The sequence below is a fragment of the Physeter macrocephalus genome, chromosome 16, assembly GCF_002837175.3.
Source record: "Physeter macrocephalus isolate SW-GA chromosome 16, ASM283717v5, whole genome shotgun sequence".
Classification (NCBI taxonomy): domain Eukaryota; kingdom Metazoa; phylum Chordata; class Mammalia; order Artiodactyla; family Physeteridae; genus Physeter; species Physeter macrocephalus.
Window position 1 is genome coordinate 9,829,598 of NC_041229.1, and position 144,179 is coordinate 9,973,776.

The 144,179-nt window shown below is 44.5% G+C and overlaps 2 protein-coding genes across 2 annotated transcripts; both read left to right on the plus strand.

Moving 5' to 3' along the window:
• The first annotated feature begins 13,933 nt into the window (after nt 1-13,933).
• CLMP (CXADR like membrane protein) lies at nt 13,934-103,315 on the plus strand. Its single transcript, XM_007128965.4, has 7 exons — nt 13,934-14,267; nt 85,157-85,314; nt 99,411-99,612; nt 100,307-100,474; nt 100,944-101,066; nt 101,638-101,779; nt 102,360-103,315. The coding sequence occupies exons 1-7, from the start codon at nt 14,240-14,242 to the stop codon at nt 102,658-102,660; spliced, it is 1,122 nt and encodes a 373-aa protein (XP_007129027.1). The 5' UTR covers nt 13,934-14,239; the 3' UTR covers nt 102,661-103,315.
• Nucleotides 103,316-107,937: 4,622 nt separating this feature from the next.
• Nucleotides 107,938-112,528, plus strand: HSPA8 (heat shock protein family A (Hsp70) member 8). The gene is given in 10 exon segments (XM_055078763.1): nt 107,938-108,043; nt 108,759-108,968; nt 109,264-109,469; nt 109,804-109,899; nt 109,991-110,227; nt 110,230-110,332; nt 110,553-110,755; nt 111,004-111,202; nt 111,561-111,793; nt 112,102-112,528. Coding segments are annotated over 9 exon segments (1,680 nt in total). The 5' UTR covers nt 107,938-108,043; nt 108,759-108,763; the 3' UTR covers nt 112,300-112,528.
• Nucleotides 112,529-144,179: the final 31,651 nt, after the last annotated feature.

The following is a 144,179-nucleotide window of genomic DNA, read 5'->3' on the forward strand; positions in this document are numbered from 1 at the left end:
AGTCCCCAGACTGTAACTTTTCTAACTGGCTACTGTGTTGTGTGTTTCCCTTTGCTAGAGGCCGCATATTTTGTTCAGCGACTTGGTGACAAAATTAATGAGTGCCTCTTTGTGTCTCAAAGAGGAATTAGGGGTTAGCTGATGATTCTTCCTTGATTCCTTCTTCCCTCAGAGCTTGTTTTTATTACCAGCAAAGGGGCTGGTGGACTGCAAAGTAGGAGATCAGAAGAGCACGTAAAATATCTTTCCTTATTCGTTTCAAAATGGTGGAGGCTGGGGAGGGAATGCCGGGTGTAGATGAAATAGGAGAAACGGATTAGCTGCTGTGGCTAATTGTTGGAGTGGGGTGTCAGGAACATGGGGGTTCTTTACACTATCCTGTTTCCTTTTTTTTAGGTTGGAAATTTTCCATAAGAGATTTTAAAGAAATCCCTGACCTCGTGGAGCTTATATTGTCTGTTTTACTCTCTGCTCCATCCTTTGGTGGCTGATCCCCTTCTGTGCAGGGGCTCCCTGGCAGGGGTCTGCCTGCACCTCTCTGCAGAACTCTTGCCAACCTGAGGAGCAGCCTCTCCAAGTAGCTCTCTTCTCCCTGACATGGGGAATGGAGGAGGAGGAGAGGGGCAGGGAAAAGGGAAGGGGAAGGGGGAGGGGGAGGGAAGACCAGGACCCCTAGGTTCTCACCTACAGGATCAGCCCTCCCCCACCCCCCGCCAGTGAGCAACTAAGACCAATTCTGAGATGAGAGCTACTACTCCTCACTAGACTAATGCCTGAGAACCAGAATCCAAAGTGAAACTTAAAAATACAGACTTCCAGGCACCACCCCCGATCACCTTGGGGTTGGGGAGGCAGGAATATGTCATTTTAAAGGCTCCCCTGTGACTCTGCTGCATCGCCAGATGTGGGAACCCCTGCACCAGGCCAACACTTAGCATCAGGTTGGTGGGGCTGCCAGTGTGACCCAGAAGATGATAGCTCTAAAAGTTTGATTCAACCTGCTGTTCCACTGTGGACCGCTCTGTTGCCCTACTGTTTGCCCTGATGGCACCTGGAGATCTCAGTACCCCCTTAACCACCCTGTTTGCTCATTCGTTTTCACTGTCTTTTAGCAGTCTTGTCCCAGGGGGCAGCTCTGGTTCTGCCTGGCGGCCCTTTCCTGATATAAATAACTAACAATCCAAATTCAAGCTAGAGCACCAGTGACCATCTCACGAGGTGTCCTGTAGGTTCCTCAAACTCAGCATAAATGGGGACTTCTCTGGTGACGCAGTGGTTAAGACTCTGCACTCCCAATGCAGGGGGCCCGGATTTGATCCCTGGTCAGGGAACTAGATCCCCCATGCATGCCACAACCAAGAGTTTGCCTGCCACAGCTAAGGAGCAGGCGAGCTGCAACTAAGGAGCCCACCTGCTGCAACTAAGACCTGGCGCAGCCAAATAAATAAATAAATATTTTTTTCAAAAACAACGTAAATGAATTCACTGGGTTCTCTTTTCTCAACCAGCTCCCTCTCCTGGCTTCTGTGTTTCTCTCTAGGCTTAGAACCATAATTCTTCTTGTCTCCCAGACTCGAAATCCACATTATGACTAACTTCTTTCCATCCCTCCCCATCCTCTATACTCTCTCTAAGCAGTCACCAAGTCTCATTACTCTATTCAAAAATTTACATTCATCATCTCTTCCTTGAAGGCACATGGCCTCTGTCCAACTCAGCCCTCTCCACCTCTCACTTGGAACACTGAATGCCTTACAGGTTAACTTTCCACCTCTAGCTGGTCCCAATGCCTTCCCACACCTCCACCACTTGCAGTCCCATGTCCTTCCTTTAAGGTGTTCACAAGAAAATCCGACCACGCTTCATGAAGACTACGTTGCTCTCCAGATCGAAAGACTTCGACAGTTTCCTTTGCTTACTGAATAGCCTAGACACTTTTTCAGTGATTTGGCCCAACTCCACCCTTATCCGCCCACATGTTTCTTATGCTCCCACAAAATGTCACCACTCATGGATCCTTCAAAATCGCTCCCATTCCTAACCTCTGAGCCTCTGCCCTTGCCATTTCCTCCATCTGGACTTCCACCCACTTCTTACTCATGTATTGAAATGTTACCCATCCTTCAAGGCCTGAACTCAAATGTCACCTTCTCTACAAAGACTTCCATGATCACCAGCCAGATGCGACATCATGCTCCTGACTCCCAAGACGAGTACGCTTTCCTTAGGACAGTTTTCATGCGCTGTTCTTACTGAGCTTATTTGATTATTGCCATAGCTTTCTTAGGAGACCATATGTTTCTTTGGGGTACGTTTCTTCACTCTTTTTAATCTCCTCCCCTGTGTCTAACCTAATACTTTGCACAAAAAAGCTGCTCAAAAATTCTAAGTATTGACAGACTGAATAAATGAAGAAATTAATAACAGATTACATTGGAGCAAAGAAGGCTGATATTCCGGTGGTACGCTCATTATTACACATGCAGTATTAAATGTTGGAATATTTCCATTCTGGCTGGTGAGTTTAAGTGAGTTTAAGCTCTGGGCCCCTAGTTGCCCCCCAACTGCCCTGAATCCTCCTCCAAGAGTCTCTAAACCCGCTGTATGACTCAGCAACTAAAGAAGGGACACGACACAGCAGAAGGTCTCCAGAGTTAGTTGATGCCTCCACAGTAATTTTGAATATCACCCAGGGAGGTGGATCAACAGCGTAATCAAACAGGGTTAATGAAATTGACTTTCAGACAGGATAGTGTTCTCTTCTGGGCACAGAAAGAACTAGAAGCATAGACACGGTTTCTGCACACCTGAGAATAGTAATGTTATATAGTGGATAGAGGGCATATTAATGTTTGTGTGATGACTAGTGAAGCGCAGGTGGGTATTACTATTAGTAATAACAACCACCAGATTTAACAAAAGGCTTTTACTAACCTAGTTTAATTTTCACCAGAACTCCTGGAAGCAACTGGTATTACCTCATTTTACAAGTGGACAGATAGTCCCAGAGGACCAGAGAGATAGCAGTGTGCCTATGTTCCTGTAGTGAGAATACATGCCATCTGAGTGCATGGAGCTTCTGCACTGTTTTATGCTGCTTCAGCATCAGGCACCAATGATCCTGCGCCCTTGAGAGAGAGAAATAGAGAGAGGAAGGAAGGAAGGAAAGAAAGGCTTCTGGGCACAGAAAGAACTAGAAGCATAGACACGGTTTCTGCACACCTGAGAATAGTAATGTTATATAGTGGATAGAGGGCATATTAATGTTTGTGTGATGACTAGTGAAGCGCAGGTGGGTATTACTATTAGTAATAACAACCACCAGATTTAACAAAAGGCTTTTACTAACCTAGTTTAATTTTCACCAGAACTCCTGGAAGCAACTGGTATTACCTCATTTTACAAGTGGACAGATAGTCCCAGAGGACCAGAGAGATAGCAGTGTGCCTATGTTCCTGTAGTGAGAATACATGCCATCTGAGTGCATGGAGCTTCTGCACTGTTTTATGCTGCTTCAGCATCAGGCACCAATGATCCTGCGCCCTTGAGAGAGAGAAATAGAGAGAGGAAGGAAGGAAGGAAAGAAAGGAAGAAAGGGAGAAAGAGGGAAGGAGAGAGGAGGGAAAAAAGGAAGGAAGACAGGAGGAGGGGGGGAGAGAGATGAAGGAGAGAGGGAGAGAAGAAGAAAGAAGGAAAGAAGAAAGAAAAAGAGTGAGAGAGAGAAACAAACTGAGAAGCAGAAACATTTGGGAGCCTTCCCAGGCCTTTTGGTCCCACACCGTACCATATTAGGCATATTAAAATATACTCAAACTCTTAACTTTTTTAACTATGAAAATATCGCAATATTTTTTTTATAATTTTACTTTTGAAATTTGGCCTAGCAATGATTTCTTGGCGATCACTGCACATAATCCGGAATTCTGCCAATGACGAAAAACTAGCCAGCAAGTTATTTTCAAATAGGTAAAAATCTTATGATAATAAATATAACAAAGAAAATGGCATCATAGCATCTTTGTAGATTTAGTGAGGTGCCTAATAATTGCATTTTCACAGTTTTCTTTTTGTGCTGTGAAGCCGACTACATTTGGTAGATCTTCAACTCTTTTAGGTCTCCAGCACTAGCATTGGGATAAACAGCCCTGACTGAAGGGGTCGGCAGAGGTCAACTGTGAACTTAACAGGGACACTTGAAGTACTATGGACGTGCCAACATTCGTCCTCTCCCCAAGGCATCTACATACATCTTCACAGGCTGCAGACTTTTGCTTCCATGGTGGAGTTCATTCCATCTCCCAGGGGCCTCCCCTCTTCTGGAAACTCCCTCCCCACTTTGGATCTGGCAGCGCCAACGGGACACCAGCAGGAAGCTCTGCAGCCAAAGGGCTTGAGGTTGGCGAGCTCCCTGCCTCACCCATCCCTGGACCCAGAGAGAGAGGCACAGTGGTTAGCAGTGAACCAACTGCTTTACTTGGGCCAACCTGAGTGCATTCCCAGCCCAGGCTGCAGTCAAAGATGACGCTGAACAGTCCTCCTTTACTTTGGGGGTTGCTATGACAGCCAGGAATTTGCAAACCAAACCAGACCTAAAGAAGAATTCTGTCCTTGGCCCAAAAAGCTAGCGGTTCCACGTGGTTCTGCTTGTGGTTCCTGCTGTCCCCTTTGACACCTACCAGATGGAAGGATCTCTAAACCGGGGATTTGGAAATGTCCTAATGGAAAGGCTATTTCCAACCTGGCCGAAGCTGTGTTGGAAGGAATTTAGGTCTGATTGAAGAAACTTCTTGGCAAGAAAAGTTGGAAAATATTACAATAGGTTCCAGAGAAAACCTCATTACTCTCTCAAAAAATCTTTTGTTATTTGTTTAGTGTTCTGCGGTTTGCTAAGCACGTTCACATAAATTATCTCATTGGATCTTCACATCTACCCAGCGAAGGAGTCAAAGCTGATGTTATTATATTTGACCAAAGGCAAGGAAATTGAGACTCAGTAAGAATAAGGTCGAACAGCTAACAAGCAGCAGAATTGAGATTTGAATCTTAAGTTTTCTGATTCGAGATTTAGCTCTTTGAATTAGACCATGATGATCTCCAAAAGATAAACTAGGTCACGTTTGATCTGGACAGCTTAGGAGCAGATTTTTTTTAAGTAAGTGATGTAGATGAATGGTTTTCTTAATTGTGGTAAAATACACACAACATGAAATTTATCAACCATTTTGAAGTGTACAGTTCAGTGGCATTAAGTACATTCACATTGTTGTACAACCATCACCACCATCCATCTCTAGAACTCTTTTCATCTCGCAAAACAAACTCTGTATCCATCAAACACCAACTCCTCATTCCCCCTTTCCCCCAGAAATCACCATTCTATTACTTTTAATCTCCGTGACTTTGACGTCTATATATACTTCATGCAAGTGTAGTCAAAACAGTATTTATCCCTTTGTGATTGATTTATGTCATTCAGCATAATGTCTTCAGGGTTTATCCATGTTGTAACTTGTGTCAGAAGTTCCTTCCATTTTAAGGCCAAATAATATTCCATGTATGTATATGTCATATTTTGTTTATTCTTCTGTGGATGGACATTTGTGTTGTTTCCACCTTTTGGCTGTTGTAAATGATGCTGCTATAAATATGGGTGTACAGATATCTCTTTGAGTCCCTGCCTGCAATTCCTCTGAGTATATACCTAGAAGTGGAATTGCTGGGTCGTATGGTAATTCTATGTTTAATTTTTTGAGGAGTCGTCATATTGTTTTTCATAGTAGCTGTACCATTTTACATTCTCACCAATAGTGCACAAGGGTTTTTATCTCTCCACATCTTTACCAACACTTGGTATTTTCTGGGGTTTTTGATATTAGTCATCTTAATGAGTGTGTAGATGGAAGATTTTTAAACATGTGGCTGTCAGGGCAGTTTATTCAGAGGAGTTAAAGAATGGTCCTAGTGAAGCCAGGCTAGCTTCCACTTGACATGCCAGCCCCAAGCCCAGCCAGGGGCATTCACAGAAGCATTCATTCCACTGGACACCAGGGAAAGCACTTGAATAACGAGCAAATCCATGATATGCTCTTAAGGGTAATGAACTGAAATCCTGATGCTCCTCATAGAGATTTCCTATATCTTCACTATGAGTGAGAATTTTTTATATGATGCACATTAGACAAAGGCACCTCCCTGCATAACTAGAGGATGTGTGTGTGCACACATAGGCAAGGGTGTGCATCTACATAGGTGAAAGTGAAGGTGCAGAGTTCCAAGAAGGATTGGATGGCCAAAGGGATTGGCAGGCCCTCTTCCCAAACAACTCTAGAATCTTAGGACGTCACTTCATGTCTGTGAGCTTCCTTCTTTATTCTTTATCCACCCCTGCCCATGTCAGAGGGACGAGTTAGAGTGTATCTTTAAAGGACTTTAGAGGAAATGCTCTGTGTGTACAAGACGCAATTATATCTGATCATGTCCAGAGTTATAATTACCTCACCTAGAAAGAACTGTTGGCTTCCCTATAACATGGCTCAGCATAGTGGGGAAGCTCAGGGCTGGTGAGGTTGGGACCGGGATCCATTTCTCAATATCCCATCCTCGTGTTGTTCAAGCCCTACCCACCTCAAATGCCACGTTCTCCATGAAGCAGACACTGTATTAGGAAGGAATATTTTAAATTCAATAGCACTTCACCTGTGCCTTTCTTAGGCCAATGCCTATGCTTTATCTTAGGTTTATGGTTACTTACCATAAATGTAAGATATGTAAGAGCAAATTACATATCCCTCTTTAAACTGGATGCCCCTTAGGGGGAAAATCCAATTCTGGGTTGCACATCGTAGAAAGCAAATGTTTACCAAAAGCTCCCCCGCAAACTTCTCTTATGCCTGACTCATTGGCTAGACCTGTGTCACCTGGCCTTCCCTGGGGCAAGGGAGGCTGGGCAGGTGCTTTAATTTTTCAGCCTCTGCAGTGGAGGTGTGTAGGGAATGGGCTGGGCAGCCAGTGAACGGGGGCTGCCAGCCCTGTCTTTGAGCTTAACACATCTTCGGGGAAGTCAGAGGGGAGGGCCCCACCCTGAGTCCTGTGCCCGGTCTATTTCTTCTGCATGCTGTGCTGTGTCTACCGTGGGTACACACTAAGCACTCCTAGATTCATAGATTCTCTACTCCAACCGAGAAACAGGGGAACAGAGAAGAATGACCAGCTCTAATCAGGTTGTGTCAATTCCTGAAATTTATACTCCTAATAATACTTCCCTCACATTCATAAAGAGCTTAAAAATTTACAATGTTGTAGCATCCCTATTTTCTTCAGATGAAAAACTGAGACTCAGAGACATTAAATAATTTGTTCAAGATAACTCAGGAAATGACAGTGCCAGGAAGTGCTCAGTCCTGGTCTCCTGATGTCACATTTCGTGCTCTGTCCACCACTCTCCACTGCCTCTCAGACAGTGGTTTCAGGCCACAGCTGTCTTGTACCTCACCCCACCTCCTGGGAACAGTGTAGTCGGGGGAGATGCAAGACAACACAAGACAGCGGTCCGAGTTTGTGTCACGCAGTTGTGCAAGTATTGTGGTCGGGAAGGTGGGGGACGGTTCTTGTCCCCTGCCAGCCCCTCAGCCTGCGCACTGCAGACACCCGTCTTGTCACTGCAAGAGCAGCTGCAAACAGCTGTTGACAGCTCCCCATATCTCAGCCTACAAAAATATGAGTTCCTCACAGGACACCAGTGGCATATTCAGGCTTTGGATATATTGTCCTCAGTTTTATTCAATGGCTTTGACGGCCTCAACCATTAGTAGGAAAAAAAAAAAAATCCCAGCTCTTCCTGGGGCCCTGTCACACCTGTTTCTGCCAGCAGACACCATGTCGTTTTCTGTTCTCATTCCTGACCTTTTAGGAAGAGGGAGAGCCACTCTGTGATAATCGTCCACCCTGCTGGAAAGAGAATGGGCTGGCCTCTAGGCAACTAGTCTCAAGCTTGGCTCTGCCTCTAACTTGAGTGTGACCCTGAGATAGCTCTTCCCTGGCTGGGTCTCAGTCAACAAAGTGAGGAAGTTCGACCAAAAGGAACTCTTAAGACCCATCCAGCTTGACAGTGGAGGCAGCAGCTGCACAGACGTGGAACTAAATGCGGGGCTCATGGCTGGAACACTTCCGTTAAGGCTGAATGAATGGAAAGCACAGGAGAACTCATGCAGCTGGGGACAGCAAGTGGCTGATCCCCAGCTGGGAAGATAGGAATAATTTCTGTCTTCTGGTTTGGCCGTTTGTGTTCTCTGCCATGTGCTTATGTGTTACAGAGGAAAACATGCTGCTGGATTTTCAGGAAAATCACTTAGGTCTGTCCGGCTGCAGAATGAAGCCGGGCGTGGGTCTGCTCACCTGCCTAGCTGGTGATCAGAGCAGGCCCGTAGGAGATGGTGGCAAGAGCACTGAACTAGGCATCAGACTAAGGCTCTGGTCACTTCTGTGCCACCCGCTGGCTGTGTGGCTTTAGGCAAGTCGTTGCTCCTCTCTGAGCTTGAGTTCTTTCCAGTGAAATAAGGATGTTTGATCAGATGCCTCTGATAGTCTTTTCACTCAAATGATCTGAAACTTAGTGCTTCATCTTATTCCTCTCTCACAGGCTTCCTTAGGACAGCTTGTCTTGTGGGCATTCTGAGTGTCATTAGCCAAGGAAAAACTTTCTGATTTTCATCTTAACTTAGAGATGGGGAATGAGAAAGGGAGATGGCACAGGGATACTTTCACTACTCCTTTTGCTGTGTGTTTCTAAGGAAGTCACCAGACTTCAGTTCACCCTTAGAGGAAGGAGATGCTATCTCTCCCCTTCTCTGAGAGGTGAAAGCAGCCTCTGCAGACCTGGTTACAAGGTATCCTGGAGGCATGCATTGTTGCATTAGTTAAGGGGGAACAGAGGGAGCTGCTGTGTGCTGAGTAGCAGGATGCCTTGTGCTAGGTGCTTTCTCTATATAGCTTCAGGTAATCGTCTCAAAAAAACATGAGAACTCTTAGAGACGACCCGAAGTAACGGACGCTGAGGGAGCCCAAGTTAGACACGGTAAGGAGAGCCACGTGAATTCAAAATCAGCCTGTCTTTCTCCAAAGCTTGAACTACGTCTCTGAGGGCATCACTTTAGCAGGAATTTAAAGTAGGATGTGGGGAGGAGCTGGGAAACCCCAGATCTAGCTGACCTCGGGGAAGAAGGTGGTGTGTAGAGCAAAAACTCAGACTGTAACTTAGGCTCAGCAGCTACATAAACCTTCTCTGTTTTTCATCTTGCCTCTTGACTCTCCCACTGGCACCTGAAAACCGGACTGGGGTCGAAGGACAGATCTATGCATCCTGCGTCCTGGCAGACAGAGGGAAGCCTAGGTCCCTTCTTACTGACAAGTGTCCCACAGGAAACCCGAGCCCCACCAAATCCCTGCCTCCTCAGCTGATCACAAAGATCAAAGCTGGGGACTGTCATCTCCATCTCGAAGTTTGGGGTAGAGCAGGGCCAGCTGTTCTCACCTCTGCCCCACCCCCCCAGGCCATCGGTGGGGAGAACAGCTGCTTCCTCTTCCTCCGTGAGAACCCCTCATTCCTTAGCCTCCATCAACACACAGGGCTCCTCACACACAGCCTCAGTAAGGGTTGTCCAGTCAAGACCCCGACAGCTGGCTGGAGCCTCTTACTGCCCAGCCATACACAGAAACAGCGCACTGAACAGCCAAGGCAAGAAGTGATGTCCTTGTGGGACAGGAAAGAATATGTAAAGATAACCTTGTTTTAATAGAAAAAGGAAATGAGACAGAAGTTGGCTCTTTTTTTACTGCAGGGAATGTAATCCTGTGGCCTTAAGTTTTAGTTGGAACAAGTATTTACTGAGTCTCCTATATGTTACACGCTGTGCTAGGCACCTTCACCAGAATCTCATTTCTGCCTCATAACAGCATCAGGAAAAGAGGAAAAGGCCCTATGATGTCAAGTGACCTGTTCAAAGCCAGTCAGAACCCAAACTGTCTGCCTCGCAGCCCACAGCTCCTTCTATTATCCCACAGCTTCTTGTCCTAAATGCCCTCAGGAATGTGTCTTCCTCTGAGAGAATGGGGCACAGGTGGATACCGGAATGCAAAGTGTTGAAAAGACGTGGTCCGTGGTTCCCAGGTGTTCTGTAAGATGAGACATCTCCTTCCCCTCCTGCTCAGGGCGGCTTCCTTGACGTCTCCTATGCTGAGCACAGGGTCCTGCCGTCAGCTCCATAGCACTCTGCACTTTCCCTTACGGAGTATTTCTCACTCTGCTTTATGATTGCTTCTTTGCTGTCCATCTTCCTTAACCCACCATACGCTTCTAGAGAGCAAGGACAACTTTCGCTTTGTTCATCATTGACTTCCAGTGCTTGGCACCTCGTAGGTACTTAACCAAGATTTACTGAATTATTGATTCAAATTAAAAATAAAAAAGTGAATGGATGGATGGATGAATGGATGGAGAATGGATAGATGTGGTTTATCATCGTCTCCGAGTTACCGTGTCTCAAATTAAATTGATCTTTCCCTTCCTGACAAGTTAACTTACTTCACTTCTTAGTAAGCATTACCATCAAAAGACAGTGAGGGCTTTCAATCTTCTAACTTTAAATCTTGGCTCAATCACTTACTAACCATGGAATGATATGCAATTTATTTACTCTCTCTGAACCTTAGTGTCCTCATTGTAATATCGTATAGTGAGGCTTATTGATGACACTTATAATCCCTGGGATATACTAGCAGGTCTATAAATTGTAGCTTTAATCTTCGTATATATAACAATAGATTAGATCACTTATCCTTATCTTCGGTGCCGCTTGTCTTCCACTCCCTCTCCCGCCCACAATGCTGCAGGCTAACTGTTCCAAGGCATTTTGCACCAACACCAATTTTTCATTTCATGGATTTCATTCCATTCAATACCCCCTGCATACACCACAGCTACTCCTAACTCCATGTCTTTGTCCAGGAGTGCCCCCCCCAGTGGTCCTCCCCAGGTCCTCCCATCTAGTGAAATTCTCTCCATCCCCCAAAGCCTGGCTCAAGAAGTGTTCTCCCAAAGAACCTTCACAGCCACGCCAGCCTACAGTGCTCCCTCCCTTCTTGGAATTCTCAGTGTTTCTTATTGTCAGGATAATTTATTCTGGCACTTAATTACGTAATTTCGTGTTTGTTGTGGAAAGATTTCAAATGTTGATGTTTTCTCTCTCACTGGACTGAGAGGTCCATTTAGGGTAAAGACTGCCGGTACCTCTTTGGATCCCAGCCCAATCAGTGTGGGACACAGCGTAGGTAGGCAATGTGTTTCTGAGTTGTGAGCCATCCCCAGGGGCTCTGGGGCACTCTTCTGGCTCATAGATGCCTGGTAACAGAAAGGAGGCTTCAGATTCAGGGACAGTCATCTCCAGAGACCCAAGGACTCTCCCCAAGGAGTCTATGCCCAATATATACTGGCTATAAGACTTCAGACCTGGGGAAACTGAGTGTTTATGACCCAATCTCAGCAAAAAACATATGAAATTGGCATTTCCTATGCTGGTGACTGACTGACAACTTGGAGCTGAAGGTGTCTTGTTATCTTCAGCCTGAGCAATGTGTGTTTAAACACATGTCTGTTTACACCCACATACATCTGTCTTCATGTGCACACCAGCCCTCACGCAATACATGGTGTCACCAGGTTCATGAGAAAGGCCACTAGCGATGGAGGAGTAGAGATGGGGCTTTAAAACTTCTACAAAAATATCTCTTTTAGAAAGAAATAAAAAGTAGAAATCTGGGGTGAAGTGTATACAAGGATTTTTTGTACTATTTTTGCAACTTTTCTCTAAGTCTGAAAATATATCAAAATATTAAATAAAATTTTAAGACAGAAATGACAAAAAGTCACCTTCTCTGTACAGTTTCCCTCCTACCTTCCTCAGCCTTTAAGAGAATTAACATTTTTTCAACACTTTCATATGTGAATTATAGTTATGAATATTTCTATTTCTCCTATTACACAAGAAGTATAAAATGGAAAAAAGTAGTCAGAGACTTTTAAAATGTTTTATTTTTAATATTAATAATACATTAAATATTAATATTGGAATAGAAGAGTTTTAATATTTTGTGATCTGGGGCATGATATTTAACCTCTCTAGGTTATAGTTTCCTCATCTTTAAAATGGAATCAAAACTGCCTATCCCTTAGCATTATCATAAGAATTAATAAAACGATAAATATTAAATAATTCATACACTTCCTGGTCCATAGTTGATGCCAAGATATACTAGTTCCAAATGTTTAAGAAATGTCAATAACCAAGTTCTACTCACTTTGTGTCCTCAACACCTAAAAAAGCATCTGGCACAGAGTAGATGCATAATAAATAGTTATTGAAAAAAGGGTGGGGGGCGAGGAGAGAGGGAAAAAATGCCGGAATTCTACTCAAGCAACTCTCACAGCTGATCCCAAAGCCCCAAGAGCAGCCCTTGCTTTTGTTACCCCTCTGAAGGACCTGGTAAGAGTGCCATCACCTCTCCAGGCCTGTGCTTTCCTCACTTATGAGATGGGGTTGGTTTCATTACACCGGAAAAGACTAGCTAATTAGAAAGGACCGTACAGCTCCGGCATCTAAGACCCCTGGAGCGAGGACTGGGCAAACGGGCTTGAAAGTGTGATGGAGCAGCCTGCCTCCCCGCTGAAGGCTGGCCCCAGCTCCCCTCGCGGGCACGGGTCAGGTCGTGCCTCTGTCTGGCTGAAGCAGCAGCCCCCGCTCCAGGGACGTCCAGAGCCCGGGCACCAGAGAGTGCAGGTCCAGGCTTTCTCGGAGCCTCAGGACAGTTGAGAGCTGAGCGTGGCCGTCGCTGCCCTTTCCTTCTCTAGTCCCCTCCCGCCACCGCGGAGCAGCAGGGTCCTGGTAGACACAACCGCAGGCGCCGACCCGGGAGCTCGCGGGCGGCCCTCCGCGGGCCTCCTTGGCGGGGTCCCTCGCACGGAGGAGGGAATCCGTGCCCTCTGCCTTCTTTTCTGAAAGGAGGTGATGCCTGTTTTGTCCAGGGCCACGTGCAGGGAGGTCAGCTCCAGGGCTTCCTAACGGACTCCTTTCCACAGAGTTGTGAACCCCACTCCCCCGGGGGGATGGCTCGCGTAGCTCGGCCGGATCCGAGGGGGGGCTGCTGTGATTACCACCGAGGGAGAAACAGCGAGGGCGAAAGGCCGGCGGAAAGGCTGTGGAGCCCAAACAGGCCGAGAAGTCAGGAGCGCCCGACCAGACCCGTTGCTGGACAGTCCCGACTGTCACTTTCAGGCTGGGCTGTCTGCACGGTGGGTCTGGAGTTTTACCCCGACTAAACGTGGCAGGGAGGGCGGAGGAGAGGAGAAAAGAGGAATGAGGAAGGAAAGGAGAGGAGGGAGGAGGTGAGAGAGGAGAGGCAAGGAGAATGCAAACGCGAGAGAAATGGAGAGAGGAGATGGGAGAGGAGAAAGCGCGGATTTGTGCGGAAGCAGAGTGTGTGTGAGCGAGAAAAGGATGCGAGGGAGAAGTGGAGAGAAGGACGAAGTGAGGACGGAGACCGAGGAGGCTGACAAGGCCTCATCCTCGCTCGTGGCCAAGTGTCCCCGGCTCTCTCCTACAGGCTCGACCCCACACCGAGCACCGGGCGCGACCACCGGCCTCCGAGCGGCCGCATCCCCTCTCCTCCCTCCCGCCGCCGGCGGAGCCCCGCGGGCCCGACCCCCGCGTCTGCCCGGCCGGCGCCCCGCGCGCCCCGAGCGCTGGGAGGGAGGGAGCAGCGAGCGAGCGAGCGAGCGAGGGCGGGAGGGAGGGGCTGCCGGTGGGAGGCGACCGTGTGGTTCCAGCTCACTCTATTTCCCCCCCTCTCTTTCTTCACTCCTTCTTCTTTCCAAACAGGGAAAAGTGTTCCACGAAGCGGTAGGGTCTTTCTGCCTCGCCTTTTTCTCGCTGACCCGGGTGCCCGCTCCCGTCCGAGTGCCAGCTGGCGGGGCGAGCGCTGGAAGCCCTTCTGCGCCCGTTGCGGGGATCCCGGAGCTGGGCGCGGGGCGCGAGGCGTGGGGCCGCTCCCGCGCCGGCACATGGCTGCAGCCGCTCCGCGCGCACCCCGAGGCGCCGCGCCCAGCTCGCCCGAGGTCCGTCGGCGGAGCCCGCCCGCCCCGGAGCCAAGCAGCGGCTGAGCGGGGAGGAGCCCGCGCCCGGGGATCGGGATGAGCCTCCTCGTCCTGCTCGGGCTAGGTGAGTGCCTGGGGAGGGCGGGTGGCCCCGGGCACACACTGTCCCGCACCCGGGCCGCGACACGGGCTCCGAACGGTTGTCCCCGCGGCCCCCGGAGTGAGCCGGACGCCTGTGTCCCTGCCTCCCGGCCAGGGAGGAACACATCTGGCAGCGGAGGGCCGCCCAGTCGGCCATCGAAAACGTCTCGCACATCTGGGCCCTGGAGCAGCCTTGGGCGTTGGGGTGTTTCCTGGTTGAGTTTGGCCGAGAACCGCTTGGTGTGGCGGGTGCTTTTGGGGGTGGTGTTTAGTTTCAGGAGTATCTGGGGAAACTGGAGAATTGGGGGAGGGAAGGTATTATTCAGGAATTTTTGTGCCAGGTTCCTGAGGGTGGAGGGAGCTTTTTCGTTTCAAACAGGCGCCTGGAGGGTGCAGATTAGAAACAGATGTGTTGGAGGGTAAGCGAAAGGGAGTGGGAGAAGAGAGGGGGAGAGAAAAGCAGGAGAGGGGAAAGGGCAGAGCACCAGGAGGACCAGGAAGGTGCGGACAGACTGGGAGGGACGAAGAGGGGAAGGGAAAGGGCTGGGAGGGAGAGAGCAAAGAGGAGGAGGGATGTGAGGCAGAACAGCAAGACTGAGAGAGACTGATCAAGACAGAGAAAAATGGAGCGGAGGAGAAAATAGAGGGAAACAGGTTCTGGGGCCAAGAGAAGTGCTGCCCTGCGTGTCCCTTCTGGGTGTCACCCAGGCAGGACTCCTGAGGCCTCAGAGGCCCTAAGGCCTAGACTCACCCGGGCTGGAAGCAGGCAAGTTTACAGGACAGGGCAGGACAGTGCCCATCAAGGATGTGTGGGCGAGAGCTGACAGCAGGGAGATGCACCAGGGCAGGGAAGGCCGACTGGGGAGCTGAAGAAAGTCATGATAGGCACCAGGGAAGCGTGGGCTACACCTAGAGCCAGGACCAAATGTGAGCCTGAGTTCAGAAAACCAAAGAGCCAGCAGGCATGGTAAAGTGAGCGCTGCCCTGGAGACCTGGCCAGGTGAGAACTGGTCCCGGTTTTGAACTGACTCGATGGGTGATCTTGGACCACTTACCCACTACCAGGCCTTTAGTTCCCTTTGCTCCAAAACAAGCAAATGAGATGGTTCCTAAGTCCCTTCTGGCTCTGACAGCCTTAAACACCAGGAGTTTGTCAGGGACCTAATGGATAGAAAAGCCCCCAAACAAAAGTGAAGAGGCACTAAAAAATCCCTCTGAATTAGATGTCTAGAGCTCTCTGTCTCTCTTTTTGAAACCTTACAAACCAACTAGGCCATATGCATGCCTGCCTAGGCCAGCCTCAGGCCAACAATAACTCTTCACCCAGGTTAGAGGAATAAAAGAGGTGGATTAACCTAAACTATTGCTCAAGTAGGGCAGGTGAGGAGCCACGATTTTCTAAGCTCTTTTAAATACCAGCCAAGTATTGCAATACTGCTCTTGAGCACAGCTGGCATATCTGGATGGCACCTTTACTGGCCTCTACCCCTAAGCCACCAAACACCCGATGTCAGTAGGCTCAAACGTCAGAGCAGCCTTATTAAAAGCAGCTGGAACTCATTGAGTACTTTTTATGCTGAGCATGTTATATGGGCTGTCTTGTTAACTCATTTATTCTTCACGCCAACCCTATTGGCCACCCACTATTATTACCCCGATTTTACAGGTGAAGAAAACAAGATGTAAAGAGGTCAGGTAACTTGCTCAAAGCTGTAAGCTGCTAGTTAGCAGAGATAGGATTTGAATGCAGGTTGTTTGCTTGCTAAACCGCCATGTATAGTCTTCCGGCACCACAGAAGGACTCTTAAAGATGTGCTCTGCATTGAGATCCAGTTCAGTCCTATTCATGGAGCAGGAGATGTCAGCGAGATCCTGCCCCGCGGGAGGAGCCTGGGAAAGGGAAACAAAACTAAGAGTGTTTGAGCACCTGCTCTACACCAGCCCCATTTGGGCACAGTTTCTGGTGGAAAGTGACTTTGACCCACACGGTCAGTTGAAATCAGCTGGATTTGATGATGGTCAACGTCTTAGTTCATGAGAAAGAGGAACAGACCAAGACATGGATCAAAAGATGTCATTGGTTCCTTAGCCATTTTTTGTTGAGTGCCTACTATGTGTATCATTCCTCTGGTGAGAATATCATCTGTTGGGTTGATGTCTTTCTCATAGAAGTTGTCTCTCATGATATCTTTTTTTGGGAGGGTTCTGTCTTTATAAAATCGTTACAAACCAAATGCCATGTAGAAGAGAAAAAGTGGACCACTGACTTAGAAATTCTCCATAACTGGATGTTCATCTACTATTCACCTAATAGTAGGACGTTCACCTACTATTAAGCTTTACCACATCAATGCCCTCGTCAGATGTACTCAGACACATGATATCCCAGCTCTCAACTGAATAAACTGTTCAAGTAAGAAGACACACAGGAGATGAGTTGAAGGGTCAGGACAAGGGACAGGGCAGGAAACCTGAGATGAGGTTGGAGAGCCAGAGACCAGCATTTGAGGGGAGCAACACTGAAGGCACTGAAATCCCTGCGTGGGTCAGCAGGCCCTGGGGAGCCACTCCTGTGGGCTGGATTAGCCTCATTTGCAAAGTGGTTTTGAACCCTGGGATGCCTGGGCGGGCACTCTTTAGGAAAGCCAGAAAGAAAGCCCTCAGCGTTGCCTGAATCCTAAAATCATCTCCTGCTCCCTGAAAGGAGCAGATCCCGGGTAGCTTCTGGCCACTGCTAGCGTGATTTCTGGCCTCTTTTTTCTAGAGAAAGCACAGTATTGAAGGGGAGTCAGGAGGGCTAAGAGTTCATAGTCTTATGAACAAGGATGGGCCGGTTGACTCCTTGCTTTCTGGACCCGCCAGTGAGTGAAATCAAATGTCCTGCCTTTCTGATGTGAATGAAAAGGAATGCTCTGAGCCCCACGGAGGAGAAACAAGGGGGACTTCATGGGTTCCCCCAGCCCCTCCTCTGACCACCACCTCTCCCCTTCCCCTGTTGCTCAGGTCTCATTATCCTACCTGAACTTCTTCCTGGACTTCTGTAATAGCTGCCACGTGGTCTCCTGCCCAAGCTCTCTCTTCCCTTCCTACATACTGCTACCCGAGTAACGCCGTGAAACAGCTGGTATAAGGCAAAGAATTTGGATTAGGAATCTGGCAAGCTCTCTGGGTTCCTTGACTGCAGGATGGGGGTAGAGGGATTTTGAATTCACATTCTCTCTGATTCCATGATCTTACTCTGCTCTTCCATAAACTTTTAGTAGTCTCCATTGCCTATAATGTCAAGTATAAACCCTTCATTCTCATATTAAAGATTTTACACAATATCATTCACAACTCACCCCCCAACAACTCTCCAAGAAACCTGGATTACTTCCTGTACTCAAACCATGCCCCATGCTTCTTTCTGGCTGTATGCTTTTGTTTATGATAATCCCGCCACCAAAAATACCCTCTTACTCTCCACCCTTAGAGATTGTTGACCCTCCAGATCAAAATCATGTTCACTCTCCCAGTCTCACCTCAGATACCACTTCCTCCACATACCTGTCCATGGTTTCACCAACAGAATATACTTTTTTCCTTCCTTTGAATCCCAGTAGCCATTCTATTATGCTACTTTGTATACAGCGATCTGAATACTTACCTAACACTCCAGTTAGAGTGTAAGGTCCATGCCTCATTCATCTGGGTACCACTTTTAGTACCTAGCAGAAACTAAAAGCTTGCTAAGTGTCTGTTAAAATAATTGGATATTTGAAACATTTGGAACATTTAAGGTCAAGAGAGGTGAAAGATCTGGAGTATTATTACTCTTTGACTGTGGAACAACACAGTTGTGAGGAACCCAGTTTTAACTGTTTGCTTTTGTGCTGCCTTGTCCATTAATGCAAACACAATGAGTACTGTTTTTTAAAAAATTATACATAGAACATTACATGGACAAGGACCAGATAATACGTTTGTTATACAAACTTAATATATCAAGTACGTTAGTACCAGACATTAACAATAGAATTCATCGAAACTTTTGCCAGGTTGGGGAAGGAGCTTTGTTTCCAAAAAAATGAGTTTGAGGAGTGCTTGAATGCTTGGTCCACTGACCTGTGGTTTAATGACGGGTCTCAGTAGGATTCCATGTCCTTCCCTCGTCTTCCCACATTAATGGTGATGGTTATAATATAGATACATTCCCGGTAGGCTCATATCTTGTCTTATTCAATTTTTATCTTTTGCTCAGCTGGGCAAAGTACACATGAGTATATTTCATAAATGTACCTAATGATGATGAACTAGACAGACATTTTTAAAAGGTAGAATCAAAGATTAGCAGACATGGGGAAAAGCTAAGACACTATCTTAATCAGTGGTTCTTAAAATTTTGAATCCCAGACCCCTCTGAGAATCCAGTGAAAACCCTGAATCCACTTCTTAGAAAAAGACACATATACATCAAATTTTCCTATAACTTCTAGGGGTTCATTGACCTCCTGATACCGTTCCTTGGAACCCAATTAAATCCTTGATCTAAACCTACCCCTTCTTTTATGATGAAGAAAGAACCAAAGTTCAGAGAGATTTGGCTAAAGTTAAACAGGTAGCTTAGTAGAAGGGCCAAGACAAGACCTCCTAACTCCATAATCTGTCCTATCACACATTCTCAAAGTGGAAAATCTCTCTCCCTCCTTTTCAGCTCATGTAGTTAAGCTCCAAGATCACAGTTGCTCTTCAGATGCTTCAGTTAAATGTAGTCAGTGCTGAATAATTGCCATTGGTTTTATGTTGAGAAATTGTCTGAAAAATAGGGCCGATGTCACAACATTTCAGTTTAGCCATCATAACTAGAAATCCTGGAAACTTCTGCAGTGCCTTGTATAATGTCTGGTATATTCAGGGAAAAGAGATTATACCCAAAGTCCTAAAGATGTAGGTGTGCCTACAAGGAACAGAATGGGAAATCAATAGCTCAAGCTTCTTCATAATTCTGCTGGGTTATTCGGATCAAGTCATTACTATTCTGAGCCTCAATTTCTTTCTCTGTGAAACGAGATTACTAGACTCAGGTTATCTCTATGTTTCCTTATACCATTAACATTCTCTGTTTTTTTTTATAATTCTGAAAATTTTCCGGCTGGTCCAGATGTGGCTGTGATCAGAACACAAGGGTGTTACCATGCTTATCTGATTTTTTTCAGGCACTGAGCCCTCATGGCAATAGGTAGCATATGATTATGAATCCAGAATGGCTGGCTGCCTAATGTGAAGAGAGCAGTAGTGACTCCATCCTGTGTCTGCACTGGGGCACTGTTAGCCAGGCAGCATCATTCAAGGTCAGGGTCGATGGCCAGAGACCTCTGCCCTAGAAGTTTAGTACCTGAAATACTCACCAAAAGGACCTCACCCTGAACAGAGTTACCTACAAAACAACCCCAAGCATGGACACCCAGGGTAGACTTCTGAGTAGAGGGTCTGTTGCATGAAACTGTTTGCAGGCATTAGCATTTCCTTCAGTTTTTAAAATTAAGGCATAATTTACATACAATAAAGTGCATCCACTAAGTGTGTAGCTTAATGATTTCCCTGCATGGATGTGAACTTGTGGTTGGGTTTTGAAATATGAATTGTGTATTATTAGCTCACTCGTAGTACCTGAGAGAGAACTATGTGGGTAGGATTATTACGTCAGTAGAATTTATTGCTAACATTTGTACAAAGTTTCACAGTTTACAAAATATATTAACATACCTTATTCTCAAATCACTCTTTGAGAATAAATGTCATTATTATGCCACTTTACAGGTAAATAAACTGAAGCCTAGAGAAATAAAGTGAGTTTCTCGAGATTACCCTCTCAATATATAGCTGAGCCAGGACACCGACCCAACATTTTGGATTCCAAAAACTATTTGCTTTCCAATTATCAGGAGGCACATAGTTATTCTGAAATCAAGGCTTCTGTGTTACCAAGAAGAGAGGATCAGGCTGAAGCAAGGCTTCATTTACAGGATTCCAAACGATAAATCCCACAGTGGAAAATTCAGTTAGAACATTTATCACCCCCTACCCCCCACTCCATTCAAATTGTTAAGAAATGGTTCGTTTGGGTTAATGTCTATTGTTTATAACCCAGAATTAATATGTATGTCGTACATGGGTTACTAGTTCCTTCTAACGAATCGGAAGACTCTCATAGTTGTGGAGACCTCGCCTTGCTTTGGGGTTGGTTGCATGAACTCCTTATTAGTCCTGAGGCTATGGTGTATTGGCTACAACTCACCCTGTATGTTGCCTTTTGTAGTTAAATTCCTCTTTTCAGCAGTTTTGACTTTTTCCCAAAGAAGAATGCAGATGGTACCAAAAAAAAAAAAAAAATCCTGTTATCTGAGCTTCCTAACTGTCTAGATTCTGGGAAAATAAGTTTATTTCCTTTGGCACCACATAGACCAGGATGGGGAAGAATGCTGAAATCAAACAACCTTTATTTTGTTAGTGACAGTGGTTGGATCACTGTGTGTGGAGCCTCGGCCAGAGTCTGCTGGTGATAAGACTGAAGGCTACTTTGTTTCCACGGGACACAGGGGAGAAAGCCGCTGCCTTTGTGCCCACACTGAGAAGGGAACATGGGCAGCTGTCTTCCGAGGTTGGTGTGGAATATGGGAGGTTTTTCTGAAGCAAGGCAGCAAGGGGATCTGGAGAGTTCAGGTCACGAAAGGCGACAGGGGAGAAGAAAGAGGAGCAGGAGGAAGAGGAAGGCATAGAAATAGAAAGCAGAGGATGCAAAAGCTAAAAGCTCGGCCCTCCTGGCATTTACAGAGCAGCTTCTCTGAGCTCTTTCTATTTCACGGAGAGCGGCAGCAGCTTTCAGGAGCTTCCAGGGACTCTCCTGTGTGTCCCATAACATTTTCGACATCATTCATGCACCCTCACTCACAGAACAATTAGAGAAGGGGGGCTCCTTCTGTAGTTCAGGCCCTGTGCTAGGCTCTCGGATGCCACGGATACGGAACACAGTTTCCACCATCTAAGAACTCAGCCCAGTGGGGCGACATAGTCATAAACAAGGAATTGCAGATATATGAGAGCGCTGTCATCAAGGAAAGTACCAGGGATTTTAGGAGTCCTGGGGAGGTAGCAACTCGATCCTGTGCCGTCTTACGGAGATGGGCTGCGTCTTCCCACGTGCATCTTCAGGATGCTGGCTGATGTTCCCCTGTCATCCACAGCACTTGCACATTAGGGGGGCTGGTGCTAAATAAACAGCTGGTGGGTTGATGGATCACCCCCGTCATCATCAGAAGGGACGGATTCAGTGCTGTGTGTCCTTGGCATTCAGCCAGGTGCTTTCTGGAAGGATGGGACCTCCCGACATCCTTGCCTATTGAAAGTTATGGTTCGTTCTCCCTCACAACCTGCCAGTTACATAGCTGCCTCTGGTTCCTCATCCCTCATGGGATGTTTAAAAAAAGAAAATAAGAGAAAAAGAGGAAGAAATACATCAGTGAATTTGGATCTCTTAATTAAGAACGGTGGTCTGGTCACCTGAGGTTTTAGTAATATTTGTCCACGTGGAAAGTGAATAGAATCAAGCTGAAAAGGAATTTTTTGCTCCAGAAGAAATCTGTTGTATTGAACAGACTCAACCCCTGACATAACCTTACTTCTTTTCTTGTTGGGAGGGTTGGGGGTGAGGGGGTGTCAAATCCTGGAGAGGGAAAGTGCTTTGCGACTTCACTGTTTAAATTTAGGCTTGGGTTTGTGGGGATCATTTTGACTTGGAGCAATAAGCCTTCCAACCCAGCCTCTGTCACTTCTCATTAATTCCAGTGACAGTTCCAATTATTTCCAATCACTCTTCAAGGGAAGAGTGGGGGAAGGCACATAGGCGGCCATGTGGATGTGCCGGGTAGCCACTTCTGTAAGAGCTCAGCCCCGGGGTCCTGGCTGGGCCACTTTATAACCATGTGACCTTGGGCACTTCACCTTCCTGACCTTAGTTTTCTCACCAGTAATCACATCTATTAACAGTTCATAGGTTTGTTGTGAGAATTAAATGAAGCAATGCATACAAAGAATTTTAGCATCCTGCTTGGTACATGATAAGCTAATAAATGGCTGTCCTGATTCCCATGACTGTCCTTGCTGGGAGAGGCTCAGCCCAGAGGTATTTGGAGGGTCTGCTTGAAGCCAGCAGACACCAGGCCAGCAGGGCCAGCCTTCAGGGCTCCGGCCACCACTGCCCCTCCATCCTGCAGATGAGTTCCCAGATGTCCTTCGGGGAATGTCCCCCTGCTCCAGGATCCCAAGAGGTGCATAAACCCCGTCTGTGCCCCAGTTGTCTGTAACTGCTCTAGGAGAGTAACTTTTTGTGTTATTCAGCTCTGGGCAAGGGGCGCCCTTCCTTATGCTGCCCTGCATACTGTCTGCGGGTTGCTGGAGCCGAATCACAGGAGACCGGACTTCTGTTCCCCACTCTGCCTCTCCATCACCCACTCCCCAAGACCTGTGCCCGCTTGGGCTGTCCAGCCTGGGCAAACACGGGCTGGTTAATTTCTGCTTTCGCTGTCAGGTAATGTTTTATTGAGCACCTACTATGTAGCAGGCATCATGCTAGGGACTTTCATGCCAGAAATTTCTGGTATCCTCACAACAATCTGTGAGGCCGGTATTATTTTTTTTAATATTTATTTTATTTAATTTATTTATTTGGTTGCACTGGGTCTTAGTTGCGGCTCATGGGCTCTTTAGTTGCGGCTCGCCGGCTCCCCAGTTGTGGCATGCAAACTCTTAGTTGCGGCATGCATATGGGATCCAGTTACCTGACCAGGGATCGAACCTGGGCCCCCTGCATTGGGAATGCGGAGTCTTAACCACTGCACCACCAGGGAAGTCCACTGTGAGGCCGGTATTATTGTCATCCCTATTTTGGGTCAGAAGAGTTAGACTGAAGAGGTCAGGTGTTCTGTCGTAGGCTGTACAGCTGTACAGACTGGAGCTGAGTTTGCCTTCTGCTTCAGTAATGATCTGGGGAAGACAGGAGTGGAGAGACAGATGGATGACATACCTGTGGGGACACATGGATGGAAGGCCACCATGTGGTCTTTGAGGATTTGGCCTAAGATGGAACTGCAGGACCCTGCATGCTCTACTTTTGTCCTGATCAAAATTAGATCCAGTGAGCCCAATACCCACATTCAAGACATGTTGAATTGTATTTCCTGTTTAAATTTGGGAGGAAAGGCAAACCTCAAGGTGGGAAGAAAAATGTCTGTTTTTTTCCACTGACCTGAACAACAAAGAGTGTGGGCTAAACTGGGTGTCCCAGATATCCGCAGACCTAGAATTCCCACTTAGAATGGATTCCTGGCCCAGGCGGGTAGAGTCTGGGTTTCTAGCCGAGGCCTGGTCTCCATCTGCTTTCCTTGGCTGGAGGTCCATCCCCCATCCCTCCAGCCAATAGCAAAGTTCAGGCTCCCGCCTTGCGGCCTCTCCATCCTCAAAGGAGGAGAGCCGGAAATGGGGCCACCTCTCCGTAGCCACCGTCTCTGCTCCACTGCCTCTCCCTCCCTGTTCCCGGAGTCCTGCAGCTTCCCAAGCCCTGAGGAATCCAGATGACCGTCCTAATATGCCTGCCACCTGAGCCTGACCTTCCCCTTGCTCTTCCCCTGTCTTTCTGGACCCAGTGTGGCTGCTCTCGGATCTGGTACTTAATGAGAGAGAGACAGAGGAGCAGAGAGAGAGAGATAAGAGAGCGAGACAGAGAGAGACAGAAAAAACAGAGAGACAGAAAGAGACATGAACACACAGAGACAAAGACACACAAAGAGATAGAGATGGAGAGAGGGACAGAGTGAGACACAGACACACACACACACATACATGCAGAGCAGGCAAGTGTGAACTCTGTACATCTCGTCTTTCCTGTGTTGCCTGGCACGTGGAGTCAAAGGTCCTCTTCCTCCCTCTTTCTCCTTTGTCTTGGTGGATTCACCCTGCACATCACTAACTCCGCTAGGGTATCCGAGGTAGGGCAAACAGAGGAAACACAAGTCAATGATTACAGAAAGTGTTGGTGGGATTCAAAAAATATTATTTCCAGGCTCAGTGCTTATGTGTATGTTAGTGCATTTAATCTTCACAACAGCTTTGTGAGACAGGTATTGTCAGCCTCCATTTTATCGAAAAGGATCAGAGAGGTTAAGACATTTTCCTGGTGTTATACAGCTAATTAGTAACAGAATCAAAAGGAGAGGCCAGGTCTTCTGGCTCCCAAACCATTGCTCACCCCCCTTCCTCCACTGGACCATGAGCCTCCCTATGCATGGCAGCAACACCCCACGGCAGGACTCCTCACTGGCTCCCATCCTCCAGTGTCTCATTACCAGCTCATGGAGGGGGCAATGAATAAGCTTTGTGGCCAGATATGGCTGCCTTCAACTCTGGGAAGGCTTGAGATTTGTCTCGAGTGATCAACCGTTCTGATTTGCCCAGGACTGGGAGGTTTCTCTGGACGTGGAACACAGGATTTTCAATGATAAAACAAGGACAGTCCTGAGAAAACCATCTGGTTGGTCACTCAAGTAGTAGACCACTCAAAGTTTGATCCTCAGATGGGCAGCAGGGGTAGCGCAGGGAGCTTGCTAGAAATGTAGCATCTCAGGTCCCACCCAGACCCACTGAACCAGGATCTGCAAGATCCCTGCAGAACATAAGAAACATCTGAGAAGCTCCAGAGTAGGACCTCAGGCACCTTTGGCAGGAGTTGGGGAAATGGAAGACGTGCACCTGAGTTCCCTGACCTGGGACCATCACCTGCTGTAACCTCAGGTGATGTCCATTGACACTCAAGACTTAGGCTTGCAGTCTGAGAGGAAAGGAGTTAAAGGTCCCAGAGTTGAGCACATGGGGGTGAGAAGGCTGGAGGGTGTCTTGGTGCTGTGTGGGCGTGAGTGATTCGTGGTTAATCTTTTCTGTCTGTCCTTGGAATGATGATGTTATAAAGGTTCTGAAGTTTCCTGGATTCTCCTTTCCCTTTACTGGGGCGAGGCTGGAGTGGGCAGTGGCCGACAGCAAATTACCCAGGGTCTGCCTGGGGCCAGCAGCGGCCTATGCCCCTGGGGCCTGGAGACACGGGAAGTGAGAGCACAGAGGGCAAAGCATCTAATGGAGCCATGCTTGCCGAAGAGCAGACTCTCCAAGTTAGTTATTGAAGGAACAGTAGGCTATTCAAGCCTACTAGTACTCCACACCTACAGGATTTCCTGTGTGATGCCTGGCTCCTCATCACAGGATCCTAACCTAGCTTTGCGAGCAAGCTGGCAGCGGTTACCTGGCCCTTCCTTCCCCATGGCGAGCACTTCACGGGGACGTAAATAGAAGTTATCATTGAACCTGTGCTCCAGCGAGGAGGTGGTTGGCCAACTCCTCACATGCTTCACAGGCTCTTCTAGGCCTTGGCTTATCTTAGAGTAAACCTGGGTCAAAGCAGGTGTTCTGTCCTTTGAGTGATGGTGGTGGTGTGTCATCTTCTGTTAGTTTCTTTCCTCTCAGACCTCACTGTCACATGTGAAAACCACAGGTACCAGGCAAGGTAGGAAAAGATGTTGGTAAGACTGGGGTGGCGGAGCAGCCTCAAACTAAAAGAAGCATAACCCACATTTGTCAACTTTCTCTCTGTTCCAAGTCACATGCACAGTAGGGACTCTGAAATAAGGGCAGCTCAAGGGAGGGGATGACAGGCAGGCCTGGAGATGGATGTGTTCATCTACTCAGTTAGGGCCGTTTCAGACAAAGCTGATTTCTGCTGTGATTTTAATCCCACCCCGACACCGAGAAATCAGACCATCACTTTTCTCGTAATAGGGAGAGACGCCTCTGACCTATGTTGGTTTTGTAACAGTTTCGTCTGTGCATGTTGTTTTCCCTGGGATCTCCAAGGGCTTGGCTGTGGGTGGATTTTATCAGAAGATACAGATTTCCATTATGAAGCAACTCCTGTGTGCTGGATACTTGCTCATCCAAGTCCTATCGGGGGACCAGACTGGCAGAGGAAAAAGGAAATGGTGAACGATGTCAGACGGAATGTAGTTAAAGGCCAGAATGTTTGGTACAGACAGGAAGTGAAATGCGGGATTTGGAAAAGGAGAGTCATTAAGGTGTAAGATCTTCAGCAAACAGTGGAGCAAGAGTGCGTGTCATGTGAGATGAAGATATTGCGTCAGGGGGTGGGTGAGGGGTCAGGAGCCTGGAGACGCGCAGCTGGGGGCATAGAGGGGGCAGGGAGGACACGGGGGGATAGTTGTGAAACAGTTATTCAGCTGCACTCTGGAAATAACACACAGTCATAGTTTACAGGCCAGTTTGGGGACCTACCTCAGGCAGTGTGGAGAAGGACCTTGGGCAACTCCCTCTCTGGGTCTCAGTTGTCACCGTGCACCAGGAGAGATCGGAGGGGAGAATTTCTAGGTCCTTCCCACTCTGCAGCAGGAGGACTCCGCTGTACTCCTTAGCGGGAGGCTTCAGACCCCAACAATCCCTCGCCATCCTCCCTGTGCAGGCATTGTGAGCTGATGCTTCACCTGTGCCCCCCCCCCAGGTCAGGCTTCAGACCCCAACAATCCCTCGCCATCCTCCCTGTGCAGGCATTGTGAGCTGATGCTTCACCTGTGCCCCCCCCCCCAGGTCTCCCTGCTCCCCCAGCTCCCTGACTCTGCCCCCAGTGCTTTCCCTGGCACTAGAATAGACCCACATACGGTCTGACCTGCCCAGGCCTCTGCCCCTGAAAATGCCGAAGTCGCTTGCATCCCGGGGCTTTTGCACGTCTGTCCCTCGCCTGGAGCGCTCTCTCCCTGGTCTTTGCAAGGCTGGCTCTTACCTTACAGGTTTCAGTGCAAATATTGCCTCCATGAGACCCTCCCTGAGCTCCACTCAGCCTCCCCTCTAACCGGAGCCTTGGCCTCATCACCTCACATTACCCTGCTATATTTTCCCCCTAACATTTGTCACAGTCTGAAGTCTTCTTTTTACCTCTGCTCGTGCACTTGTCTCTTGTCTGTTTCTACAAGAGTCTGGACTTTGTATCACTGACTTCTGTATCCCCACAGTGCTTGACACAGAAATAGGTACTCAGTAAAGAGATGATAAATAAACATCTGCTTTTTTTCTCTATGGTGTGCATAGCAACCGAGGCATTTTATAAATGAAAAAAGTTATTTAATGAGCCCTTATTTGTGCAGAGCTCTTTGTATATGTTATTTCATTTAATCCTCATAACAACTCTACCATGTAGATACTATTAGGATCCCCTTTTACAGAGGAGGGCGTGGATCATTACAGAGGTGAAGTCCTTGCCAAAGTTTCACAGCTAGTGAGCTGTGAAGTCTGGGTTTGAACCCAGGCAGTCTGACTGCAGAGCTGGTGCCATAGGTTCATGTGTTGTTCAGGTCACCTAAGCCAGAGCTTCTCACACTTTAAGGTGCTTATGAACCAGCTGGGGACCTTCTTAAAATGCAAGATCTGATTTAGTAGGTCTGGGGTGGAACCTGAGATTCCATGTTTCCAACAAGTTTCCAGCTAGTGCTGCTGGTCCATGGAAAATACCTCTCAGGAGGGAAGGGAGACACAGAGGGAGAGAAACTGGCCTCAGAGAGGCCAGGTGGCTTTCCTTAGATCATGTAGCTAGTTCATGGACAGCCTGATGTCCTGGCTCCTAGCCTAAAGCTCTTTCAATGGCTCAGCAACCCCAAGGATTTTAAAGCATGTACACATCTTCAAAGACCGTTTGCAAGAATATAGCCACCTGAATTAGAGATTGCAAAGGGGCCCATGATGCTGGTGCGTGACCCTGCTGATCATGACCAGGTTACCTGGTTGCTGCTGGGCTTCTTTCCATCCCCGAGGCAGAGGGCATGGGAGGGGGTACGTGGAGATCACACACCTTGGCGGCTGAGTGTGTGTGCTTAGAGGAGGTCTGGAAATTCTGGGGAACCATTCATGTCTCTCAGAACAAGAACTGTCATGCCCAGGACAGAAAGTGCCATTATCTCCAGTTTACCAAGCTCCCACTGGCTGCTCTAAGGTTTGCGGATATATCAATAGTATTTATTACAGGGAGCATCAGCTCATTTGAGCCGCCTCCACCCTTCCCCAGCCTTCCCTGTTCCTGTCTTCCTGACACAGAAGATTCAATTTCTGAACACTTTTACACATCGGTCTGTTACCCCTCCCACCCAGCAGAAGTCCCCTCTGGAAGATGACCGTCCATCCTCCAGTGGAACACACCGCAGGGTACTCAGAACCTGCAGAGCCCCATCCGCTCCAGGACAGCTCTTACCCTGGGAGGGACTTTCCGCTCTGAGCTGGAGACACTTGAAACTGCCACCTCCCAAGGCTACAAAGATTAGGACTGCCAAAATCTCACAAGTAAAGGGCCCTCCAATTTGTAAAGTGATGTTTTAAGAACATTGATCTGTGATGGGTACTGTGCTAGACATTTTCATATACACGTCACCTCATGTAATACTACAAGTACACCCTGAAGTATGTAGTGATCAATCCCCCTTTGACATATGGACACTGAAGGAGGGATTAAGTGACTCGCCTCAAGACCGACGGCCGATGTCGTTTCTACTACATCATAGCTGCCCATCCTCCTTATAAATAGTTGAAGAACGTTCTTTCATGTTTGTCTCCTATCCTGCTCTCTCCTTTTACAAACTAAACACTCCTGTTTCCTTTAACCTTTCTCCCCAGTTATTACAACCATCATTAACTGAAGCCATGCTATGAGCCAGGGACCCAGTATGTAGACTGAATCCATCTCCATAAGAACCTTAAGACATCTCCATTTTGGAGATGAGCAAAGTGCTGAAACTCCGAAAAGTAATTTGTCCGATGTCACTTAATTAGTAAGTGACAGAAAGCGAGGATTTGAGCCTGGGCCTCGTAGACTGTGAAGATGAGAAGGATGCTGGGTGAAGGGATGGAATGAGGACAGTAGGATTCGGGTGAGAAATGATGCAAACTTGGACATTCTCCCATCATAACTATCTTTACTGTTTTGGCAGGCATGGCCTCCCTTACACAACAGCCACGTACTAAATTGGGCCTACAGGGGAGCCGAATCTGTGCAGGGTGAGAGTTACTGAGGGCTTTGTTATTGAGAAGGTTATTTCACACCAATTCTAAGTACTTCAAAAAAAAAAACACCAACAGCTTTATTGAGATGTACAATAAACTGCATATATTTAAGGTATATAATTTGTTAGGTTTTGGCATATATATATATACACCCATGAAACCATCACCACCATCAAGATATTTTAAATATATGTCATAAATCCAAAAGGATGGCATGCCTACTTATGAATTTTGGGGGTTCTGATCTTCATGGAAGGTCTAGTATAAGGACCCAGGAAGGATGCAAACCATCTCCAATCCCTGGAAAGCCTTGTGGAAGGTTTAGACCTGAGGTCAGCGGTAGTCCAGATCTGCAGGACCCTCCCGCTCCCTTTGCTTCTAGATGTTCATACTACTTTGCAGTTTTCTGATTTATTTTGACCTTGAGGCCAGAGCCCACATCTCCAGCCCTGTTTGGCTTCTCTGGATTCCCGTGAACCTTTCAGGAATAAGTTAACTATCAGGTTCTTGGGGTTGAAAAATTAAGTAAAATGGAACCCAATGGGGCTGGTCCTCCAGTTCAGGGGCCCGTCTTTTCAGGGTTCTGGATTCAGTAAGGATGAGATGGCCCATCTGAGTCTCCAGGAGATAGGACGCACCGGGTCAATGTCCAATTCCTATCTCCCCGTTGCCCCTCTTACCTCACCCTTGCCTCCTGAAACCCTGTCCCCAAATACACACTGCATTAAAGGGAGCAAAGACACCCTAAGTCCTTCCAGGGAAGGACTCTGAATGCAAAGACAGAGGCTTGCTCTGGGATAGCTCAATGGCCTAAATACCCTCTTCACTCTAAGACCTTCCTCATTTCCCTCAGTTGAAGTAATCTTTGTCTGCTCTAAACTCCCAAAACTATCATTATGTCACCAATCACCTTCTATCCTTAGAAATATACTTATTCACTTTCTGGGCTGTACGCTTTCTCAGGCATGATCCTGGTTTGATCCATCTTTGCATCCCCTGCCGTGTCTAACACGTAGTACACATGGTACTTGTTGAACAAATGAATGAATGACCCACCTTGTCCTAAACCTCAGGGAAGAGCTGTGTCTCTTTGCTTAGGAAGGACTCAGAGCTGAGCCTAGCATTATCCCGGTGTCTCGCACATCAGATGTCACACATGGAGTAGCGGTATATTACACCCAAAATGTGATTCTCACTCGGGTGATATAAGGAGAGCCAGAAAGATGCATACACCGTCTTTGCACACACTGTTAATTCTCAGCAAAGGGGAGGCTTAGCTTGACAGGCTTGGCTCACAGAAGGAAACGGGCTGCTGATACTGGTGAGCCTGCCGTGTCGCTGGTGAGGCTGTCTCCGAGGGAGACCCGCCTCCAGTGCTTCCAGCTGGTACTGATGAGCCAGGGTAAGGCAGGTAGTTGAAGTGGGAGAGAGTAGTTCTGAGCAAGGCGGGGTGGGGGGCTCAGCAACTAGGGTCCCATTTGAAAAGAAGTCTACAGCCTCCTGGTACCTGTGGGCTGCCAGTCCAATTCCCCGTCCAGAGACAGCCGTTCCTTGTGGACAGATGGGGCAAGGCCCAAGTGATTAGATGCCTTAGGTCACTGGGAAAGGACTCCATTCATGTTTTAGACAAAATTTGATTTGAAGTATAGGTGCGCCTAGATTACCGTTTCTCAGACTTTTAGATTTCCGGAACCAGTGAAAGTTCAAAAGTAAATTTGGGTACGAAATCAGGTGCCCACTTTTTAAATATTGCTGACTATTGACCTTAAACAAAAATGTAAACTACCATCCTGTTACAATTATTCCTAAAAAGAAATAGCATTTCAACAACAAAAACAATAATAGAAACAAAAAGACAGTTGACAACCATACACAGACAGCTGTCTATCTCAGCTAACACTTACTGAGTGCTAACAGTATGCGAGGCGCCATTCTAAATATTTTACTTTTATCTCATCTCACTCCATACATATTATATCATCTACATTTTTCCTTCCCTGTGAAACCATGAAAATTTCATCATGGACCAATGGTACCAGTTTATACCCGAGAGTTAGGGAATCACTAGCTGAGAGAATTTTTAGAGGTAACTCACAGCCCTAGGAATCAAACTCCTGTGAACCTTAAAGTTTCCGCCTGATGCAGAGGCCAGGACGTGATCCTTCAGGGTGAGTGCTTGATGCAGGATCCAGATGACAAAGATCTTCCTCTGAAGTTTTCTTTGAGATGTGGGACCCAGCGAGTTCTGTTCCCAGTTGCAACGGAGACTCTCAAGCTTGCAGCTTTTATCTACAAATGCAATGACCCAAGTAAATCACAGTCCAGCCAAAGATAAAATGCTTCCAGCTACATTTTTGGGTCATGAGAGATGAAGGAAAAGCTACCACTTTTGCAAGACAGAGCCTTTTTCCCCTTTCCTTGCCTGTACTTTGAAAAGCTTAATATCCCGCTATCATGTTTCACAATGAATACAAACCAGATGGCTTAAGCCAAGGGAAAAAATGCTAGGTTGAGTAACAGGGTATGAATTAAATAACCCTTAAACAACCATGTAAAAAAAAATTCCTAAGTGTTTCCTAATTTCTGGATTAAGGAAATTCATGGAGGCCTGAAATAGAAAGAGAATACAAAGGACCTTAAGATGCTGCCTCTAGACTTAAGGGCCTTCTTCAGAAGATGGGCAGGCCAGCAAGGTCATCCAATGCTAAGTCTCCCCGGAGACCAGACACATCTTCAAAAGGAGGAAGCAAGTGGGAGGCACTGTTATTTATTTTTCCAGTGCTTAACAAATCAGCTCAAGGAGACCCAGTGTCAGACATAGATGTGAAATATTACATTTCCGGAGACAGTGCTTTAATATCCAGATGGAAAAGGAGCCAGATTCAGGATAGAATGTGGTTTAAGTCCAGACGACCTTTGCTTGTTTCATCCCTTCCCCTTAACCATCTTGCTTCCCAATAGGAAAGAAAGACACAGTTGGAACTTCCTATTATAGATAGAATGCAACAAAAAATTTTCAAACTACTTCTTAGTCCCAAAGAACTAGATTTGGAGGGAAACATGAGGAAGCATAATGTAGTAGCAAGGACATTTAAGTAAGTGTAAGAAGAACTTAATCTGAAGGGTGAGTCCTAGCCTCCATGTCATGGAAGTTTAGACTCATAGGACTGGAATTTTTAAAATCTGGTGGGAGCTGGGGATAGCCCTGGATAGTGATAGCTCCATTTTCTATCGGCTCTATGACCTTAGGTAAGTCACTTACCCCTGAGCCTCAGTTTCCTTATCTGCAGAATGAGGCTATGCATTCCCATTTTACAAAGGAGGAAGGTAAGGATCTTAGAGATTCATAAACTTAGCCAAAGTCACGGCCCAGTAGGTATCTTATTGCGAAGCCTGTGCTCTTTTCCCTAACCACACCAAGATGAGATCATAGGCACTGAAATGTTTGCAATGAGCCAGGTACTGTGCAATCATCCCCGGTGGCTATTAGGCACAGACTTCCACCTGGCATGTGCAAACAGACATGTCAGCCCACTTCTACATGTGTCCATGAAGACATTCATGTCAGACTGTGCTTTACAAATAGAAGCAATTTTGTGCTCTGACCAGCCTGAGTATACTTTTAGAATAAATGGACAAACCCAGGGACTGTCCCAGAAATCCAGGCTTGGCGGTGGCTCCAGCCACAGGAAAAGCAATCCTGGGTCACAGACAATTGCTTGTGCTCTAATGCCAGTTCTGATCTTCCCAGCATGAGTGAAACTCCCCTCGCTCTGGGATGAGCCTAGTCCCACCTCAGAAATTAGCTCTTTCTAAGAGGTTAAAGCAAACACCATATCTGCTCTGACTGATCACTCTTCTGGGGAAGTCTGGGAAAAAGAGTGTGGACTTTGAGGAAATGATAAAGAGGGAGTGAACTCCTGGTCTACACCCAAGGGTGCAGTGCTCATGCATAATTAGTGGGGTGCTAATAACACAAACCATTTTAAAGAGCAGTTTAAAAGTCTGCTTCAGGAATTTTAAAGCCATTCATAGCCTTGGACCAATACTTCCATTGTTAGGAACCTATGCTAAAGAGATAATTGAATAGAATGTACAAAAATTTATGTATTAAAATGTTTACTGCAGTAAAAACACTGGCACAAACTAAATGTCCCAGAATAGGAAAGTGACTAAGTAAATTACAATTCATGAATCCATACAATTGAATATAATGCTGTTAGTGAAACAGGTAACAAAGAACTTTCATGACTTGTATGAATGTTCATGATATAAAAAGCAATAGAAAGACCTCAGAACTATGTATATAGTAAAATCTGTACTCTGTGTGTGTGTGTGTGTGTGTATGTACATATGCATAGAAAAAAGACTGGAAGGAAATTTTATAGGTGTTTGTTATTTTCTGTGTTATTTTTGTCCCTGTTTTCCAATTTTTGTATAATAAGTACATATAACTTCTATTTTTTTTAATGTTATTTTTAGAATTGCTGAAATCTCTAAGTGCAGTCCTTAAGTGGCTTTCTCTTTTGCTTGAATAAGTACGGCAGCCTCCCAACCACCAACCCTTCCTCCCATCCTACCCGCTTCCCAGCCCAGCCTGTACTGTCTCCAGGGTCGTCTTCTCTGACTCCAAGCTGATCAGGTTTAATACCGTTGGTCTAATACAGACTCTGACTACCTGTTGCCTTTAGACTAGAAGGTAGGGTTCAAACTCCTTTGTATGATTTGCTGTTCAGCCACACAGCCCAGACTCTCAGATCTTCTGGCCTCATGCATGGTCTTCCCTCTGCTTAGAACACCCTTTTCCTTCCTTCTGGAAAAGTCTTACTTGCCACGAAGGCCAAGCTCAGAGGTGAGCCCCTCTATGAAATCTTACCCATCAGTCCCAAGCAGAGCTGGTTGCTATTGGCTCTGTTCCCAAAGACTTTGCCTATAGCTCTGTGTTAGCAAATATAATTTATCATAATAAATGTATTTTAATATCTCCTGCTCCCCCTCAACTTCCTGCCTATGTAAGACCATATGCTTGTGAGGATCAAGTTTGAGACTCATTCATCTTGGTGTGCCCGGTGACTAGCACAGAGTCCAGGGACGGATAGGTAAGAAAACCGGTGACTGAGCTGGACCAGAGGAGGCAGCGGGGGGCTCTAAAGCCAAGGTCATCTGTGTAATATGACGGCGAACTGACCTTCATTCCGCTGCAGCCAAACAGATTTAAGTTAGCCAAAAAAGTTGCACAGTTTGCCATCACTGGAACAGGTGAATGTTTGGGGTAAGGAGATGCCTTCAGAAGAGGGTAGAAACCTCCCTGTGTAAGAGGGGTTGTGACTGCAAGGTGGACAAGGGGACTTCAGCCAGACCCAGGCTTCAGCGAATTGTCCAAAGAAGCTGGGTGGGAGGCTCCCCGCTTCTCCCCAGCCCGCTGTGATTCTGCTCTAAGCCCCGGGCAGGTTTCCATGTCAGCTGTACTTCCAAACCCAGATCTGCAATTTGAACCTAAAGGCCCGCAGACAAAGAAGACTGCTAAGAGTGAAGCCAATTGCTCACAGCGCCCAGCAGGGCCCTTGGCTCCACACCACTCATTAGCATCTTAAGTTCACATAAATATATATGAGGCCTGTGGATTCACCCGGGAGACCCAGAGGCCCTCACAGCCAAAGTAACATCTCTCCCCCTTTGCATCTCCTCCTGGGCTTTCTGAGCCCAGCTGCCTCCGGGGAGCCCAGTTTTGTGCGGCTATTCCCTGGCAGGGGCCCAACAGCTCATTTTCGGGGTGCAAAAATAGACACTTGGCCCTTTGGGAGACCAACTCTGTTCTGCCTCTCGCTGCCTTGTGGTGGACCAAGGTCTCTGAAGACCAGGGGTTTCCCTCCTGTCCCTCTCACAGCCCGGATCCTGGACAGTAGAAGGCAAAGTGAACCCACAGCATGGATGCAGCACAGCCCCGGGCAGAGCCCCGACTGGATGCTGTAAAATGCAGAGCTGAGGGAGTAAGGACACTCTGGGCTTTTTGTGCTTAAACAGTCCCCAGTCTAATGGAATATACAAAACAGAGAAGGAAAATCAAAAAGCAGAAACCTGAGACATAGTACCAACTGCAGGGAGATGTAAATGAGAAGATAATCAGCAGTGTGTGAAGCCTGTAAATTCCCAGGAGGGGGCAGGGCAGGAAGGAAGTCTGGCTCCATCCAACCTCAGAGCTTCTTGGAGGAGGTGAATTTTGACAGGAAAAGGATGGAGTTGGGAAGGGTACTGACTACTGGGCAGGGACAGCTGATCGGCTGCCCTTCCCCCACCCAGGGGTGCTGAAGGGCAATCGGAATGGCAGGGAGACAGCAGCTCCAGAGGATCGCAGACTCCCAGAAACAGCCCCGTCTCATTCCAAAGTAACTAGCCCAACCACCTCAATTGTTTTCAAGTCTGGAAGGAAAGAAGGGCTTGCAGAGAAAAGCCATGAAATGAAGCCAGTGGAATCCCCATATGCATGGGAGAGCCCGGTGTGGGTGGCTGTGCCTCGGTGTTTTCTGGCCCCAGCTGTGGGATGTGGTGTCATAGCTCTGCCCTGGCCAGATACATGACTCTCCCTCTACAGCTTGCTCTGCAAAGAAAGCACACGTATCCCTTAGAGGACTAGAAGAGGGCAGTGGATGAAGTGGAAGGAGGAAATTATGGTGGCAGATTTCCAACCTCTGACAGCATTTTTAGCTCAGATTCTTTGGACAAGGTTTCTCCAGTCCCACTTCCTTTGCTGACCTGGTGTCCCTCAGTGAGGCTAAGAACAGGCATCCTGCTTTCTGAAGCATCCTTCACCCTAGTTTTCTGTCCATCTTTCTTCCTTGGGCCTAAAAGAGCCCAGGCTCTGCATCTGCTTCTCATGGACCGCAATCACCCTCCCCATCACAGCAGTCTCTCTTGGACGGGGAAGGAGACAGATTTCTCAACTAAGGAGGAACTCCCCTGCCCCTGAGATCTTCAACTTGAAGTCACAGCAGGTAACACTGGAGGATCCTTAGGGGTCATTAATTTTATCTCATACCTCAAGCCCAGAGTGAGGAGGTGACTTCAGAGCTGGAGTATAAAACGTGGTCCTCTTGTGCCCACGGTGAGAAGTGGCACAGAACAGAGGCTACAGCACCATGTCTGGCTTTACACCCTGACTTGAATGCGATGAAACCAGGAATGAGTTATTGAACATCTCTGAGGGTCTGTTTCCTCAGCTGCCAAAAAACAAAAGAGAAAAAAAAAGAAAAAAGGGTAATAATGAATAACAATATGTCTTTGTAGGATGATCTTTAAGATTATTGATTATTGATTATTGATAGTAAGAGCTCTCGCTTACTGAGTACTTACTGTATACCATGTGCTGTGCTGAGCACTGGACGGGCATCACCACAGCCCCGCCCCGCCCCGAGCCCGGCGCCTTAATTGTTACCACACACAGACCCCAGCCATCGGCACTGGTCATGGACATGCCTCACCTTTGATTCTGAGATGATGGAATTCCTGTGGTCTCCAGTTTATACAAGTCAGAGGACCTAGAGGCAGGAGAGCAGTTCACCTTAAGTCTGAGCCCTGACTTGCTGACCTGCCCTCTGGTGCTGGGGGAAGGTCCCTGGTCTTCTGGTCCAGACACAGCCTGCTCTCATCTTGTTTAAATAAGGCCAGGGAGGCAGGCAGGAGGCCTGTGGCTGGGGAGGAAGAAACAAGGGCTGTTTGGGATTCCATGTAGACTCTGGGCTATTGAAGCTGTCAGGCTGATACACAAGTTCTGTCAGGCTTGTAGCTCTTGGCATTCTGGCCGCTTCCCCCTGATGACCATTTATAGTCAATCCCTCTGAAGCGAATGTAGCCCTGGGCTTAGGCGAAAATGATGAAGCTGGAGGAGAGGCACCTCGCGGTGGGGAGGCTGGGGGTCACTACAGACACCTCCCTACCTCCACATGCTACACGTTTCCCAGAACCCGTGCTCTACTGTTCCTTCTTCAGGCCTAAGATGTAAGAGCAGGCTGGTGCCGAAGGGAGGTCGGACGGTGGAAGGGACCGAAGGATCGAAGGAGCGTGGCCACACGAGTTTTAATGCAGGACAAGCGCATATGGTTTTGTGGCAGGGAATCCAGTCCCTAGGCCCCTTGAAGTTTTCTTTGATTTTTCCCTTAAATGTAATTCAAGACCCTTTTACTGGAAGTAGCACACCTTTAACGAAGCTTGGGAAAGGGCAAGATGGCTTGACAGCATCCACAGTTCAGTCTGGATGGTGAGTGTGGTTGCTATTACTGTGATTTCCTTGGCATCAGCTTCGGGAGAGGGCACTAGATTACATGGGTCCTAGGTAGACCCTGTGCTCTCTTGGTGCCTATGATGATGAAAGATTAAGAGGTGCGTTTAGAAACAGTCCTGCGGAGTCAGGGTTGGGTAAAAAGGACACTGTCCTCAGAGCCAGCTGGGTGAATTGCTAGCAAGATGGGAAACTCCAAGTAATGGTGATAAAAGGAGAAGGCTTACTGGGCGCTGAGGCCACAGGAAAACAGTACTTTGAGGTGGTCACCATGGGCCTGCGTGCATGTGTAGGAATGCAAAATAGTACTAATGTCCTTGTTCACCATGATAGGGATATGGGGTGGGGGCGGGGATGAGGGATAGGCAGAGGCAGGGGATGGACAGGAGCATTGATATTATTGTCCTAGGTACCAGATACTGGGTTGGGCGCTTTACATACACTAATTTATTTTTTAATGTTCATTTTCTTGAGAGGTCAGTTTCAATCTATTTTACAGATGAAGAAACTAAGTCTCATAGAGGCCAAGTAAATTGCTCAAGGTTTCAGACTTAGCCTGTGATGGAGCTGGGATTCAAACTTCTTTCTACTCTGTCAGGACTTTCCAGCAGCTGAAGGTTAGTTACTTGTTCAGGACACTCCCATAGGGGGAGTGGGAGTTACACGTGCTCGGGAGGTCAGAGGACAGACCAGAAGTTGCTGTAGTGGATACGAGGATCCTTCCATCAGGCTGAAGGAGCTGAGACACTGTCTCCAGTCTGAAGAGGTGTCTGTTTTTATCAGAACAGTCTGTCCCCTGCACAGTGTGGAATGACACTGTCACAATCTCATTTTTCTGGTTCGTTTTTCTAGAACTTTGTAAAGATCATGACCTTTCTCTGATGACATCCTTTCTTCCTTGGCTAAATGAAAACATACTTGGTTATGTTACAACATTCTTTGGTTAGTTTCAAATCCGAGGATTCTGAGGTCCTGTTTTTATTAACTTTAGGGGTTTGTTGTCACATGTTAGTGCAAACTACAAATTCATTCATTCATCCAAATTTATTGAGTACTTGCTATGTGCCTGACAGTGGTTCAATACTGGGAACAGGAGAATGACTAAGTTTGTCTCTTCCTATATGAGGCAGATGCATTATCAAGTGCAATGTAATGTGTGACTAAACATCAAGATGTTTAAAGCATCATACACATAGCTAGTCTCACTCGATTGGTTTTTCATTCATTAAAAAACAAAACCAAAAAACCTCAATGAGTTCACTGTAAGGCGCTATGTTAAGTACTAGAAAAACTAAGAAGAGTTGAATGGGGGAGACAGATGAATAAATAGATAAATAGATAAATTATATGGTACAAAGGAGGTAAAAATCTATAACAATCAAGGGCAACATTTGGTAGGCATATTACTATTGATTTACATATTAGTAAATGATTTAGTATTTTCCCTGGAACAGAGCAAGCACTTAATAAATGGTAGTATATGTTGCTGTTATTATCATCACTATTATTGTTGTTGTTAGCAAACATTTGGTGAATTAATGTGGATCTTTTCCTATATAATTTATAGAAGCTGGACGATATTGTTATTTCTCCATTTTACAGAGAAAATTTTACAAAATATGATTCAAGTGGCTCCACCGTACAATGATTTGGAGTAAACAAATTAAGCAAATACTCTGGCTCCCGACATATGCCTCCAGCTACAGGCCCTTGAACCCACAAGCCGGTCAGTAGTCTGGTCCTCTCAGCCTCAAGTCAAACTTATTCTGACTCTACCCCCAACCCCTTATGGTCCAGTCCTCAAAACATCTGATGATATCTTCAAATCTTCTCCTTCCCCTACTCCCTGCATTGAGTAACTTGCCTGGTCCTGGTAACCCTTGCTTCTCTAATGTTGCTGTGCATAGAGATCATCTGGGGCTCTTGTTAAAATGCAGATTCTGACTCAGTAGAGGTCGGGCGAGGGGCCTAAGGTCGCATTTCTAACAAGCTCCCGGGTGATGCTGGTACTGCGGGTCCCAGGAGTAGCGAGCTGTCCATTGTAACTCCAAAGCCTCTCTTTCAACGACCTGCCTTTCTCTTGCTGCTGCCACCCCCAGCTCAGGCCATCCTCCCTCCTCTCGGTTAGACCCAGCCTCCTCAGTGGTCTCCCCACCCATACATCCTACTCCCACTCCATGCTGCATAACTGCCCCCAGCTTGCTCCCCTCTAAAACGCCTTCCGTGACTCCCCACTAACTAGGAAACGGGACACAGATTTCTCCAGCTGCAGTTAAGACCTTCTCGAATTTAGCCTCAGCCTCTTTAGTGTGAGAAATCTCATGATTCCCGTTGATTTACCCTATTCTTCCTCTCCATCACTTCTTTGCCTCAGGGACTTTGTGGATTCTCCTCCTCCCACGGATGCCCCTTCCTGCTTCCAGCTGTGGCCCTAATCTCAGCACCCAAATCCTCTCCCTCCTTCAAGGCACGGACACCCACTTCCCCAGCTCAAAATGATCTCGAAAGTGCCACAGCTCTTGGCTAAAATATGGTCATTTATGTGCACTTCCATCTTCCCTGGTGGGGTCCTTCATCTCTCTCAGCAAACCCCATAGCACCTCTCCCAGGGCCTTGCTCCCAGCCAGCCCTCAATTAATACATCCTAGTGCCTGAAAGATCTGTTTCCCAGTTCCTTTTAAGGGGACTCTGTTCCATTTGCATTATTTATGCTCCTGTGTAAGATGTGTTTTAACATTGTGAACCACCTCAAATCCTTTTTGGAGATTGGCGAGCTAGAGATCATAAATAATCAGCCGTAAGAGTAGACATTCAGGAAATGCTTGTAAAAGGAATAAATGGATGCTTTCTTCAGGGCTGAGCAAAGAGCAGGTTGCTGACCACTCTTCCTACTCCTTCCTACCTCTGGACCTTTTGCTCATCTGTCCCTCTAAAAGGTCCCCCTGCAGCTCTTTGGAATCCTGTTCAACTTTAAGGTGCAGGGCGAGCTCCAGCTCCCCCAGGAATTCCCCCCCACCCAAGGTGGAGCCGTTCCGTGGCCTCCAGTAGCATCTAGTCTAGTACCGTCCACTGAACTGTGAGCTCCTTCACGTCAGGGGCCGCGCTCTCAGCATCCCTGTGTCTCTCATATCACCAGCCCAGTGGTTCCCAATCCTGGCCTCACGTCAGTATCTCTGTGCAGCTTTGGAAATATTCAGGAGCCCAGACCCCCCCATCCCACACCAAGCCTACTGAATCAGATGGTTCTCAGATGTGTGTGTGTGTGTGTGTGTGTGTGTGTGTGTGTGTGTGTGTGTGTCTTAAGCACCTGGAGGGCTTGTTAAAACGTCGATGGCTGGGCCCTACCCTGGAGACTGTGGGATGGGACCAAGAATTTGCATTTGTAACAAGTCCCCAGATGACTGATGCTGCTCTGAAAATGACTCTTGGACCACTGCTCTGGGGGTGAGGCCCAGCCATTCTGTATCTAAAGAAAAGAAACCACAGGGACTTCCCTGGCGGTCCAGAGGTTAAGATGCGCTTCCACTGCAGGGGTGCGGGTTCGATCCCTGGTCGGGGAGCTAAGATCCTGCAAAAGAAAAAAAAAAAAGAAAGAAAGAAAGAAAAGAAACCACAGAGCTTTTCATGGGCTGACTGTGACTGGCTTACCACATGGTAGGGACTTCATAAATATTTCATGGATTAAATTCTTTGCTCTATCTACCTTAGTCATACCTCCCCAAATAGATTATATAAGTAACTTGCAGTTAGAGACCAAGTCTTCAACTACTTCTCTTGCAAATTCTGTCAGGCAGAGGCCAGGGCTAGGCCCCAAGTTTGCACTCAATACATACCTTTGAATGAAGAGCAGCCTTTCCTGTTCCTTTTCAGTATTGCTGTCACAGGAAAGCCAAGGGAACCTCAAGTTCCCCATTTCAATCAATCAATAGGAGGAGGGCAAGTTCCTTGTCAACTTCTTTGAAGCGCTCACGCCTAAGATGTTTTCCGGGGAGGAGGTTTCTAAACAAGAGAACTACAGCAGGCCCACGCATTCTATGCATCTGAGGAAATCAGCACACCAGAGACATGTCTCTAACCCAAACCATCCCAACTAATTCAGCATGATTCAGCCCCTCTTCCAGTGGTTCTGGTGCTGCATATCTGCTTTCGGATTTTCCCTTAAAATAAACAGTCAGTGTTCATGTGAGCCAGCATTTAGGAAATCATTAAAACACGTAGAGAAGCCACTCAGGAAAACATGCTTCTAAGGACTGTCCTTCCCAAAATGTCAGTATTTATTTACCTCCTCGGGAAAAAAATTAAGTTCATGAGGGTACACCTGGATTGTTGAAATAAATTCTTATCACCAGGGTCTGTTTTGTGGTTCTCAGAACATTTAATAGCTTGTTATAAAATCACCATCATCACCATTAGGCAGGAGGTCTTAATAGCAAACAAACGTGGCAAATTTAAGCAAAAAATGGATGAACTCCTCATTTTTTCCCTTTTGGGCTAGAAATTTAAAATAATTTTTTAGAACAACAATTCTTAATCCAGAGGATTTGTGGAGAATTATGGATACACCTCCTCGCAGACTCAGGGCAGGCATCCCAGCCCTCCTCTGGGGTCCCCACGCTGTGCCCCCCTACCTTGTGCCCCCAGCACAGCACAGCCTCTTGCCACCATGATAGCACTTACCTCACTGCCTCGTCATGTCAGCTGACCAGCCCCTATTCTGTTATGCTTGAGACAGTTATCTCAAGATTGAAGCAACAGAGAAGCTCGTGTAAATTAAAATCGATGCAGCCCACAAATTTTCAGCATCCAGCATGCTCCACGTTCTCATGTTCTCATCCAGATGCAACACACACTCAGGTGATCCCCATGTCATCTGCTGCCTGCAGAGTGGGGACCCAAATGAGACACCAGGGACACCATTTACCTGTCTCACCACTGGGTCTTGGTGTCTCCCTGCTCCTCCCTCTCCTGCCCAGGCTCTCCCCATGGGGGGCCATGCAGCTCTGTTTGCACAGTGGCCCGTGGGGAATCTGATAGGAGCACTTTCTGGAAGGTTCATAGCCTGATATTTATCTTCTCATTCAAAATAGAGGTTAAATGGTTCCCTGAAGAGACTGGGTTTTTGCTGGGCTTTCCAGACACTGTTGTAATCATTTTTTTAAATAACACACACCCATCCATATTTAAGCACATTCATTTTTTTAATGCTTTGACAGATCTTTGGTCTTTCCACGTTTTCCAAATGTCTTAGAACCAGGCATGCAAGGCAACTACTTCATGAACTTCTTGAGGGAACGACTATCTTTTGTATTTGAATCCCCAGTGATTAGTATAATTCCTGGCACATAAAGGAGCTCAGAGAATTAGACACAGAATAGCAAGAGTCATAGCTAATACTCACTGAGCATTTTCTTGGTGCCACACTGTGAAGACCTTTATGTGATGATCTTAGTGTGATCCTCACAACCACCTGGTGGGCTGTGGATTACTAGCCCCACACATGGTAGAAGGAAACAAACAGCATGGGACTCAGAGAAGGGAAGTAACTTGCCCAAGTCCAACAGCCAGGAAGTGGTAAAGCCAATTTTGAATCCATGTCTGTCTATTTCCGAAGCCCCTGTGTTTTGATACCGCACAACATGAGGACTAGAGTTGAACTAACTCTGATTTTAGGGACTGAAATATTCAAGTACGCTACTGGTTTTGTGATTTATTGCAAAACTAAAATCATATACGCAACGGCATAACATGTATGAGAAAATAATGAGCAGTGCCTTTTCAAGGGGGAGACGATGAGGCCAGCTAGGTGCCCGGGTCCGTCCAAAGCAGGCAGGCTGAGGCAGCACTGTCCCTGGGTTCCCCGAGGCTGATTTCTAGCAGAGGAGACTGGCACTTCCAGCTTCCACAATGTCTGAATTCTCCACCATTGTTCTCTCTCTTAGTCTTCTCCAGGAGAGAGGCATTTCATCAAGACTGCAGCATTCCATTATGTAGGCACGCTGAGAGCTAGCTAGCTCATTAAAAAGGATGGCTCTCTCTGATTGATGGGGCGGCGGGCTATAATTGGAAGGGCACTTCAAGGCTGAGAAGCAGTACGTGACTTGCCTAAGATTCCAGGGCCGATCTTTGGTGGCCGATCGATATTGGAGCCCCAATCCCTCACCCTGCCGTCCGGGGCACATTCCCTTCCCCCTACCTTCCTACCTGACAGAGGCTTGCTGGCTATCAGAGTTCTAGCAAAGCAGCAGAGGGTACTTTCAGGTAGGCTGAGTGATCTATGTGTGGAAACCTGTGAGAGCAGACCTGGGGGGGTGGTGTAGAAGGGATCACGTAGGAAGGAGCAGGAAAAAAATCATCTGATGAGGAAATGGCTGCAGGGAGGGAAGTGGTGCAGAGCTGAGTCAGGTCAAGATCCCCCTTAGAAGAAGCAGTGGTTTGGCGCTCTCCTCCCAACCCTGGGACAGAACAGCCTGCACTAAAATCCAAAGGCCAGAGCTCCAGGCTCTGCTCCATCATTTACACGCACATCACGTACGCTTGGGCAAGTGACTCAGCTGCTGGGCCTTCATTTCTCCTTTATCGTGAAATAGAGAGCTTATCTTGGGTGATTTTTAAGATATTTTAGCTCTGAAATTCTCGGATTCTCCTGAACTGGGATGATTTAAGGTTAGGCCTGATGTCCTAAACCTTCTCAGAATATTCCGCCACTGTGACCTCCTCTCCCAGTTCCTCTGAATTTTATTTTGGAATACAGAGCCAGCTGATAATTTGTTCCCAGGTATTTACCATCCATGATTCCAACGTTCTCCTGGAAGTACTGTAACTGTATCCCTCAGTGTTTCTCCTCCTAAAACTCTTAAACATTAATTTGGTCATAAGCTTCAGCGTTCAATAGAAATATTAACCAAAATAATTTATTAGCAAAATAAAAGACAGTGTCCAGGAAAGAAAGTGTCCAAGTAGTGATATTTGGGGAGATTTTCCCTGGAGCTGTATGCACTGCTGCTGGGGGTGCTTAGCAAATATTTCTGAGAGGAAGGAAGCATCATTTGGGAGATGTTATTTGTGGGGTGGTGCATAGCTGGCCATCTCTCTCCCACATCTCTCCACCGCTTTGCATAGCTACAGGAGGAAGCATCATCTGAGACTTTGCCTGTGGGACAAAGCATAGCTGGGCTCTGTCCCACAGGTAAAGTCTCACAAATGATGCTTCCTTCCTTCGGCTATGCAAACTGCCCTACGGGTACTGCCTTGCCATCAACGGCCCTCTCCCTCACTTTTGCATCAGTTGTCTATTGCTGCATACAAAATTATCCCGCCTTCCAATTAGGTGGCTTAAGACAACAAACATTTATTATTTCACAGTTTCTGTGGGTTAGGAATTCAGAAGAGGCTTGGCCAGGTGGTTCTGGCTTGGGATCCTGAGTTTGCGGTCACGTTGGGGCTACAGTCATCTGAAGGCTTGGCTGAGACTGAAGGATCGGTTTCTTTGGTATTAGTGTACTCAGGCTAATGTGATAACAAAATGTCACAGACTGGGTGGCTTAAGAAACAGACATATTTTTTCGCAGTTCTGGAGGCTGGAAATTCATGATCAAGGTTCCAGCAAATTGGTTGCTTCTGAGGGCTCTCTTCCTGGCTTGCATATGGCACCTCCTTACTATGACCTCATGGCCTTTCTTTGGTACATGGGTACAGGGAGAGGGAGGGAGGGAGAGGGAGAGAGAGAGAGAGATGGTGTGAGTGCTCTGGTGCCTTTTCTTATAAGGACACTGGTTGTGTCAGATCAGGGCCCTACCTGTATGACCTCACTTAACCTTAATTACTTCCTGAGAGGTTTCATCTCCAAATACGGCCACACTGGGGGTTAGGGCTTCAGTATATAAATTTGGGGGGACACAAACATTCAGTCCACAGTAGCTTCCAGGATGGCGTATTTACATGATGCTGGTTATAGGCAAGAGGCCTCAGTTCCTCCCCGTGTGGGCTTTTCCATGAGCTGCTTTATCATCCTCAGGCCGTGATGCCTGACATCACTGGGAGAGAGCAATCCAAGAAAGCACGGTGGAAGCCCCAGTGTGTTTATGACCTAGTCTTGGAAGTCACACACCATCATTTCTGCAAAATGCTAATGGTTACAAAGATCAGTCCTCTTCATAGTGTAAGAAACTATACAAGGACACGAATGCCGGGGGGCAAGAGTCACTGGGCCCATCTTGGACACTGGCTGCCATGTCTCTGGATGAAAAGACCTAATGGTATCGAAAAAAGGACATACGTTTTTAAAACCAGCAGATCTGGAGCCGAAGTCAAATCCCAGCTCCACCACTTGAGGGCTATGCTAACACTAAACCTCTCTGAGCCTGTTTCTCCATCATAGGCTAATAATACCTTTCCTCATAGGATGGTTGTCTTAAAGGAGAGAATAGATTTGCTGAGTCACAAACTGTGGTTATCAAGTAAATTCTCTTTCCCTCCCCAACCTTCTCTTGTCTCTCACCACCTAGCTATTCCCATTTCCAGCGCTTGCCCAGGCTTCACATACTTTTCTTGTACAATGGCAATACAGACAAGGATTCTAGATTGTCAGAGTTAGAAGGACTTCTGTATAATCTAGTCTAATAATCCCAACTTTTTTAACTGCCAAGGTTGTATTTTTTTTTCTCCCAGTGAGACCCATAGTTTGAAATACTTTTGATCCCCAAACAAATTACATTAACTACACATTTCATTTCCTATTAAATTCATCAAAGGCATATATAACTGCCCATCAGAACTTCTGATCAGTGAGAGACCATCAGTGTTTCCACACTGAGTTGTGATAATTTCAGTGAAAAGCAAAGCAATTATCATCTTAGAGGCCCAGAGAGATGAAAGGTCATTTGTATTGGTTAATGATATAACTAGGACTCAAACCTGGACCTCTTAATTCCAAACTAATGATCGTCCCCTAATTCTAAATTGTCACCTTATTTATATGATGTGCTGTGCTATAGTTCATGATATCTGACATGATAAGAGATCTATGGTGTCTTTCAGTCTAACATAAAAATCCAGGATAAAAAAACCTTCTCAAGGCTCAGGTTGAATGAATAGCACAAATGAGCAAGACCTCCAAACCTACCATTGTGGGCCCGTAAATACCCCAGAACAGGCTATTGCCTGTGTGGCCTCCATGGAAGGCTGCCTCACTAGCCAATATGCCTGTAAGTTCTCAGGCTATTTAACCAGCGCTTTTGGATAGGGAGCTAGTTTTGTGTCTTCAAGTTTTCTGATACGCTCCAATCACAAAGAGAAACTAGCTTCTCACTGACAAATAGAAGTCAAGTCAGGGGGACTCTCCTGGTGGTCCAATGGTAAAGAATCCTCCTTCCAATGCAGGGGACGTGGGTTCGATTCCCTGGTCGGGGAACTAAGATCCCACATGCTGCAGGGCAACTAAGCCCGTGCGCCTCAACTAGAAAGCCTGCGTGCTGCAAGCGCTAGAGCCCACGTGCTCTGGAGCCTGCGCACCACAACTAGAGAGAGAAAACCTGCACACCACAACTAGAGAGAAGCCCACGCGCCGCAGCGAAGAGCCCATGCACCACAACTAAGACCCCACGCAGCCAAATATAAATAAATAAATAAATAAATAAATAAATAAATAAAATATTTTTTAAAAAGAAGTCAAGTCAGGATGGGGCAATGACGTCATCCCTGACAATACCTGCATGGAGGAGGCGGTGGGAGGGCGCGGTTCTGCATGCCCCCTGTCTTGCTGTGGAGAATGAGGGCTGAGAAGTGGGAGGGTTCCGCATTCATCTGGGGTGGGCCTGCGACCCACTACAACACCACGCGGCTTTCGGGATCTTAATTCCCCGACCAGGGATGGAACCCGGACCCTCGGCAGTGGAAGCGTGGAGTTCTAACAACTGGACCGCCGGGGAATTCCTGCCACCCACTTTTTGACCAGCAGGTCAGTATATGACAACTGCTTAATTCCAGTACCTTCTCTGAAAGGGAAAAGAAAAGAACCAAAGGAAGACAAGCCAAAGAATTACAGAGGAATTTCCTCAGCCTAGAGGTGGAAAGAATAATGCCTATGAGCATGTTAAGTGGGCCAGTTGTTTAAAAACAAATACTTCATAAATGTTGTTACGCTCATATGCACATGTATGTTATTGCATATATGTATTACATATAAACACATATGTTCACTCCCCTGTTAGTTCACAGTAAAGTTCCTTTTGAATGTTCCTGCCTGTCTCTGCTTTATTAGTGGACATAAAGAGAGAAGATGTTCTATTTTCCATACTTGGGCCAAAATTTTAAGTGGGAGAGGTGAATCTCTGGGGACAGATGTGGTCATGGCAATAGAACTCAAAGGAGAAGAGCTGGCAGGAGAAAAAAGGAACTTCAGAGAAAAAGATCAGATAAAAGTTTTCAGTTGTGCCTTCCTCCATAAAGAGAAAATAGCTGAAGCTCTTACTTGCTCAAACCCTGGAGGCTGCTCTATGCCTGGGGAGAGGAGAGGAGTTCAGTGTTCCAGACGATGGGCAAGCTTGAATGTCAGTGCTTCCTGCAACACGAGCCCTGAAACCTTGGCAGCCCCATCAACAGCGGTCCAGGGAGATGCTTTAATGTCAATTACGGTTAATGTCATTGCTCTGTACTCTCTCAGCCAGATGCGTTTCAAGGCAAGAGATTTCGTTTCCTAGAGAAAACCTTTAGAAAAAAGAACAAATGTCCTCAATCAACTTTCTTTGAGGGCAGTCTGTATCAGCCCAGTGGTGAAATACTTTTAACAGGCTTCCCCTTCAGGCGTTTCTTACAAAACCTCTGTGCGCTCCAAGTCCCTTATTGGGCCCTACTGAGTATATACAATAAAAGACATGGCCCCGAGCTTTCAGAATGTACAGTCTGGTTGGGACATACATGATATACAACATGCAAGGATACAGAGGGAAAGATGGAGTCAAAGGAAAAATGACAAGGTACTTGGCAAATATTTCCCTAATTTGAGCTTTGGAGAAAATCCAAAGTGGCTGCCCTTCAGGGGCTCCTTCATGGGAGTACTAGTGTGCTAGGGCTGTCATAACAAAGTACCACAGACTGGGTGATGGAAACAACAGGAATTGATTTTCTCACAGTTCTGGAAAACTAGAAGCCCAGGATTCAGGTGTCAGCAGGGTTGGTTTCCTCTGAAGCATCTCTCCTTAACTTAGAGATGGCTGTCTTCTCCCTGTGTCCTCACATGGTCCTCCCTCTGTACCTGTCTAGGTCCTAACCTCCTCTTCTTGTAAAGACATCAGTCATATTGGATTAAGGCCCATCCTAATGACCTCATTTTAACTCAGTTACCTCTGTAAAGACCCTCTCTCCAAATACCTTCACATTCTGAGGTACTGAGGGTTAGGGCCTCAACATATGAATTGGGTGGGACAGAATTCAGTCCATAACAAGGGATGTGTAGGTTAGAGGAGGAAACAACTCATAACCATGTGAAAAGTTATGTTAATCTATCAATTAGGCGGCTGTGCTACCTGCCAGGTGTGTGCTACTATGAAGGAGCTCAGGAGATGGAGGAATTGCCATGAGCCTGAGTGGTTTGAGGAGGCCTTTATTTTTATTTTTTTTAACTTTTTATTTTATATTGGAGTATAGGTGATGATTAACAATGTTGCCTTAGTTTCAGGTGTACAGTAAAGTGATTCAGTTATACATATACGTGTAGCTATTCTTTTTCAAATTCTTTTCCCATTTAGGTTGTTACATAACATTGAGCAGAGTTCCCTGTGCTATACAGTAGGTTCTTGTTGGTTATCCATTTTAAACATTTAAACATAGCAGTGTGTACATGTCAATCCCAAGCTCCCTAACTATACCTCCCCCCAACCCGTCCCCCACCCCTGCCCCGGTAACCATAAGTTTGTTCTCTATGTGAGTCTGCTTCTGTTTTGTGAATAAGTTCATTTGTATCATTTTTTTTAGATTCCTCATATAAGCAATATCATATGGTATTTAACTTCACTCAGTATGACAATCTCTAGGTCCATCCATGTTGCTGCAAATGGCATTATTTCATTCTTTTTAATGGCTGAGTAATATTTCATTGTGTGTGTGTGTGTGTGTGTGTGTGTGTGTGTGTGTGTTTGTATGCCACATCTTTTTTATCCATTCATGTGTCAATGGGACTGAACTAGCTAGAGAGGAAAGTAAGGCTTGGATGAGAGTAGAGGAAGGCAGTTGGGTGGAGGAGAGCACGTTCTAGGTGGAAAAGCATGGAAAATGGTCCAGGTGGGGCTCTAAGAAGACGTGCTCAGAGCATGTTGACTACACTGGTCTTGTAAGATTGGAGCATCCATTTTATAGGAAAGGAGAGGAGAGGAGAAGAGCTTGAGGACATAAGCTGAAACTCAAGTGTGGAGGGCTAGGCTGCAGAGAGACTGTTTCCCACTGAGGGCTTTTAAACTGGTAGTAAAATGAGAACAATAATAACATATGTGAACAGCCTCTTACAATTATTAAGATTTTTCATATACATTATCCCATTTCCTCACCACAGATATTTAACGAAATCAGCAGGGCATCATTATAACCATCCTATAAATGAGGAGATTGAGGTGGCGAGAGTTTAAATTGCTTGACCAGCAGATGTAAGGGCTACGATCAGAACTGTGCTGTAGGCAAATTAATCTGACAGGCTGTGAAGAAGGCTTTGGAGTGCGAAGAGGCAGGGGCAGGGAGCTGTTAGAAATCAGAACAGGAGTGAAGTGATGAAAGCCTGAATTAGGGGAGTGGTACCAGAAGTGGGATAATTTAAACAGACATACTATGTTGGTTCTGAGTAATAAACATGCTAAGAACGAAGATGCTGCGAGATTAGCAAAAATGCCCCTGGGAAGGGTAACGCATTTGGTTTTCATCAGGCTTCTGTTTCTCAGCATGAATTAATTGATCAGATTCCTCCCTGACTTTGGTAAGCAGGAGCAGGGAGGACGTAAGTGCAGCTATGTTCCTGTGTGTCTCTTACAAGCACTTAGTATATTGCACTCTAATTATATTCATATGTCTGCTCCCTCACCGGACCATGAGTTCCTCTAGGAAAGTGACAGTATTTTATTCCTCTTTGCATACCCAGTACCTAGTAAAACATTTCTGTAGTTAGAAGCTCAATAAACACTTTTCTAATGAATGAATGAGAGGGAGCAGGTGGGCACCGGCACAGAGGAGGGAAGAGCATAAAAAGCAGAGGCAAAGGACCTTGAGGACAAGTGTCAGTAACTTCACAGGGGTCCCCAGGACAGCCTCCTCTGCAGTCAGGTAATGGACCTAACAGACATCTCTGTTAAGACTGAGAAACTTCAAGGAAGTGGTTTTGCCCACCAGCTCACTGCAGGCAGCAGACTTTTTCACATATGGACTTTATTGTACAGAATTGCTAGGGAGATGTCACCAATGATGTGAAATAACTTATTTCAAAGAACAGATTTATGGGCAGAAACCAGTGGTTTCCTCTCCATGGCCTCAGCCCATCAGTGCTTCAGGGTCCTTCCCAGAAAGCTCCTGGTTGACCTCCTGTCCTCCCTGCTGCTGCCACCCCTGCTGCGTATCAGCGGGGCCCCAAAAACACCTGCTGAATGAACAAGTCCACCTGCAAAAGAAAGGTGGTGAGAGGTACAAACCTTCAGTTACATAATAAATAAGCCACAGGGATGTAATATGCAGTGTAAGGAATAGGGTCAATAATATTGTAATAACTTTGTGTGGGGACAGATGGTTACTGGACTTGTGATCATTTCATAAGGTATGCAAATGTCAAATCACTGTGTAGCAACCTGACACTAATAATATTGGATGTCAACTACATTTCAGTAAAAAAAAAAAAAAAAAAAAAAAAGAAGGATGGAAAAAAAAAAGGTGGTGCAATAAGAGGGAAGGAACCAAATACATCAGCGTGACTTTTTCTCTTTTCAGCATCTATCGAGAGGTCCCAGTTGGGTTGGAATCACATGACCTTCCTTCTTATATTCCCCTGGGGTATAACGGTAATCTAAATCAGGAGTGGAATTGCTAGATCATGTGGTAGTTCTATTTTTAGTTTTATGAGGAGCCTCCATACTGTTTTCCACAGTGGCTGCCCCAGTTTCATTCCTACCAGGTACATTGTCTTCATTTATTTCTTCAGCAACCATTTCCTGAGCGCCATCTCTGTCCAGCTCTGCACAAGGTGTTGAAGGTGCAGTGAGGAAGGATACAGCCTTGACCCTCCAGGCACTGACAGTCTAGAGGGGGAGATGTCATAACTCAGAGGGCTGGGTCAGAGGTGTGCAGACAGCGCTAGGGGAACACAGAGGAGGAGCAATCAGGAGAGGAAGATGTGACCCCTAAGTCTCAAGGGACCAGGGGAAGGTAGACCACGAGGCCGCAGGCAGGATAGGAGGGTAGGGCAGGCCTTCTAGATGGGAGGAAGCAGTGACAAAGGTGTAACAAAGACCAAGGTATAACAGTTCACATGCAGAATGGTGTGGCTGGAACGTCGCATGGGGGTGGACCTGTTACAGGGGAGGATGTTGGAGAGCAAAGTCAGATCTCCAAGGGTCTTTTACCATACTGAATTTGAGGTTGAACCTGAGAGAAAAAATAGCATTTCAGAAAACAATAATGAAGGAATTGGAAAGTGTAAAACTGCAAGCAAGGGGTTCATTTTGGAGGTAACTCAGTGAAGATCCTGGGCAGCTGCACTACAGCAGGGCAGCGAGGATGGAGAGGGCTCAGAGTCAAAGGCATCAGGAGGCAGAATCCACAGGACAGGGTGGGGTGAACGTCAAGCAAAGGAGGAGCGAGGGGTCAGCCTGACTCCCGGTTCTGGCTCTGGAAGTAAGGGCCCATTCAATCGAATAAGGAAAATGGGAGGCACAGCGCTGAGTTTGGGACCCTCCCTCTGAGTTCGAGGAGCCTGTGAGACATGCAAGGAGAGCTCCTTTCGCTGCATCCGCAGGCCCTGGGGAAGAGGTCTGGGTGGTTGGGCTGGACAGGAAGTTAAGTCATCAGCGCTTAGGTGTGTGGAAGCCATTCATGCGACATCCCCAAGAGGAAGACCCAATGATGGGACCAGGAAGGAGGAAACCCAGAGACGGCGTGTCACACAAGCTAACGGCAGAGTTCTAGAAATGAGGACACGTCACCCGCGAGGGGTGGGCCGACTTCTTCTTGTTTACACATCACCTACCCACCAAGGCTGTGACCTGAGAACAGGGTTTGGCCTGATTCATCTCTGTTTCCCCAAAATAGCAAGCACTTAATACAAGAGGAGTAAGGAAGTGAGAAGAGCCAGCACTTGCTGTGTATACATGTGCCAAGCACTAAACACTTTGCGTGGATAATCTGATTTAATCCTCACATCCATGCTATTAGGTACATGCTCTGCTCTCTCTCTCTCTCTCTCTCTCTCTCTCTCTCTCTAGCTCCTTTCGCTGCATCCGCAGGCCCTGGGGAAGAGGTCTGGGTGGTTGGGCTGGACAGGAAGTTAAGTCATCAGCGCTTAGGTGTGTGGAAGCCATTCATGCGACATCCCCAAGAGGAAGACCCAATGATGGGACCAGGAAGGAGGAAACCCAGAGACGGCGTGTCACACAAGCTAACGGCAGAGTTCTAGAAATGAGGACACGTCACCCGCGAGGGGTGGGCCGACTTCTTCTTGTTTACACATCACCTACCCACCAAGGCTGTGACCTGAGAACAGGGTTTGGCCTGATTCATCTCTGTTTCCCCAAAATAGCAAGCACTTAATACAAGAGGAGTAAGGAAGTGAGAAGAGCCAGCACTTGCTGTGTATACATGTGCCAAGCACTAAACACTTTGCGTGGATAATCTGATTTAATCCTCACATCCATGCTATTAGGTACATGCTCTGCTCTCTCTCTCTCTCTCTCTCTCTCTCTCTCTCTCTCTCACTATGGGATATTATTCAGCCTTAAAAAGGAAGGAAATTCTTCAATGTGAGACAATATGGACAAACCTTGAGGACATTATACTAAGTGAAATAAGCCCGTCACAGAAGGACAAACACTGCATGATTCCACTTACATGAGGTATCTCAAATGGTCGAATTCATAGAATCCAAGAGTGGGATGGTGGTTGCCAGGGACTGGGGGTGGGGGAGATGGGAGTTGCTAATCAACAGTCATCATTTCAGTCATGCAAGATGAATAAATCCTGGTGACCTGCTGTACAACGTTGCACCAATTGTTGAGGACTTTATTGTACGTTTTATTTTATTTTAATTGAAGTATAGTTGATTTACAACATTGTGTTAGTTTCTGGTGTACAGCAAAGTGATTCACTTATATATATGTATACATACATATAACTGAATATATATATGTAACTGAATATATGTATATTCTTTTTCATTATGATTTGTTACAGGGTAACGAATATAGTTCCCTGTGCTATACAGTAGGACCTTGTTTTTTAACATTTTAAAATTTAAAAGGGTAGATCTCATGTTAAGTGTTCTTACCACAATAAAAGAAAAGTACATTACCTTCTTATCTGCATTTATAGGTGAGAAAAGTGAAGCACAGAGAAGTTAAGAAACATGTTCAAAGTCACACAGCTGTTAAGCAGTGGGGCTTGATTTCAAGCCCAGGCAGTCTAACTCCAGTGTCCCTGCTTTTAACCACTATGTGATGCTGCCCATTGACAAAAGCTGAACCCATTACCCCTCCCAGGGAAAAAGAAATCTTTAAACCCTTAAGAATGGCTAGAATTATAAGCCTCACTGTTAGAACTGAGAGGAAATAATGCCGGGGGTTTGCCCGAGAGCCTCCCCTAGGCGTGGTGAGCGTGCGTTTAACGAGCGGGAGAAACTCAGGCAGCTGGGAGCTCCCTGCGCTTGGCCCGGAACCGGGCTTGCTGGGGCGGTGAATCTTCTCCCGCTGCGAGGGCTATAGGTGTGAGCTGACGGGCAGGAGGGGCTATGCCAAGGAACGAGGGCGATGCAGTAGGCGCTGCTTCTCAGTGCATTCATCAGGCTCACTAGGGCTCGGAGGCGGAAACGCCGTGTCGTCCTGCATTACCCGGTCAGGAGCACAGCTCACTCAGCACATTCACACCATTAGCGGAGCTGAACCCACTCCCGGAGCAGCGCGAGGTGCACAAGGGAAAGGGTGTCCTCTAACTTGGGTTTCCCTGGCCCAGACCTAAGACAGCCCTTACCTTGGGCAGCAGCTCTCCACCAGCCAGTCTAGATCAGAGCGCAAAGTTAGCCTTTAATTTACCCTAGAGCAGCGGTGCCCAACCCTTTTGGCACCAGGGACCGGTTTCGCAGAAGGCAATTTTTCCACGGATGGGGCGGTGGCGGGGGATGGTTTCAGGATGATTCAAGCGCATTACGTTTATTGTGCACTTTATTTCTATTATTATTACATTGTAATATATAATGAAATAATTGTACAACTCACCATAATGCGACAGGAGGCGGAGCTCAGGCGGTAACATGAGGCTGTAAATACAGATGAAGCTTCCCACGCTGGCCTGCCTCTCATCTTCTGCTGTGCAGCCCAGTTCCTAACAGGCCATGGACTGCTTCTGGCCCGTGGCCCTGGGGTTGGGAACCCCCGCTCTAGAGCAACGCTGCCCGATAAAAAATTCAGAAATAAAATGCAAACCCACTTGTAATTTAACATTTTCTAGCAGTCACGTCAAAAAGAAGCAATGAGAAATAGGTGAAATTAATTTTAATAATATATTCTATTTCGCCCTAAATATATAGAATATGATTATTTCAGCTTTTAATCAATATAAAAAATTACCAGCAAGATATTTTACACTCTTTTTATTTGCACTGTTTTCAAAATCTGTGTGTATTTTATACAAAGGTGCCTCTCAATTCCAATTAGCCACATTTCAAGTGCCCAGTGTGGTTGGGTGGCTGGCACAGCTCTAGAGCCTTGTAAGTGTGAGGGGCTGGGACAGCAGAGACGGTCAGGGTCCCTCCAGGCTCCAGTCAGGCAGTGGAATGGGGACAGAGCCCACACAGCCAGAGAGGTGGGGTAGAGGGGGACCCACCAGCTGGTAACCTGAGGGCCATGTGCAATCAGCCCATAAATCTGCAAGGTGGAGGACTCCCTGTACTGAAAAAAACTCAGCCTGTTGCTCTGTACGACTTCTTTTCTGTCATGATGCTCACCTTGGTTTCCATTTTAATGTCATCGTGCACAAATAGTTACTGCGAGTGCAGTGTGCCTAAAACTGTGCTAGATATTGGATCCAATAAAGCCTTATGCACGTACAGTGCCCAGCAGATGACAAAGCTCTTCACACACAAACCAAAGGGAGAGGTATATTTATTATCTATTGCTATGTAACAAATTAGCATAAACTTAGCTGCTTACAGGAACACACATTTATTATCTCATAATTTCTGCAGGTCAGGAGGCCAGACACAGCTTAGCTGGGCCCTCTGCTTAGTCTCTCAAGGCTGCAGTCAAGGTGTCAACCAGGGCTAGGTTTTCATCTGAAGGCTCACCTGGGGAAGGATGTATGTACCTGTTCACATGGTTGTTGGCAGCATTCAGTTTATTGGTGGTTGGAGGGCTGAGAGTTTCCACTTTTTACTGGCTATGGGTCAGAGACCACCCCGAGGTCCCTGTCATGGGCTGTTCTCCATAGGCAGCTTACGACATGGCAGCTTGTTCTTCAAGGCCAGCAGGAGTGCTTCTAACTCCAGTCCACTAGGAGGGAGTTCTTTGTAATTTAACATAATCATGAGTGACAGCCCATCATCACCTTGGCCATGTTTATTGGTTAGAAGCAAGTCACAGGTCTCACTTACACTCAAGGGCTGGTAATTACACAAAAACATGAACACCAGTAGGTGGGGGCATGCTAGCCACCTTCAGGTCTGTCACTACAGTGGTATTATCCCCATTTCACAGAGGTGGGCAGTGAGGGTTGGAGAGAATGACTAGGTTGTAGGGAACTAAGGTCCATGTGTTCTGATTCCATGGCCAGTATCCCTTCTACCACACAGGGACAGTGAGACATGGGTCCTGCCCTTATGTTACTGGAAGGGGGATCCCTTCCAGGACCCAAGAGTGGGCTCTTGTCTAACACTCAGAAATGAATTGTCCGAGGAGACACACATACTGACAAAGCAAAAGACTTTATTGGGAAGGGGCACCCGGGTGGAGAGCAGCAGGGTAAGGGAACTCAGGAGAACTCCTCTGCCATGTGGCTCGCAGTCTCAGGTTTCATGGTAATGGGGTTAGCTTTCTGGGTTATCTCTGGCCAGTCATCTTGCCTGTGCCCATATTTGGTCCGATTCCTGGTGGCGTGCGCATCTCTCAGTCAAGATGGTTTCCACCGTAAGGGTTTCTGGGAGGTTGGCAGGGCATGTTATGGGCTGGCATCTCCTCCCTCCTTTTGGCCCCTCCCGAATTCTTCCGGCTTGTCAGGGACCTCCTGTTGTGAGATAACTCATGCAAGTGGTTACTATATTATCCTGCCTGGCCATGGCAGGCAGTTTCAGTCAATGGTTCCCTAACATTTAGGCAGCTTGCAAACAAACTGGGGAGTAGGAGCTAGAAATAAGACCACCTAGAACTCAGCCATGCTCCCACCAGGGAATACGTTGTCAGGAGCCTCTACTGGGTTCTCGACATGCCCCTTCCTGGATCTATGGAGACCCCAAAGGTGAAATGTGGGACTTTAACCTGGAAAGAAGAAATCTAGAATATTGATAAAATTAGTAATTTTTTTTTTTTTTTTTGCCTTCACTGCATGGCATGCAGGATCTTAGTTCCCCAACCAGGCCTCGAACCTGCTGTGCCCCCTGCAGTGGAAGCATGGAGCCTTAACCACTGGACCGCCAGGGAATTCCCAAAGTAATAGTTTTTATGAATTACCTGGGGGAGAGGAGGAGGATTAAAAAGAATGTGTCGAGGGAAGCCTTGAGGTGTTTCCTTTTTTTTTTTTTATAGTGAGACTACAGTTATGTATTAGTCTTAGAACTTCATAAAGTTTTAAACTTTAAAAAGGTTATTGTGTATCTTATGCTATTTTGATAAATATGCCTCACCACCCCCTCCCACACCATCAACAACAACAGAAACAAAAATCCACCCCTCCTTGCTGGTTTATGCGAGGGAATTGAGGTCTCCTGCAGGTAGGGAAATCTAGGAGAGTGCTTCGAGGCAGAGGCCTGTGGGTCCCTGGGGGTTTCTAGTCATTTGGGGGTGGGGAAGGGGGTGGAATTACATTACATTCATTACATTTAAAAAAAAAAGAAAAAGAGGAAGCAACTTACTGCTCTTTCTGCTGGGATACTGGGGGTCTAGAGCCCTTAGAGCATCTGACTGTGGAAACAAAGAGAAGGAGGCTGCAGGCTCCCCGGCACCTGGGCCGGGGCGCGAAAACCTGCAGCCCATGTGGCTTCAATCACCGAGCAGAAGCCCAGCAGCTCCAGCTCCGGGCGCCCATCTGACTTCTTTGTTTGCTAGGAGCTGGACCCCGCGAGGGTGGCTGCCCTCAGAGCCGTCTTGGGGCTTGGCCTTCCCCCTTCTGTGAAATTCCGGAAATCGCAGGGCAGCCCCAGGCGACAGGCTGCAGGCTTGGGCAGCTGCTCAGGGAGCCGGGCTGCTAGGTTGGGGCCACTCGGGATCTCTGGGGACCACTAACCCTGAGACCTCTTGGCCGGCTCTGTCCAAAGCAAACAGCCAGCAGATGTCCCCAGCGCAGCCTCTGGTGAAACAGTTTATTCTTAGGAGATGGCCATCTCCCCTCTGGGACCCTGCAGGCTCAGCCAGCCTTCCTCCTGTCTCACTTCCTCCCCCTCCCTCCCTCTGAGATGCTTTCCTCTGAATTTGATACCACTCGGTGAACTTTAAAACAGAGGGCTGCAAGGAAAATTCAACATTCCAACATGGGAAGTTAATTTGGTTCTCTAGTAAAGAAGAGTTGCTGGAAACTTCTCTAGGGCTCAGGCAACTGAGCACCGGAGGTCTACTTACCCAATCTGGAATGAGGATAAACCCTGTCAGTCTATGTTGGCAGCCTGTAACACCTAAAACCAGAGGCTGTTAGCCAGCCCATAAGTAAGATTCCACTTATGGCAAGTTATTAAAGTTACATTTCAGGTCTACATTTCAGATGTATTGTTTAAAAGTAATAAGCTAGGTTCCAGCCATGAACTGTTACACTGGAAATGAAAACCTATGGGTAATCATCTTGCTTCAAACAATTCAATACTCATCCCACATTCCTGAAAAATAATCTATGACAGACACCTCATTCAGGTTTGTTTTTTTTTTTCACTGTTCTTCCCTCTTGGGACATTAACTTTCAGTCCTTAGCCTTGACCTTACATGCATGTAGTTTACAGATATTATAAGTCAGGATTGCCATTTTCATAGAAATACTTTACTTTGGAGAATGTCAGTACAAACATTACAAGGATGTTTGACAAGTTTCTCAGGTATCTGTTGTCCTCAAGGCGAATAAGGAGAAAGGAAAATTTTCACAAGGTCAAAAGCTGTTAATTTATTTATTGCTGCTCATGGATTTATTGCACCCAGCCTCCATGAACCAAGCCCTCCCCTTGCAGGGTCCAGTTGTCACACAGGTAAACAGAGTTCTCATGCTAGAGTATAAATTTAGCATGAAACACTCCTGCTTAAAAACTCTTATGGCTTCCCATTACCTATGCATCAAGGATAAACTCCAATCTTCTTAGTATGTCAGGCAAAGTTTTCCTGGCCTGGCCCTATCCTGCTTTTCCAGCTCATTTCCAGTCATTAGGTCCTGTCAACTCTATGCTGAAGTTCCTGGAAATTTCTCATCTTACCCTGAACATATTTCCAGGTCATCCCAACAACGCTGGAATTCCTTAGTCTGCAATTATAACCTGAGAGCCCACAGAGAAATAGGAAATATTGGAGAAGCTGTTATTTAGGAAATAGCCTTCTCCACAGTGACGCTCCAAAAAGCTTTCCCTATTCCACAAATAAGTGGGTTCGTGATATATTTGTCTTTGACAATTCCCCAGACAATTCCCTTTGCTGAGTCCCTTAATAAGAGCTGCTGCCCACTCACCAGCCATGTGCCCTGGCATCAGAACAAATCAGCCCACAGAAAGATAGAAATCGTCTTTCTGCCATTTGCTCGAAAAAGGTGCTGTTTGTCCTAGCAGAGGCCCTGCCTCAGTACCTAGGGTCGATTTTGCTCCTTCTTTAGAAGTTTCTTACATATATGTCCTCCCTCTCCCTAGAATGACTACTTTCTTTCCACTTTTGTACTACTTATAATAGCAGCTAAGACATATTTCATATTTCACATGAAATATTTCATATTTTAAAGCATTCATGTGCTTTAAAACAAGCGTTCCTTTGTTTAATCCTTACAGAAGCCCTGTGGAAAAGGGACTACTACTATATAATTTACAGATAATAAAATCAGGTCTAGACAAGTTTAAGGATCTTAAGGCCACATAGTATTGGCCAATGAAAGGCAGGATCAGAATTCAGTCTGACCCAAGCCCGCTTGGGGGACCACTCTCCACGCTGTTTTTAGAATTACTATTTTAAGACTTTGGAGGAAGTAAGTGGGGGCTTGTTTTATTGTTACTGTCTTTTGTTTGTTTTGTTTTGCTTCTAATCTTAAATACATAAAATTAAACTAAGAGGAGTAAGAATTCCCTCCAAAACTCAAAATATTCTTTTCCATATTTATTTTCTAACCTCTGTGGCTACCGGGAAATATTTCTTAATGCAACTGATGGGGCAAGTGAAATTTCTATCCCTTTATGTTTTTTTAAAGTGATATTTTATTTATTTATTTATTTTTGGCTGTGTTGGGTCTTCATTTCTTTGCGTGGGCTTTCTCTAGTTGCCGCGAGTGGGGGCTTCTCGTTGCAGAGCACGGGGCTCTAGGCACGTGGGCTCAGTAGTTGTGGCTCTGTGGGCTCTAGAGCACAGGCTCAGTAGTTGTGCTGCACGGACTCAGTTGCTCTACAGCATGTGGGATCTTCCCAGACCAGGGCTCGAACCTGTGTCCCCTGCATTGGCAGATGGATTCTTAACCACTGCGCCACCAGGCAAGCCCCTATTCCTTTGTGTTTGAGGAAGGAGAACAAAGAACAAAAACTAAATGATCAAACTATTTTGGGGGAAGGAAAAGCAATCTCGTACATCCATCCTACTTTGGAATGATGTACATTAGTTTTGAAATCCACCTGGGGAAGAATAACAAAGATTTTGCAGGGCTTCCCTGGTGGCGCAGTGGTTGGGAGTCCGCCTGCCGATTCAGGGGACATGAGTTCGTGCCCCGGTCCGGGAAGATCCCACATGCCGCAGAGAGGCTAGGCCCGTGAGCCATGGCCGCTGAGCCTGCGCGTCCGGAGCCTGTGCTCCGCAACGGGAGAGGCCACAACAGTGAGAGGCCGGCGTACCGCAAAAAACAGCAACAACAAAAAGATTTTGCAGATCTTAGGCACACTTTTTCTGCTCTGAGTGAAGATCATATGCACATGTGTACCATGATGTGTTTAGAAACAACTTTCAACCAAGTTTTAGATTTGTGAATATTTTCTGACTCCTGAACTTTTTTTTTCTGCAACCATTTTCTTTTCTTTCTTTTTTTCAATATTAACAGCATTTAATACTAAAAAATCATGCAATAACAAAAATGTAATCAGAATTAATTGCATGGCTCATTGTGAGTATTATTTGCACAGTCACAATAATATATATGCTGAATACACATACTGAAATGTGATATAACTCCATTGTGATCATTGCTGGAGGGGAAGTGTGTATTTGAGAGGCAAGGAGTGGGAAGGAAACAAGAGTATAAACTTTCATCTTCCGTAGGAGAAAGTCAGCAGATAATATCTAACTTTTTTTTTTTAATAAAGGGAGGTCTTCCCTGGTGGCGCAGTGGTTGAGAGTCCGCCTGCCGATGCAGGAGACGGGTTCGTGCCCCGGTCGGGGAAGATCCCACATGCCGCGGAGCGGCTGGGCCCGTGAGCCATGGCCGCTGAGCCTGTGCATCCGGAGCCTGTGCTCCGCAATGGGAGAGGCCACAACAGTGAGAGGCCCACGTACCGCAAAAAAAAAACAACAAAAAACAAACAAACAAAAAAAAAAACAAAAAAAAAATAAAGGGATATGACAGAGAAATAGCTAGAATAATTCAGTGATTGCCCCTGGGGAACAGAAATTGGGAAGCAAAGTGTGGAGGGGGAGATCGCTTTTTATGAGCATTATAGATGCACTATTATTGTGTTAAAAAATAAAAAGTATTTTAATACAAGTAAAAATAAAATTCTGGACAAATTCGGTGGTTGTCTCTGGATGATATAAGAAATGGGTGGTTTTTATTTCCTTCATTCTAATTTCCTGTATTTTGAAAATATGCTATAATTTGGAACCAAATCTGCAACCATTTTCAGCATCTCAGTGCTCATTCAAAATGCTTGCTCCATATTCCTCTATGTAGCGCGGGACACAGTAATGATGCTGGTCACGATGGGTGGTGCCAGACAGGGAAGGTGGGCTCCTTTCTGTCCGGATGAGAGCATCATTTAGGGAACTTCAGCCCGTCTAAAAGGAAGGGTGCTGACGTTGTTCTTCTCCCTCCTGACCTGCTTCAACACCATCCAGCCCATACCATTTCTCTTCTTAATTCACATTGCTTGAATTTTTCTTTGTTTTTATCTTTGCCAAACCTTTCCAGAGGGCAGAGCAAAGCTCCAGAGCCTTGATGCCCTTGGGACCACTTCCCAGCACCTCTCAGGTGGTTCTAAGAAGTCCTGGGGGCTGTGAGTAGGAAGATGGGAACTGATCTTTGTCACAGAAGGGCCAGTTTGAGATCTCCTGGGGCATTTACACCGCCTGCATTCCTCTGTTCGGGGCGGGGCCAGAGTTTCACATCTCTGAGAGATGAAAACCATGAGCATTCTCTACCCTCACCCCTAACTTTCTTTACCTCCTTTTCCCTTTAATACATTTCCTTTCTCACCATCTGCATTCCTATGAAGGGAGGATTCCACTCGATCCTGCTTTAAGTTGCTCTTTTCTGACTGTGGGCAGAGTCTTCTATGTGGCTTAGTGGTTTTGAATGCTAAACAAAGCAGGAGATGAAATGCAATTCTTGGCTCTCTAAATTATATTTATTTCTCTAGTATTTTGGGCCTGGAGCTTCCAAGGAGGAATAACGTGTGTTTTGTTGAAAAGGAAGGGGTGGGAGGATTAGATGTGAAAGTAACACATAGTGCCCCTGGAGTCAGAAGGCCTGGGTTCTAGTCCTAAATTTGCCAGTAACCTGCATCAGTGTGACCCGACACTCAGTTGCTTAGTTTATAAGGTAAAGTGGCTAAATGAGTACTGACCACGAATGCCAAATGACAGACCTATGGTTCAAATACTGGCTGTGCCATTTACTAGTTGCATTTCCTTAGGTACTTTACTTGATTTCTCCAAGCCTCAGTTTCATCATCTGTAAAATGGGAATAAAAATTGAAACTATTTTATAGAGTGGTTTTAAGGATTAAATAAGATAATGTTTGTAGGGTTCTTAGCAAGTGATTAATAAAATGAGTTATTAGTGGGAACTCCCTGGGGGTCCAGTGGCTAGGACTCTGCGCTTTCACTCCTGAGAGTTCAATCCCTGGTCAGGGAACTAAGATCCCACATGGCGTGGTGCCATAAAAAAAAAAAAAAGAGCTATTAGCATAGAATTTCCACAAGGTTCCTCTCACCTCTACATTTTATGACTCAGTTTGCAAAAAAGGTCATTGATGATTAAATTTTTAAGTAATGTTCACTTTTTTACTTGTAGTTCTATTTTTTAAAAAAACAACCGAAATTTATTTCTAACAATTCTGAAGGCTGAAAGTCTGATATCAGAGTGCCAGCATGGTCAGGTGAGGACCCTCTTTCGGGCTGCAGACTTCCCACTGTAGTTCTATTTTGTTTTTGTTTTTTTTGTTTTTTAAGAAGTTCCTTTTTTCCCGGTTTGCCAATAATTTTTTTCTTTTATCATAAGTGGGTGTTGAACTTGTTAAGTTCTTTTTCTTCATCTACTGAAATGACATTTCTTTTCTCCTTTTCTATAAATATGGGCGATTACTATGATTGATTTTTTAATGTTAAATCAATCTTACATTCTGAGGATAAAACCCACTTGATCTGATGCATTATTCTTTGTATATATTGCATGATCTGATTTTGTTAAGAGCTGACTGCATCTATGTTCATGAGGGATATTGGTCTGATTTTCTTTTTCGTGTGTATAATATCTTTATCTGGTTTTCTGGACCAGAGTAATACTGATAACATGTTTTGGGAAGTGTTCCCTCCTTCTCTGTTTTCTAAAAGAGTTTGTGTAGAATTACTATCACTCCTCCTCTCCAGGAAAGTTTAGCTCTGATTTTTAAATGTTCCTCTCAACCCTCCCCTTCCCGACACAAGAGTCTTATTTACCAAAATGGAAGAGGAGTCATTATCTCAAGGGGTAGAACAGTCTATAAATACCGTTCAAAAAGTGCTTGAACAAATTAAGGAAAGGTTTTAAAAGGAAGAAGAATTCCACTATAAACCAAACAATATAATTGTGTGGAATAGTAAGAACTCAAAGTATATTTCAAAATGAATTATATATGTTCATAGCTTCCTGTACTTTTCCTTTAAAACATTTTTTACTTTTACAGATTTTATTTAATTGATCACATTTAATATAACTTAATACTTATGGTTAAGTATTTTTCTTTTATTCCTGTGAGTCTTTACGACACAAATACAAGCTTCATGAGGGAAGAGACTAATTCTGTTTTCCTTACTATCGTCTTCATAAACCTGGCTCAATTGCAGAAAGCTGGCAAGTATTTAATTAATGAATGGATAGATGATGAATAGATTAATGCTTTCAGATGAGCTTCCCAGAGAATTTGCATGTCCCTCTGAAAAATTAGCTCCCTTTCACTGAAGGCCTATTTTGTGACAAGCATTGTATAACTACAAAGATGGGTACAAAACTGTCCCTGCCTGGGAAGCTTAATGTCTAGTGGGAGAAAAGATGAACAAATATTCAGGCACAACAAAATGTAAAGACTCTAATAGGTGTCTGTTGAGTACTATGGGAAAGGGGATAAGAGAAAGCCATGCTGCCCAGGCAAAGCCACCTACCTGGGCTGTTTCCATGAAAGAGGGAGAGAGATTTTTCCAGGCAGGAAAGGTGAGGCAGTAGAGAGGGAGCAACTTCTTGTGGGTCATGGAAAGGGGTGTGTTTTGTCATGTTCAGACCCCCAGATATCCTAAAAGCGATATGGGCAGATGCCTGCTAGATTATTTCAGAGGCACGATCCAGAAAAGTGGGGATTGGACACTTCAGGGCTCTGCTGCCAGATAGGCCTGTGGTGCTGAATGGAATATATCTAAATTCCTTTTTACCTCGATTTACTCACCTGTGACACTACAGCCCAGCAAAAGCCTGGAGATTTAAGAGGGGTTCGCGGGGTGGAGAGCGGGCAAAATTAAGTCTCCGTCTGCTTCTGGATTAATCTCAAAGAACAGTAAACCAGGTCAGGTAGGAAAACTGTTGATAAAACCTGAGACTACTGTTAAACTAAAAACAACCAAAAGAAAAATTAGAGCTGTTTTCTGAGGGCCAGTTTAAGTAGTATTTCTCTAGAAGCTTCCGTTTCCTGAATCCCGCCGCAAATGACTTGCGCCCTCCTCTCTGCCCCCCTCGTCTTTCCCTTGCAGCCCAACCTTGAGTGATCATGTCACTCCCACCCAAACATCCAGCACTACTCTACTCCCAACTCTCTACCTGCAAAGTTCCCCTCTACCTGTCAGCCATCCTACCTACTGAAATGCTGCGATCCTTCAGACCACAGGGGTTACTTCCTCTACTGACTGTCATCGTCCCTGGGTTACTATATCCTCTGAGCTCCTGAGACTTTACAGGATTTGCCCATTTGGGGGTTTTTGTTTGTTTGTTTGTTTTGGCTTTTGGTTTTTCTTTTTGGCCTCGCTGCACGGCTTGTGGGATCCTAGCTCCCCAACCAGGGATTGAACCTGGGCCCTCAGCAATGAGAATGCGGAGTCCTAACCACTGGACTGCCAGGGAATTCCCAGGATTTGCCCATTTTGTACTGTCTCATGGTATTCTGATTCTTTCACACCACTTACAACTATATTGGATGCTCCTTGAGGGCAGGAATCAGGAAACCTGTGTTAATCCTATTCTCCCAGAATCCCTGTGCACAGTGGGGACATAATACATGCTCACGCTATTGGTTCCCTGGTTGACACAGGAGCTAGCGGTCAAGGAAATCTGCTTGCATGTCCCAAGCAGCTCCTCGCAGGGCTCGCCACCAATTTCTCCTGAACAAAAATCTTCAGATCTCTGCTAGAGTTCTGTAGAGTTCATGCCCCTAGAAAGGTCACAGATGGAGACCAGTGTGATATGCCCAGAAAAGCTGATTCTGGGACTAAGAACCACAGTGGCTTTTAAAGACCACAGAGAAAATGAGAACTTTAAACAAATATTTTTCCTAGGAGGGCCTCGGCCTCTTGTAGGGTTTCTAAGCTGCAAACGCAGCAAAAGAGGTGAGGGCGGAGGAAGGAGGGTGCTGGGCAGAACAGGGCTTCATTTATGTTGGGCAGGATGGCTTTATTCCCAGGGTTTCTGAACTGCTTCAATGCGTTCTGAAAACCTTGATTCATTTTTCTCCATTCTGAACCAAAATAGTTGAAATACAACATGCCTGGTGAACAGGAAAGAGGGAAGGAAGGTAGGAAGGGAGGAAGACAGGGAGGGAGGAAAGAAAGAAAAAACAAGATAAGACTTGCTTTCACATTGTTCTGGTACCCCGCTCTTCAGGCAAGGTCCAATGGAGACGTCCTTTCTCCTTTTCTATCAGGCTGAACAAAGGAGGTTGCAGCAGAAATACTTTCCAGCAGGGGTGTGACCATCCTGTCGCCAACACCAACGTGAGCGGCCTGAGGACACGCAGCTCTGTTCCCAAAGGACGGTCCATCGGGCACAGGGTTAGATATCAGTGTCACAGTCGAGGGACACACCCTGCAAAGATGACTATCTGTTGAACAGGAGAAGTGGAGGATAAAAAGCCACAGGTGTTATCAAGTTGTTAGTTGGTCTCAAACATGGAGCAGAGACAATGTCTAGGGCATGGAAGACAATGCTTGCTCCCCGCCCCCAATCACCTATTGGGTTAAACACGTGTTTTTCTCTGTTTCCTCCCCAAATCCCATTAAGATGAAAGTAAAGGAATAAAACGGCTGTAAATCCACCAAGGTCAAGAGAATAGGGGAGGAAATTGAGGGGAAGGAGAAATGTCGACAAACATTTGGATGAAGAGAAGCAGATGAGGGGAGAACTGACTCACCAGGTCCCCGTGGCCGAAACCTGCTGCTTGTGGAGGGCAGCCGGCTCTCGGAGCAAAAAGATGAGCTGAGGCATGTTCTTAACGCTGGGGGATCAGGTGACAGTCTGTTTACAAAGGTCTAAGTTTCTCCTTCTGCACCCTCCACAGAGAAGCCCCAACTCCTCCCCCACCCTACAGGAGAAGGGAGTTTGAAGAAACAGAGACGTCAGACACAGCAAAGAGCAAAGGGCCAAACTGTAAACATGGGGCTTCCCAAAGTCAAGGTCTGGAGGCCTTTTCTCTGAGGCTGTTGGATTTGCATTCTGAACAGGACTCTCCGACCCCCTGGCCACCCAGCTCAGAGATCACTGACAGCCATTACTCACCTCCCACTGACAGATGGGTGACTTGAGAATTCTCTGGAGAAAGAGAACAGCTTCAAAGAAAAAGCCTCCGGATGCTGACATTTGGGAATCCCGCAGTGAAAAAGCCTACAGAGAAATCCGTGGCACAAAAAGCCCTGTTGGCTCACAGCACTTCCAAAGAGCTTTTTGGTATCTCTCTCCCTAACATGAGACATTTGAGAAAAGTAAGAGGAAAACAACTAGAAACAGAGACTGTGCAAGGAACCCTATCATCAATATCCTAAGGGACATAAGGGAAGAAATTGTAGAATGTTATGCAAAAGGAACAGATTAATAATAATAATAACAATATTTATTGAACATTTACTATGTACCAGGCATGTATTTAAACTAACTTAATCCTCATTACATGCTTTAATCTCATTTTTTTAATTTAAAATTTTAAAAAATTTTTATACAATTTTAAAGGTTACTTTCCATTTACAGTTATTACAAAATAATGGCTATATTCCCCATATTCCCCATGTAGTACAGTACATCCTTGAGCCTATCTTTTACCCAACAGTTTGTACCTCCCACTCCCCCACCTCTGTAATGCCCTTCCCCCACCACTGGTAACCACTAGTTTGTTCTCTATATCTGTCAATCTGCTTCTTTTATGTTATATTCACTAGTTTCTTGTATTTTTTAGATTCCGTATATGAGTGGTATCATATAGTATTTATCTTTCTCTGTCTGATTTATTTCACATAGCATAATGCTCTCCAAGTCCATCCATGTTGCTGCAAATGGCAAAATTTCATTCTTTTTTATGGTTTTTTTTTATAGTTAGGGAGTAGTATTCCATTGTGTATATATATATATACCACATCTTTCAAAAAAAATTTTTATTGGAGTATGGTTGATTTACAATGTTGTGTTACTTTCGGGTGTACAGCAAAGTAAATCAGTTATACATATACATATATCTATTCTTCTTCTTAGATTCTTTTCCCATATAGGCCATTACAGAGTATTGAGTGGAGTTCCCTGTGCTATACAGTTGGTTCTTATTAGTTATCTATCTTATATATAGTAGTGTGTATAAATCAACAATCCTCATTAAACGCCCATGAGTTGGGTACAATTATTTCCCCCATTTTATAGATGAGAAAACTGAGGCACAGAGAAGGTAAGGAACTTGTCAAAGGTTATATAACCAGAAAGGAGTGTGTACTAAATGTATTTGAATTGCTGATTTTAATGACCTCTAAGAGATCCTTTGAAAAAAACTCTCGGAACAACTCAAACAACATGAGAAAAAGGTAAGAAAATGAGAGGATCAACCCAGGAGGTCCAGCATCTAACACATATGTATACAAAGAGGAAGAAGTGAAAATGGAAGGAATTATTTTTAAATAGTATAATAACATTGCCTTACATTTAAATGAGCTTTCAGATTACTAACAATAAATGAATGGGAAAAAAAAAAAAAGACGTACAATCCAAAACCCATCTTAGCAAAATTTGACAACTCCAAGGATGAAGATAAAACCCTAAAAACTTTCAGAGAGAAAAAAGAGGTCACCTATGAAAGATTGGAATTAAATCTGGCATCAGACTTCTTAACAGTAATGGCATCAGACTTCTTAACAGTAACTCTGGAAGCCAGAAGTCAATGGAGCAATGCCTTCCGGAATTGAGAAAACTGTATCCAACCTAATACTCCATAGCAACCAAGCCAGGAGTCAAGTGTGAGACACTGAATGCACAGGAACTGGTAACAAGTGTTACCTGTAGGAGGGAAACTGAGGGCTAGGTGTGGGCAACAGACTTACCTTTCACTGTGGACCATTTTGTTCTGTTTGAATGTTTACCATATGCTTATCACATTATTCCAAAAAGTTTACAATCAAAAAATCACTTTTAAGTGATGCCAATAGTTAACTAAATTTGGAAACCACCAAAAGCCCTTGGATGATTCCCGGTTCTCCACTTCTCTCTTGTAAGCATGAAGTAGGCAGGGAGAAAGGGAGGTCAGCCAGAACCTGTTTCCTGCACTGGTGAAAATGCAAAGATCTTCTGGAAGTCAGTCCTCTGGCGAGCCAAAGCCAAGACTCATCATTAGGTCTTTTGAATAAATACATGAGTGAATGCAAGGATAAATGAGCATGAAGCAGCCATTTGAGTCATTTGGGTGTGGGTGAGTGAGAGGAAGGAAGTAAAGCTAGGGGAAATTTTTCGGCATTGTAAATCCTCCCTTGCTGAGACCTGACATTTTCTGCAGGGATGTATATTGGGTGTAGGGAACCAAACTGCAACGCTAGGTCTCTTCTTGCCACCTCAGCATGAGAAGTTGAAGTCTGGTTTAGCCGATTTAGCTGTATACCATCATTAAGTAGCATACAGATTAAGGTCCAGATTTTTAATTGCCATTCTCTGTCTCTGGGAGAAGAGAAGCTCTGAGATGTTTCTTGTGAAGCATGAGCTAAGACTGATTATAGCTCTGCTCACATACTTGATACAGGAAGCATATTAAAGCTTAGTGCAGTCCTTAAGAACTTATCTAATTCAGTAGTTATTTATAAGCCCTTTTAAAAGAGCTGTGTTACACACATAGAGAATGGACTTGAGGACACGAGGAGGGGGAAGGGTAAGCTGGGACGAAGTGAGAGAGTAGCATGGACTTATACATACTACCAAATGTAAAATAGATAGCTCGTGGGAAGCAGCCGCATAGCACAGGGAGATCAGCTCGGTGCTTTGTGACCACCTAGAGGAGTGGGATAGGGAGGGTGGGAGGGAGACACAAGAGGGAAGAGATATGGGAACATATGTATATGTATTACTGATTCACTTTGTTATAAAGCAGAAATTAACACACCATTGTAAAGCAATTATACGCCAATAAAGATGTTAAAAAAAATAAAAACACTAAGCCGCATAAGAAAAAAAATAAGAATCTGTGTTAAATGGTAATGAATGGTCACCTTTTCATGAGCATATTAGTAAGAATATATTCCAGCACTTTAGCCAGATGATAATAGGTCAGTAGCATCAGCCTCTTGGAGAAAGACTATATTCTTTTTTTAAAAATTAATTAATTTTATCTTTGGCTGCGTTGGGTCATTGTTGCTGCGCTCGGGTTTTTCTCTAGTTGTGGCGAGCAGAGGCTACTCTTCGTTGCGGTGCATGGTCTTCTCATTGTGGTGGCTTCTCTTGTTGCAGAGCACGGGCCCTAGGTGCGTGGGCTCAGTAGTTGCGGTGCACGGGCTCAGTAGATGTGACGCACGGGTTTAGTTGCTCCGCAGCATGCAGGCTATTCCCGGATCAGGGATCGAGCCCATGTCCCCTGCATTGGCAGGAGGATATATTCCTGAATCTTGGATACAAATGCCATTTGGGGGAATTACTGTCTTCCACATTCTACCTGCCATAATCTTTGAAGATGATTTCTTTTTGCCCCCATGATATTAGGATGGCACAGCTTCTGTAAACATTTCCCCATGACATGCTCCAGGAAAATGTGTTACTGGAATGATGTGAAGAGTATAGTTCATATCGTTTGTAGAGCATGGGAGATCGGAAGTCAGACTGAGTTGAAATTATTAACTTTGAGATCTTAGCAAATTACTTAACCTCTCTGAGTCTTAGGTTTTGCTCTGTAAGATGAGGTAAACCTTGCTTCATAGGATTAAGTGATTAAATGAATTTATATATATAAAATGTATATATATGTATGTATTCCTCAGCATATGGTAACTGGCATATAGTAAGCACTCAATGAATGTTAGATATTGTTAGTATTATAAAGCATTTTTATGATTGCAGAGTACTTTCAGATAAACTAACACTAAACGACAATTCCCACTTACTCTGCATAACAAAACTCAAAATATATATGGGAAAGAATTGTGAAATCTAAAAAGTGCTATGCAGACATAAAAGTGGTAATTATCAAGCTTATCGTTACATTTTTATAAAACAGAATGAAGAATTTATGTCATAACCTACTCCTAGGGCTGTTGTGATTACCAAAAAACTTGTGAATAGTTAAAGCATTTTTAATTCTATGAGACAGTGATTATCATTGTGAGTGGGGAGGTAGAGGAAGCTAATGCATAATTTTAAAACATTTATTAAAGGATGTGGTAGGCAGCTTCTAAGATTGCCTCCAGAATTTCTCCTTCCTAGTATTCCTTCTGCTTGATTGTGGGCAGGAATAATGTAATCACTTATAACAAATATCAATAGAATATGGCAACAGGTGTCTCCCCTGAGTTTCCATCTTCGACACTTTCTTGTGCTTTCTTTTGGGTCACTTACCCTGAGGGAAGCCAGCTGCCATGGGGTGAGGCAGCCCTTTGGAGAGGCCCATGTAGTGAGGGATTGAGACCTTCCAACAGCCACGTGTGTAAGCTTAGAAATGGAGTCTCCCTACCTCAGTCAAACCTTTAGATGAGACCACAGCCCCAGCCAACAGTTTTACTGCACCTCATGGGAGACCCTAAGCCAAAGCTACCCAGCTTAGCTGTGCCCAGATTCCTGACCCACAGAAACTATGAAATATGTTTGTTGTTTTAAGCTGCTAAGTTTTGGAATGAGTTTAAAACTCTAACTGCTAAGTTTTGGAATAAGTTCGATTTGTTATGCAGAAAGAGGTAATTAGTAAAGAAGTATAAGATACATACCTAAAATGCACAATCATAAGTGTGCAGTTTGATGAATTTCACAAATGAACACTCCCAAGTAACAAGCACCCAAATCTAGAAATAGAACTTAGTCAGCCCCTTGGATGCCTCCCCATGTTCCCATCAACCCATTCCTCCTTCTTCGAAGGGTAACCACCATCTGGACTTCTAACAGAATAGATGAATTTTCTGTTTCTGTACCTTGTATAAACAGAAGCATGTAGCATGTACTCTTTTGTGTCTACCTTCTTTGGGTCAGCAGTACATTCCTCTTGTCTAGTTTTTAAAGGCCTGCTCTAAAATGCCATTGTTTAATTACATTATTTAATCTATTACAAATAGTAGTAAAGAAGTGTGAGTTGATAATATATGTAAAAATGGGAGCATAATAGAGAAAGATTGACAAGCATCTCTGTATATGACCAAGAGTAGAAAAGAAGATGATGAGAAGGTCTGCAGGAATTCACAAGAATCACAGCAGAACTCTAGAGCAATAAAATGTTTGTTAAATATATATATATATATATATATATATATATACTGACAGGCAGTATAATACACTGTTAAGAGTATGGGTGTTACAGATAAAATGCCTGGATTAAAATCATGGCTCTACTCCTTACTAACTGTGTGATCTGGGCAAATTAATCTCTCTGTGCCTCAGCATCTTTGTCTATAGAATGAGAATAATACTAGTGCTTACCTCACAGGATTGTTGAAAAGATTAAAAATGGAAATAAATGTAAATTGAGGGCTTCCCTGGTGGCGCAGTGGTTAAGAATCCGCCTGCCAATGCTGGGAACATGGGTTCAAGCCCTGATCCAGGAAGATCCCACATGCCGTGGAGCAACTAAGCCCGTGCACCACAGCTACTGAACCTGCACTCTAGAGCCCGCGAGCCACAACTGCTGAGCCCACGTGCCACAACTACTGAAGCCCGCGCACCTAGAGCCTGTGCTCCACAACAAGGGAAGCCACCGCAATGAGAAGCCCGTGCACTGCAACGAAGAGAAGCCCCCGCTCGCTGCAACTAGAGAAAGCCCACGTGCAGCAATGAAGACTTAACGCAGCCAAAAATTTTTTAAAATAATAAATAAATAAATATAAATAGAGTAGTGCAATGCTTTACACAAAATGAGCATTCAAAAATTGTTAGCTATTATTGATAAATGTTTCCATGGGGAGTTTTAAAAAAATATATTGGGTGACCAATTTGTACTATCATTTTGTTTCTTGGCTCTTCTGTCTCTCCCTAGAGTGGGTGATGGAGAGGGAAACAGATGAAGTTCAGACCGGGCATCTTCTCTTTGTAATTAGCTTTGATGGGAAGGTGGAGGAGGAAGGATAAAGTTAAAGGCTGAAGGCTTTAACTTATGAATAGATTTTAATTATAAGCATAATCTCAAGTCTCCATTGCTGTGAATCCCTAAAAATTGACTACTGCTTTCTCAGTAGCCAGTCTGTGTCTATTTTTAATTTCCTCCCTCTGGTCAAATCTCTGCTGCAGGTAATAAAAGATTTAGATTTAGAAAGCAACTTAGTATTTGGAATGAGATAGAGGCTATAAATAGGCAGGTCAATGAAACAGGTTAGCTCTTGGAATCTCAGCATCAAAGGCATACATTCTTGTCTGATCTGCATACTGACACAGGCATGCTTGTAGGGGTCTCTAGACAGGTGTGTGTGTGTGTGTGTGTGTGTGTGTGTGTGTGTGTGTGTGGTGCTGCATATGTGGACATGAATACATGCACGGAACATGTACAATCATACTACTGAGAACAGAATTCTGAGGGATAACTGGTGTATTTTTTAGTAGCAGAGTGATCCCTGTAGACTAGATTGGTAGCCTTACCCTGACAATTAGTACTGGAGAAATCAGGGTAAACCATTACTCCCAGATGGCCAACTCCCAGGTGTAGGACAGTGGTAGGTAGAGCTTACGTGCTGATTTTGTGATACTACACACGAATCTGTGAGACCTCACCAGGATCGAGGGTCCACAGTGATGTTCTGATCTGCCAAACACTGAGGTCAGCTTGACAACTCATTTCCTAAGCAGTCAGGCCGCCATTCCCAGTCTTTGGAAAGTCATCACCTATGAATTAGAGCTGCTAAAAGTCCAACCTATTCTTCAGGCCCAGGTTAAATACTTCCTTGTGTATGAAGCCATCCCTGATCGCCTTGGTGATCTTCCTCTTCTAAATCCTAGAGCATGTTCTGACCCTCACATTCATATTTATCACACACACTGCCTTGAACTGGATTTGTTGGGTGCCTCTTTTGTTTCTCTATTATTGGGACGTCTTCATAGACAAAAGACAATGTCATTCATCTCTGTAGCCTGGCACCATCTAGGGTGGTAACAGGAGTGCTACTCATATTCCTTGAACAACTGTGCACTCCTGGTTACCCAGCTCTGGCTGCCAACTATTTTGTCAATGTTCCCGTTAGTTTGTGGCACCCAGAATCTGAAGCATGGTGGATAAGATGTTTAAGGAAATGCTATAGAAATCAGTATTCCTGAATATCTTATGATATACAATAATAAACAATTTGATACTAACAGACCTGTCAAGAACTTATAAAAGTTTTCCTGTGATTTCAGATTTTCAGTGATAATGAGAGACTATGAACAATTTCATACGTTTTAGCAGATTAGTTTTTTTTTTTTTTTTTTTTTTTTTGCGGTACACGGGCCTCTCACTGTTGTGGCCTCTCCCGTCGTGGAGCACAGGATCCGGACGCACAGGCTCAGCGGCCATGGCTCACGGGCCCAGCCGCTCCGCAGCATGTGGGAGCTTCCTGGACCAGGGCACGAACCCGTGTCCCCTGCCTTGGCAGGCGGACTCTCAACCACTGCGCCACCAGGGAAGCCCTAGCAGATTAGTTTTAAATGTGAAATTGACCTGAAGGCAGGATAATGACCAAGTGACCTTCTGGGCCTTCCCAAGCTTGAGATTCTAGATTACAGAGAACCAGAGCATTCTAGGGTTTTGTAATTCAGTAAATTACCGACCTAAAACAAAGGCTAAACATCAAGATTTAAAGGACCCTGAGGGTTCTTCTGCTGATTTCTCCCCTCTAAGCCACCTGGGATGGATTTTTGTTCCTTCCCTCTTGCCTTTCCTTATTGACTCTCTGAAGATGATACTTCACAATACCTGAGTAATTGATTTGTTTCATAAGAAGTTCTGTAATGAAAATAAGTTTTTTTGGTCTTAGACAAAGTAAACACCTATTTCAGTTGGAAAAAGTTAAACCAGTGACCTTAAGTTATTTTTTAAAAGTGTGTGTTTCTATTTCTTTAATGACGTTTTTCTCAAATGCCTGATCATATTTTCTAAGATTTCCATTTTTTCCATGGCCCTTGGAAACTAAATGCATACGGTTTGAAATTTAGCATATAACCACAAATGGCAACAAAGTGCTTTTCAAGCTTAATTCCAAGGTCATCTATAATTCTTTGTCAATTTTAATCCTTTTTACTATTATAAAAATATAAGGTGAGGCTCGGCTAATCTCGCTGAGTAAATTCTGCCCCCTTGTGGATTAAAATATCCACAGATAGGAAAGAAATGCTACAGTTGCATGGGGCCAGTTCCTTTTAGTTCTATCAAAGAGCCCGTCAGTGATCTTGAAAAGTAATGTTACAATGGAACAAAACTAGACTATTTGTATAAATTGTGTAAGAGCCGATAGATGATGACAAAATACACTGACAGCTAATAGTATACATCTGTATCTTACACTTTGTATACGGGGACCGTGCCTTGACTATATCAAGCATTGGAAAAATATTTCATAGAATGTTAGGAAGGACATGAAATATTGAGTTTAACATCCACACATAAGGATCCCTTTCACAGCCCCTGACATACCCACACTTGAGTGACTCCAGGAATGGAAAATTCACTAAATGATTCAGTGCGTTCTCCGATCAGGCAGGGACTAACTGTTAGAAAGTCTATCAACATATTAAGCCCAAATGTGGATAAGCAACAAGGTCCTACTCTATAACACAGGACACTATATTCAATATCCTGTGATAAACCATAATGGAAAAGAATTTGAAAAAGTATATATGTATAACTGAGTCGCTTTGCTGTACAGCAATAATTAACACAACATTGTAATTCAATTAAAAAAATATTAAGCCCAAATGGAATAGATCCTTTGTAAGAGAATCATATCATTTCAGAACTGGAAAGAGGTGTTGGAGATCTCCCAGTTTATCCTTTTATGATTGAATCTATTACACCGTCTGGACCTAATTCTACTCTCTGGAACAACACTCAATAAGCCTATTACTTGTTTTGTAGGCTTTTAAATGTTGGAAAGGAACTACCATGTTACCCCTTAGTCTTCCGTCTTGCTACCTTTTCACCAATAATTGTGTCAACTATTTCTCATATGACATGTTTTTAGATCCCATCATCTCCCAGTTACAACCCTGGATGCCAACTTTTTTGTCAATGTCCCTCTCATGTGCAGCTTCTAGAACTGAACACAGATGTTCTGGATGTGCTCCTTTGTCTAGGATAGAGGATAATGAAGCGGTTATTCCTCAAAGCGGTTTTGCAACCCAAACTCCATGGGCTTTTTCAGCAGTTATATCATACTACTTGTCAGTGTAAATCTTGTAGCCCCCCAGGTCCTCCAGGTCTTTCCCACCCTGTACTTGTGCCTAGCTATAACTTCTAACAATTGTCTCTATTAAATTTCATCTAGCCTTTGGCTCAGAATCCCAGCTAGCAAGATAATTATGTATCTTAAATGTGTTCACTCAGATTAGCTCAGCTACCTAGCTCTGTGCCACCCATATTTAATAAACATGACCTCTGTGTTTCCAACCAATTTCAAGGCAAAGGCAATGACCTCTGGTGTGGGAAAGAGATTAGAATAAACACTGGAGGTGGGCCCATGTCCCCACCGTCCCACCCATCAGCCGTGTGGCCTCAGCTGTGTGGTCCTCTGTTTTCTCTTCTCTGAAACAGAGGTGATAACATGAGCTCATCGTGTGCTCATAGGGCCACGTGAGATAATGCATTTGAATAGGCTGAGTTAATTGTTCATTGCTAAATAAATGTAAAGTATTATTAATCATTAGCTTTCAAATGGTTTGAGGAGGGAGGAGAAACTGTTATCATCTTATGTGTTCCCTTTATACCTGATAGGTGAAGAGCTCCATACAATTTTTTAATGTGGATAAATACACACAAAGTACATATTGAGACAGTTTTTCACAGCGGGGAAGGAAGGTGAGTTGATGATTTTTTAAAAAATAAATTTATTTATTTTTGGCTGCATTAGGTCTTCGTTGCTGCACTGGGCTTTCTCTAGTTGCAGTGAGCGGAGGCTACTCTTTGTTGCAGTACGCCGGCTTCTCATTGCGGTGTCCTCTCTTGTTGCAGAGCACGGGCTCTAGGCACATGGGCTTCAGTAGTTGTGGCACGCAGGTGCAGTAGTTGTGGCTCGCGGGCTCTAGAGCGCAGGCTCAGTAGTTGTGGTGAACGGGCTTAGTTGCTCCGCGGCATGTGGGATCTTCCCAGACCAGGGCTCGAACCCATGTCCCCTGCATTGGCAGGCGGATTCTTAACCACTGTGCCACCAGAGAAGCCCATGAGTTGATAATTTTTAATCAGCCTGTGTTTAGTCTGGAAACTTCTTCAACTATCTTCTATCAGCATAAGGCTCTCCCTTTTCCCCTCTCCTCTCCCCGCTACGTCTAGCCCTGCTCCTTCCCTCCCTCCCTCCCTCCTCCTTTACTCCATCTTCCTCCCCACTTCCTCCCGCATTCCTTCTCCTCCTCTGAAACCAACCACCAGGCTGGGAAGCCAGAGGAAGCCCTATACACTCCCACCTCCCACTCGCCACTGAAGCCCAAGGCTGCCATCTTGGTCCTTTTTGCGCCCACATTAATTTTAGGGTTACAGGAACAAATGCTCACCTCCTGGGGGAAAAAGATAACAAGGCACCACACTGATTCCCAGATGCCTGAAATTCCACTGATAACCACAGCTGCGTTCCTTCAGCTCCAGGCTTTCTCTAAGTATCAATTATACCTTTGTCTCTGAGAAGACATTGAGATGAATCTAGCAGCTCAGAGTGAAGTGGTTTTCCTTTTCCAAACACCTCATAAAGGCAGCTGGCTGGAGAGATGCTGGGTTTGGCCTGGGAAAGCAAAATAGAAGAGAAACTTGCCTGGTTCACAGCAAGGGCGCCTGAGGGGCTGACGAGAGGAGAGAGGCTGCCTCCGTTCAAGCTGCTCCTCCACCAGGAATGTTCTCTGCCTTCCCTGGGGTCTGCGCAGGAAAAGCCTGTAGTCTCCAGAACCAGCTTAATCCCACTTACTCTTTGGCGTCTTCCTTAACCACTCTTGTCGGAAATGATTGATCTTCCATACAATATGATCACTTTTCCTAGGTGTAATCAAGATGTTGAAACATAGAAGCAAAAATATGCAGCAATATATACATGTATACATACATATATGTATGTATATATACGTATACATATACATACATATATATACAGATACATAAATATATATATATATATATAGAGAGAGAGAGCAAATATTAAGAGTTATCTAGCAAAATGACTTTCAGACTCCTCACAATTCTTCTTCACTTCCTCAGCATGTTTTTCTGGTTCTCCTTGTCTTTCAAAGCATGGTGGGTACAACTATTAATTATAACAATGAACATTTGTTGAGTATGTACTGTATACTATGTGCCAGTGCCAGACACTTTACATACATCAAATGTAACCCTTAAAATCACCTTTCACGGTTGATGTTTTTATGCTCATTTTACAGAGAAGGAAAAAGATTTAGAGCGGTCAGGTAATTAATTGGTCTTAGGGCCAATTAAGTCCACATCTGTCTGACTCCAAACTCATGCTCTTTCTATTGCATCCTGCTGTACCTTGAATTGCATACAGTGTTCCAGAAACAGTCTGGAAGGTACACGCCTTCACACACACACACACACACACACACACACCCCTACAGAATTTATATATATATAATATATATATAAATATATATCTATTAGTCTTAGAAATCAGGAGGCATTTGGGTGAGTCACTTCTCTCTAAGCCTCGATTTCTTGATCTATAAATTAAAAGAAGTCTATTTTTAAATTTCCAAAATCCTTTTACTTTTTCTAAATGATGTTCGATGATTTTGATTTTCTTGAGGCTTTCTCAAATATTCCATGTAAAGCAAAACACAAGAAAATTCTCCTCCCCTTCAGGTAAGAGAACAGGTCCATTGAAAAGAGTGTAATCACCGAGTGGAAGGGGGTGCTTGCACCCCTCCATAAGCCTGTTAGCAGGTGCCCTAGCTGTACGCTAAATAGTCTGCATGACCTGTGATGATGAGGGCAGCATAGAGGATCCATTCTTTGGAGAGAGTGGCAAGGAGACCCTGGGCAACTTGTACCCCGTAGGCATTCAGTAAGTATTTGAGAAGTAGAAAATTTCTCTGTTAGGGAAAGAAAAGAGAAATCGATATTTTATATGCAGCATCCTGGTTTCTATTAAAACTTACCCCTGGCCATTTGTCTTTTTGCATCCGTGAAAGCAAGATGGGTCACCGGCAGCCCTAGGGGAGCCATCTGAGAAAATTCAGCCGGGGTTCTCACTCCTGCCACATCTCTCGAACCCATACAGTCTGATCCAGAAATAGGGCCTCAGTATAGGAGGGAAACAGTGTTTTTGTCAGGGCTCGAAGACTATAGGCTTCACTTACTTGGCCTAAGTGAGCTTCCTTGAAAGGATTGTGCAAGGCGTCTACCTGACCACTGAAACAATGCCAGCTCTTCATACATAACATTTTTAGAAAGGCGATTTGAGAGTGAATGTTTTATGTGAGTAGAATAGTCAACTATGAGTGTTTTAATGTGAATAGTCAATTGGTTATAGAAATCGCCTTTTAAAAACGGACTCATCTCCTCAGTGGATTCATCTTCAAAATATGTGGCTTATTTTCCCTCAGTTATATACAAGTATTCATGTTGAAAAAAAAAAGTTACCCCTGCCCCTTCTCTTTGAAGGAGGTCTTGAAGGTTCAAGAGCATCTTTAATGAATGTAAATGCCCTTTAGAGAATAAAACCTTAAACTAATCTTAACAGATGTAGGCAGCAGTCATCTGAGGAAAAGCTCCTTTCTGTACTAGAGAAGAACATTTTAGGGGGAGACCCGTATGTGCCATCACCAGGTGCTTTACCTCAGCGTCTAGTTTAATTCCCATTTTGCAGAGCAGAACACTAAGGCTCAGAGAGGGTAATTCTCCCAAGCTCACAGGGGTCCTTTGTTAAGTGCTGGAGCCGTAGGCAAAGGCTTCAGCTTAGGGAGCGGCCGCAGCGTCCATGACTGCATTTGCACATGGAGGGGGTCCTTACCACTGCCGCCTTCCAGCACCTGTCCCCACCGTCAGACGCCACAAGTCCCAGTCACACAATAGAGATAATTCCCTTACTTGCGGTTCTGCCACCAACCAGCTTTGTGACTTGACGCTTCAGTTCTCCAAGCTGCAGTTAAATTTTGATGATCCCTAAGGTCTTTCTCAATGAAGACAAACCGGTTCAGTGTCCAGGGAACCCAAGGCTGGCCCCGGGTGTTGGGATTGCTCCTTCCTGCTCACCGGCCAGGCGGCAGACGTGCTCGGCAGCCCCCATGAGCATTGTCGAGCCTGGGGGTGGTAATCAGAGCCCAGGCCCCTGTCCGTGTAGACTGTAGAACATGAGTGTGGGTTAAAAAGCACAGAAGGACTTGAGAAATCTGCAGGGGTCCTGGGGAACTGAGGTTCAGGGAAGACTAAAGTTGCATGCACCCTGATCTTGAGCCTCCCTGCCTTGGTAAAGCCGTTTGTATTCACTGAGTGGCCAGTCCCTGTACTGCTGTGTTTAATTCTGGGTGTGGTATAAATAGAACTTGGTGCTCTGGCAAAGCCCACCACCCACCACTATGTTCCTTTCCTTGTGGGACAGCAACCAACTCTGAGCCTTTGATTCCCTCTAGTGGCTAAAATCAGCAACTTACATAGCGGATTCTTTGCATTTATTTATTCAATGTATAGAGTGCCTACTGTATGCACCAAATTGGTACTGGGTTCTCTAGCTTTGCCAGGAGTGCTTCATTTGAACATTGTCATGTCCAGTGGAATGATCAGGGATGGAAGCCAGAGCTCCTCCTTACAAGCTTAGCTTAGTACAGTGCAAACCGCCTCTGCTTTATGGGAACTGAGGGAGTATGGGTTTTATATGGGTTATTTCTGCCACTAAATGAGTTGTAGTGTTGCAGGAAGGGGGACCCCTTCCAGGGCCCGAGAGTGGGCTGTTGTCTAACACTCGGAAATGAATTGTCTGAGGAGACACACGTGCTGACAAAGCAAGAGACTTTATGGGGAAGGGGTCCCCGCGGGGAGAGCAGCAGGGTGAGGGAACCCAGGAGAACGGCTCTGCCACGTGGCTCACAGTCTCGGGTTTTAGTTTCCGGGTTGTCTCTGGCCAATCATTCTGACTCAGGGTCCTTCCTGGTGACATGTGCATCGCTGAGCCAAGATGGATTCCAGCGAGAAATGAATTGTCTGAGGAGACACACGTGCTGACAAAGCAAGAGACTTTATGGGGAAGGGGTCCCCGCGGGGAGAGCAGCAGGGTGAGGGAACCCAGGAGAACGGCTCTGCCACGTGGCTCACAGTCTCGGGTTTTAGTTTCCGGGTTGTCTCTGGCCAATCATTCTGACTCAGGGTCCTTCCTGGTGACATGTGCATCGCTGAGCCAAGATGGATTCCAGCGAGAAGGATTCTGGGAGGTTGGTAGGACATACGGACTGGCATCTCCTCTCTCCTTTTGACCTTTCCTGAATTCTTCCGATTGGTGGTAGCTTGTCAGTTCCGAGTTCCTTACCAGGACCTCTTGTTGTAAGAAACTCATGCAAGTGGTTACTGTCGTGCCTGACCAGGAAGGGCAGTTTGGGTCAGTGGTTCCCTTCACAGTAGGACCTTGGGCCGACTCCTTTATTCCCAGACCTCAGGTTGCTCATTGGTAAAATCATTGTGTGGGTTAGATTCAAATCCATCCAACACATATTTATTGAGCACCTGCAGTGTGTGAGCCCCAGGCTGAGTGCTCTGGGCATGCAGTGGTGAACAGAACTTGATCTCAAGGAGCTTAGAGGCTAACGGGAGAACCAGACATCCAGGAAGCCACATAAAACAAAGGGCAGGAGATCACACTGTTGCTACAACATGGCAGAGGTAACTGAGAAACCACAGGAGCTTAACTCGGATTCAGAGATACACACCATAAGTTCGAAACAACAAACACCAGGCGTCAAAGGGAAGAAGAGGCCCCTTATCAACTCCAGGACTGTGAAAGTGAGAAGGTACGGAAGGTAGTCATGAAGGTAAAATCAACCCTTTGGCAGAGTGTGGAAAAATGTAAGAAAGGGAAGAAGTCAATGATACTAGTCTTCTACCACCAGCAGAATAAAAAAAAGAATGAAAATCAGCCAGAGGAGGATGAGGAAGTCCTGGAGAGTTCTTCCAGCAGTTCATCAAGTACTGCCCTGTGTCTACCAGGTAACTGAGACCTTGCTGTCTCTGTTGTCTCTCCAGAAAAAGCACTGGAGAAATGGTCATTTGTGTAGAGATCAAACACAAATGGTCACCTGTGTAGAGACCAAATAAAGCACTCAGATGTTGATGATTAAAATACCAACAAGCTGTTAAAAAAAACAAAAACAAAAAACAGAGGGCACGTGCAGCATAGCGTGGTTGTCAGTGTGAGCTTCGAAGTGAGACAGATCTGGGTGGAGCCCAGCACTGCCACATTGCACTAGCTGTATGATATTGGGCAAGTTGCTAACCCCCTCTTTACATTTCCTCAGTAATTTTGGATAATAACCCTTTCTTTTTTTTTTTTTTTGTGGTATGCGGGCCTCCCTCCGCTGCGGCCTCTCCCGTTGCGGAGCACAGGCTCCGGACGCGCAGGCTCAGCGGCCATGGCCCACGGGCCCAGCCGCTCCACGGCACGCGGGATCCTCCCAGACCGGGGCGCGAACCCGGTTCCCCTGCACCGGCAGGCGGACGCGCAACCACTGCGCCACCAGGGAAGCCCAATAACCCTTTCTTTATAGAGTGGCTGCTCAGTGTAGAGCCACACCATTGGAAGTGCTCACTACATGGCGGCCACGCCCACTGCAGTGTCAAGTTCTAAACAGAAATAACAGAAACCTCCTTGAGGATGTCAGTTAGACCCCACGAGGGGCTTGTCTTTTGGTTCTGAGGCCCCTTCCTATGCTCAGCAGATTTCTCGAGTCTCCTTCTTGGCCATGGAGCTTGGGAATCCACCCACTGCTTCTCTTGGGGTCTACCTCCGAGGGCCCCCGCATTTCAGCCCATCAGCCCCCCTGAGCGAGAACCACAATCTCCTCTGCTCCCTTCTTCCTTGTTTCACTTCCCTGCCGGCAAGAAGACAGGCCCTTCTCCTTCCTACAGGTTTGCTGCTAATCAATTTGGGGAAATGAACAGGGAATAAGAGAGGTAGTTTATATGCTTCTGTTGGTCACGACCCTTGGTCTTTAGTGCTTAACACCCTTCTAAAGTGACAGAGTGAGTTCTCTGCCAGAGAGAGGGCTTCACACAAGCCCTGGCACTTGGGGCTGCTCCATCTTAGAGGTTGTGTGATTCTGTTCCATTGTGAATGGCTTGAAAGAGATCATTTTTGAGGCTGAGCTTCTTTATCACTGTGTAAGGAGATAAAGGAGGATCAGAGCTAAAGCACACCTTGAATGCCAGACACATCATACCTAGAATCAGGTGAGGTTTCATCATATCAATTTATCGGTCATCAGTACTGTAGATTTAATAGTCATGTACTAAGAGAGATTTCCCTGGAGGTCCAGCGGTTAAGACTCCGAGCTTGCACTGCAGGGGGGCGCATGTTCGATCCCTGGTTGGGGAACTAAGATCCCACATGCCATGCGGTGCAGCCAAAAAGTAAAAAAAGAAAAAGAAAAAGTCAGGTACTAAGAGATGAATAGGAAGGAGAGAAGGTGAACTTGGGATGTAAAGTTGCTGACACCATACCATTCCTGGAAAAAGATGACAGTTAAAGAAAGCAAAAGTGGAACTGAATTCCTGTTGGCCAAAGGAATATTGGATGGATGAAGGGACAGTATCCAAATGTGGTAACTTGGAATTCTGCTTTGGATAGAAAGTGCTGCTTGATATTTTGAAGCCATATGATACGAAACTACAGAGAAAATAAAAGGGTAGGGGACTAAGAGGTACAAACCATTATGTATAAAATAAACTACAAGGATATACTGGACAACGTGGGGAATATAGCCAATATTTTATAATAACTATAAATGAAGTATAACATTTAAAAATTGTGAATCACTATACTGAACACCTGTAACTTATATAGAATATTATATCAATTATAACTCAATTTTTAAAAAAAGAAAGAAACTGCAGAGAATGAAAGATAGAAGTTGGAGGGGGTGGCAAGGTGGGAGAATGTGTGTCCATGAAGGAAGCAGGGACTTCCTGTAAGAGCCCACTTGTTCCCAGAGGCAATGCTGCACTTACTCAGAGTTCTGTGAGGGCAGCCTGACTTTAAGAAGATTCTCAGAAGTGAACCAGTATCTGGAGCCTGTTCTGGGAGGAGGCCAATCCTGCCTTCCCTTTTAGGCTCCGTCCTTTTGGAAGCCTTTGCTAGTAGAGGAGAGAAAGGTCAAAAGACAAAGCCATTGTTGACCTGAGTTATTTCATTGTTCCTGAAAACCCAGTAAGGTAGGAAAGGTGGGCATTAGTTAGAGTGTAATTTGGGGGGTTAAGGAAGATATGATGAATTCAATTAATATGGAGGAGCCAGTGTGAGACCCGGGACTTCTATTACTTCTGGTCCAGGATTCTTGCAACACGTTGACTCGCCCCTTGCCCACAGAAACATCCAATAACTATTAGTTGTAATATTGGCTTCCTGCACGTTGCCGTCCAGTTTCTGCGTGATTCATCAGAGGTTTTCCTCTTCCAGTTTCCTACTATGTTGGAACCTTGGGGACTCACACTGAGATCAAGAGAGTGGCAGAGGAAAAGGTCACTTTGCCCTGTCACCATCAACTGGGGCTCCCAGAAAAAGACACCCTGGATATCGAATGGCTGCTCACCGATCATGAAGGGAACCAAAAAGTGGTGAGTGTGCGGCGGCTAGAGCCCCGCCTCTTCTCCATCCTCCCTCGCCTTTCTCCTTGTGTCAGAAAGGGCTAGAACTGCTTTTCTAGCTAGAAAAAGGCTAGAGTCTTCCCGATGCAAAACTATAAACAAGAAAGGGTACTGGGTTGTGAGGGTAAGAGATTCTATGTTTCCTGGGCAAAGCAAGAACTACAAGAAAGCCATCTATCATTGGCCTAAGGAGGGAGTCTGCACTAGTAGCGTCTTTCCTATGCAGGGGACTAGGATGAAGTAGCTTGATTGCTTAGTCTAGTGGGCCAGAGCCACACCTGTACTGGGAATCTGGCTCCTCTTCCTCCTCTGAAACCACCACCACCTGCCGATGCTTAAGCTTTGCACAGTCATGACTTCCGAACTCTAAGACTGTGTAATCTGATAAACCATATAGGATACAGAGGAACAAGTACAGGACATAAATGGAAATGTTTTACACATGTATAACTGGTTAGCAAAAGAACTGATACTGGTTCTAGAGTTGGAAAACAAAGGAGCTGGCCCTGGGTCTGCAGTGCTCAGGTTCTGTAGGACCACCAGGGTGGTCCATTGGTTTCTATAAGCTTCTGGCGGTGTGAACAGAACTTGTCACACTCTGCTCCTGGTGACCCCCTGGTCTGGTCTTCATTAGAGAATGAGAAGTAGGTAACCTATTGTTACCATCCTTTCTGCCTTGGCTGCACTCAGCCACTGTACCTTGCCTCAACCTAGGTTTTCTAGCATAACTATTCTTACTCCCTTTACCCATTGACTTATTTTAAAAAATCTTTTTGTTGAAAGTCTTGTGATTTTAGAAAAACAAACAAACAAGCAAAAAACTATAACCTAGGGAAGCTGACTTTAGACTTTCCTTCATTTTCAGAACTTTACTTCTTTCCCTACAAAAAGTGCAAAGTTGTCCTTTCCTCTCCTCTGTCTATACTACTAATTTCATAAGGTGGTTTATGCAGGGAGAAGCAAAGGTTTTCGCTGAAAATAAAATTCAGGATCACGGTTGGAGTTTAACTTGCTTACAGAGCTGCCTACATCACCTTGTTATTTTGATACTGCTTGTCATTTTGTTCTCACAGTACATCATCCCAAGACTCTGTTCTCTCGAGAGCAAGGTCACCTTAACCTGTGCATGTTTATTCCAACAATTTCATAATCAATCCTAGACATGATACTCTCAGTTCTGAAGGAAGTAAATAAGAGGCCATGTTCCTCTAATAAAAATCCAAGAATGACGCCTCTCATCTAACTTTCACCCAAGCGGTTTCATTTAAACCAAAGAAAAAAAAGAGTTGCTTGGTTATGTAGCCAAGTGAACATAAGGGTTGATTAAAGAAGGCCACTGATATGGCTTCTGTTATCACTCTGATAAGCAGGCACAGTTCCCTACTTATCTTCAGTGAATGCTCTGAAGTAAGGATTGCCATTTATTCAGTCATTCACATGGCATGAATTTATTTTGCACTTACTGTATGCTACGGTAGGCACTAGGGTACAATAGTGAAGAAGATATCAGCATCCCTGCCTTCTTGGAGCTTAAAGCGAAATGTCATTCAATAATTTTAAAAAAATTTTTTTGAATTTTATTTTTTTATACAGCAGGTTCTTATTAGTTATCTATTTTCTACATATTAGTGTATATATGTCAATCCCAGTCTCCCCCAAGAAATTTTTTTTAAGGACAGAGCAATAAATATTAGCTACATGCCAGGCACAAATCTGTTTAGCACATACTATCTCACTTAACTTAATCCTCATAACCAGGATTTTTGGTGCCATTTCACAAATAAGGAACTAAGGCACGTGCATATACACATACAAAGTGAGAAAATTGCTTAAAGTCACCCATTTTTGAAACTGGGCACGCTGACATCGGTACCTGGGCTACTAACCACTAGCTATGTCACCTTCATAAATAATTTGAAATTAGCAAATGTGCTCCTATGTAGGAAATAAGGAGAATATGGGGAGAAAATTATTCCAGACAGAATTAATTATGCAAAGACTGTTGCTGGAAAAAGCTGAGCACTATTGGAAGTTCTGAAATATCAAAAGTCAGTTTAGTTAAATATAATAAATATTGGATTCCCACTAAACACACATACTCTCTCTCATAAAGGAGCTACTTGAAGAGATACATATCATGATAGAGATAAGCAGAGTGTTCCAGAGGAAAACAAAGGAGGAGCCGCTGGCTGAGAGCCTTTGGAGGAGGGGAGAGGTCAAGGTGTGCTTCTCAAGGAGTGCAAGTGTGAGCCTGTGGGGTTGCAGGACCAGAAACTGAAAGGTCTTGCCTGCCATACCAGGGAGCTGAGAATTTTTCCTACAAGGTCATGGCGTTCTTGAAGGCTTTTAAGAGTGAAAAGGGCATCTTTGCATTTTAGAGCATGCACTCTGGCTCTGTGAGGCTGATCTAAGCGGGACTCCAGTAGAAACAAGGTCAGTTGAATAGTTTCCAGCTATACGATAAGGGCTTAAACCACAGTCGTGGGGAGTTGGGATGCCAAGCAGTGGGTGAAGTTGCCAGAGCTGGTTAATTGCCAGGGGGTTGGGAGTGAGAGTAAGGGGGACCGAGGAAGAAAATACAGGAAGGGTTGGAACAGACGCGGTGCTTATTTTTCTTTTTTTGGCCGCGCTGCACGGCTTGCAGGATCTTAGTTCACCAACCAGGGACTGAACCGGTGGCCCCGTGCAGTGGAAGTTCAGAGACCTAACCACTGGACCACCAGGGAACTCCCGGATGTGAGGCTAACCAATGACCTATATCCCAAGGTTAGCTTTGCGTTTCAATCTGAGCAGAAACACTTTCATCCCTCTTGTCTAGGATGCTCAGATATGCAGGGAACATTTAGGGGTGGGTAGCCAACCTCAGGAATATTTGAATTTCAACCTAGAGAGCATGGCCACTAGAAATCTGCAGCTTTCCTCCTGGTTCTAGGATGGAAACGCGGTAGTTTCCAAAGTAAGAGTGCTCACCTCCCCCAAGGTCAGTCAGGAACTCACAACATTTCCCCTCTATTTTTCAGTTGGATAAATCAGGACAGAGATGTTCCAATTCCCTTGCCAACCCTCTTGGCCACTCTTTCACCCTTTCCCCTTTCTCTTTGGCTTTAAGCAAGAAAAATCCTGATCCAAAACATAGAGAGAGGGGCCTACATCCATCTCCTTCAAGGCAGTTTCACAACTGCTACGTAGGGCCTGGCACAGCAGAGCAACTGCCAGAAGTTGTGCTGTTACACTGGAGTCCTAACAAATTGTCCTGCCTTCTTTCCCTAAAAATGCATCCGGAGCAGGTCCACCAGGAATGTCATAAGACAAACAGCCCTACAACGGCTGAGATTCATATATTTAATTTGTTTGTTTGCAGAAAGATTAAATTTATTCACTGTTCCCCCATCACACCCCTGTTGATCCATGGCTTAGTCTCAGCACTACATCCCCTAGAATTAAAAAACAAAATAAAACAGAGAGGCACACAAGCATCTGAGATTCAATGTGTGTCTGAACAAAAAAAAAGAATCAAATTGCAAGGCTGTAACTGAGCCCCAACCCATGTCAGAAGTGTTGTGAAATTCTCATATTAAGTAAGGGTTATTTAATTATATTAAGATTATTTTATTTTTATAAATTTATTTATTTTTGGCTGCGTTGGGTCTTCCTTGCTGCACGTGGGCTTTCTCTCGCTGCGGCGAGCGGGGGCTACGCTTCGCGGCGCATGGGCTTCTCATTGCCGTGGCTTCTCTTGTTACGGAGCACGGGCTCTAGGCACGCAGGCTTCCCTAGTTGTGGCACACGGGCTCAGTAGTTGTGACTCGCAGGCTCTAGAATGCAGGCTCAGTAGTTGTGGCTCATGGGTTTAGTTGCTCTGCAGCATGTGGGATCTTCCCGGACCAGGCAGGTATTGGCAGGCAGATTCTTAACCACTGAGCCACCGGGAAAGTCCCTATTAATATTATTTTGGGGGACTTCCCTGGCGGTCCAGTGGTTAGGACTCTGCGCTTTCACTGCCGAGGGAACGGTTAGATCCCTGATCTGGGAGCTAAGATCCTGCAAGCCGGGTGGCCTGGCCAAAAAAAAAAAAAAAAATTATTTTGAAGTTGTATAATCTCTGCTTCCCAAAGATGTTAAGTACTTACCTGTAGTTATCTCTTTTTTCTTCATTTAATATTAGGACAGGATTTGGGGGAAAGGGAGGGAAAAGCAATATACCAGGAAAGCCTGTATACACAGAAGGTGACCCTCAAGCTTGATCTTGAGATATGTGTAGGTGTTGTTTAGGTAAAAATAAAAGGAGAGGCATTTCAGAAGTAGAAGACTGTATGATTCAAGACAAAGATGCATCAGAGGATATTGTTCAGAATCAAGGGACTCAAGTTTGGGGACTAGGCTATTCAGAGGTGTGAGGGCAGGGGTCAAAGCTGAGGTGTGGTCCAAGCTGCACTGGCCTTAGGGGCCACATTCAGAGGGTCAAACTGCAGACCACAGTGTGCACAGGTGATGGGAAACAATGGAGGCTTTTAGCCAGGAGCTTTACTATAGAAATGAATGGAATGAATGGGCTGAACAGTTTGGAAACCTTAGGGGCTTCCTTGAACCCAGAAATCTGCCTAATAAAAGTGATAATGAACGCTTACTGTCTCATCCCACAAAAGTCCTATGAAGTAGCTTGTCCCTGTGTGACAGTTGAGGACCTTAAGGTTTAGAAAAGTTCATTAGTTGAGCCCAGGCACACAGCTGTAGGTGGAGGAGCTCTCATTTGAATACAGAGGACTACCGACTTCCCAGCCAGTAGCGTTTCTCAAAATTAGGACTCAGAAGTGGATCCTAAGCAACCGGACTTTTTGTTTTAATATAGACTAGAAAGTATCAGGGCATATGGCACATACGCTGTTTCATGAAACTTATGTTTCAGTTATATATGTGTATGCTCTGTGTGTGCTGGGTCAGGAAGAAAAATGTATTTCTTAGTGTGCGCCTGTTCAAAACGTTAGAAAGCTCCTACGGTAGTGAACTTCTAACAGTCCAAAGCAGTCAGATTCAACTCTGGACCACACCTCCTAAGGCTCTCCGAAGTCAAAAGTACCTTTTAAGACAAAGGTATCTCCTGATATTAGTCCAGATACTAAAATGAACAAGGAAGAAATCCCCTAGACCACAAAGGGTCACCAACCTCCCACAGCCCACAAAACCCAAAAGTCCCTAAAAATCACCCAGCTCTGTACTGATTTCTAGGTTTAGAGTCTCTTTGCTCTTCTTAGGAAGCACATAGGTGATGTGCACCTACATGAATGTACACAAATATGAAAAAGTCGGAAAGAAAGAAAATAACATTAATTGCATGCCTATTAAGTGTTCCACACTTACTTGTTCTATTTCCAAACATCAGCCCCCCTACTCCCTCTTAGAGAGGAGGTGAGCTCTAAAGCTTCCAGTTTTTTCCTGTTGCTAATGTGTTTCATCCTCTCCCCATTGTCCCACTGGTTTGGCCTTTCTATGGCAGCTCCTCTACCCTGTGAGAAACCTACTCTTCCCATGGAGTGCAACAGGAGGTGGGGCAAGAACGCCCTGCAAACGTTTAAAACGAACAAGTACCATATCGGGAGGATGTGGTCCTAGCTCCTCCTGGTCTGAGTCTAAAGCACAGGGCTTTAAGTTGAACACCAGGAACCCTAAGGAATTATCTGCAAGATAAGACGTCATGTACATTTTTCTGGGTCAGAGTTCATACGTTTTATCTGATTGGGAGAAAAACAAAAAGCAGTGAGGTGGAATGAAGAAATTATTCAGAAATGTTGCTGGCCACCTCCTGGCACATGAGGCTGGTTGCCTTTTAAGGGATAAGAATAGGATAGAAACCTCTCCCTGGCCCTAAGAACTCCTCCCTGGGATGCCCAGCCTCAGTGGGAAGTGCAGTTATTAATTAGCAGCTACAGGAGGGCCCCAAAGAACTACCCCATTCTAGCAGGATTCAACTGCAGGGCCCCAGTTTCAGGTTAAAGATATATGTACCCACCCCATGGAAGGCACTCTACAAATATTTATTAAACAAAAGAAAGAACTTAAATCTAAGCAGTGTACTGGAGAGCCTACTTCCTTAATCTCCTTCATCTTGTCTTAAACTTTTCACTGTATGATGCTGCCTTTTTTTTTTTTTCTCGAATGCAAGGAGTTAATATTTGTTAAGTGTTTAGAACAGTGCCCAGCACAAAATAAATACCACATACGTGTTTGTTAAATAAAAACAGAAAACCCTGAGTGGGTGTATTGTGTTGTGTTGGTGGATTTTCATGTCTACCTCTAATTCACATGCTTGATCCCAGAGCCAAGCACTGTGCTGGCAGAGGAGTTGCTAAATGGTCATCGAGGGAAGGAATTGTGCCTATTCTCAAACGTCGTCTCTTAAATTTTATTTTATTTTTTTGTCCACACCGCATGGCTTGCGGGAGCTCAGTTCCCCGACTAGGGGTTGAACCTGGGCCATGGCAGTGAAAGCCCGGAATCCTAACCACTCGGCCACCAGGGAACTCCCGTCTTAAATGTAATTCTTCCTATAAGGCTGTGAAGTCGGTAGGGTAAGGATTGTTACAGTAGTTTTCTTTTAATATGTGAGGAACATGAGACCTTACTTCATCTCCAGAAAACTTGGACTCTAAACCTTTCGGACTTGCAAACATGAAGGACTTGCCCAATAGATTTCAGGGCTTGGATCTGAACCAAGATTCCTAGGGTTAAAGCCCTCTGCCCCTCCCCATGCATTTCCTGTACTTTCCGGAATATTCCTCAGCTTGAAGACGGTGTTCAGGAGGCACCTCCCTAGAGGGTAAGTTGTGCAGGTGGCAGTTTTCAGGCTGGAGTAGGGAGAGAGCCTCTACTGGTAGGATAACGAGGAGAATTAGCTCTCCAGTTGGCTGTTTCCCCGCCCCCATGCCTCCAAGGCCTCCTCCTGGTCTGTGGTCTCACTGAGACTTCACCAGTGACTCAGAGAGCCTCTAGGAAGAGAGGGTGGGAGGAAGAGGAGCTGTCATCCAGAGGTGAGGCGGGACTTGACTATTAAGCGATCCAAGATGACAGTCATTCGTTTTACTGAGGTTGTTGGTATTTTACTGGAGTTCTCGTTCTTGTGTTTCCACATAGGAAGAGGAGCTGTCATCCAGAGGTGAGGCGGGACTTGACTATTAAGCGATCCAAGATGACAGTCATTCGTTTTACTGAGGTTGTTGGTATTTTACTGGAGTTCTCGTTCACATCCACTATATGAATAGCCTCATTCTCCCTTCTGTGTTCCTGGTCTCTTATTCATGCTTTCAGCGATCCTACCCAGTCTCCTGGCTTTAAACACCAACCACATGCTTATAATTCCTAAATGCCTATTTCCAGTCCAGGCCTCACCCCGGCACAGAAGACTCACAAGTATGCAGCTGCTTACTCCACACCTCCTTTGGGTGGCCAGCAGGTACCTCAAATGGAGTAAGTCCAAAACTAAACTCCTGACCCCTCCCCACTCCCCACACTCTGACCCCAAACCTGCTCTGTGCAGTCTTCCCCCTCTTGGTTGAGGGCAGTTCTCTCCCCAAGTGGACTCATGCCAAAAACCTGGGAGTAGTCCTGGACTCCTCTTTCTCTTGTCGATGAAAAATGAATCAGTCAATCTAAGAAAGAACTGGAAAATTTGAGCCCAATTTGAGGATTGTAACCCGGGAAGAGCATCTCAGAAAGCTCTGAGAACTGTTCTGCCCCTTAGAAGTCAAGACACAGTTTATATATGTTTTTAATGTATTTATTTATTTTATTTTTATTTATTTTTTGGCTGCTTTGGGTCTTCGTTGCTGTGCACAGGCTTTCTCTAGTTGCGGCTACTACTAGTTGCGGCAGGGGCTACTCTTCCTTGCGGTGCACGGGCTTCTCACTGCGGTGGCTTCTCTTGTTGCGGAGCATGGACTCTAGGCGCGCGGGCTTCAGTGGTTGTGGCTCACGGGCTCTAGAGCGCAGGCTCAGTAGTTGTGGCGCACGGGCTTAGCTGCTCCGCGGCATGTGGGATCTTCCTGGACCAGGGCTCGAACCCGTGTCCCCTGCATTGGCAGGCGGATTCTTAACCACTGTGCCACCAGGGAAGCCCTATATACGTTTTTTGAGCCAGAGGGCTGTACATTAAATGACATATGATCAACAGGTTACATAATTCAGATTTAAGCACCATCGTGGTGGGTCATGGGACCCTTTACAAGATCAAGAAGGAATATTATCTCTAAGGAGCTGTCTTACTGAGGCTAGGAGAATGTTGCTCTTTACAGCTGAGCAGGCATTCCTGCTGATGGGGGGGTGTGGTCAATGCAAAATGCAGACACACGATGCAGAGCGGGGTGGGGGGTGGGGGCAAAGGGCAAAGAAGAATCTTTATGTTTAAATCATTCTTGTCTTGCCATAAATATGCATTTTAGTTCACACTCTCATGCCACAAACATTTCAATAAGATGCTCAGTCAGTCTATTGGGAAATCTAGTAGGTTCTATCTCAAAATCCATTCAGAATCTGATGACTTCTTATCACTTCCATTGCTTCCCTTCCAGGCATCGTATCTCTTGCCTGGATCTTCACTACAATAGCCTCCCGACTGGTTTTCCCGTATCCACCCTTGGCCTCCTACAGCCTATTCTCAAAACATTAATCGGTCTTGATACGCCTCCGCTCAGAGCCCTCTAGTGGCCCCCCATTTCCCTCAGAGTAAAAGCCATCTTTACAGTGGCCCACGAGGCCCTACATGATGAGGCCCCAGCGCCTGACTTCATCTACTGTCCTCCAGCTACCTGGCTTCCCTGCTGTTCCTCAAACATGCCAGGTGCCCTCCCACCTGAGGGCCTTTGCACTGGCTCTTTCCTCTGCCTAGAACTCTCTGCCCCGAGATAACTCCAAGGCTAGGTCTGTGTCTCCTTCAAGTGTGTGCTCTAATTTCACCTTCCAGTGAGGTCTACCTTGATGACCTTATTTAAATTGCAGTCCGTCTTCCTGGCCCACAACCCCCCTCCCCTGCTCTGTATTTTCATAGTATTTCATGCTGTCAGATCTCCCATATAATGTTCTTCTATGTCTGTTTTCCATCACTAGAATATATGCTTCTCAAGGGCTGCATCTTTACATGTTGTGTTCCCTGATATTTCCCCAGTGCCTAAAACAGGTGCTGGCACATAGTGGAGGCTCAAAGTGTGTTGAATAAATGAGTGTCATCTTGGATCTCTTCAGCTTAAGATTCAAGTTCAGCCTTTGGTCACATGTCCAGCCTTACCTATGGATGACTCTCCCTCCTACCCTCTCTTCGCTCTCCTAAATATTCTCTAACTGGCCATGCTTGCCAATTTGTTTTATTATTTTGGCCGTGCCACGTGGCTTGTGGGATCTTAGTTCCCTGTCCAGGGATCAAACCCATGCCCCCTGCAGTGAAGCACAGAGTCCTAACCACTGGACCACGTGGTCAGGGGACTCCCCCAGTTTGCTTTAAGACGTCTTTGAAGAGTTCACCTCAGCCTTAGGGAGCAGCCTGATAGTGCTGTCCTAGCGAAGCTGCCCCAATTCCCCCTCCACCCTCATCCCAGTAAGAAGGAGACACCCCCATAGTGCTGTTCCCAGTAACCTTTCAGGTTCTCTAATGTAAAGACTCAGCGAGTTGAACCTGGAGACCACACCCTTAAGGGAGGCAGCTGTAGGGGAGCGGGAACGCACGGGAAACAGCCTTCAAGGGATCTAATTCCCTCATTGTCACACCAAAGTGGCTTTCTCTGTACCCGAGCCCGAAGACTTGGCCCTTCCCTGCAATACACCATAGGGAGGTGCCTCCTGAACATCAGCTTTATGCTTAGAGTCCAAGTTTTCTGGAGATGAATTAGGGCCTAACTTTCCTCATGTATTAACTTCTGCAGAAATGGAAGTTAACTTGTGGAATGCTGATGGTGATGCCACAACCTTCCTATCCACAGGATGGAAATGGGTCCTGTTAGAGATGCAAATGAATTTTTGTCCAAAGGAGAATATAAACTCTTTAGTCCAATTCTCCCGTGAACCTGTTGTAACAGCTTTCTGGTTCCATCATTAATTAACGAGTTTAGTAAAATCTTTGATACGTGTTTATTTTCTACGTATATGAGAGTCGCGATTTCACCTTTTTTAAAAAAAGTTGTTCTTTAAAACTGTAAGGGAGGAAAAAAGTATGTTTTTCCCTCTACCCTCCTAGGTGTTCAGGCTGGGGCACTGTCAGTTAGATTGACAAAAGACAGGTTAATAAAAAAAGCAAATATTTTATTAACCCATGCATTGTGTAAGTAACACCTGGGAGTGCCCAGCAATGAGTGACTCAAAGAGGCGGTTAGTGTATACCTAATTTAGTGTGGGAAGGGCGGTGTATTAAGGGCACTTATGGAAAAGCAAACGACCTTTTGGAAAGATAAATGGGCCCTTAGAAGAACAGATGGGAGATGTGGTAGTTTGTGACAATGTCTGGGTGTGATGCCCACCTCTGATCTCCCAGAAGGGAAGGTTAGAGTTGCCCCGGGAAAGGGGATTTATGGACACAAATTCTTTGGGGAGGCTCTGCTTTTGGGCAGAGAAGGTATTTCAGGAGCTCAAGTGACTTCTGCTGAAATTTATCCTTATGCTTATGCAAAGTGGCATGTTTGGGGGTGGCATGTCCTGGTCCCTGACAACACTTATAAAATTCATTTCCCTGTATTGTTATCATCTCTAGAACAGTGCCAAGTGTAGAGTATGTTTTCAATTAGCGTTTATTAAATAAACGATTGACGGGTTGCAAAATTGCCTAGCCAAAGACAGTCAATGGCAACAGACGTACATAAAATCAGAGCAGCCTGAAGGATCTCCCAGACAATGCCCAGAATTATGGAAAGAGGATCCAGCAACCTGTTTGCCCAACGTCTTGTCTTTCACACTTTCTCCTCACATAAAAATGGTGCCAAGACATGCTATGGATGACAGCATTCTTAGTCTGAGTGTCCTATCAGGGAAGGTTTCGTAAGGAATTAACATTGATTTGGGGTTTAAAAGAATGAATAGGGATTCTTGATGGGGAGAGATAGAGAAAGGGGAGTTTCTAAGTGGAAAAATGCAGTGGGCAAAGGCATGTGAGCACAAAGAAAGCACACCTCATATGAAAGCAAGGGAAATGTACCGTGACTACACCCAGGAATGTGAGGGGGACTAAATAGGAAACGAGGTTGGGAAGGTAATGCAGAGATCATTTTGATGTCCCTGGTCTGAATCTGGTCATCATTCAGAGGTGGCGCGGAGCCCTGAAAGGTTTTTGATCTGGGAAACAGCTAGCGTGAGTTTTACATTAATATTAACTTGGCATTAACTTACATTATTATGTAAGGTAGACTGAAAAAGACAGACACCTATAGGGTCCAGGTAGCTGGAAATATAAAACTGGAGCTCAAAAATATGTTGGCGATAGTGACAAAGATGTCAGAATTATCACAACTGTGGTGTTAGTTGAAGTGAGGGGACAAAATCGAATACTGAAAATGTTTTAAGTGTATTATCGATTACAGTGTTTACCTTAATTTTCTTACTTGCTGCTCCCCCATTTTTTTCCCCCCACAAAACTGTGAGGCCCCAGGGTAGGAACTGTGTCTTATTCCCGCTTGTTTTCCAGTGCCCAGCAAAGCACCCAACAGATGCGTTCAATAAATATTTGCTGAAGAAAAAGAACATGCAGAGAAAGGAGAAAACACTTTTTTTCAGAGAGGTGTTAAGGGCAAAATGGATGATACTGAAAAGTTTTGATATAATGGTGAGAGCGTTTATGGCCATTTTATTGGATGGCTTCATATCTTTTCAGGGAAGCATTTCCTGTGCTGCAGAGCATCATATGATTGACAACAGGGTTAAGGGCTTAAAGTAGAGTGAAACAATTTGGAACAGCTGCAGCCAGAAATGTGCTTGGGGGACTCCCATATGCTTGCTGCCTTTTTTTAGTGCTGTTCTGTGTATCTGGCATGCTCCCTCCAGCAAGCTTCTCCCTGCCTCTCTAATCTCTTATTTAGTCTACTCATCTTTCAAAGCCTAACCCAAATGCCACCAACTTTTCTGGGACATTGTCTCTTGATACTCTTTCAAGTTAATCATTCCTTTTTCTATGTTTATACTTCTCTCCTTGTTAATCCTGCTAGGTTATAAAATACTTGATGATAAGTAGAGGGTTTTACTTCATCTGTATAGCCTCCTCCTGACCTGTTGGGGAGCAGTCACTCCATAAATGTTTGCTGATGTTTAAATCAAGTAAGTTTAGGAATATGATTGCTAAGTGGCGGGGAGGACAAAACTGATGTTATATGGCTTGAGGGCTAGGTAGACAAGATCAGCATGGTTTTTGTGATTACCAGGAGGTGATGGACTAAGAGAACCAGGAAAAGGTTCAAGAACTAGAGGTAGTGTTGCAGGCAGATGAAAATCCAGTAAAAATCATGATTGTTTTTTCCTGTTGGGGAAATCTAAAGTTTGGTCTCCCTACCAGGGAAAACAAAGACCTGAAGCTCACGTGTATTTTATGGAAGGAAAGGACACAATGTTTTCCCACCTAACTTACTACTTCACAGTGAAGCCAGACAAAGAAGGAAAGCCAACAATGAATCCCTCAGTATCAAGCCTAGATTTTAACCATAAACTTCTACTCCTTAACTTCAGCTGGACTCGAAACTTTTGTAAAAACAAAACACATTTTTTCATTTCACATTTTCTCCTTCATTTCCAAACTTTCTGGAAGAGCAGTTTCTGAGCAGCGAAATGAGTGCAGGTGGGACAAGGAGAGGTAACTGTGGTAACCAAAACAATGAACTGGATGGCTTTAGACGGCCGCGTTCAAATCCTGGTTCTGCTATGTGCCGCTGAAATGGGGACAGATAACGCCTACTTGGAAAAACTGTGAGAAATAAACTAGATGTAAAAGCACTTAGCACAAGGAGTGTATGTACTTTGACCAGATCATGTGCAAGTGGTAGGAAATGCAAAAGTGAGGAAGGTATGCAGGGGAAAGGTAAGTCTCCTCCCTTCTTTAGTCTCCATTCTCTCAATTCCCCTCAGAGTCAACTCTGGGGACCGTTCTGTGCATTTACTACTTCCTTGGACTCAGCTGTGAGAACTTGAGTCTGTAACTCAAATTTAAAATTCCTTATAACACAGGGAACTATACTCAATATTTTGTAATAACCTATAAGGGAAGAGAATCTGAAAAAGATTGTATATATATATGTATATATGTGTATATGTGTATATATGTATATGTGTGTATATATGTATGTGTGTATATGTATATGTGTGTGTATATATGTGTATATGTATATATGTGTATGTATATATGTGTGTATATATCCATATGTATATATGTGTATATATATGCATATGTGTGTGTATGTGTATATATGTGTATATATGTGTATGTGTATTTATGCGTATATGTATATATGTGTGTATATGTGTCTATATATTACACACATACATGTATATATGTGTATATATACACACATATATTATATATACATATATATATCACTGAATTGCTGTGCTGTGCACCTGAAACTAACATGATATTCTAAATCAACTATACTTCAATAAACAAATACACATATAAATTTTTTTTAATAAAAATAAAATTCCTTACCTGTACAATGGAAAAGTTCTGAGCATTTAATGCAACAATTACTACTTTATAGTTAAAATGCTACACAAATATGAGGTGTTCGTATTCTTAGAAAAAGGAAGGCCTAGACAAACAGTGTATTTAAGTTTGTTTAGAACAGAGATCTCTTGGACTCTTAGAATCACCCCCAGCCTTGACTGCTTTGTTCCATTTCCTTTCCTCGTCTTTTTTTTTTTTTTTGGCCATACCGTGTGGCTGCATGCAGGATCTTAGTTCCCCAATGAACGTGCGCCCCCTGCAGTGGAAGCACAGAGCCCCAACCACTGGACCACCAGGAATTCCCATCCTTTTTTCATCTTGACCTCAGTTGGAGGACAAGGCTGAGAGCCACACAACTTGACTCTGCCTCTTGACTCTACCTGTCCTACAGGTGATCACTTACTCCAGTCGTCATGTTTACAATAACTTGACTGAGGAACAGAAGGGCCGAGTGGCTTTTGCTTCCAATTTCCTGGCAGGAGATGCTTCCCTGCAGATTGAGCCTCTGAAGCCCAGCGATGAGGGCCGGTACACCTGCAAGGTGAAGAATTCAGGGCGCTATGTGTGGAGCCACGTCATCTTAAAAGTCTTAGGTGAGAGAGAGTGTCCTCGTAAATGCCTACAACTTATTAATAAGGTCTTGGTGAGGGATAGGCAAATGTGTCACACTGGTACAAAACTTCTTGTTCAATCCTTCGTATTAGACAGAAGTCACCTAGTCCAGTTCCCTGGGAAGAAGTGTGTATGTTCTGTATTTTAGCCGTAATGAAAGAAGAAAAAATAATCACAGTTTTCCACGGTAGCCCATTACAAAATTTAAATATCCTCTAATGTTTAAATAGTATCCTCATACTTCACAAATCTCAGATCTGCTTCAAGTCCATTTCTCTGTTTTGTGATAGCAAGAACTACTAAATTCTTAATTACTTACAAGTTAATGAACTTCTGTCCCTGCTTCAGTATTAGTAAAATCACACTCAACTTTCCCAAAATTTCCAATTATAAAAGTTTCTCTTCTTTAAGAAGTGATGAGAGAATTTCTGAGGCAGCCTCTAAAAATTACAACAGCACCACTGGAAACAGCTGGAATTGGGTGTGTATGTGTGCAGGGGATGGAAGTGGGTATATTTCGGCGGGTGATGTAAAGCATGGCGAGGTAACAAAGTGCTATTGAATCCACACTCAAAAGTTGACCATATGGGTGGAAAAAACAAGTCAACAGGATGTAGTTCTTCCACTGAATCGGGTGTTTGGGGATCTTTTTTTTTTCTTTTTTTCTTTTGCCAGTGAGACCATCAAAGCCCAAGTGTGAACTGGAAGGAGAGCTGACAGAAGGAAGTGACCTGACTTTACAGTGTGAGTCATCCTCTGGCACAAAGCCCATTGTGTATTACTGGCAGCGAATCCCGGAGAAGGAGGGAGAGGATGAACGTTTGCCTCCCAAATCTAGGATTGGTAAGTCATCTTTCTACCGGTCTACTGAGATAGCAGGACAGTACTCTCTCCATGAATTCTAAATCTGGTTTTGTCAGCAACTCACAAGGTGACTTTGAACACACTGCTGGACCTCTTTGAACTTCCATTTTTCATCCCTAAACGGGGACAGAAAAATCTGTCTTTTCTTTCCTCAAATGGCAAAAATAAAAGTGGTAAGATTAGGAATAAATGTACTCTATAAATCCATTGTATCTAATTATTGTGTTCAGTATCCCTTAAATGTTCAGAATCTTTTGTAACTTTTGAGGATGCACTGCAGTTTAAAGGAATGTTCACCTTTCTTCCCACGTTCCAAAAAGGGATCGATTTTCTCACCTCATCCTTACCAAACCATATTATACTGATGGAATCTTAGGTCAGTGACACAATAAACAATAAATATAGACCCTGTCACTAGGGGATTACAGTCATCTTTCTGCTTGTGTAGACTACAACCACCCTGGACGCGTCCTGCTGCAGAATCTCACCGTGTCCTCCTCTGGGCTGTACCAGTGCACAGCGGGCAACGAGGCCGGGAAGGAGAGCTGTGTGGTGCGAGTGACTGTTCAGTGTAAGTACCCAAAGGGTTGGTTTGGTTTTGTCTCTGCACTGTGGTTCAGTGTAAAATGTTTTTAATCACAAGTAAGAGTAGGGTCAACATCTTTATCTACAGAAGAACGTGGCTATCACTGAAATAAATTCAGTAGTTACCAAGGACTGTTCAACAGTTGTAGCTAGCTCTGTATTTACAGTGTGTGTGAATTTTCCAGCCCCCTAAAGAAATTTATTATATCCAGGAGGGGACCAAAACCAAATGGAGGTTTCCTGTATAGATATAAATTTCCCTTACAAAGGGTAACGTCTACTCTGTTTTCAGAGCGTCTCTTGTGTCTGCTGTTTCTCAAAAATAATCTGCTAAAAATAATCCTAATGTCAACGAGGCATATTTTGGGGTGTCGTATTCTGCTCCCCTTCAATATCAAGAGGGACAGTCATACACCAAGAAAGGGTATATGGGGAACTCAGGAAGATAGATACAAAGATCTGGAAATACTCATCTTGTCCAGAGCTTATGTTTTTAAGTCCATGTGTTGCTTAGCTTATGTTTGGTTTTACTTTTGCTTCTGTTTCTGAGAAAACAGATGTACAAAGCATCGGCATGATTGCAGGAGCGGTGACAGGTATGGTGGCTGGAGCCCTGCTGATTTTCCTCTTGGTGTGGCTGCTAATCCGACGGAAAGACAAAGAGAGATATGAGGAGGAAGAGAGACCGAATGAAATTCGGTAAACCTCCCGCAGAATCCCCTTCCTCACCCAGGCTGCCTTTCTACCGCCAGCTCCATAGTGACCAGCCAACAAAAATGTCCCATTTCCTCTTAACCTTAAATCTGTTAAAAGGATTATTCTGGTGGGTAAGGAATTCCAGCCTAGGGGCAGGAGGACTGGTTTACCTTGACTTTCTTGTGAAACTATCCTCAACAGGGACTTAATAGCTAAACTTTGCATTCCTTCTTATTGCCTTCCACTTATAAAGGGCATGCAATAAAGAATGGGCCTAGCCTATGGGCCATGAAAGGGCTTCTGCAGACAAACTCCCAGTCAAGGGGATTGCTGTCTAGACATCCAGTAGGCAGTGCCCATTCCCCCAGAGTAATAGGGTGGACCTCGCGGCCAAAGGGCCGCACACTCGCCCAAGCCCGCCAGAAGCGCTCAGGACGCAGGGGGAGACCCTGTTTCCCTCTGTGGTAGCTCAAGGTTTCCACCTTGAGGAGTTGATCGGGCAACCTCAGAAAGCAGCAGCCGCAGCGGAAGCTGTCACAGTCCTGTGGTCCTAAAATCTATCTTTGCTGTTTCTCTTCTTCAGAGAAGATGCCGAAGCCCCGAAAGCCCGCCTTGTGAAACCCAGCTCCTCCTCCTCGGGCTCTCGGAGCTCACGCTCGGGCTCCTCCTCCACGCGCTCCACGGCAAACAGCGGCTCCCGCAGCCAGCGGACACCGTCCACGGAAGCGGCGCCCCGGCCAGGGCTGGCTACCCACACCTACGGTCCCGTGGGGCCGGAGGCAAGAGGGTCTGAACCAAAGAAAGTCCACCACGCTACCCTGACCAAAGCAGAAAGCACTCCTGGCACGATCCCCAGCCAGAGCAGAGCCTTCCAAACTGTCTGAGTTCGAGCGGACTTGACTCCCATCCTTTCCCAGGAGTCAGGACTCTTCTCGTCATTGACGCCCAGTCACCAGCCACACAACCGCCTCGGACCAAATGAGAGATCATTTAAGTAGCAGTGACCATTGCAGGGGAGAGATTCAAATGAACACTTTCCTCATATGACACCAAACAAGGAAAAGGATGTAAGCTGATCGTCTCCAAAAAGGCATCTCACTGTGCCTTTAGACCAGAGCGGGTGGCCAAATCCGTGCTTTTGGGAACTAGGACCTGTGGTGAGAAAGGCTGGGGAGAGGGGAAGTGAACACACTTAGAATTCCTCACTTGGGCTGTTTTGTGTCAACACTTTGACTCACCACTGTTAAGAAATGAGGTGTTGTTCATAAATTTTCTATGCATTTCTGCAAACCTACTGGATTGCTATGATTACTCAGAGTCAAGCAGAACCCACAGCCTTATATCACACCTATCTGCGACGTGAAAAACTCCAAAAAAGGAAACATGTCTCTTCCATCCTGACCTGACTTCATTTACCAGAAAGTTTGGATATTAATTTCAAGAGGAGTTGAGAAATAGTGGGAGATGGAGAATGATTGAGATTTTCCCACTCTGTTCACTACTAATCTTCCTACTTATATTGAACTAAAAAAAGGGAGTCCAAAATGTGTAACAAGGGACTGTGAAAAACTTTCCATCTTGATGTTCAGAGGGCCACTGACAAATATCAGAAATATATGCTGGAATAATTGTGGATTTTCCCTCAAATTGGACGTCTCTAAGGACTTCCCTGCTGGGTATCTCTGGAGCAAGAAAACAATCATTAGGTGTCATTTAACAATCTCCTTAGAAAGAAGTCTTCTAGAGAAAAGAGATCTTTTCAGAATGCTGGAAGATCATCCAACAACAGTCTCTTCTTTCAGTGAACATATGAAATCAGGATTTCAAGACTGACTAGACTAAAAAGGGAGATTAGATCAGCTTTCTCTTAATATGTCAAGGAGTGGCATCAGAAGTTCAGCATTGCACCAAACTTGGAGCTTCCTCCATTTCTTTCATTTTCGGAGAAAGATGTGAACCTGGGACTTTTGTTGATTCTAGGCCTTAAATTATCAAAAAGTTCAGGGATTGACAACCTTTCCTGATGGCACTGCATGGACATCATACCATTCCCTCCTGAGAGGTTGAGACAGAGAGAAATTCAGTATTTTCCCAGTTTAGCCTCTCAGGAAGCCTAGCTCTGGGCTGGAAGGATAGGAAATTAACATTTAGGGAAGAGATGGTGAGGGTAACTAGTGGGTGGCAGGAGGGATCTGGGTTAGTGCCTGTTAAATACTGTTGGCATCTTGGAAAGAATTAGCAGAAATGATTTACCAGGACAGCACAGACAGAAATGATTTACGCAGCACAGCCCCCGGCCCCCACCCCCACCCCCCAAAAAAAGTTGGGACATAAGAGACATTGAGGAAGTAATGTAAAGAATGCCTGCCATTAGTTTAAGAGGGCTAGCACATTTGGAATGCTTCTTATACTAACACTGCCTCATTGTAAGACATAAACTCCTTACTCCACTTCCTTATTCTTCTGGTAGTGTGGTGTCCAGGCAACATAACACATCTGCTCTGTAATTCTGAGAATTCTCATTCCTAGAGTACCTGAGCCAAATGCGTACGCTATGGCAGCTGCAGCTCTACCATCACTAGAAATTTGCTCTTATCATTATTTATTACCTTTGAAACTAAGGATTCCTGCCTATGCCTCTGCAAGCAGGAATCAGTCCCCTTTGCGTGAAAAGGTTTAGATTATTTAAACAGGTTAGTTATTAGAAGACTAAAATACCAGTTGAATATCCATATTATTTTGGAAATCCATTCATACTGGATATCTACAAAAAATGTCACAAAACAAATTATTACCTGAAATCTGAGAAATTCTAGGAATTGAAGATTCTGAGAGATAAGGTGCTTAAGTCTTAGTAGTGATAGTGTGCTTCTCTTTCAGTCAGGCTTTTGGGTTCAGATATGACAGGCTCTGGGTTTAAGATAAAGTTTGACCCACTACTGGTTTCAAACCATATTCCATTAACCTTGCAAGTCAAACAAATTTGATTCTTTAATATAAAACAAAAAAGAATAAAATAGATGGTAGAAGAAAAAGTGTTTGTAGGAAGAAGATACAGATGGAATGATGTGGATGTTTAGAAAATAACCATTTCAATAAAATGCATACACTAAACTTAGAACTGTAAAATAATGAAGTGATGCCTTTGTTGTTACACTGTGTAAGAACAATTTCAAAACTGCCGTTGCGAAAAAGACATATATAATTCTGCTTCATTTCTGGTGTTAAGCTGTTTATATTTCAATTTTAACTTCTAAGTTGCCTTGTAAATGGGACCGTGTTTGATCACAAAAACCAAGTATTTATTACAGGTGCATCTGTGTCGGCAATTTAAAAATAAATAAGTAAAGGTGATACTGTAGGAGAGGCTGAAGCTCATATAACCTGCATTGGAAATTTATTTATTAGCTTGCTGCCAACTGAAGAACAGAAGAACTCAGACTGAATATGATCTATTATTTATTGATTCCAGTCACAAATATACCAAGCACTTTTTTCTCACAAGGTGAGATACTAAGTAGTCCTGGACAAACCAAGCGACGACAAAGTTCATAACAAGAGTTTCTGACCTTAAGGACTTTATCAAAATAACAAATAATATTTACTAAGCAAGTATTTTATATCAAGGTGAAGTGCCAGTAAAAAAGTACACACTAGGGGTTCAAAGAAATCTGAAAAGTAAACACTATGAGATTTAAAGAAATCTGAAAACAATTTCACAGAATTAAATGAGGTAATATATGCAAAGCACTTAGAACAGTGCTTGGCCTGTGACAAGCACTCAAAAAATGTTAATCATGACCCTCTTCCCTAGTCAGAAACCCTAGGCCTCAGACTGGAGCCCCAGGCGCCCAAACTTTAACTTTAGATCCTGAGTGAGTTTGAAACCCTGTGCATTTAAAGAGGTGGAGACAGGACATTTATCAGAATCTGAACTTTATATATAATACATAAACTCTGACTCATTCTAGTCGATAAGAAGATAGTTCAAATCCTAGAACGCGTTTTAAAAGTGACCAGAAGGGAAGGTTATCTGTTCAGCTTTCTGTAATCACTGCTACTAGGTGGGATACCCCAAACCCGTGGATTTGGGCACCCGTTCTATTTTCCACCGGTTCAAATCTTGTAGGTAGTTCAGAGGTTAGTTTAAAAAGCTGCAAAATGTAGGGTGTGGTTCAGAGATTGTACTCGATGAATTGGGTGGGGAGAGGAAGTCTGCAGATGCTAAAGAAAACTGCAAGTATACATCTTTCTCTGCAGTTCGAGTTACACGTGTTTTCAGGAAGGAAATTACTAATAAAAAAGGACCAAAGATTCTGGAATCAAAAGCTAGGTTCTACTGCAGCTCAGCCAGATGTTTAACTTCCCACAAATAACATCTCTGAACCTCATTTCTCTCCTAACACAGGAATGAATGATCTCTCTCTCTGAGAATCGTTTTGATGATTAAATAACAAATGAAAGCACTTTGTACCCTGTGAAAGCATCATATAAAACGAACTCCTTGGGAAGTGGGGAGAAGTTAGGTACATACCTCCAAGGACTCAAGCTCACATTTTCCCCCAGAAGGCAAATACAGAAAGGACATCCTTTGATCCAATATTCGGATCTGTCTCTAGGCTTTACTGGCTTTGACAAGGACAAGGTATCTCTCGTCTAACAGCCTTTCTCGAAGTCTGGAGACCTTTCTAATTCCAGCCACTCCACTGAAAGTTCTGCTAGGTAGTCTTAAAAAAAATCTTTTCACCTATTTGTGCCCACTCATCTACTAAATAGGAATACTACCTGCCCAGCCTGTTTGAAAGCGCTCACTAGAAAGCATTCAACGTGCTGAGAAAGGCTTAGAATGACAAGGCCCCAAACACCGCATCATGCGCCGCAATTTGAAATTCTAGGTACACTGTTTTGTGCACTCCACTCGTTCAGTAATACTCTCAAGGCGTTTCTGCCTGGTTTCTCGCTTAGTTTATGCCGAAAGTCAAGGCAGGAAAGATATTACCTCGAATTACTGAAAGAGACTCAGGAAGTCTCAATCAAGGACACAGGGCTACCGGAACCCAGGTTCCTAACGCCTGGTTCACTTACAAGGAAAGAGCTCCCTAGCTTTTCTTTTTTTTTTAAACAAATAACTGCGAAGTGCGGGGGCCCGGGCGGGTGGAGAAGGGGCCGAGCCAAGAAGCCGAGTCTATTCTCGGTGGGCGCTGGGGGGTGACGGAGGCATCCGGGCTCCAAGAAGCGAGTTTAGCCATCTATTTCGCTGAGGATCCAGACACAGCATCGGACCCTGGAGGTTGAGAAGTCGGGCCCCTCCGCACTCTGCGTCGGGGTCAGCCGGCCTCCCGCTACCAAAATGAACAGATGAACAGAGGGTCCCGGGGGACTGCCCGGCTAACCTGTCGCATCCCGCGCAGAGGCGAGACACCGCGGCGGCCGGCCGGCTCCTTCCATCCCCAGATCTGGGTGCCACTGGGCAAGTTACCCTCGCAGCGCCCTGGGGTCGGAAACTTCGGCCCCGTCGCTCGGTGTCAGTCCTAGGACAGAGCCACGCTGGCTATGTGGGTGTGTGGAATCCCGGAGGGCCTAGAAGACCATCTACAAGGCCGGGGTGGGAGTAGGGGAAAGAGAATGGTGGGGGAGGGGCGCAACCACCTTCGCGGCCATCTTGTCCTCGCTCCACTTCCGCCTTCTCTCCAGGGCTGCCGGCGCCGGACCCCTCCCTGCAGGCCATGCGCTCTCGCTCCGGGGTTCCGCAGGAGCCAGATCGCCGATCGCGCTGCTGTCATTGGTTGGTTCCAAGTTGGCCCGCCCCTCTTCCCCCCTCCGTCGTCCCTCCCGCCTGGGCTTTCTGGGGCGCATGCGCAGAAGCAGACGAGCCCTTCCCCCGCGCCCGGGGTGACTGAGGACTCCCGCGCGCGGGATCCGTCGGCCCCACCCTCCCTTTCCCCGGGGCCTTTCGGACAGCGGGGGCGAGAATGAAAGTTCCAGAACGCTGCGGTGAGTGCGTCATCGCTAGGCGGGGCGGGCTGGGGCGGGAGAGGGGAGGCCCGAAAGGTAGAGCCGGGTTCGTCATTGGGGCTCGCGGAGGTGGCTGCGCGCCCATTGGCCGAGAGAGCCGTGATGGGCACTGGCAGGGGCGGGCCCCTTCTGGAAGGTTCTGAGGCAGGGTATAAGAGACGGGGCGGAGGACGGAAACCGGTCTCGTTGAACGCGGCGGCAGCTCTTTAGTTTGCTCTTTTCTCTTTCAGTGGACCCGGGCCTGCGCTCCAGGTAAGTTAAGGCGTCTGTCTTCCAAAGCTTTTGCGGCCCGTCGGGAGCTGGCCACCCGGCTCAGGCTGCATGGGTTTGCAGCGGCCCGGGACCTTCTGAGCGTGTCAGGCAGGGTGCTTGCGGCGATTCCTTTGCTCGGCTGGGGAGCTTTGTTTCTGAGGGGAGGCAGCTTCCTTGGGGTGCAGTCGGGACGGAGGAGTGGGCTGCGGAGGGCGGGCCACCCGGAGGGGGAAGAGGCCGCGCCCTTTTGCGGGGCGTGGAACCGGCTCCTTAAAGCTTGCCGTTCCCTGTTTCCTTGTTCCATGTCCCATTCTTCTTAAAGGAGGAAGTCATAATTGGCACGCGCCCAAGGTGGGGGGAGGGGGTTTCGGACCCTTGCAGGCCTTGCTGTGTTGAGCAAGGCGGGGGTTGGGGGGGAGGGCTAAGGTTCAGCCCAGGGCAGGGGACCACGTGCTCAGGTGTGGCGCAGACCCTCCTGGCAGGTGCGTGCTTCCGTCTGCGGCGGGCTCTGCGGTTCGGACGGCAACCTTAACTGCAGTACGCCATGCCTGCTCTGACCCTCCCGCGTGGTTATTTCCGACGAGAGCAGTTTCTGGGGCGAGGTTCTAAGCATAATTTGCAGAGTGGTCGTGTCTCTGGTAGCGTTGCCTTGCTAAACGTTTTCTAAGTGCTTGATCCGCATTTCAAACCATGGGCTTTCTTTTTCCTCTCCCAGCAACCATGTCTAAGGGACCTGCAGTTGGCATTGATCTTGGCACCACCTATTCTTGTGTGGGTGTCTTCCAGCATGGAAAGGTGGAAATAATTGCCAACGATCAGGGGAACCGAACTACCCCAAGCTATGTCGCCTTTACTGATACCGAACGATTGATCGGTGATGCTGCAAAGAACCAAGTTGCAATGAATCCCACCAACACGGTTTTTGGTAAGCTAGTAAATCTTCATGGTATGAATTTAAGTGATTTCGGCAGTATGTAATCTGAGAAGCTGTCTCAGAAGGTTGTTAAATGTGAGGCGGCCACGAAAGCCCCGAGAATAGGAAAAGTTATCCGTAGGGAACTTAGGTGATTATCCTTTTAAGTCTTAAGGTTTGCAGCATCTTGGTCATTCAGAATTTGAATCCATAGGCATCTGGTCTTGCATTGGTAGGCCAAGTTCTTAGTGGAAGGATGTAGTGTAATGAAATTCAAGGTAACGTTTGTATTGGTAACCTTATGCAGATGCCAAACGCCTCATTGGACGAAGATTTGATGATGCTGTTGTCCAGTCTGATATGAAGCATTGGCCCTTCATGGTGGTGAATGATGCAGGCAGGCCTAAAGTTCAAGTAGAATACAAGGGAGAGACAAAAAGTTTTTATCCAGAGGAGGTGTCATCCATGGTTTTGACAAAGATGAAGGAAATAGCAGAAGCCTACCTTGGGAAGGTGAGTAGTGCACAGTACTGCAGGGAGGATATAGATGGGGATTACCAGGTTTCTTGATAATGCGGAGTAAGAGTGAGCAGTGGATAAAGCTATCAAAATGGGTGGTAAAACCAGAACGTTATTTGAGGATGTATCTTTGCATGTCCAAGTAGATGATATAGTGGTTAAGTTTTAATCTCTTTTTCCTAGACTGTTACCAATGCTGTTGCCACAGTACCCGCTTACTTTAATGATTCTGACAAAGATGAAGGAAATAGCAGAAGCCTACCTTGGGAAGACTGTTACCAATGCTGTTGTCACAGTACCCGCTTACTTTAATGATTCTCAGCGTCAGGCTACCAAAGATGCTGGAACTATTGCTGGGCTCAATGTACTTAGAATTATCAATGAGCCAACTGCTGCTGCTATTGCCTATGGCTTAGACAAAAAGGTGAGTACCATGTTTTATGTATGCATCACTCAAGATTGGTTTGAGTCACCGCAAATAGTAGATAAGAGAATAATTTGTGTTTTAATTGCAGGTTGGAGCAGAAAGAAATGTGCTGATCTTTGATTTAGGTGGTGGCACTTTTGATGTGTCAATCCTCACTATTGAGGATGGAATCTTTGAGGTCAAATCTACAGCTGGAGATACCCACTTAGGTGGAGAAGACTTCGACAACCGGATGGTCAACCATTTCATTGCAGAGTTCAAGCGCAAGCACAAGAAGGACATCAGTGAGAACAAGAGGGCTGTCCGTCGCCTTCGTACCGCTTGTGAGCGTCCCGCATCCCCAAGATCCAGAAACTTCTACAGGACTTCTTCAACGGGAAAGAACTGAACAAGAGCATCAACCCTGATGAGGCTGTTGCTTATGGTGCAGGTAATCTTTCTATACTAGTTAAACAGTTTAACAGGCAGCCTGTCAGGAGGCCTTAGCTAACTGATTTCGCTGTGATGAGTGGATTTTAAACATTCGTGGTTTTCACTGAAAGCTGTAGCTAATGATGGCAAAACTTCCTTGGATGTCTGAGTGATTGAAAATGGTTAGTTACATAATGAGATGTACTGTTTTTTATTTAGTTTTCTTTTTAATCACATAGCTGTCCAGGCAGCCATTTTATCTGGAGACAAATCTGAAAATGTTCAAGACTTGCTGCTGTTGGATGTCACTCCTCTTTCCCTTGGAATTGAAACTGCTGGTGGAGTCATGACTGTCCTTATCAAGCGCAACACCACCATTCCCACCAAGCAGACGCAGACCTTCACAACCTACTCGGACAACCAGCCCGGTGTACTCATTCAGGTATGTTTCTCTGTGGCCTAGATTACTTGAGGTCCTATAAAACTGGGGAAGACTTGTTCCGCTGTGATGATTGATTCCAAAACCATTCGTAGTTTCCACCAGAAATCCTGTGTTGGCCAGTTCCTTCCTTGGATGTCTGAGCGATCGGTCTTTCCTAATCAAGCTTATACAAATCTGAAGTAGCACAGATATTTGATTTTTCTTTTTTGTGTGTTTTTATTGTAATTTTGAATTTATTTCATACCAAGGTTTATGAAGGTGAGCGTGCCATGACCAAGGATAACAACCTGCTTGGCAAATTTGAACTCACAGGCATACCTCCTGCCCCCCGTGGTGTTCCTCAGATTGAAGTAACTTTTGATATTGATGCCAATGGTATCCTCAATGTCTCTGCTGTGGATAAGAGCACAGGAAAAGAGAACAAGATTACTATCACTAATGACAAGGGTAAGTTGGGGCAGTATTTTGTGAGCGTGCTAATAAGCGCGCACTCTTCTAGCACCCAGGCCAGTATTGAGATTGACTCCTTCGTAGAGGGAACCAATTTCTTTATCTCTGTTACCCATACCTGATTTGAAGAAGCAAATGCTGACTTGTTCCGTGGCACCCTGGACCCTGTGGCACTCTTACCGCTTTTTTTTAGAGGCAGAATTTGGTTCATAATGGTTTTATTTCCCAAGTGTTTCTACTCCTACTCCAAGGGCATTTAGCCAAGAGATCATACTTAGTTGCTAAATGGAGTTGCAGGGTGATGGTGCAGAACTGCAGGTGATTGTCTTGCCTAAAAGGTTGGTTAATTTTACAGGCCGTTTGAGCAAGGAAGATATTGAACGCATGGTTCAGGAAGCAGAGAAGTACAAAGCTGAAGATGAGAAGCAGCGGGATAAGGTGTCTTCGAAGAATTCTCTTGAATCCTATGCTTTCAACATGAAAGCTACTGTTGAGGATGAGAAACTCCAAGGCAAGATTAATGATGAGGACAAACAGAAGATTCTTGATAAGTGTAATGAAATAATCAACTGGCTTGATAAGAACCAGGTTTGTAATTTCTATTGCCAGAAATTTGAGGGTGTGGGGTTGGGTGTGTAGGGCTTTAGCAAAAGCTTAGGTGGGTGGGTGGGTTTTAACAAACGTGTAGGGTCACGATGATGAATGGTTCAAGACATTCGCGGTTTCCACCAGAACTACAGATGTTGGCAGCTTCCTTCCTTGGATGTCTGAGTGACCCAGTATCTTAAATGTAACCTCACGTGCTGTTGTGTGTCTAGTGTGTTCCATTGATTGCATCAGGCTTAAAGAGTGTTCTATTTGAAGAACTTGTAATAAAATGTTTTTTTTCTTCTCAGACTGCAGAGAAGGAAGAATTTGAACATCAGCAGAAGGAGCTGGAAAAAGTCTGCAACCCCATCATTACCAAGCTGTACCAGAGCGCAGGGGGCGTGCCCGGGGGTGTGCCTGGCGGCGTGCCCGGGGGCTTCCCTGCTGGTGGAGCACCTCCATCTGGTGGTGCCTCCTCTGGGCCCACCATTGAAGAGGTTGATTAAGCCAGCCTAGCGTAGGGTTAGCATTGTTCCACACAACATTGAAGGACCCAAATTTGTAGCAAATTCCATACGGCAGTTTTAAAGTTGAGCTGCTGTAGTAAACTGGGCATTCTTGATACTTGAACATGGAATGTGTGCACAGGGAAAGGAAATAACATTGCACTTTACAAGCACTGTATTGTAAGTGGAAAATGCAATGTCTTAAATAAAACTGTATTTAAAATTGGCACCATAAAATTGTTTTGACTCTGTTTAAAAGGGCAGTAAGGTAGTGTTCGGTTTTGGGGGTTGAACTTCTTTCTGGCCTAAGTATTACAACAGTACCTGGGTTGTCAGTGACAGATTGTTCAGTCTAAGCAACTGCCTGAACCTTTTAAATTAAGGTGTAAAGAGTGGAAGTCAGAAGTAACAACATGTGTACACAGGTGACTTCAGGTGGACTGTCCATCCAAAATCCTTTAATCTGGGCAGAGGCTTTTCTGTTGTCTCACCTGAGTATTAAAGGCTGGGAGTTAATGGAGCTGGCCGCAAGATTGGCATAGTGAGGCCCCTTGCCCCCTTTGAAACTGACTTTAAAGAAACTGAATGTCTAATTCTGATCTCATCTTAAATCATAGTCACCCTTAACTCGGCAGCTTCAGGCAGAGCAGTTGTGCTTACCAAGCCTAATTACGCTGGACTGTCTTTAGGTAAGCTTGCTTAGGAGCAGAGGCCTTCTCCTTGGTTCTTTGTTCATTGGGCTATTGGTATGTTAGCTTGAGTTTTGACAGGCCAGAAGGTGTACCTGAAGTGAATCCGGTAAAGTCATCTTTGCGTGAGATGGGCATGCTTCAACCTCGAGCTTTGCTCATGAGGCCTGCCTTGTGCCAACCAGCCCACCTGGTGGTCACTTAAGAAGAATCTCAGTGCTGGTATGGTGGGATGTCTTGGGTCACAGTTCGTTCTCAGCAGAATGACCCAATCTTAGTTTCTGCTTTAGCCTTCCTCCCTCTCCACCTTTCTGTAGCTGTTCTTGGATGACCCAACTAGCAAAATACAGATGATAGTTGAGCTTCATAAGTTTCCCCAGTAACTACCCAGCATTGACCCTCCCTCGTTCAGGTTAGTGGGTATAGCTAAAGGCTTTTATTCGTAAAACAGCTGAAGTTTCTTCTAAAAATACATCAAATTGACTTAACTTCACTGCCTTAGGTGTTAATGTTTGACAACTCTCCAGGAATTTATAGCACTGCACCCAATTTGTTTTCTCCAAGGGCTACCAATGAAAGCATAGTGTATGTACTTTTTTTTTCCACCTGTTTTCAAGTGACTGGGAATCCGACCTGGGTTTTAGTTTTTACTGCATTGTTTGTGAACCTGGAGCAAACCATGTGTGGTTTTTTTTTGAGACCACTTTCAAGGAAGTAACATGTCTCATGAGCCATGGGATCTTGGTAAGAAAATTGAAGACCAAATGTGATGGTGAAAATTAGCATAAGGCCTAGTGGAAGGTTACCAGTGGTAGCCATTACTGGAAGTTGTTGAATTTCAAGTTACATAAGTTGTAAGTTTCATCAGTGAGACTGAAATAAAATTATTTCCTTTACACAGATGGGAGAGAAACAATGCATTGCAGGGCTTGTGTAACAGAAAATTAGTGGGATCAGGGAGGAGCTACGGATTAAATTATTTGCTAGGTTTAATTACACAGTAGGGGAGGGGAGCCAGCCAGGCATTTGAATTTGGGGTAGACTTACTCCAAGACCTGAATGTTTGCTCCTGCATCCCAGTGTAGTGAATTATGAAGTGCTGGCTCATCTCAATTCAGAGCCTGGGGTTCACGTTTACTGGAAGGGATTTCTTTAAACCAAGGGAATTTGTAATCTTGCTTCTGAAAACACTTGCAATTATGTACTTAATAACTTGGTTCCAATGTCCTTCAGATAGTTCCCTGTTTGTCTTTTTTTTTTTTCTCCCCTCAGTCCTTTGGGTGTTCAAACTTGGAGACTTAACCTTTTGTGAGAAGTCTAAGCAGTCTGGGGATTTGAACCCAATGACTCAAGTCAATTTGTCTTTCACTTTGCCTTATTTTTTAGTTTCCTGCTGTGGGCTAAGCCCTGACTGCAGGAGTAGATACAGAAGGTGGTGAAGATGTGTTCCAGCCTTATAGGAGAGACTGACATTCCCAAGATGAAGACAGTTACAAAATGGCACCCTTTTTGCGGGGAAACACTGGCAGTAAGTGTAAGTTAGATTGTTTATTCCAGCCTAGAAGAAGATGTGGAGAAGGTGGCCATAAGAAGAGCATTTACAGTTTTCCATTCAGTCTAGATAGTTTAATGGTTTTCGCTTGTCATACCGTATTTGATTATCCTAACAACCTTAAAAGAGAGTGATGGTTGGATCGTCTGGCTGTGCATGTGTAAGTCTGTATAGGGTGATGACAAAAGCAATTTCAGTTTTGTGTGGATTATTATAATGAGATTGTGGTTACAAATCTAAGGTCATGGCCCTTGGATGCCTGGCCTTTAAATTTGCACAGGGCACCATTGGATTGGGAAGTGAGAGCAAAAAAGTTCAGTGGCCCTCAATCTCCATGTCCAATTTTAAGAGTTACATGCTGGTTTCAGCTGGACTTAGCAATAACATGGTTATGTTTAAAAATGTATTTTTATTACCATAGCCTGTTGAGTAACAGTAATTGTACTTTTTAAACTACTAAGGGAATAATTTTCGTCTTAGAAGCCACAGCAGTACACTTCGAATAATATTAACTGCAGTTATTTATGTACTTAAAATGTCCTATAAAGAAAACGATGCCTGCAAACAATTCTTTGCTGAAACAGTATTGAGTACCTACAATATACTTTCATGGGAAAAATAGCCTTTTGGGTTCTGTTAAGGTGAAATGGGGTGATAGGTGGGACAAATAAGAAAGGCTGAGGATTATCTGTGGTCTATCTATGGCTGTAAGGACATCTTTATCCACTAGATGGCAATAAGCTATTTAGAAAACTACTTGGGTCACTGAGGGAGGCTGCTGGAACATTTTCACTTAAGGTTTGTGCATTTTGTTTCACAAGTTACCTAACTAGAAGCACAGTAAATGCTGAGGAAGGAAAGCTCCAAATGTTCACATTCATGTTCCAGGCAAATCATTCCCGGCTGAGTAAGTTGAGCAAGTGCCTTGACTGTGGGGTATGGGTTTGAGTAGAGATTTTAGGGTACTTGGGACAGACAGGTTAAACAGAGCTTTGAAGTACGCAGGGAAAAAAGATGAGTCTCCCCGGGAAGAAAAAAGAGTCTTTCCTAATCTGCTCTTTCTAGTTTAAAACGCTATGTTATTTCCCTCATCACCCTTGACTCCAATCCCTGAGACTCATCACTTGTGTGAAGTGTTTGAATTCCTCACCAAACTGAAACTCATGAGTGCAAGAATATCCACGCAGTCTTACAGTTCCAACCAGTGTCTGGCCCATTATAAACATGTCAAGTGAATGAATGAAAAGGGATGGAGCAGGCACCCAAGAAGTTAGTGGTAGAATGTGTTCCCTTTGGGCTTTGTGATGCTTTGGTCATGGTCATGGTCATGGCTCTTGGAGTGGTGAGAGGCTGGCTGACTGGCTGAGTTCAGGCTCCCTGCAGATCTCCGCTACAGTTCCTCCTTGCAGAGTGGGGGAGCCAACATTATTGCATGAGATGAGGAAACGATCAAGCTCAGAGAAACTCTAGCCGATTGGAAGTTGGCAGTAACAGAACTGGCAAAGTCTTTGACCTAAAGGACCACCTGCAGTCTCCAGATTGCCCCTGAGATCTGGGCAGTATGTGGAGTGAGTGGGATGGGCAGAAGTAGTGTACATAGCCTTTGCAGTATGAGAGGACAGTCAGGGCCTGCCAGGAGAACTGAAGCCTGTCCTAAGAAGCTGGGCCACAGAACATTCAGGATGCAGCCAGCCCCAGGGCCCTAAGAAAAAGGCTGCAAATCTTGACCTTGCATTAGGCACCAAAAACACAAGCAGCAAAAGAAAACATATATTGGGCTTCATAAAAATTAAAAATGTGCTTCAAAGGACGCCATCAAGAAAGTGAAGACAGACAACCTACAGAATTGGGGAAGATATTTGCATGTCATATATCTAACAAAGTAGTACTATCCAGAATGTATTACAAAAACTCTTACAACTCAAAAAAGAGAAACCAGTGTTTAATGGACAAAAGGTCTAAGTAGATATTTCTCCAAAGAAGATACACAAATAGCTAATAATCATGTGGAAAGAAGCTCAACATCAATAGCCATCAGAGAAATGCAAATCAAATCCACCATGAGGCAGAACATGATATCCACTAGCATGTCTAGACAAGAACAAGTTGCCAAGGATGTGCAGGAATTGGAACCCTCCTACACTGCTGGTGCGCGTGTAAAAGGGTGCAGCCGGTTTGGAAAACAGTCTGCAGTTCCTCAAAAGTTAGAATTAACTTATGACCCAGGCATTCTACTTGCAGTTATGTACCCAAGAGAAATTAAAACATAAATCCACACAAACATTTATATACAAATGTTCACAGCAGGATTATAATAGCCGAAAAGTGGCAATAACCCAAATGTCCATCAGCAGGGGCTTCCTTGGTGGCGCAGTGGTTGAGAGTCCGCCTGCCGATGCAGGGGACATGGGTTCGTGCCCCGGTCCGGGAGGATCCCACATGCCGCGGAGCGGCTAGGCCCATGAGCCATGGCTGCTGGTCCTGCGCGTTCGGAGCCTGTGCTCTGCAACGGGAGAGGCCACAACAGTGAGAGGCCCGCGTAGCACACACAAAAAAAAATGTCCATCAGCAAATGGATGAATAAAACATGGCATGTCCATACAATGGAATAGTATTCAGCAGTAAAGGGGAATGAAGTACTGATACATCCTACAACATGGATGATGCATGAAAACAGGGCAGTAACAAAAGCCCACATATTGTATGATTATGTGGAATGTTCAGAGTAGGCACATCCTTTGAGATAGGGGTGGTTTCCTAGGGCTGGGGGAAAGGACAGTTGGGGAAAAATGCAGAGTTATTGCAAACAGGTATGGGGTTTTGTTTTGGGATGGTGAAATCATTCTAAATTGGTTGTGGCAATGGTTGCATAGTTCTGTGAATATACTAAAAATATTGAATTGCACACTTTAAATAGATGAATTAATGAATAGTGTGTATATAAATGAGTAGTGTGGTATATGAATAGTATTTCAACAAAGCACTTAAAAATCTTTTTTGAGTTAGAAAAGAAAGAGGCTGCAGAGCCGGCTTCCTCAAAGTCGGGGGAGAGACAATGTATGTGAATATGAAACCATATTCTTACTCTCAAGGAACTAGGTAATAACGGCTGTGCGGTGGTTTTCCGTTTTATCCCCCAGCTTTATTGACATAATTGCTATAACATTGTATAAGTTTAAGGTGTACAAAGTTTTGATTTGATACCTACATATTGTGAAGTGATTACAACAATAAGGTTAGTTTTTCTGACTTAACAAATATTATATATTAACGCATATATATGGAATCTAGAAAAATGGTGCAGATGAACCTATTTCCAGGGCAGGAATAGATGCAGACATAGAGAACGGACATGTGGACACAGGGAAGGGGAGGGTGGGACGAATTGGGAGATTAGGATTGACATACATACACTACCATATAAAAAATAGCTAGCTAGTGGGAACCTGCTGTATAGCACAGGGAACTCAGCTCAGTGCTCTGTGATGACCTAGATGGGTGGGAGCGGGTGGGGGAGGGAGGGAGATCCAAGAGGGAGGGGATATATGTATACATATAGCAGATTCACTTGGTTGCACAGCAGAAAGTAACAGCATTGTAAAGCAATTTTACTCCAATTAAAAAAACAATGAGGTTAATTAGTACCTCCATCATCTCACATAATTAGTTTCATTTTTGTGGTGAGAACATTTAAAATCTACTCTCTCAGCAACTTCCAAGTATACAATACAGTATTGTTAAATATAGTTACCAGGCTGTACATTATTAGATCCCCTGAACTTGACTGGAAGTGTGTACCCTTTCACCAAATCCTCCCATTTCTCCACTGCCCTATGCTGTTGCCTTCTAATGTCTACACATCCCTTTGAGACGTGGACTCTCAAACCAAGTTGATACAGCTTCCAAACCCAGGAGTTGAAAAAATTAGATTGGGCTGAAAAGAAAGCAGGCTGCAGGCAAGTAACCACTTGAAAAGACATTGCACGGACTTCCCTGGTGGCGCAGTGATTAAGAATCCGCTCGCCAACGCAAGGGATACGGGTTCAAGCACTGGTCCAGGAAGATCCCACATGCCGCAGAGCAACTAAGCCCATGCACCACAACTACTGAGCCTGCGTACCACAACTACTGAATCCTGTGCACCTAGAGCCTGTGTTCCGCAACAAGAGAAGCCACCGCAATGAGAAGCTGGCGTACCGCAACGAAGAGTAGACCCCGCTCGCCGCAACTAGAGAAAGCCCACGCGCAAAAACGAAGACCCAACGCAAACAAAAATAACTAAATTTAAAAAAAATTAGATCAAGCCACATTAAAAAAAAAAGACATTGCAAATATTCATCAGAAACCTTATTTATTTGTTGATTTAGTGTTTCTCGTGTGTCTGGGACCTGCTGTGGCGTTACTAGCTGTGTGACCTTCAGTGAATTATTCTTTCTGAAGCTGATTATCTTTACCTATGAAATGCGGATTATAATAATCAGCCATTAGGTGTGTTATGAGGATTAAGTGAGCCAGTGTATGTGGAGAGTTTAGCTCTGTGCCTGACGCATAGAGTACGTGCTAGTAAGTGTTATTAGCTACGAATTAAATGAATTGTGATAATATTAACATTTCCTAAGGCTGCCATAACAAGGTACCAAAAACTTAAACAACAGAAGTGTGTTGCGGTTCTGGAGGCCAGCAGTCGGAAATCACGGTGTTGGCAGAGCCATGCTCCCTGCATGCTCAGGGAGGGAGCTGTCCTGGGCCACCCTTCTGGCTTCGGGTGGCCTCCTGTGTCCTTGGGCTTAAAGATGCAGCGCTCCAGTCACATGGCTTTTTTCTCCCTGTGTGTCTTCACATTGTCTTCCCTCTGTGCACGTCTGTGTCCAAATTTCCTTTTTTTTTTGGCGGTACGCGGGCCTCTCACTGCTGTGGTCTCTCCCATTGCGGAGCACAGGCTCCGGACGCGCAGGCTCAGCGGCCATGGCTCACGGGCCCAGCCGCCCTGCGGCACGCGGGGTCCTCCCGGACTGGGGCACGAACCCACGTCTCCTGTATCGGCAGGCGGACTCTCAACCACTGTGCCACCAGGGAAGCCCAAATTTCCTTTTTTTATGAGGCGCGGGCCTCTCACTGCTGTGGTCTCTCCCATTGCGGAGCACAGGCTCCGGACGCGCAGGCTCAGCGGCCACGGCTCACGGGCCCAGCCACCCTGCGGCACGCGGGGTCCTCCCGGACCGGGGCACGAACCCACGTCTCCTGTATCGGCAGGCGGACTCTCAACCACTGTGCCACCAGGGAAGCCCAAATTTCCTTTTTTTATGAGGACACTAGTCGTACTGGGTTAGGGCCCACCCTAGTGACCTCATTTTAACTAGATTATCCTGTAAAGACTGTTTCCAAATAAGGTCACATTCTGAGACTGTGGGGATGAAGACTTTAACTTTTTTTTTTTTAATGGGTTGGTGGGGGACATAGTTCAACCCATAACAATCACATTCCCTGTTATCAAAGAAGAGGAATCTCCTCCCCAGCTTTTGCACAAGAATAGAGAATAAACGACGAAATCAAAATACCTGTTCTTCTGTGGGATCAATAGAAAGGCCTTTTCATTGCAGTCTCTTTCCTTGAAGTGCACGTCACCAGCTGTGGGCGGTGTTCCTCTCTATCCCTTTGTACCAGCCCTTGGTCCCTCTGGATTTTCCAACAATGCCTAATGCTGTTATTTCCAGTGATTTCCCTGTGGGCAGCAGTTTATTTCTGTCATCAAGTCTCTGATGAAATCTTTAGCCATGAAATATTTAGTCCAATCCCAGCAAATCGTGTATGGTGTTAATATGTCACAAGCTGCCCACAGCCTGCATTATGTGGTAATTTGGAAGCAAGAGAAGTGATAACATAGGGCCGGGCTTCTTTTGTGAGCTCGCATTAATGCTGGAGCTGGTGTTGTCAATTGACAGCCCATCGATTTGGGCTAATAGGGCGTGGAGGGGGCAGAATTGGGGCGAGGTAGGGAATAAAGGATATTGACGGCCAGTCGCCAGGATCCTAGCAGCTTTTAATCTATTATTGCCCTCTTTTAATGCAACTTCCGTGTCAACTGCATTTACTTCCACCAGCTCTGCCTGTGCTGAACTGTGAAGCCAGTGGGATGCCATCCCCAGAGTGGCCCAGAGTTCCCTCGTATTGATTCTTTGATGCTCTGGGGTGTGAATTATAATTATTTCATTAAGCCCTTTAATGGGTATCAACTATGAACCTTCGCCAGCCCAGGCTGGGGTGGCCAGGGCGAGGTCCTCGTCATTAATCTGTGTTCATCTCATTGCCACCAATTGTCCTAACCTCGACCCTCTTTTTTTCCTCCTATTATCGCATCTATGGTTTTAGTGGGAAGCAGGTCGATCTACTCTCAGAGAGGAGCTGGGAAGGGGAGTTGCTGGTTTGGGGAGGCTGGAGGGGAGGCCATGGTTGAGCAGATTGCAGTGTCAGCTGTTCACACTGAGGGAGCTAATCACTCCGTCAGATCTGCTCTGCCCAGTTCTAGTTTGCCTATGCAGGGAAGTGATGCACAGTATCTCGGGATGAAGCAGGAAATCTCGCAGCCACTTCCTTGTGTAGCTTTGAGTCCTATTTTAGCTCAGGAATATTCCACACCCTCACTTAAGTCATTCATCAGCCTTCCCAGAGTACAAAGTACTGCCTTGTGCCCTCAGGGAACTTCAACTCTAGTTAGCGGTAGAGGAATCAATAAGTAAATAAGTAGCCACAAGACACTGATGAGCCTTGAGAAGGGGCAAAGTATAGGAAGTTATGGCACCCCATGGGAGGGGCCTTGACCCGGGCTTGGGGGTCAAGGAGGGCTTCCTGGAGGGACAAATTCCTAAACTGAACCTGAAGAATGAGTAGGAGGTAGTCATAGGAAAGAGGAAGGGCATGCTAGTCAGTGGAACAGCGTGTTGGAAAGGCCTGGGAATGAAAGAGAAGGCCCAAGAAATTTGGGGACCTCATCTAGTTGAGGCCAATACTTTGTATGAGGTGGGGACAGGTCCCTCTCCCAACCTGGGTTCTTGTCTTCTACCTTCTTGTCATGCTGATAAAGCTCATCAGGAGCTTTAGGAAGCTCAAAAAGTCCTAGATGGTATTTCCCATCATTTTGTCAGATGCTTTCGTGTTTCTACCATACTTTCTTCTAGGCCAAGAGTGATTTTTATTTCAGGCCCTTCACTTGTTTAGTTCATGTGGTGGTTTTAAAACATGTCTGCAATTTTTTTGATCACTCCTGTCATCAAGGAATGCAGTCTAACTCCTCTCCCCATGAATATGGGCTGGCCTCAGGGACTGACTTCTAATGGATAGAAGGTGGAGCAAGCAACTCTGGGTAACTTCCAAGTCTAGATTATTAAATTCCTGCTGCTTCCACCTGGCTCTCTGGACATTCACTGTAGAGTCTTCAGCTGCCCTCTAGGAAGTCTGGTCCCCTGAGTCCCCCATGTGGAAAGACCACATAGAGATGCTTGAGGAAGCTCATTGTTGAGTGGTCCTAGTCTGGGTGCCAGACACATGAGTGAAGCAGCCTTGGAGTTGACTCCAGCCCCAACCATCAACTGACTACATCTTCATTCAGAGAGCCCCTGAGTGAGAATTGGTCAGCTGAGCCCAGTCAATCTCCAGATTCATGGGCAAAATAAATGATTGTTATTGTTTTAAGCTACTGTTTTAGAGTGATCTGTTACATGGTGACAGATAATTGGAACAGTTAAGTTTGGTAAAGTTTGTGTTTGATTAAGTTTGATTACTATAGCTTGATAAGTAAGTCTTCAAATCAGGCAGTCATAGTCCCCAAGTTTTGTTTTTCAAATTCGTTTTGACTCTTAGATCTTTTTCTTTTCCATGTAAATTTTAAAAATCAACTCATTTCTTTTTTTTTTAGTTTTTAAAAAAAAATTTATTTATTTATCTATTTATGGCTGTGTTGGGTCTTCGTTTCTGTGCGAGGGCTTTCTCTAGTTGTGGCAAGAGGGGGCCACTCTTCATCGCGGTGCGTGGGCCTCTCACTATTACGGCCTCTCTTGTTGCGGAGCACGGGCTCCAGACGCGCAGGCTCAGTAATTGTGGCTCATGGGCCCAGTTGCTCCGCAGCATGTGGGATCTTCCCAGACCAGGGCTCGAACCCGTGTCCCCTGCATTGGCAGGCAGATTCTCAACCACTGCACCACCAGGGAAGCCCAAAAAAATCAACTCATTCTTTTTAAAAAATTGCCTTCTTGAATTATAATTGGGATTTTAATGACTATAGATTAAATTGGGTAAAGCTGATATCTTAACAATATTGAATACCAATCCATGAACATGGCATAGCTTGCCGTTTATTTAGGTCTTCTTTAATTTCTGTCAGCAATGTTTTGTAGTTTAGAATGAAGAAAGCTTCTGCCTTTTGTTAAATCGGTTTTCATTTACATTTTTTAATGCTATTGTAAATAGAACTGTTTTCAAAATTTCATTTTCCAATTACTTGCTCTTACTTTGTAAGAATACAGTGGAACTTAAATGTTGACCATGTATTGTGTGATCTTGCTAAATTCACTTATTAATTCCAGTACTGGTTTTGAAGAGTTTCTTAAGATCTTTTCCATAAGCAATCATGTTATCTGCAAGGAAAGATGATTTATTTCTTCCTTTCCAATATGTACATATTTTACTTATTTTTCTTTCCTTATTGCTTTGGCTGAGACCATCAGTAAAATGTTGAATAGGTATGATATTAACTTTGCGTTTTTCATAGATATTCTTTAACAAATTGGGTTTTGGTATCATGCTGGTATTAAGGGTAAATTTGAGCATGGCAGCCTATCCGTGATAAAACTGCCAGCAAAGACCAGGATGGTGGAAGGAGACTAATGCAAGAAATGTAGGTGCTCACAATTTAAAGGAAATGACTGAAACTGAAAACAGAAAGTGTTGAAAAATGTGGTTTTCAGAGACAGCCTGGGAAGAATGGACATAGGTAGGGCCAAGAGAGAATAAAATCCTCAAGATGGGACTTGTGGGCTTAGAATGGCTTCCTTCTTCCTCTCCACTTGCTGATCTATTCTTTTTTTTTAAAATAAATTTATTTTATTTTATTTATTTTTGGCTGCGTTGGGTCTTCGTTGCTGCACGCAGGCTTTCTTTAGTTGTGGCAAGTAGGGGCTACTCTTCGTTGCCATGCGCGGGCTTCTCATCGCGGTGGCTTCTCCTGTTGCGAGCACGGGCACTAGGCGCACGGGCTTCAGTAGTTGTGGCACACGGGCTCAGTAGTTGTGGCTCACGAGCTCTAGAGCGCAGGCTCAGTAGTTGTGGCACACAGGCTTAGTTGCTCCGCGGCATGTGGGATCTCCCTGGACGAGGGCTTGAACCTGTGTCCCCTGCATTGGCAGGTGGATTCTTAACCACTGCGCCACCAGGGAAGTCCCAATCTATTCATTTTTCAAAAGCTGAAATAGTCCCTCTCGGGATTCTCCTGGGCAACGTGGGTGATGCCCCCATTCAGTGCTCCCTATACATTTGATACCTTTAGTAGAGCACTTTTCACACATTTTGGAGCTGTCTGTGTGGCTGGTTCTCTCCCCCGGACAGTGAGATCCTTTGAGGTAGGGACTGAGGCTTCTTCATTTTCATATTCCCCCCCACCCCTTTGAGGCCTTGCCTCCTGGGAATCATGAAACAGACTCAGAGCTCTGGGGTCTGCGTAGCATGTTCCTCCAGCTGTGCAAACCTCAGCAAGTTTTCCCTCTGAAAATGCTTTTCTTTAAGATATGATTTCCTTCTAAGAAGTTGTACCTAAGTTGTTTCTTACTTGTGGGAGATTCCATTTTCTCATTTATAAAGAAAGGAATAATAATGCCTATCTTAGAGGTAGTTGCTACCTGCTCTTTTTTGGGGGTAGGCACTTAGTGCATATGTGTTGAATCAAGGGACACAGTTTTTTTTACTGGAACAGAGGTGTGGCTTAGAGATAAACAAATGGACAATCTTGCATGGTCCCAGACACAGGGTGAGTGGAAACTTAATTAGTTAAATCCTACCAGGCTTTAGAAAGTGTATACTGTAATACAGTGGCGTTCCCAATCCAATTAGAACTTGAATTTCTTTTTTATAACAAATATTTTATAATATCTCTTTACTATTCTGGAATGAAATTCATAGGTAATCAAAATATTCCACTTCATGTTCTAATTATAAATCTGAAAGAGTGAAAGAAAAAGTTTGCAGTAAAATGACATGTGTTTCAATAGATGCTCAAGTTCAGTTAAACTGGAAGACATAACTAGTGGGATGCTCACCCCTTCTGCAGAATCCTTGTGAAAGCAGAATTCAGGCCACTGTTTTGGTGGCTCAGACGTCAGTGGCACTGCTGTCAAGATAGACTCTTCTGAAATGCTGACCAAATCTTTGTATTGTCCCAAATGAAGCAAGGACATTCATTTCTTATTTTACACGTTATTTACCTTCTGAAAAAATTCAGTGTATTTTTCAGTTGTGCAAAAAAGACTTCATGTTATTTTTGTACAACATTATAGAAAGCTTTTTCATCTACATGAATATTTGGAAGACATTCAGAAATCACCCTGGGTTCAAAAACCCTGGCACTGCTTCTTTTTGTCTATGTGGCCACTTCACATTCAGTGTCTTCATCTGTAAAAGGTGGGTGATATACCCAGTCACAAGGCATGCAAAGGTTTAAATGACAGTGTAGCAAATGACACTCTGTACAGTATCAAGTACCCAGTGCTCAGAAATAGCTAATATATATTGAACATTTATTATATGTCATGAATAGTAACAACGCTCTGAGTTCAGTGCTATTATTTATTTTATTTATTTATTTATTTTTAAAATTTATTTATTTTTTTCCCCCCCACCCCTTTGAGGCCTTGCCTCCTGGGAATCATGAAACAGACTCAGAGCTCTGGGGTCTGCGTAGCATGTTCCTCCAGCTGTGCAAACCTCAGCAAGTTTTCCCTCTGAAAATGCTTTTCTTTAAGATATGATTTCCTTCTAAGAAGTTGTACCTAAGTTGTTTCTTACTTGTGGGAGATTCCATTTTCTCATTTATAAAGAAAGGAATAATAATGCCTATCTTAGAGGTAGTTGCTACCTGCTCTTTTTTGGGGGTAGGCACTTAGTGCATATGTGTTGAATCAAGGGACACAGTTTTTTTTACTGGAACAGAGGTGTGGCTTAGAGATAAACAAATGGACAATCTTGCATGGTCCCAGACACAGGGTGAGTGGAAACTTAATTAGTTAAATCCTACCAGGCTTTAGAAAGTGTATACTGTAATACAGTGGCGTTCCCAATCCAATTAGAACTTGAATTTCTTTTTTATAACAAATATTTTATAATATCTCTTTACTATTCTGGAATGAAATTCATAGGTAATCAAAATATTCCACTTCATGTTCTAATTATAAATCTGAAAGAGTGAAAGAAAAAGTTTGCAGTAAAATGACATGTGTTTCAATAGATGCTCAAGTTCAGTTAAACTGGAAGACATAACTAGTGGGATGCTCACCCCTTCTGCAGAATCCTTGTGAAAGCAGAATTCAGGCCACTGTTTTGGTGGCTCAGACGTCAGTGGCACTGCTGTCAAGATAGACTCTTCTGAAATGCTGACCAAATCTTTGTATTGTCCCAAATGAAGCAAGGACATTCATTTCTTATTTTACACGTTATTTACCTTCTGAAAAAATTCAGTGTATTTTTCAGTTGTGCAAAAAAGACTTCATGTTATTTTTGTACAACATTATAGAAAGCTTTTTCATCTACATGAATATTTGGAAGACATTCAGAAATCACCCTGGGTTCAAAAACCCTGGCACTGCTTCTTTTTGTCTATGTGGCCACTTCACATTCAGTGTCTTCATCTGTAAAAGGTGGGTGATATACCCAGTCACAAGGCATGCAAAGGTTTAAATGACAGTGTAGCAAATGACACTCTGTACAGTATCAAGTACCCAGTGCTCAGAAATAGCTAATATATATTGAACATTTATTATATGTCATGAATAGTAACAACGCTCTGAGTTCAGTGCTATTATTTATTTTATTTATTTATTTATTTTTAAAATTGATTTATTTTTGGCTGCGTTGGGTCTTCGTTGCTGCGTGTAGGCTTTCTCTAGTTGCGGCAAGTGGGGGCTACTCTTCATTGCCGTGCGTGGGCTTCTCACTGAGGTGGCTTCTCTTTTTGCGGAGCACGGGCTCTAGGCACGGGGGCTTCAGTAGTTGTGGCACACGGGCTCAGTAGTTGTGGCTCGCAGGCTCTAGAGCGCAGGCTCAGTAGTTGTGGCACACGGGCTTAGTTGCTCCGCGGCATGTGGGATCTTCCCAGACCAGGACTCGAACCCGTGTCCCCTGCGTTGGCAGGCGGATTCTTAACCACTGGGCCACCAGGGAAGCCCCTCAGTGCTATTATTGACTCTAATTTTCAGTTGAGTAAGTGAGGCCCAAGTTACTTGCCCAAGTTCACGTAAGAAGGGACACAGCAGAAATGTGAACACAGGTGACTCTCAAGCCTGTTTGGTTCCCCTCCACGCTGTACTGAGCCTACCATGAGCAGTGCCAGGCAAGACTATCCCTGAAATTGGCCAAAACTGATCCCTCCTGAGAGCCCACCACTCTTACAAAGGATCTCCACTGGCTAATGCTCTAGAGTGCTTGCATGATCTGAGGAGGAGAGGGCAGCTAGGCCAAGTGACAGGGGAAGGTGCAAAGGGCATGCAGAGAGTTCTCACCTGGGGAGTCCTGAACTGTAATCATGCCAGGGTCTTAAGTGGGTGAGGTGGTGTCCTGAATTGAATAGGCCACTTGCTTTGAGGACAGGCTGATTTGTGCTGAGTATAAAGACTAATTTCCCAACATTTAGAGCCATCTGACAATTCACATCAACGCTGAGAAAGCACCTGGTGTGTTTGTAGTGTTATGCTGACTCCAGAGGGGCACAGAAATGAGTCCCAGAGACTCTGTCTTAGGAGCCCACAGTGGAGAAATCAGCATAAGTCTCTGTTAGGCTGGAAAAGGAAAGCCTGGGGCAGGTGAGCTACCTACTCTTTTTTTTTTTAATTAAAAAATTTTTTTAATTTTTATTTAATTATTATTTTTTTATTTTTTGGCCATGGCATGCGGGATCTTAGTTCCCCAACCAGGGATCAAACCTGTGCTTCCTGCAGTGGAAGCGTGGAGTCCTAACCACTGGACCGCCAGGGAATTTCCCAAATTTTTATTTTTTAAAAATTTTTATTTTATATTGGACTATAGTTGATTTACATTGCTATGTTAGTTTCAGGTGTACAGCAAAGTGAATCAGTTATACATATACATATATCTATTCTTTTTCAGATTCTTTTCCCATTTAGGGAAAAGAATTACAGAATATTATTACAGAATATTGAGCAGAGTTCCCTGTGCTATACAGTAGGTCCTTTTTGTTTATCTGTTTTAAATATAGTAGTGTGTATATGTCAATCCCAAACTCCCAATTTATCCCTCTCCACCCTTTCCCCCTTAGGTAACCATAAGTTTGTTTTCTAAGTCTCTGAGTCTATTTCTGTTTTGTAAATAAGTTCATTTGTTTCACTTTTTTTAGATTCCACATATAAGTGATGTCATATGATATTTGGCTTTCTCTTTCTGACTTACTTCACTTAGTATGATAATCTCCAGGTCCATCCATGTTGCTGCAAATGGCATTATTTCATTCCTTTTAATGGCTGAGTAATAGTCCATTGTATATATGTACCAAATCTTCTTTATCCATTCATCTGTCAGTGGACATTTAGATTGCTTCCATATCTTGGCTTCAGGAAACAACGCTGCAGTGGACATTGGAGTGCATTTATCCTTTCGAACCATGTTATTCACCGGATATATGCCCAGGAGTGGGATTGCTGGATCATATGGTAGCTCTATTTTTAGTTTTTTAAGGAGCCTCCATCCATACTGTTCTCCATAATGGCTATACCAGTTTACATTCTCACCAACAGTGTAAGAGGGTTCCCTTTTCTCCACACCCTCTCCAGCATTTATTATTTGTAGATTTTTTGATGATGGCCATTCTGACTGGTGTGAGGTGATACCTCATTGTAGTTTTGATTGGCATTTCTCTAATAATTAGCCATGTCGAGCATCTTTTCATGTGCCTGTTGGCTATCTGTATATTTTCTTTGGAGAAATATCTAGGTCTTCTGCACATTTTTTTAAACTTTTTCTTTAATATTGGAGTATAGCTGATTAACAATATTGTGATAGTTTCAGGTGCACAACAAAGTGACTCAACCATACATATACATGTATCCATTCTCCCCCAGACTCCCCTCCCATCCATTCTGCCCATTTTTTGATTGGGTTGTTTGTTTTTTTGATATTGAGCTGTTTGTAAATTTTGGAGATTAATCCCTTGTTGGTCACATCGTTTGCAAATATTTTCTCCCATTCTATGGGTTGCCTTTTTGTTTCGTTTATGGTTTTGCTGTGCAAAAGCTTTTGAGTTTAATTAGGTCCCATTTTTTAATTTTTGTTTTTATTTCCATTACTCTAGGAGATGGATTGAAAAAGATATTGCTGTGATTTATGTCTAAGAGTGTTCTGCCTATGTTTTTCTCTAAGACTTTTATAATACCTGGTCTTACATTAAGGTCTTTAATCCATTTTGAATTTATTTTTGTGTATGGTGTTAGGGAGCCTTCTAGCCTTCATTCTTTTACATGTAGCTGTCCAGTTTTCCCAGCACCATTTATTGAAGAGACTGTCTTTTCTCTATTGTATATTCTTGCCTCCTTTGTCATAGTTTAATTGACCAAAGGTGCGTGGGTTTATTTCTAGGCATTCTATCCTGTTCCATTGATCTATATTTCTGTTTTTGTGCCAATACCATACTGTTTTGATGACTGTAGCTTTGTAGTACAGTCTGAAATCAGGGCGCCCGATTCCTCCAGCTCCGTTTTTCTTTCTCAAGATTGCTTTGTCTACTTGGCGTCTTTTGTGTTTCCATACAAATTAAAAATTTTTTTGTTCTAGTTCTGTGAAAAATGCATTGGTAATTTGATAGGGATCGCATTGAATCTGTGGGCTACCTACTCTTGATAGTTGAAGAGTGTGAATATATCAGGGTTACTCTGGAGGTCAGAACCGGCATCTGTGGCTGAGTCGAAGTAACAGGAAGCAGTTTGGGGGCTGTCAGTTATGAAGTTATTTTCTCTAGTGCCAAACCAATTCTTTTAGACTCTGCTTTTTGATGTAGGGCCTGGGACTCTGAAACTCGTATTTCTCCTTTCCAGCTGGATCCCCATTAAGTTCGCCAGTTAGGGGGCATCATAGAGAGCCTGGAGAGCAGGAGGAAGGATAAGGGACATCCATATTCTGGTTTGCTGTTACTGATAGCATCACCCAACAGTGGCCCTCCACCATGACAGTGGCAATTTGTTCTAGTGTTCAGATGTTTTTCAGCATACCCAGAGCAAATATCATTGTGGCCCTTCAGAGGTTATCAGCACTGGGTAAAACTGCCCCCTCAGAGGTCTGAATCACAGCTCCACTGGGGTCTCCTCCAACCTCCTGAGGTCCCAGCAATAACCAGACAGTGCCCTTCTTCAGAGGTCTGGGTCCAGCTTTATTGGGGACTCATCTAAACTTCTAGGCTCCAGTAGCCTCTCCTCATCCCTTTGTGCCCCAGCCTTGGATGAGGTGACTGAAATCATTATCTCTGTATTACCCCAGTGTCCCCTTTTAGCTTTGTCAGTTATCCAATACCTAGTTTCTTACAGGAAATTCTCTCCATTGAAATCACTAGTATGGTTTCTGGTTTCTTCACTGGACCCTGACTTAATTACTATCAGGAAAGTTTCATTTAATACTTATATATAGCACTTACTATTATAGAAGACACTGTTCTAAACACTTTGATAAATAGCTCATTTAAACCATAATCACATTCTCCTTTAGGTACTGTCATAAATCCCCCTTTCCTAGGGTGGGAAACCGAAATACAGACTGGGTAAGTAACTTGCCGAAGATCACACAGATAATAAATTGCAAAGCTGAGGTTTGGACCAAAGATTTCTGGCTTGAGTTCCTACTTTTACCCATTTTCTCTCTGTTGCTGTTAACTAGCAGTAGTGCCCAGATTAGAGTCTAGGACAACTGACTTCATTCTAGCATTCTCCTGCTGCCATGCTGATGGTAGGGCAGGTTGCCAGTCTAGGCTGCAATTCCGTTTGGTGAGCCTTCCAGCACTCGGATACTAATTTATATTACCTTTCTATAAACTTCTTGTCACCTATCTCAAGAAGTTCTATGTTCTATTGATTCACCACCTATAGTTAAAAGTTCCCTAGGGCCTTGCCTGGTGTCCGGCACTGTGCAGAGTAGATACTCAAAGATGTATTTAAAGAGAGGCTGGGTATATAATTACTGTTAGTATTCATATTATCAGCAACACCTAATATTTATATTAAATGTTAAAAAAGTTTTTTTTAAGATTTAAAATATTTTTAATTGGGGTAAAATACATATAACAAATGTTACCATCTTAACCATTTTTAAGTGTACAGTGCAGTAGTGTTGAGTATATTCACAGTGTTGTACACCCAATCTCCAGAACTTTTCCATCTTATAAAACTGAATCTCTTCACCCATGAAGCAACAACTCCCCGTTTCCCACTCCCCACAGCCCCTGGGAAAATAGAAGTACCATTATATTTTCTAACAGTGACTATTCTAGTAACCTCATATAATATGTAAGACCTTTTTATAGCCAACTAATTTTTACCTTCTTAATCTTATTTGATTACAACAATCTTTTTACAAATAAATTTATTTATTTATTTTTGGCTGTGTTGGGTCTTCGTTGCTGCACGCGGGCTTTCTCTAGTTGCGGCGAGCACGCGGGCTTCTCATTGCGGTGGCTTCTCTTGTTTCAGAGTTCGGGCTCTAGGTGCGCGGGCTCAGTAGTTGTGGCTCGTGGGTTCTGGAATGCAGGCTCAGTAGTATGGCGCACGGGCTTAGTTGCTCCATGGCATGTGGGATCTTCCCGGACCAGGGATCGAACGCCTGTCCCCTGCATTGGCAGGCAGATTCTTAACCACTGCGCCACCAGGGAAGTCCTACAACAATAATCTTATAAGCAGGTAAGACAGAGCCTTTTAGAGAGAGTCCTGGACCATTTCCAATTTTTTTTTTTAGACTCTGAAGATATTAAGAAACCTGAAACTGAGATTTAAAAAATTGTGGTATATTAACATTTTTATTAGGTGGAATAAATGAATACTTTTAAAAATGCAATGACATATGCTTGTTCCAGACAAAATTTGTTTTAAAAAATCCTTTAGAATGTGCCACAGGTGTGGTGAAGCTGTGTGACACATCAGCTTGAAAGTGGAGGATGAACATCTTTCACTCTCGTCAGTATTTCTCTGCAGTTGAATGTATACTCATTTTGAGATAATGTCAAAATGTAAATTTAGGGAGCCTCATTAATGTGAGACTCAGGTGAAATGAATCTTTCTCTCCATCAACACTTCCCATTGGAAAAGTCCATGGGGTAGATGTCATCCCCATTTTTACAAACCAGAAGGGTCTCAGCAAGCGTTGTTCCTAGTTGAAGATAGGACAGCAGATTTGGTGGTGGTGTCAAGACCTGAACTCAGGTTTTTGGCTGGAAGTGTGAACACTCCAAGCACCAAGCCCTACTGACTGGGCTGTCCACCTTTGGGTTCACTGCCAACACAAGCAGAATGTTAATAAGGCTGCTGTAAAGGACACTGCTGGGTTCTGCTGAACATGCTGATTGAAGTGGGATGCCTCGGAGGTAGTGAGACCCCAGGCTCTGGGAGCAGTCAAGAAGAGGTTTGCCGAACATGATTTGGGTTTGCTGCAGAGGAGAATCAAGAGTAGGGGGTGGGAGTGAGGAGGAGGGAGTTGCGTGAGGTTATTTCTACTTTCCCTTCAGAATGCCCAGCATGGAGCTAAGCCCAAACCATCAGCATGTCTGCTCTCTGGGGGGAGGCCGTCTGGGCTGCACGCTCATTCCCCCACCTTTTCATTTGCAGCAACCTGCCGCTGGTTGTTGGGCAGCCGCAGCTTAATTTGCGCAATTGGGCCCTGGTTTCCCGAGGAAAACAGTCCGGGTGCCTCGGCCATCCATCAGTATTCTCTTCAGTCCCCCGACAGCTGCTCACTGCGGGCTGGCTCAACCCGCACTGACCTCATCTTCTCACACAGAGCACAGGAGGGTTTGGAAAAAATTAGTTATATTAGTGACTCCCCGAAACACTCCGTTTACTTGTGATATGACAAATATTTCAGCCATTAGGATCTCTCTGTCTCTTATCATCTTAAATGCACTCACTTACATTCCAAATCACTACTTAATTTAAAAGCCTATTTGTCAAGATTGTCGCAGGCCCAGGGAAAAGGAGAGACAGACACTCAGCTCTGGCTGGAATAGAATCAGACTTGGAACCTTGATTGAATCTTTCTCCCCAGGACTTATGCTCAGTCAGGTACGATCTAAACATGAAGGAAGCAAGAGACTTAAAGGGAAACCCACACTGGAGAGATTTATAAGCTCTGCTCTGAAGTGGCAGAGTGGCAAATGTCTTTATTGCTGGGTGTCCTTGTGCTCCCCAACCCCTAGACATAGTGACTTATTCCGTGAACATTTATTGTACCCCTAGGGTACGCTGAGGGTATCTGAGGATACAAAGATGAAGGGACAAGTCCCTGTGCTCAAAGCTGTTTTCAGTTTATTATTAACAGTAAGCATTTATTGAGCACTTTCTGTTGGCCAGCTATGCTGTAAGCGTCAGCCCTCCCTTGCCGGGGGTTCTGCATCCGCAGGTGTGGAGGGCCAGCTGTACTAGGCCATTGTATATAAGGGACTTGAGCTTCTGTGAATTTTGGTATCTGTGGGGGTCTTGGAACAAATCCCCTGCAGATGCCAAGGGATGCCTGTACATGCTTTTTTCTTTTAGTCTGCTCCATAATCTTGGGTAATAACATTTTATTCCCATTTTACAAATGAGAAGACTAGTCTAATTCTTTAAAATCCATAATATTAAACACTGTGCAATACTGTCTCCCCCCAAAAACTTCCCCTAGTGGAATTTGTAAATGAAAAGTTTCTGGAATAGACCCACGTTCTACAGACGTGTATTGCATGGTCAAGATATTGATATGCTGTCCGATCTGCAACAGGGACAGAACTGTTCTCAGCATGTGAGATGTAAGGACTGATAGAATTCATCATGACAGCCATGTCTAGTCTGTACACATCTGACACCTTGTTATTTACATTATTAGATACTTCTCATTTTCCTTTATTTTGGTCTCTTTGGTTCCTCTTGAGGTTTTGGCAATTTTTTTTTTTCAACTTTCAGCATTTTTCAGTTGTGCTAAAGGGAAGCAAGGAAGGACACCCATCCTACCTGGGCTTGGGTTTGAAGGTTAAAAGCAGAGATAGCAACCTCCTTGGGATACAGCATGGAGGTGACAGGAGATTTTCAACTTGGGTGACTCCTGGGCACCTGTCTGTGACAGGAGACTTGGCCCCTCACCTCCCAGCTGGTTGATTCAGAGGTAGACTCCTGACTCAAACTTGGAGCCAAGAGACCTGGACACCAGGTTTTGGAGCAGTCACATAATGACAACTCAGACTTTGCACAACTCCTGCTTTGGAGAGCCCCTGTAGCAGTTATCTATTGCTGCGTAACAAATACTCCAAAGTGTAGTGGCTTCAAATAGACATTTATGATTTCCCATAACTCTGTGAATTGGCTGGGTGGGCAGCTCTTCTTCTGGGCCCACTCATGCAGCTGCATTCAGGTGGCAGATTGACTGGGAACTGAGCCTTCTTTTCATGTGGTCTTGTATCCTCATGAAGTCTAGACCAGGCTTCTTCACATGCTGAGACAGTGTTCCAAGAGGGAAAAGGCAAGACACTGCAGCCCAAGTCTTCCCTGATGTTTTACCATTCAAAACCTGGTGCAAGCCAGTCTGGAGTGAAGGGGTGGAGACATAGACTCCATTTCTTTTTTTTTTTTTTCTTTCTTTTTAAAAAATATTTATTTATTTTGGCTGTGCCGGGTCTTAGTCACGGCACGCGGGATCTTAGTTGCGGCATGCATGTGGGATCTAGTTCCCTGACCAGGGATCAAATCCAGGCCTCTGCATTGGGAGTGCGGAGTCTTACCCACTGGACCACGGGGGAAGTCCCTGAACTCCATTTCTTGATGGGAGGAGCTGCAAACAATTGTGGCCCAAGGTTGGACTGTGGCAGATTAAAAATGGACACAAATTATTTTGTGGTCTTTCCCATTAAGGGGTGGAGTCTGTTTCCTCAACCCTGGAATCTGGGCTATTCTGGTGAGGTTCTTTGACCAACAGAACATAACAGAAGTTGCAGGCCTTACAGCTCCACTCTCACCCCCTTGAAGCATTTCCCATCACCATGTGAAGAGGCTGGTTTAGCCTCCTTGAAGATAAAAGATCACGTGGAAAGAGAGGGCCAGTCTTCACAGCCTTCGCAGCTGAGCGCAGCCCCAGTCTGTCCACCAGCTAAATGTTGTCACATGAGTGAGTCCAGGAGAAACCAACCGAAGTTATTTCCAGCCAACACATAAGGGGAATGAGAAGTAATATGCTATTATTTTAAGTCACTAAGTTTTGTGCTGGTTTGCTCTGCTGCAGTAGAAAAATAAAACAGCTCCCAGCCTGCTCTGCTCGAAGGGCTCTCCCCAAAGTGTGACTGGTCAGCACTTCCTTTGATCCTGTGACTATCCTGCTAATAGGTCTTTTTTCCCCTCAAGGCAGTCAGAGGCTATTTCTGTTGCTTGTAATGAATACTCAGTATAAGAGAACCCCAGGCAAAGGGAAGAAACTCAGTGTATTCTGGACCCCTTGGTCCATACCCAATCCAGGTGGAAGGTCTCTTTCCAAAATTAAAAAAAAAAAGAAGAAATTAGAATTTATTGCATAATCTCTATTTGCCAAGATCTTTACTAGCTTTTAAAAATTTACCCTTTACATCTTTTTTCTTGCATTAAAAATCTTGGTTTCTGACAACATTAGTATAATTACTTATTAGCATTGTTCTACAATACATAAAATAGTTTTAAAATAATTGCATTAATATTATTACTAACAATTGAACTACCAAATGAAGTTTAAAGTTTCTCTCCAGCTTTATTTGCCTTTAGAATACATTTCTCTATTACTGTGGTCTAAAGTCACTTGGACTAATTCTTCTCTCTGAGTGTTTATTCATCAAATTGATTTATAGTTAATTTTGCTCATTTTAACTTTTAGAAATTACTTTTTAACATACATACTGTCATTTTTTAATATAGAAACCATTTATATGTTTCCAAAGTCAAATTGATATATTTAAAGAAATCTTGCTTCCAACTATCATCCTGCCAATCCTCCCTCACTTTTATTAGCTTTTGATCTATTTTTCAGTGTTTCTTTTTGCAAATATAAGCAAATACACATGCATATTTGCACTTGGTTCCTCCTCCTCCTTTTTACACAAAAGGTGACATTCTATATACATATATGTTCCACATCTTGCTTTTTTCACTTAGTATATCCTAGAGATCACTCTACATCAGCATATACGGATCTATCTCATTACTTTTTACAGCTTCACTGTATCCATTGCATGCATGTACCATACTTATTCAACTAGACATCCATGGACATTTGAATTGTGAATTGTTTCTGATTATTTGCAATTATACATAATGCTGCAAAGATTAACTTTATATAAGTTGTTTTGAATGTTTGCTAGTGTATCTTTGGGGTAGATTCCTAGTAGTGAGATTTCTGGATCAAAGGGTTAATGCACATGTTTTTCTAGATATTTACAAATCCCCTTCTAATAGAGTGATGCCTTTTTGAGTCCCCAACATCGAATGAGTGCCTATTTCCCCACCACTTCATCAATAGAATATACTCTTGAACTTTGGGATTTTTGCCAATCTGATAGATGTAAAGCAGTATCTCAATATAGTTTTATTTTGCATTGCCCTTATTATGAGTGAGGTAGTGAGTCTTCCCATGTATTGGATGACTATGTTCATTTTTCTTCCTGTTCAGATCTTCGCATGGACTTTTAAGTATTATATTGACATACAGTAATAATGTCAGAACAACCAATGAGGTAGGGGGCTGGTATCATTACTTCTCCTTATAAAGATGAGAAAATGGCCGGTTAGAGAGGTTAAGTCATTTACCCAAGGTTACACAGCTCGTATGTGGCTGAAGTCACCCTCCTGACAGGCCCTGTGGATTCTCTATGGATCTATTTCCAGGAGTGAAACTTGGAGCTTCAGTGTTTTGCTTTTAATAAAGGATCAGCATGTGGATGTCACATCCCTGACACAGGGCTGCTTTAGGAGATTCTGCCATGACTGGGCCTAGTGGAGGGCAGGGGAACCTGTGCTTGTAAACAGGAGGATGGTACCCGATGTGTCACCTAGCAGCACCCAGCACACTGGGGCCTTTTGAGTCTCATTGGTGGAGGACAGTGGTGAGAGACCTGCAACCTATTTAATTCTGTTAGAGAATCAGTGAGGTGCTTGATGAAGCCATTAACTGGGGTTCGTGTCTCCATTCTACTTATAAGACTCCAGGAGGGCAAATGCTGATGGAAATTTATTGATTTCTTTTTCTGCCTTTACCGAATGGGTCAAATCCATGGTATAACACTGCTGGTTCCAATTAAAATCACCTGTTAGCTTACAAAGGTTGGCCCTTTCCACACGCCCCCTCCTCCCCCATTTAAAAAGGGTTTAAAAGATTTTCATTTAATTGATTTGCTGTAAAATGCCCTTTACAATTACCCAGATAAACTAGGCATCACCTGTGGAGTAAGAGCCAATTTGAGCTGTTTATCAAGACTTCACCTCTGGCCACTTCTCACCCTGGGATCTTGAGTCTCTGTATTGATAGTTTGCATCTGTCAACATTGGATATTTTTAGTGGGCTGCAGAAAGCTTTTAGGGAGATGGGGATGGTGGGGCTGCATCTTTGAGCAGGTGAAGAAAGCATGATGGGTTTTTTTTGGTATGAAGTGAGAATGCCCTATTGTGCTGAAAACAAGTTCAGAAAATCAGTCCTGGCCCCATATGCCTAAAAATAATCAGAGTGGGCCCCATTTAAAAACCAGGCAGCGGGGCTCAAGGAAATGGGAAGGCAGGCAGTGGATAAAACTGAGTAACAAAATTTGCCCAGTTTCTCTTGGTCTGGGTTTAATGTCAAGCTGTATTTTAATGTTAGGAGGAAGCTGGGGAGCTTTTATAAGAGTTGTCTGTGAAGTGACATTTGTGTTCTTTGAGCTGATGGGGGGCAGGTTAGAAGTTATGGAGGATGGGAAGCAAAGAAAGCAGGACATAAGGCTATTTATTCTACGTCTTGTGTATTTCTGAAGCTATATTCTTGAATCCACTTAATCACAGAAACAATATCAGTCCTGGCTACAGAATTATGAAAAAAAATTGATGTCTGAAAGCAAAAAAATAGGTAAATATGGCAGAGGAAAGATATATTCTGCCAACTATAGACCAATAATGAAATTGATCATGACAAAGTTATAGAATAAATCATGAAAAAAAAATGTTTTCTGACATTTTTGAAGGAGACGTACCTTTGAAAGAAGATAGTGGTCACTAAGAATGAGGTATAATTTCCGTTCTGTTATCTAACAGGGCCATGCTCTAGACACAGGAATTCTTGATGTAATAGGATGGTTGAAGAGAATAAATAACAGACATTTATGAAAGTTCTTGGCACATAGTAGATGCATGATAAATACTAGTCGTTCTACTTTAGGCTTTCAATCCATCCTTGTCAGACGACTTCAGAGACTTGCCTCCTTCTGCCACCTCTCCTTCCTCCTCGCCTTCATTCTCGACTCTGCTCTGAACCCCACCCCCCACTAACACTGCTCTCTCCTTATTTCCAGGGACCACCTGGTCACTAAAGTCAATGGATATTCTCAGTTCTTATTTTGCTGGAACTCTGAGAATTTTGACATTGTTAATGTCTCTCTTCTCTACGAACTTTTTTCTGCCCTTGGATTCTCTGGCATCACGCTCTCCTGGGTTTTCTCTATTCTATCTATAGAATAACAGAAATGCCAGCATTTCTCTGCTGTTCCTTAACCAATAGTGTTACTCGAGGAACGCTCCTAGATTCCATTCCCCACTCTTCTTTTTCTTCTTGGGCCGCACCGCGCAGCTTGTGGGATCTTTGTTCCCCGACCAGGGATCGAACCTGGGCCCTCAGCAGTGAAAGCGCAGAGTCCTGACCACTGGACTGCTAGGGAATTCCCTCCCCACTCTTCTTGGAAGTGATTTCAAAACAATTCCTATCAAAATCTCATCAAGGTGGACAACTGGATAGCCATACAAAATAAAGAATTTAGACCCCTACTTCACACCATATACAAAAATTAACTCAAAATTGATCAAAGTTCTAAATGCAACTGCTAAGACTATAAAACTCTTAGGAGAAAACATAGGTGTAAATCTTTGTGAACTTGGATTTGGTCAATGGTTTCTTAGATATAACACCAAAAACAAAAGCAGCAAGAGAAATATAGACAAAAAGGACATCATCAAAATTAAAAGCTTTTGCATGTTAAAATATATCATCAAGAAAGTGAAAGACAACCAAAACAATGGGAGAGAGATTTTACAGATCATACATATAAGAGATTTGTATCAAGAATTCATAAAGAGCTCTTACAGCTCAGTGATTAAAAGAAAAATAGCCCAATTTAAATATGGGGACTAGATCTGAATAGACATTTCTTCAGAGAAGATATACAGATGGCCAAGAAGCACATGGAAAGATGTTCAACACCATTAGCATCAGAAAAATGCAACTCCAATCCACAAGATACCATTTCACATTGACTAGGATGTTGAAAAATTGGAACTCTTATGCACTACTGGTGTGAATGTAAAATGGTGCAGGCATTTTTGTATGTTTATTTGTTTGGTTTGGGCCACACCGTGAAGCTTGCGAGATCTCAGTTCCCTGACCAGGGATCGAACCCGGGCCACAGCAATGAAAGTGCCAAATCCTAGACACTAGACCGCCAGGGAACTCTCATAAAATGGTGTGGCCACTTTCAAAAACAGTTTAGCAGTTCCTCAAAAAGGTAAACACAGAGTTACCATATGACTCAGGAATTCCACTCCTACTTATATACTCAAGAGAAATGAAAACGTATTTCTACACAAAAATCTGTACACAAATGTTCATAGCAATATTATCGATAATAGCCAGGAAGTGTCAACAACTCAAACATCTATCAACTGATGAATGGATAAATAAAATGTGATATATCCATAAATGGAATATTATTCAGCCATAAAAAGGAATGAAGTACTGATACATGCTAAAACATCGATGAACCTTGAACACATTGTGCTAGGTGAAAGAAGCCAGTCACAAAAGACCACATACTATATAATTCTATTAATATGAAATATCCAAAATAGGCAAATCTATAGAGACAGAAAGAAGACTGGTGGTTGTCTAGGGTTGGGAGAGGGGTTTTGGGAAGAGGTTTGGGGAGAAACGTGGAGTGATTGCTAAAGGGTATGGGATGACAAAAATGTTCCAAAATTGATTGTGGTGGTGGATGCACATCTCTAAAAGTCATTGAACTGTACACTTTAAATGGGTGAATTGTGTGTATGTGAATTATATCTCAATAAAGATGTTTAAAAAGTTCTCCTCTCAGTACTTCCCTAGTGGTCCATCGGAAGGCAGATTCAAACTTCCGATGCAAGGGGCGCAGGTTCGATCCCTGGTCGGGGAGCTAAGATCCCACAGGCTGTGGGGCAACTTAGCCTGCATGCCACAACTATTGAGCCAGAGTGCCTCAACTAGAGCCCATGGGCTCCCGCGCAACTAGAGAGAAAACCTGCACGCCACAACTAGAGAGAAGCCCACGTGCCGCAACAAAGATCCTGCGTGCCTCAACTAAGACCCAATGCAGCCAAAAATAAATAAATAAATAAATAAATAAATAAATATTTTTTAAAAGTTCTCCTCTCATAGTGTTCATATCTTAGTGAAAAGTAAATTAATTCAGCCTACTAAGTATCTTTCAAATCTGTCCATTTCTCTCTGTCCAGCCTGCCACCCTCTCCTATTTGGATCACCACAAAAGCCTACTGACTATCCTGGCTCCCGTGTGATCCTCTGTAAATCTCCACTCTGCTGCCTTGGAAATCTTTCTAAAGGGCACACTGGTCACATTGCCTCTTGCCTCTTGCCTCAGTCTTGTCCTGGCTTCCCACAGTTTTATTTATTTATTTTCTTTTTTTTTCTTTCCCATAGTTTTAAAGGTATCAAGTCCAAACTCTTTAACCCAGCATAAAAGGCCCTGCATGATCTAGTCCCTGCTTATTTATCTCCCTGTCCTCATTTCTCACCTCTCACCACTCATAACTCCAGACATTTACATCTTCTTTCAGGTTTGTGAATTTCTTTGCCCTATCTCATTTCTCTACCTTTGCAAAGGCTGGTAGTCATTTTGCTTTGGGGGTCTCAGCTTACATGTCACTTGCTCTGGAACACTTTTTTCTTAAATACTCCCCTTCTTTACGTATTTGGGTTAAATGCCCCCTACCCATTGTTCCCATTTATTTTATAAAGCTTACTATGCACTAGGCACGGTTCTAAGTGCTTTATAAAATTAACTCATTTAATTTTCACAAAAACTATAGGATACAGATATAGTATTATCACCTTCATTGTACAGATGAGAAAATAGAGGCACAGAGAAGCTCAGTATCTTTCTCAAAGTCACACAGCTAGTGGTAGAACCAGGATTTCAATCCAGAAAATATAGCCCTAGAGTTTGTGCGTGATGTGACACTGCCACAATTGTTTAATACATCACAGCACCTATTATACAATTTGTAATTGACTGTTTATCTCCATGTGATGTTTAGTTCACTGAAAGTAAGGATTTATGTCAGGCTTACTCATGGTTGTATTCCCAGCGTGAGGCTTAGTCCCTAGTCCTTTAATTTAAAAAATCAATGAATGAACAAAGCAATTAATTAATTTTGATACTTACATGTGAGATGTACAAGAAGAGAGTCATGGGGTTTCTAGCTGGTGGAACAATGATGCTCTGATAATTGTTTGATATTATGTTAAAATATCTTTAATTTGCTGGTTACATGTCTCAAGAACTTATGTTCTGGTAAAGTACTTTATACACATCAGATGATCAATAATCTTTGTTTAGTTAGAAGGTTTTTTTTTTAATTTTTTTTTTTTTTTTAATTTTTGGCTGAGTTGGGTCTTTGTTGCTGCACGCGGGCTTTCTTTAGTTGCAGGGAGTAGGGGCTTCTCATTGCAGTGGCTTCTCTTGTTGCAGAGCACCGGTTCTAGGCACGTGGGCTTCAGTAGTTGTGGCACACGGGCTCAGTAGCTGTGGTTCACGGGCTCTAGAGCGCAGGCTCCGTAGTTGTGGCCCACGGGCTTAGTTGCTCTGCGGCATGTGGGATCTTCCCGGACCAGGGCTTGAACCCGTGTCCCCTGCCTTGGCAGGTGGATTCTTAACCACTGCACCACCAGGGAAGCCCTAGAAGTTTTTTTTTTCATGTCAAATTAATGTAAGACTTACAAAAATAGTAAAAAGAATTCCTATAGACTTTACCTAACATCCCCAAATGTTAACATATTACATAACCACAGTATGATGATAAAACCAGGAAATTAACATTGCACCTATTACTATTAACTAATTATACACCTTGATTTTCATTAACTGTTCCACTACTGTCCTGTTTATGGTCTAGGATCCTATCTAGGATCATACATTTCATTTCTTTGTCACATCTCCTTAGTTTCTTGAAGGGAAGGTATCTCAGTTTTTCTTCATCTTTCATGACCTTGACACTTTTGAAGAGCACTGGTCAGTTAAATTGTACACTGTTCCTCAATTTGGGTTTGTCTGGGTTTCCTCGTGATTAAATTCAGGTTGTGCATTTTGGTAAGGATTCATCCCCAAGTGATGCTGTGTCCTTCTTAGCACGTCACATCAGGAGAAACAGAGTGTCTGCATGTTTCGTTACCTTGACCACTTGCTTAAGGAGATATCTGCCGGGTTTCTTCACTGTGAAGGTATTACGTTTCTCGCTGTAATTAATAATCATCTTTGAGACTATGTAAATATCCTGTTTCCAGCCATAGTTTCACCCACAAATTTTAGCATCTAGTGATGATACTTCCTTGAAACAATTACTACTGTGGTGCTTGCAATAGATGATTCTCCTTTTCCATCATCCCTTCTATGTTTATTAATTAGAGTGCTACAGTAAGAAAGAACTTTCCCTTTTCCTCCATTTATCTATTGATTTATTTATTCAATAATCTATTTATATCAATATGGACTCGAATATTGTTTTATTCTGTAGATTATAATGCCTTATTATTTCTTACTTTATTGCCCAAATTATCCCCGATTTCAGAGCCCCATCAAGTTAGCTTGTGTCATTTCAATACATCCCCATGATTTTTTGAGTCCTTCCTGACTTGCTGGTCCCACAAGATGTTCCATGTTCACTATGTACTTTCCCTGCCCCAGTCATGTAATCAGCCATCTTTTTAAGTAGGCCTGATCCCTTTTTTTTTTTTTTTTTTTTTTTTTTTGCGGTACGCGGGCCTGTCACTGTTGTGGCCTCTCCCGTTGCGGAGCACAGGCTTCGGACGCGCAGGCTCAGCGGCCATGGCTCACGGGCCCAGCCGCTCCGCGGTATGTGGGATCCTCCCGGACCGGGGCACGAACCCGCGTCCCCTGCATCAGCAGGCGGGCTCTCAACCACTGCGCCACAGGGGAAGCCCGGCCTGATCCCTTTTTATTGGAGAATAATATTTAGAAACAAAGATCTGGACACGAGGTGGGCAGAGCTAGGAAATATATGTATGTGTGACAAATACACACCTCTACTTATTTTCAGATCTGTCTACCTATTAAAAACATGACTTTATACTGATACCTCCCGTTTCATTCCAACACTCAGGGTTCATTCTACCCTTTCCCTTTATTTGTGATTACTTTCTCTCACAGTACAAAAACCTGGTGCTTATTGTTAACAATATATTTACTTATTTGCTCAACCCTAGATTATACATAAAGCAGTTTTGGAATTGCTAACCTATAACCTATTTGAACAACAAACTTACTAATTAGAGTACAATACTGTGTACTCTTTAGCCTTAGAGTATATATTGTAAATTACTGTCTAAAGTTACTTAGTTTAATTCTTTTTTTCTTCACACCTTTATTGTGGTTATGTTAACTTGTAATAAAGTCAATACATGTTTTTGAAAATGAATAGTGTTTGTAAAAATATTTTGAAAAACACAGTGTATATGGACTGTTTCTCTCTCATAACCCGGAAGGCCTGGAGAAATATTCCGAGGCTAGGTACTCCTAGGGAGATCCCTGCAGGTTATTCTGTAGGGAGAGTCAAACCCTGATCACTTCCTGCCCTACTCCTTTCACCAATGCCCTTCTCTGCTCCTGTATCGCCTTTTATGTTTGTTTGTTTTGCGGTACGCGGGCCTCTCACTGTTGTGGCCTC

Excerpts from the sequence above, each read along its gene's own strand:
- CLMP (XM_007128965.4), top strand. The coding sequence starts at position 14,240 with ATGAGCCTCCTCGTCCTGCTCGGGCTAG. Across the intron at positions 100,475-100,943 it reads GCCTCCCAAATCTAGGATTG|ACTACAACCACCCTGGACGC; the intron begins GTAAGTCATCTT and ends CTGCTTGTGTAG. Across the intron at positions 101,780-102,359 it reads GAGAGACCGAATGAAATTCG|AGAAGATGCCGAAGCCCCGA; the intron begins GTAAACCTCCCG and ends TCTCTTCTTCAG.